The 101,535-nt window shown below is 54.4% G+C and overlaps 1 protein-coding gene across 1 annotated transcript; it reads right to left on the bottom strand.

Annotated features, from left to right (window-relative positions):
• Positions 1-30,335: 30,335 nt before the first annotated feature.
• PRKX (protein kinase cAMP-dependent X-linked catalytic subunit) lies at positions 30,336-89,778 on the bottom strand. The gene is made up of 9 exons (XM_079123238.1): positions 89,284-89,778; positions 68,215-68,383; positions 55,562-55,825; positions 46,564-46,683; positions 41,397-41,492; positions 39,166-39,223; positions 37,869-37,946; positions 34,336-34,485; positions 30,336-30,766 (listed from the first exon to the last, which is right to left on the bottom strand). The coding sequence occupies exons 1-8, from the start codon at positions 89,447-89,449 to the stop codon at positions 34,360-34,362; spliced, it is 1,077 nt and encodes a 358-aa protein (XP_078979364.1). The 5' UTR covers positions 89,450-89,778; the 3' UTR covers positions 30,336-30,766; positions 34,336-34,359.
• Between the last annotated feature and the right edge of the window lie 11,757 nt (positions 89,779-101,535).

Raw genomic sequence — 101,535 nt, 5'->3', positions numbered from 1 at the left:
ACCACCCATCCATCCACATCCAGCCACCATCCACCCATCCACCATCCACCCATCCATCCACCATCCACCCATCCATCCACCCATCCACCCTATACACCACCATCCATCCAATCCACCCACCGTCCATTCCACCCATCCATACCACCACCCTCCATACCATTCTATTAATCTATCTATTCAGTCATTCACCATTCAACATCTACTGAATCTATCTATTCATCCATCCATCCATCTCTTGATCTATTATCTATGTGTCTATCTATTTGAATCATCTAAACTTTCATCTGTTATATTCATTATTTTCTATCCATCCTTTTGCTTTGTTGTGTATATAGGATTAGAGGAAAAATGAAAGAAAGAAAAAGATAATTAGAAGAGAGGAGAGGTTAGTAAACAAACATTCAAAATGAAACTCAATTTTGAGCAGCTTGTATCGTTAGTGTCTACTGATTTTTTCTGACTTACTTTTTTTTAATAGACGGAATTTTTAAAATTTGTTCTAATTAGTTTAATTGACAGTAAAACACCTTCTGACATGTCATACCTGAATGGAGTCTAACTCCTCATTCTTCTGGTCGTACATGATGTGGAATCATGCCTATGTAGTCATATATGGACGCAGGGTAATAATGTCTGTTGGCTCTACTGTCCTTCCTACCCCACTCCCCTTTCCTCCCTTCCCTCCTCTCTCCCTAATATAAAGTAACTCTATTCCTCCTTATCCACCCCCCTTATTATGAATTAGCTTCAGAATATCAAAGAAAACATTGGGCCTTTGGTTTTTAGGGTTTGGCTTATTTCACTCAGCATGATATTCTCCACCTCCATCCATTTACCAGCAAATGCCATCATTTCGTTCTTCTTCATGACTGAGTAATATTCCATTGTGTATATACACCACAGTTTCTTTATCCATTCGTCTGTTGAAGGGCACCTAGGCTGGTCCCATAGCTGAGCTGTGGTGAGTTGAGCTGCTATAAACATGGATGTGGCTGCGTCACTGTAGGGTGCTGATTTTAACCCTTCACACCTAAGGGGTCCCAGGGACATTTCTTTAGAAAGCCTCAGTTGCTCCCTTCTCCTCTGCACTTCCTGCCCTGCACCCTGACCAGCCAAGTTTCCCAAGCCCATCTCCCTGTCTGCCAAACGCCGTGGGAGCCCCACGCATCCTGTCTGCTGGGAGGTGTCCATTTTTCCAATTCCTCACATACATCCGGAGCCCGGGGAGACCCAGATTCTACTTCAATGCCTTTCCCTCAAACTTGGCACGATTCTGGCAGCCAGTAGCACTTAGTAAATGTCTATGTACACAAGTCGACTCCCATTCCATGTTCTCGACAACCACTGGAGAAGGAACGACGGGTTAGACGTGGAGAAAATTCTGGGGAAGGGAAGTTCTCTCTTCCGGCTCCAGAAAATGGAGGAGGGAAAAACAAAAGACGATCTGCAGCAGCCCATTCTAAAAATCCCCTGATCATAATGTGCAATCCCGTAAAGGTCCCTGGACCCGCTTTTACCAGCCGCCATTACAATGCATCTGGTTCTATTTCAGGGTGAAGGAAGCTTCGAGTCCTCTCTGGATGTTTCTCGCACACCTCGGTTTACACGGGGGTGCGGTGCTAGGGGGGAATTTTGCTCATATTTTCTGGGGCCGCCGGGGCAATTTGTGTGTCCGATCCAATTGCTTTCCCCCTTGGCTGTGTAGAAAAATAGGAATGAAGTGACTTTCCATCCCTTTGCCAAGACTCCTGTTAATGGGCTCGGTTCTGCCTTCTGATGAGCAGTAACGTAAGATTTCCTAAAAAATCATCGACAGAACGAAATCATGTATTTTTCTTCAGCCTCTCCCTGTGCCATGGGGAGGGGAGTCGAATGATCATTTCAATAAGTTGCCGATTTTTGAAACTTTTGGGCAAGATTAAATATGATAGGTAAGAAAATCAATGCATCGCATAGCATTAAATCTTATGCGAATTAAAGAAGGGGAAAGAAAAGGATATTCTGTGCAAAGCCAGGAAGTTCCAATCTGATTTTCCCTTAAAAAGAATAAAGGCTTAACAATTTCTTTTTTCTAAGTTTAGAAACCATTCAAAATTCATGAGTTTGCTGTTTTGATCATAATTTAAATCTCTTCCAGATTTCTATCCCTAGCCAAAAAAAAAAAAAAAAAAAAAAAAAAAAAAAAAAAAATCTGGCATTTTGCTTTTAGGGAAGAAAGATCAAAATAGTATATTAAATGGTCTCAGAAGAGTTCTTGTACATATAAAAAAATATTGAGTGAGTTAATAGAAAATAAATCAGAACCAGACTGACTCTCCCTTAGCTTATATAAGCTCCTCAGTTCTAGGAATACAAGGGAGAAAAGCTTAAAGATCAGTGGAAAAAATATCCATCAACCAGAGGTAAATGTTTAAAAAAAATAAAACCTCAGCATCGAGATTTGCTCTTCCTAACAAAAGTCAAAACGTGATATTCAGACAAACAAGGTGATAACTTTTTATTTTATTTTATTTATTGTTATTTTTTTGCACCAGAGTCAACGTTGACTATGTCAATTTTTGGTGCTTGGTTGGGGAATCCAACGAGGGAGATGGAGTCAGCGGATCCACCACCACGAGCTCGTCAGAAAACACATTTACTACATCAAAAGACAAGGGATCAAAAGAGGAAATCCTGTCTCAAACAGATAAATCCCGTTCGTGATTTGTAACCGCCCTGTTCCATGGGAATCCCCGGCTCCACAAGGGACCATTTTAAATGAGGAGATACATCTGCTAAAACTAGGAACCCCTGACCTTTGGACTCACATCACGTTCAGCACCGCAGAATGGATGGGTTGCTTCTCTCTTCCATGTTGGGATGAAGTATAAAAACAGAACTGGAAGTTTTCAGATTTTCATGGAAATGATCTCTGAGCGAAGGACCATTATCCCTTATCTACAGCTGCGTAACAAACATCCCCCAAACGTAGGAATTTTGAACAAGTGTTGGAGCTCAGAGACCAAAAGCCCTCCAATATGGTGCCACTTGTGATACCAATCAATCGGAAAGGTCTGAAAAGCAGACTCAAAATCAAATTTCTTCTAACTTTGTCCACTGAAGCACGGAGCAGCTCTCTCTGGGATTTCCCCCACCTACATTAACACCAGAGCGTACAAGGAAACTCAGTCACCTTCCATCCCAACCCTGAAATCGCATCATCTGTCTCAGAAAAAGATATATGATGGCGGTGGATGGACTTCTAGTCTAAAAGGGTGTCTGCCCCTTGGGATTGTTTGAATTCCATAGTGAACCATTTCTGTCTCCAGAAATTCATTCCCCTGATGATCACGGAGGGCTGCTCAAAAATGTCCGCATTTCCTTCTCTCCCCCTGCCCTCCAGGAAGGCAGCACATGAGCTACTGAATCCCATGGCGCTGCTGAGTAATTGTATTACGCCACGGCCTCTGTGCGTGCAATAAACCTGCGTGTCTTTTGTGCAACTGATCTGCATGCGTTCGTTTGTTTTAAGTAACAGCTACGGGCTGAAAAAATTGGTTTGCTCAACGTGCCCCCAAAATGCTCTGATTTGAGGGTTTCATCCTCTGAACTCGGAGAAAGGAAGTTTCCCGTTGTGTCCACATGAGTGTTATGCTGGATGCTCGTGATGGTGGGGATCAGCAGTTCAGGCTGGGCTCGGCTGGGTGGTCTTGTCTTGGGTTGCTCCTATGGTGGAAATGCCATCATACCTTGGATCATCACTTGGGACCTCCAAGAAGGGACACCACCCATGTGACAGCCCATCAGTGATGGTTGGTGACTAGGTTTCTTCTTCATGGTTGTATGTCTCAAAGAAACCACCTTGGCTTTTGCACATGGTGAGCTCAGGATTCTGGACTGACTGATAAGAACCCCCAGCAGATACCTCCATCAACACACACGAGACCCTCTAGTCTCATCTCACATCCAGACAATGGGGCTGCATCAATGACTCAAGGAAAGACCTTCAGAAGAACTGCCCAACTGGTCCCAGCCCAAGGGCTCTCACAGATACACCCAGAAATAATGTGCATTCCGTTGTCCAGCCAGGTTGACACAGAATCCTAAGCACTAGAGATACCAGAGAGTTCTTCCTCTCTTTCTCTTACTCCCCTTCTCTTCCTCCCTCACTCCATGTGCATGGCCAAAGACAAATCCATGGACCCATGAGTGTAGCACACAAGTCATCATCTTTGAGTGGAAAAGCAGCTCTTGCAAGGAAGCAAATCTGCCACACCTTGATCTTGGAGTTCCAGTCTCCAGAACTGTGAGAAAATAAATGTTTGCAGTTTAAGAAACTTGGTTTTAGGTATTTTTATAGCAGCCAAAGTTGAGCAAAGATACCACATCCACATCCTCTGAAGAAAATTCAGACCTTAAAACTTTTAATCTATTATTTTTGTTTCATGGGTCGCCTTACTATAAACTGTGATCACATGTATATGTGCATGTTTGTGAGAGGGAGAGATGTGTGCATTTGTGGATATATGCACGTGTGTGCACATATGTTATTTTATATGTATTCACAGGTATGGTAATCCCTTGGTATCCATGGCAGATTGGATGCAAGACCTGACTTGAACATCAAAATCCAAGGATGCTCAATTTCAAAGAAGAAATACTTATTTTGGCTCACAGATTCAGAGATACGGTCCATGGTTGGTTGGCCTCTGTCTTATGGATCTGAGCTGAGGGAGAACATCATGGCGGAAGACCACGGTGGAGCAGGCTGATGATGTCATGGAAGCCAGGGACAAGATATAGTCCTGAAGGACATGTCCCTAAGGACACACTACCTCCAACTAAGTCCCCCTTCTACAGTTTCCACCACCTCCTAGGCGTCCATTCAGCTATGAGTTCACCAATGGATTAATCCTTTGATGAGTTTCGCGTGCTCACGTGCCAATCAATTTCTAAAAATCCTACATGTACACATTGCTGCACTGGGAACCGAGCCTTCAACATGGATGCCTTTGAGGAACATTCCAGATCCATATCAATTACCAAAGAGTTGCATGAACAAATATATAATAACGACCTCATAGTACAATATCATTTAATTTTACATAATAACATAAAGTTTTATTTTAATGGCATAACACAAAGAACACAATATGAACTGAAATAAGGAGCACAGCAAACTTGACCAAATTACCCCCAAGGTATCCAAAGTTTTGTAAATTTCTGACGGTAATCATAACAAACCACACAAGCTTCTTGGCTTGCAACTTTGTTCTCCTGCAGTTCTGTCCTTCAAACATCTAGCTCTTTCATTGAGCTAAAAGCAAGGTTTGACAAGGTTAGAGGACCCAGGAGAGAATCCACTCCTTTCCCTTTTCCAGCCTCTAGAAGCTTCCTGTGTTTGGTGGCTCAGGACTTCTTTCCTCCATCCAAGCACCCGCCATGGACTGAGTCCCTCTCATTGGCAACAAGTCTGACTTCTTCTTCTGCTTCTCTCTTCTTCTTTGACAGACTCTTGTGATAACATTGAGTCCATAAGGATAATCCAAGAAAATCTCCCTATTTTAAGATCAGTTGATTGGTAACCCACACACCACCTACAAATTTAATTCCACTTTGCCATGAACGTACCCTGCAGCCAGGACACCCTATCTGCAGGTGGCCTCTCCTTGGATACAACCAGTCACAGGTAAAAAACACTTGAAAAACAACTTGTCTATGTTGTGTATATACATCCACTTATTCCTATGAATTTTACCTAGACAGTATCACATACTAACCATGAACACAACATTTGCATTGCTTTGGGTATTACAAGTCATCTAGAGAAGGTTTAAAGAATTCAGGAAAATGTGCATAGGTTATGTTTTAGTCAATGCTTTCATCACTGGGACCAAAACACCTGGTAAGAACAACATTGAAGAGGAAAAGTGTATCTGGGACTCAGTTTCAGAGGTTCAGTCCATGGTTGGTCGACTCCATGACTCTGGCCCAAGGTGAGGCAGAACAAAATGGCGGAAGGGCCTGGAGGAGGAGAGCAGCTCAGGACGTGGCACCAGGAAGCAGAGAGAGCTCTGCTCACCAGGGACCAGATATGAACCCCATGGAGCCAGGGAAAGGATATAGTCCCCAAGGAGCCAGGGACAGGATATGGTCCCCAAGGAGCCAGGGACAGGATATAGTCCCCAAGGAGCCAGGGACAGGATATAGTGCCCGAGGAGCAGGGGACAGGATATGGTCACCAAGGAGCCGTGGACAGGATATAGTCCCCGAGGAGCCAGGGAGAATATACAGTCCCCAAGGAGCCAGTGATGGGATATAGTCCCCAGGGATCCAGGGACAGGATATAGTCCCTGAGGGATGTTCCCCGTGACCCAGCTCCTCCAACCATGCCCCACCTGCCTACAATCACCACCCAGTGAGTCCATTCAAGTGAATTAATCCACTCTAAGTTTACACCACTCGACTCAATCATTTCACCTGTAAACTTAGAGGAGGAAAAGTTGAATTGGGGCTCATGGTCTCAGAGGCTCAGTCCATGGTGGGCCAACTCCATGGCTCTGGCCCAAGGTGAGGCAGAACAAAATGGCGGAAGGGCCTGGAGGAGGAGAGCAGCTCAGGACGTGGCTCCAGGAAGCAGAGAGAGCTCTGCTCACCAGGGTCCAGATATCAACCCCAAAGGCAGGTGCCCAGTGACCCAGCTACTCCAGCCACACCCCACCTGCCTACAGTCTCCACTACCCAGTTGGCCCATTCCACCTAGGATGGACAGATTGGCTAACAGGTGTCACAATCCAACCATCTCACCTCCAAACACTCCCGCATTGACACAGGACCTTCGAGGGGGACACCTCAGATCCAAACCCAAGAGCACCCAGCTCACTGGTCTGTTTGTCCCAGTACCTTCCCAAGGCCTTGCTGCCTTTACAACACGGGAGTCTCCATGCAGTCGACCCTTCTGCTGCTGGTGTATGAATATCCCCTCTTTAATGCCGGGCATTGGTGGGTCTTCCCCCACAGAGATTTCCCCCAACTCGCTTCCCATTGCAGGGGACATGCATCCTTCACGCCCGGGTACTGCTTGCTAGCTCTCAGTACCAAGGCTCCTCAAAAGAGTTTGAGTTACCTGCCAATCAAACCATCCCAAGTCGCCAATATCACAGCGGGACCCTCCTGTTGGGCATCTTCGCTTGGAGTGGCCTGCCCTCCATATGATCAGGACACTTACCTTTGCCTCTTGCTGGCCAAACTTCCTAATAGGAGGTCCATTTGATCATAAACCGTCCACTCTGACTGCAGTTTATCGGATACTATGCTGGAAGTGGAAACAGAGTCATTGCGTGGGTACCATTTTGTACCATCAGGAAGTCAAAAAAAAATCATGAAGCACTCATCTCTGCCTTTTCCCCAATATGCCCTGAACTCCACGTGAACACATGTTATGGAAGCACCAGAGAAGTTGTTGAAAAAGCACCTGAAGCCACTTAGGACATAACCCGTGTTTAGGAGGGTCACGCTGCACACCCGGTGCCCAGATGTACAGGCAGCATGAGCTTCCATTTTTAAAATCTGCTACCACTGCGGAAATTAATGTTCAAACGTCTGAAGCTCATGGGGAGCCGATTTATAGCCAGCAATGTGGGTTCAGCTATATTAAGGGATGACCTCATTCCTTAACCATACCCCAACCCCACGCACGCCTGAGTGCAGGGAGGAAGTTCTGTGTGCAGCGGCCTCTAAACGGAGCCCTCGTGACCTTCCCTCCACCACATGAGCCTCTTCTTTGACGTCCAATCGCTCATCTACTTTAAAAAGCCGACCATGATATGAACAAAACGAAGGATGTTCCTTTGGGTTCCTCTTTAAAGAGCCCTCTGGTTTGTGCATTGAGTTTATTCTTGGGATTTCTCTGTTTTTTCTGGCATGCTGCTTATCAGGATTGAAAATTTACTGAAACACGTCTTTAAATGTAGACTCTCACATGAGGCCAGCCTTTCCTGAGCTGGGTCCCTGGGGACATGCCTTGGGGACTATATCCTGTCCCTGGCTCCTTGGGGACTATATCCTGTCCCTGGCTCCTCGGGGACTATATCCTATCCCTGGATCCTCGGGGACTATATCCTGTCCCTGGATCCTTGGGGACTATATCCTGTCCCTGGCTCCTCGGGGACTATATCCTGTCCCTGGATCCTCGGGGACTATATCCTGTCCCTGGATCCTCGGGGACTATATCCTGTCCCTGGATCCTCGGGGACTATATCCTGTCCCTGGATCCATGGGGACTATATCCTGTCCCTGGATCCATGGGGACTATATCCTGTCCTGGCTCCATGGGGACTATATTCTGTCCCTGGCTCCTCGGGGACTCTATCCTGTCCCTGGCTCCATGGGGACTCTATCCTGTCCCTGGCTCCATGGGGACTATATCCTGTCCCTGGCTCCTTGGGGACTATTTCCTGTCCCTGGCTCCTTGGGGACTATATCCTGTCCCTGGCTCCATGGAGTTTAGATCTGGTCCCTGGTGAGCAGAGCTCTCTCTGCTCCCTGGTGCCACGCCCTGAGCTGCTCTCCTCCTCCAGACCCTTCCGCCATTTTGTTCTGCCTCACCTTGGGCCACAGCCATGGAGTCGTCCACCATGGACTGAACCTCTGAATCCATGAGCCCCAGATAAACTTTTCCTCCTTTCAGTTATTCTTGTCGGGTGTTTTAGTCACCACAATGACAAAACTAGCTAGGACCACTGTTATGGAGGCTGAGGTACTGGAATCCCAAGTCCTAAGGGGCGCATTTTGAGCCCTTTGCGTGGAAACTAAGAATTGTATCTGGATGTTGTTGAAAACGTGAGGCATTGAAGAGTTTCGACCAACAACTTAATGTGACCTGGTGAGGTTGCATGTTTCAGTGTTTCTCATTCGTCACACATTGTAAAATAGTGGCTGTACACTAGATGCTAAGACTTTTGCGTCCTTTAAATCTGCTCCGTGTTTCGACCTTTATTAGATCATACCTGAGGCACGAGGATCCATCAGAGGAGGTGAAAGCTTACAATATATCCAACCCCCGAATGCTCGTGTCACTTGAGCATCAACACCGGAACAAGAGGAAGTCTCCGACTCAGTTTACCACTCATGCATGCATCGCTGGGCACCATCCGGGAAAACATGGCGTAGACTGGGGTTCTCTCTAGTCCTCTTGTTCTACAGAGCTATGCCAATATATTCAATTCTAAAATTGGAGAGAAAGCCAAATTCCGAGGGAGGTATCCCAAACTGAAACCACGGTGGTCCACGTTCTGTTGGAGTTTCGACAGAACTTGGAGGAGGGCTGCTCGTGTGGGTGACGGACGGCAGTCCAGTTCTGTGGGTCTCTGAGTCTGTGGCTCCGTAGCTAAGATGGCAGGCTGCTGGCCCTGTGCTGGCCACGGGGTGCATTGGATTGGGGAGAGACGGGGTGTCTGTTCTTCACGAGCTCAGTCGCAGGCTGTTGTTCTGAGACGTGGAGAGAGTGACCTTCAGACGGTGAGATCTCAAGGGTTCGAGCTAAAGAATGTCGCACATCCCGCATCCAATTTGTGCCATGGAAGAATCTCACGGGAATCCACACCAGCCTTCTTCCTGCATCCGACTCGGAACCCTGTTCTGGTTAACGGTCCCTTCGAAACACGAATTTGCTTTTATCCGTTCCATCGCTGGGTCGTTCCGTAGTCCCAAAGTCATGCTCTTTTGGTGAGACAAGGCCAATCAGCACCGGCGTTGAGAAGGCATACCCTGCTCTATTCTGGATCTAGAGTCTCCGCCAAAGGGCATTGGGTTATTGCATTGGGTCAGTTTCCAGCATGGCGCTCTCAGAAGGTCGTGGGACCTTTAAAAGGAGGAGCTTCGTGAGGGAGGAAGTGAGGTCATTGGGATGTGTGGCCTGGAAAGGGATATTGTGACCCCAGTCTCTACTTCTCTTTCACTTCCCAGTCAACAGGCGAGTGGTTTTACTGCACCACACACCATGATACGCCCCACACGTCCAACCCATTGGGTCCACCAATCGTGGATTCAAAGCTCAATCCCTGAGAGCCAAAATGTACCTCTTCTCTTCACAAGCTAACCACCTCATACGTCTGTCACAGCGAGGGAAAGCTAACACAGGCCCTAAATGCTACCATCTTGAGAAGGTAAGAAATGCGTTCTGTGGATGTCCGGACATTTTCCAGCTCTCAGACCAATGTGATTCTGCTACAGTGGAAATAGCCTATTAAATATTTTACTTTTCATATTGATGTGAATGAGAATCTACTTTTTCATATTTTTCTAGAATCTGTTCAAGTTTTATTTGTTCTTTCTATGTACACATGACAGTAGAGTGCATTCTGACATATTATACATGCATGGAGTATAACTTACCTAATTAGGATCCTATTCTTGTGGTTGTTCATGATGTGGTCGTGAATTCATATGTGACCATAGGAAATTGATGTCCAGTTCATTCTATGTCTTTCCTATTTCCATCCCCTCTCCCTTCCCATTATTCCCCTTTGTCTAATCCAGTAATCAGATTTTTATCCCCCTTCTCCATTAAGGTCTGAAAATCAGCACACCACAGTGACACAGCCACATCGATGTTTATAGCAGCTCAACTCACAATAGCTAAACTATGGGACCAACCTAGGTGCCCTTCAACAGATGAATGGGTAAAGAAAATGTGGTGCATGTACAGGATGGAATATTACACAGCCCTAAAGAAGAATGAAATTTTGGCATTCACTGGTAAATGGACAGAACTGGAGACTGTCATGCTAAGTGAAATAAGCCAAACCCCAAAGACCAAAGCTTGAAAGTTCTCTCTGATATGCAGGTCTGTTCATGTTATTCACTGACAAATTCATTCAACATTTTTTTCTGTGTGACTGGGAGCTTCCTCCAAGAGAAGACTCAGGCGGCTTCCCCCTTGGGTGTTATGGCTGATTGGTAAACAGACAACGTTCTGCAAGCCATTGGTGTAAAAATTAATTAATGCAGGAAGAAGAGCAATGCAGGAAGAGTGAAATCAAATTAGAAAGTGAAGGGGAAGCATTTGACATGGGCCTGAGATACTGGGTCTCGCCATGTCCAAGGACAGGGTCTTCGCCCTCATCCGAACAAACCACACCTAGGCTTGGGCAGCTCCTGACCACAGCCCCCGAGTTCTGCAAGGACAGCTGCTGGAGCCGGCTGCCTCTGCTCAAATGTACCAGCCGCATGTGCGGGGCGTGCACGTCTCCTGGGGGATCTGTCCTTGGACTGCTTTCCTCAGGGCCTTTATGTCAATCTCCCAGTCTGCAAAGTTCACGGTGTTGGATGCGCCAAATGACACTCTTCTTGGCTCCGTGTGGAGGGTGGGTGGGGAGTCAGCCGTCCAAGGGTTATTTTGGTCTTCTCTTTCCTGAGCAGATCCATTAGCTGAAGTCATTTCCGCCGATCGGCAACTGCGGACCCAGATGGATCTGATCAAAGCCAGGCAGCACTTTCTCTTTAGCTCGAGGGTGAAACGAGAGACGCCCCTGTCCCTCTTGTGGACAGCAAGCTCTTCCAGGAAAGCAGGGCAGGCCAGGGGAAGAGGAGGCAGAGGGTCTAAAAGCAGAGGACCAGGAAGGGTGCATACGTATGCGCAGAATATAGCTCCTATAGATGCAGGAAAATATAGGTCATGTATATGTGCAAAGAAAATATAGGTCACATACATGTGCAGAGAAAATATAGGTCACGCACATGTGCAGAGAAAATATAGGTCACGTACATGTGTAGAGAAAATATAGGTCATATATATGCAGAGAAAATATAGGTCATATATATGCAGAGAAAATATAGGTCACATACATGTGCAGAGAAAATATAGGTCATATATATGCAGAGAAAATATAGGTCATATATATGCAGAGAAAATATAGGTCATATATATGCAGAGAAAATATAGCTCACATACATGTGCAGAGAAAATATAGGTCACATACATGTGCAGAGAAAATATAGGTCATATATACGTGGAGAAAATATAGGTCACATATATGCAGAGAAAATATAGGTGATATATATGCAGAGAAAATATAAGTCATGTATATGCAGAGAAAATATAGGTCACATACATGTGCAGAGAAAATATAGTTCACGCACATGTGCAGAGAAAATATAGGTCACGTACATGTGTAGAGAAAATATAGGTCATATATATGCAGAGAAAATATAGCTCACATACATGTGCAGAGAAAATATAGGTCATATATATGCAGAGAAAATATAGGTCATATATATGCAGAGAAAATATAGCTCACATACATGTGCAGAGAAAATATAGGTCACATACATGTGCAGAGAAAATATAGGTCATATATACGTGGAGAAAATATAGGTCACATATATGCAGAGAAAATATAGGTGATATATATGCAGAGAAAATATAAGTCATGTATATGCAGAGAAAATATAGGTCATATATATGCGGAGAAAATATAGGTCACATATGCAGAGAAAATACAGGTCATATATATGCGGAGAAAATATAGGTCACATATATATGCAGAGAAAATATAGGTCATATATATGCGGAGAAAATATAGGTCATATATATGCGGAGAAAATATAGGACATATATATGTGGAGAAAATATAGGTCATATATATGCGGAGAAAATATAGGCCATATATATGTGGAGAAAATATAGGACATATATATGTGGAGAAAATATAGGACATATATATGTGGAGAAAATATAGGTCATATATGCGGAGAAAATATAGGCCACATGTATATGCAGAGAAAATATAGGTCACATACATGTGCAGAGAAATATAGGTCATATATACGTGGAGAAAATATAGGTCACATATATGCAGAGAAAATATAGGTGATATATATGCAGAGAAAATATAAGTCACGTATATGCAGAGAAAATATAGGTCATATATATGCAGAGAAAATATAGGTCACATATGCAGAGAAAATATAGGTCATATATACAAATATTCATACACACGTGTGCAGAGAAAATTACAGCAACATGTCTCTTCGGTTCGCTGCTATCCTCACCATGAATTTCTCCAGTTCCATTACTTACAAGGTTCACCGAGTTGTCGTTTTGTAAAATCAGTGGCAGGTTGGATGTCTGAGAAAGCCTGATATGTACCCGCCAGTCAACTCAACGATTCAGGAGGCTGCGGCAGGAGGTTCACAAACTGGAGGCTAGCCAGCCTCGGCAACCTAGGGAGGCTGAACGCAACATCGCAAGACCCTGTCTGAATTTAAAAAATTTAGAAAGGGCTGGGAGGAGGCTCAGTGGTTAAGCACCCCCGGTTTCAGTCCCTGGTATGACAAATAAAAAATAAAAAGGCGGAGAATCTTGTTCCAAGAAAGTCTAAGAAACACGGATGGGAGGCCCTGAGTTTGGAGTTGCGGGACAGGTAAGCAGGAACGAACCCTCCACGACTCCTTCGACGCAGAGAAGAGAGGCCAGCGTCTCCCCGAGAACGTTCCCTGCTTCCAGGGCTGGAAGCCACAGGCTCTCGCGCGCAGGGGTCCCGAAACCGGGGCCGGGGAAGCCGGGGTGATGGACAGGCGGTCTCCCGAGCGCTCCCGGCCATCAGTCCTCGCCCGCACGTGTTCAAGACGGGCGTTCAAGGAGCACAAGACGGGCCGCTAGAACCTGCGCCTGCTGGCTGGGCTCTGCTCGGAGAGGAGAGCCCTGGGGGGCCGCTCTGGCCCCGGGACCCCTGAGGAGGACCGGCTCACAGAGGCAGTTCCGCACCCTGAGCCAGCGGGCCGTGTGCACAGGCTGCCCCAAATCCAGGGCTGCGGGGAAGAGGAGAAGAAAAAGAAGAGAATCCACCCAAGGCTGGGTCTGGAAGTGACGTCATTCCACCCAAGTCCGAGTTCTTGTAATTATTTCACACGAGGCTTATTTTCCTGGTGCTGGAGATTCCGCAGAAAACTTGGAATGGACCCACCATGTGACCCAGCTGTCCCACTCCTCGGTTTACACCCAAAGGACTTGAAATCAGCACACTACAGTGCCCCAGCCACATCCATGTTTATAGCAGCTCAATTCACAGCTAAACTGTGGGACCAACCTAGGTGCCCTTCATCAGATGAGTGGATAAAGAAACTGTGATGCATATACACAATGGAGTATTACTCAGTCATGAAGAAGAATGATATTATGGCATTTGCAAATAACTGGATGGAATTGGAGAACATCATGCTAAGTGAAATAAGCCAATCCCAAAAAACGAAAGACATCCATCATTTATAAAAGCCAAGGATGTCCCAAGTGGCTCCCTTCAGTTCTGCATGGAAATTCAGGTCTCTGCTGGTTTGGTTATTTATTTATTTATTTATTTAGCATTTCTTTTTCCCTCCAAAACTTGTTCCCCACTCATTTCTCTGCCCCCAGGGGAACTTGCTTTTCACAAGCCAATTTTTATGCAGATCCTTACTGGGGTCCCAGTGAGAAATGCACAGGGCATATTTTATAGGAGTCCCCTGAAGGACACACACAGAGACTGAAGCAAATTAATAATTGCTACAATGAGTAACTACAAATCAACGGTGTCCAAGCTGGGTCATTGACTATGACTCTGTGATAGAGCAGAGCACCATCCTTTCAGGAAAAATAGATACATAGTTTCTTTCTTCCTCTCTTTTCTTTCTTTCCACACATCAGGTACCAGGAGCAGGCCCACCCAGGTTGTGACAGTCACCTAGCTAGAATTGGTAGATCATAGATAGATAGATAGATAGATAGATAGATAGATAGATAGATAGATAGATAGATAGATGATGGATGTATGGATGGATGGATGGATGGATGGATAGAATAGATGGATGATGGATGGATGGATGGATGGATGGATGGATGGATGGACAGACGGATAGATAGAATAGATGGATGGATGGATGGATGGATAGAATAGATGGATGGATGGATGGATAGATAGAAAAGATGGATGGATGGATGGATAGATAGAAAAGATGGATGGATGGATGGATAGATAGGTAGGTAGACAGACAGACAGACAGATATCTTCACTGAAAATCAAGCTTGATCATTGCACCAAGGAAAAGCCTCCATCCTCAGATGGATCCTGAAGTCCTGCAAATGGCGGCAGGGACGCCAACACACCAAAGAAGCCTAGGCACCCTGGGTCTCCCGCGTCCTCTGCTCTGCTGGGCAGCCTCTTGCCACCTCCTATGGGCTCCTTCCACCCACAGTGGCCCTGCCCGGGCGCCTGTCTCCAGCCAGGAGCACCTCAACAGAGATCCGCCCTGCGCGCCTGGGGAAGTCCCGCTCCCCGGCAGACCCAGGCTTGGGCGCAAAGATTCCAATGACGTCGTGAGGAACCATCTCTCACCAGGCGTGGCCCTTCCGAGCCTAGAAAGGCGTCTGCCTGCTCCTTTCGCACGTTCCTGCCCGAGAAAGGCTGCCGTGCACGTCTCGTTCGCGCCTGGTTCGTGTCCACGCTCCGGTCTGCAGGTGACATCTGAGCAGACGTGAGCGGACACAGGTCACCCTCCCGCGCTGGCCTCCTTGGAAACTAAGTTAGCAGCTGTTGGAAGCACTCTGCGCGTTTCCTCCACCTTTATTTACCTTTGAATCTGTGGCCAGGGTCCTCATAAGACCTCGGCAACCATCTGGCAGCTTCGCAGCATAGAAAGAGCCTATTCCAGATCCTACTGCCACCGTCCTAGCCAGGCAGAGAGAGCCAACGGGTCGGTGGGAGCTGGAAACGGCAGCTGCTTTAGAGTCTCGCCACCGAGCTGGGGAAGTTTTCCTGGATGAAATTCAGCGAGAGCAGAATCTGATGCCGCACCCGCAATCCAAGGGCGGCCAGTGTCACATGGAAAGATGGAAACCTGGGTTGGTGTTTTGGTCATTTTTGTCTTGCTGACCTGAGGACTTCAATTTTAAAGGTGGGAAAGAGTTATTGTGGCTCATGGTGTCGGAGGTTCAGTCCAAGATGGGCCAACTCCATGGCTCTGGCCCAAGGTGAGGCAGAACAAAATGGCGGAAGGGCCTGGAGGAGGAGAGCAGCTCAGGACGTGGCACCAGGGAGCAGAGAGAGCTCTGCTCACCAGGGTCCAGATATCAACCCCATGGAGCCAGGGACAGGATATAGTCCCCAAGGAGCCAGGGACAGGATATAGTCCCCAAGGAGCCAGGGACAGGATATAGTCCCCAAGGAGCCAGGGACAGGATATAGTCCCCATGGAGCCAGGGACTGGATATAGTCCCCAAGGAGCCAGGGACAGGATATAGTCCCCAAGGAGCCAGGGACAGGATAGAGTCCCCATGGAGCCAGGGACAGGATAGAGTCCCCAAGGAGCCAGGGACAGGATATAGTCCCCAAGGAGCCAGGGACTGGATATAGTCCCCAAGGAGCCAGGGACAGGATATAGTCCCCATGGAGCCAGGGACTGGATATAGTCCCCAAGGAGCCATGGACAGGATATAGTCCCCAAGGAACCAGGGACAGGATATAGTCCTCAAGGAACCAGGGACAGGATATAGTCCCCAAGGAGCCAGGGACAGGATATAGTCCCCAAGGAGCCAGGGACAGGATATAGTCCTCAAGGAACCAGGGACAGGATATAGTCCCCAAGGAGCCAGGGACAGGATATAGTCCCCAAGGAGCCAGGGACAGGATATAGTCCCCATGGAGCCAGGGACTGGATATAGTCCCCAAGGAGCCAGGGACAGGATATAGTCCCCATGGAGCCAGGGACAGGATATAGTCCCCAAGGAGCCAGGGACAAGATATAGTCCCCAAGGAGCCAGGGACAGGATATAGTCCCCATGGAGCCAGGGACAGGATATAGTCCCCAAGGAGCCAGGGGCAGGATATAGTCCCCATGGAGCCAGGGACAGGATATAGTCCCCATGGAGCCAGGGACTGGATATAGTCCCCAAGGAGCCAGGGACAGGATATAGTCCCCATGGAGCCAGGGACTGGATATAGTCCCCAAGGATCCAGGGACAGGATATAGTCCCCAGGGAGCCAGGGACAGGATATAGTCCTCAAGGAACCAGGGACAGGATATAGTCCCCAAGGCATGTCCCCAGTGACCCAGCTCCTCCAGCCACACCCCACCTGCCTCCGGTCACCACCCAGGGAGTCCATTGAAGTGGATTAATCCACTGATGAGGTCACACCTCTCATAATCTAATCATATCTCCTCTGAACTTTCCCGTGTTGTGTCACCCACAAGGTCTGGGGGACACTCTCAATCCAAGCCATAACGTTTGAGCTTCAAATCGTACGCGCTCAAGGAAAAGGCTCCAGGAGAGGAAAAACTGGAGTCCGTAGAAACAGGAGCCGCAGCCTCTTTCACAGAATCGCTGAGGTCCGGGGCTGGAGGTCAGCGGTAGAGACCGTGCTCAGAGTCAGTCGCCGGGCACACACACACGCACGCCCGCAAGCGCACAAGAAACCACAGCGCTTCTAAAATTAGTATTATGTAAAGAATTCTCGCCAAATGATCATGCCATGCACAAGAAGAGCAGAAGATTTACAGGAGCAGGGAAATAAAACCGAGGCTACCCTGGGTTTGGCTGCTGAGAGGGTGAAATGTGATGATTCAGGATTCCTTTCTTTAAACAGGGCCCCGCGGAGGCGAGGTCTGTTGGCTATTTCATGAAGGATTCAGGGCATCGTGTCAGAACCCATTTCAGCTTCTCAGGCGGCCTTTATGACCTGTGGCCAGCTCCAGGGCTTCCATTCAACCCTGGACACTGAAGGAACCGTTTACGTATAAAATCCATTTTAAAGCCACAACAGGACTCGGGTTGGAAAGGTGTGCTCTTGGCCGGGCACAGCAGTGCCACGTGTAATCCCTACCACCCGGGAGGCTGAGGCAGGAGGATCACAAGTTGGAGGCCAGCCTCAGCAACTTAGGGAGACCCTGTCTTAAAATAAAAAAAATAAATAAAAAAATTTAAAAACCACTGCTGGGGATACAGTTCGGTGGCAAAGTGCTCTAGGGCTCGATCTCCCGTACGATCTAGGTGTCAATATTTATTAAAATAAATGTGTAGAAGAGACACTTGTATCGTTTTATATTGATTCAAAACCTTAGCCAGGAACCGTGGCACACAACTATTATCTCAGCGGCTCAGGAGGCTGAGGCAGAAGGATCTCCAGTTCAAAGCCAGCCTCAAACTTAGGGAGGTCCTAAGCAGCTCAGTGAGACCCTGTCTCTAAGTAAAATGCAAATAGGGCTGGGGAGGGGGCTTGGGGGTCAATCCCTGGTATCTGCCTACTCCCCCCCCCAAAAAAAAATCTTTAAAAAAATATTAGAAAATGTGTTCTTATTTTCAGAGACTTTAAATATCTGAAGGTCACACTCCAAATGAGAACACGGTAGGCGCGCCCGTCCGTGGAGGGTGTGCACGCTGAACACGGCAGTGCGGTACCCTAGCACCCCTGAGCTGGGGAGAGGCTCACCAAGCAACCCTGCTGCTAGGGAGGCTGAGGTGGGAGGATCGTGAGCTTGAGGCCAATCCGGGCAAGTGGGGAAGACGCCAGCTTCCTGGGATGCAGCTCCGGGGTGGAGGTTTTTCCTGGCATGCAGGGGATCCATCCCCAGTCCTGGAAAAAGAAGAACATAAAGAGAGAAGAGAGGAGAAAAGAGGAGAGAAAAAAGAGAAGAAAACAGGAAAGAACAAAAGAAAAGAAAGGAAGAAACCAAGGCAGAAGACACACAAAGCCCTAATTAGACATAATGTCTGACTTCCAAAATCGTCCTGTGCAGGCCGAGAGTTATTTTTCCAGGACCAAAACCGTACGACCACAGGACCCTAGGAGACTTTCCAGAAAATAAAACAGCCGTCGCCTCAGCTCATAAAAACAGGGTTCACGCTTGCAACACAGAGCAGAGCCTGCATTTGGGTAAACTGTCATTTTCTCAGGATAAGAACACCCATTGCGGCCCGGGTCATACTTCAGCGGGGGGCCTCCTGCACGTCCACCTGCTGATCTGACCACAGTCGGTCCAGGGAACAATGTCCGCCCTGTGCTGGGCAGAAGAGAGACACTTAGGCCGGGCGCGGGGGCACATGCCTGTGATCCCAGCGACTCGGGAGGCTAAGGCAGGAGAATCAGGTGTTCAAGGCCAGCCTCCGCAACTTAGCAAGACCCGGTCTCAAAAAATAAGCTAAAAAGGGCTGGGGACGTGGCTCAGTGATAAAGTGCCCCTGGGTTCACGCCCCAGTTCCCATAAATAGGAAGCCTAACTATCGACAGGGGACAGACGGACGTGGCGGTGGATCCCGAGGTCCAGGGGATGAGCTGACCCCCGGGCTTTCTGTTCCCAGGAGCTGCTGGCCGGCAGCCCTGCCTGGCCTCCGTGGACAGCCCACGTCCCCATCCTCACCAACCGCCTGCTGCCTGCAGGAGAGACGCAGCCTGAAATCATGTCCCAGAGGAACCCAGTGACCCTGAAGGGGACTCTGTGACCCCGACACAGACCAGGTCCCAGGGCCCAGGGAGACCAGGGTCATTCCTCCACCATAGAACCTGCAGGAACAGGGGCCAGTGAGAGCCAGCCAGCCTGCCCAGGGAGACCCAGAGTGGCCATGGCCATGGGGACTGGACAGTCTGAGGTTGCCCTGCTGTCCGTCAAAAGCCAGGAGGTGGACCTGGGCGAGACTCTCTGGAAACTTCCCTGGGACCCCATAAAACTGGATGCAGGAGAGGCCTGCTGTCCCCTCCTCTCTGAGAGGACCCCTCTGTCCCTTGAGAGTGTCCCCTTCCCTTCCCATCCCTCCAGTCAGCTCCTGCCTGTCACTCTGAGTGACAGGTCTGACCTCTCTCTGCAGTGCCTGCAAATGGCAAGACCAGGGTTTGCAGAGGGGTCTTGCAGCTGGACTGGCTCAGCCACTGGGAGGCCTGTGTCCTGTGAGGGTGGCATGGACTTACAGGCTCTCGATCTCTGCAAATGAGGACAGAAACCTTCCATTCCCTAAAGTCCCTGGAAATGCCATGGTATTTTATGTCGACCGGAGGCTGCACGCTCTGAGAACCGGCCCTAGAGGTTCCCTGCCCACCGTGGAACATTCCCCTCCGGATTGAGTTGCACCCGGCATTGGGAAACTGCTGGAAGTTGGAGAGGAAAAATGTAAAACCACATGAAATTCGGGCTTTGGCAGAACCAGATATTCATGGATATTCATCTGCCAGCCTGCAGGACAGGCACCCCGCCGCCTTCTAGCATCTCAATATCATCTGCAGTTCAGAACCGGGAGGTAAGAATGGGTGATCGTCTTCCCAGTGCTGGAGACTGAGCCCAGGACTTGTACCCGCGGGGCCAGTCCTACCCCTGAGCTACACCCCACGCCTAATCCTGTCCTGCTCCTGTTAATTCAGATTCTCACCTCGCACCCTGAAGCCCCGGTGCAGTGAAATATTGATTGTTTTCTGGGAAACACACCCAAGCTTCCCTGATTCCTTACGGAAGCCCGTACCACACTCAGTACGCAGGTCCTCATTGCAGATGGACTCTTGGTGCAGGTGGACTTTATTTCTCGGGGGGGGGCGGGAAGGCCAAGCCCGATGAATAAATAAATTCAGTGACATCTAATTTTCGGTGACCTTTTGTTATCGTCCGACGGTGACCCGGAAAGTCAAACTCTGAGCCGAGTGTGTCTCTGGCCAGTGTGAGAAAGGCAGATCCACTTTAAATAAGATCTTCCTCCCTGGATCTCAGCATCTGGCAGAGAAATTGCAAACTGCGGGCATGCGCTAAGCACTGGATCCCACCTTAGGGAGAAAACGTGGGTGATGCCTGCTTTAGAGATGTCAAAATTAGCAGCAGATAAAAATGTGCAGATTGGGAAGACGTTGGACAAATGAATTTTTATGGAGAGTCATTAAAAAAAAGAGGGAGTATGTCTCTTTTGATTGGCATGTGTCTGTTGCCATAGTTTCAATCTTGAACCTCCTCCCGCCAAAGGGTCGTGTTGGAGGCTTGGTCCTCAGCTTGGTGCTGTTGGAAGGTGGTGGAGCCTTTAAGAGGTGGAGCCTAGTGGGAGGAAGTGAGGTCACTGGGGGTGTGGCCTGGGAGGGGACACTGGGATCCCAGTCTCCTCTTCTTTCTCGCTTTCCCTTCCTAGCCAGGATGTGGATGGGTTTGCTTGATCAATGTCCTCACCATGATGTGCCTCTCTCCACCACAGTCTGATGGGACTTCCGAAACCATCAGTTCAAAGCAAAACTTTTGTCTTCATAAATTAACTCACTCTGATGTTTTGTTACAGCAATGAAAAACTGCCTGGCCCACTCACCTTCCCGCTCTCGAGGAACAAAGAAGGAAAGGAGATGACGATTGGTGAAGGTGTCACCCTCTGAAATGACCATGAGCAGGGTCAAGATGTGGCTGACCCTTAGGTTGCACAGACGTTCACCCACACGCACCACTGAGTTTCCTGTTGTGAATTCAGGACTTCTCCTCCACCAAGGGGTCGGCTGGCCAATGCTTACCAGTCCCCCACTGGTCTTGCTGTACGTGATACCTCGGTCCCGTGGGTCACGACATTAGCAGGTCTCTGGGTTACTCTTTGGACACCTGAAAATAATGACCGTCCACTTCCAATCTCCTGTGGCCGTCTCATGGTGACTGGAAGGGATGGCCTTCTCTGCCTCCATACCAATCCGCCTCCCTTGCTGCCTTAATTAACCTCTGAGTCTGAGTCTGCTGGGCTCTGCGCCTGGACGTGTGGACCTCGGAGAAAGGCTTCGTCCAGAATTGCCAGGGACGGTTCCCTGGACCCGGACTTGCCCTGTCTCTGTTCCTTCGTGGGTGAGGTGTCTACGGCCGCCATGACTGAAAGGCAGGTCTATGGTGTGGTCTCCAAAAAGTGGAGCAAAGCCACCTCTAGTTCCTGTTCTGCCGCTTCTCAGAAGTCCTCCTCAGTCACCAAACACTGCCAGGAAGTCCTGAGAGGCCCCTGTCCTTCCCTTCCTGTTCTGTATTGAACTAGGCAGAGACAGACAGAGAGAAAAGGGTTCCAGACGGACGGGGAGGAGGGGATGGACGGATAGAAGAAATCAAAGAGAGAAAGGAAAAAAGGAAAGAAGGACGGAAGGAAATCATGAGAGAGATGGTCACCAGAGAACCGCAAGTCAGATCAACAGGCCTGAGCCCCTAAATCCAGCCAACCGGTTTCCTCCCAAGCTCGGGACCATGGCAGGAAGGCCCGTCCTGTCGCTCAGCGGATTCGCTTCCAGCTGCTCTCTGGGGGCACCCTGGTCGCACCGCGCAGGTCTGCTCAGCAAGTCCAGCCTGCAGACCTGCAGAAGTCCCCAGGCGTGGAAGGTGACACCCCCGGGATATGCCACATGGCTCTAGGAAATTCAGTTGCACGTGCGTCGGGTCGACCAGACCAGCCCAGCCCGGAAAACGCGGGGGCGAGGGGTGCGAGTCCGGAATGGAGACGCGAGTCCACGATGGAGACGCGAGTCCCGGGCGGAGGCGCGAGTCCGGGACGGAGGAGCGAGTCCGCGATGGAGGCGCGAGTCCTGGGCGGAGGCGCGAGTCCGGAATGGAGACGCGAGTCCGGGGCGGAGGCGCGAGTCCGGGACGGAGGCGCGAGTCCGCGTTGGAGACGCGAGTCCACGATGGAGACGCGAGTCCCGGGCGGAGGCGCGAGTCCGGGGTGGAGATGGGAGTCCGGGATGGAGACGCGGTGGATCCCTGGGACGCGCGGCCAAGCGTCAGGGTCTTGCAGGCATCGTGTTGAGTGACCAGACTCGGAGCCACGGGCTGAGATTTATGGCCTGAGGCCGTTTATTTAAATAAATGAGAAACAGACTCGCCGACCGAGCCATAGGAACCGCAGGCGTCCCTGGAGACAGATGTTCCACAGACCGCCCAGGGGTGTGCAGACGGCCGGGAGCCAGGATGGGGACTCGGTGGAGGGGGAGAAACAGATTCACCAGGGACGAGGCTGAGCACGGGCACAGGGTTGGGAACGAGAGGCAGCTCGGGACCCACGTCCCACAAGACCATCCAAAATGAGTGCGTCCTACTAGGAGAAAATAGAGCCCATCTCCACCGTGTTGGCTCAGAACCCACAGCCTCCATGGGACCCCTGCAGTGCAGAAGTCAGACCACCATCAGTAGACGGCACAGACTCGAGCTGAAAAGCTGCTTCTCAGCAAAGGAAACTGTCACTAAGGTGGAGAGAGGGCCTGCGGAGGGGCGAAAATCTGTACCACCTGCACCTCAATCTGCAGGGTGTATAAGGAACTCAAAAACTTAACACACACAAAAAAAATCAAATAACCTGGTCAATCAATGGGCTAAGGAACTGAGCAGGCTCTTCACAGAAGAAATACGAATGCTCGAGAAATAAATGGAAAAATGTTCAGCATCTCTAGCAGTTAGAGAAATGCAGATCAGAACTACTCTGAGATTCCATCTCACCCCAGTCAGATTGGCCGTGATCAAGAAGACCAGCAATGATAAGTGTTGGCGAGGACGAGGGGAACAGGTCCACTCACACGTGGCTGCTGGGAATGCAAGATGGTGCAGCCACTCTGGAAAGCAGTGTGGAGATTCCTCAGGAAACTTGGAATGGACCCACCATGTGACCAGCTATCCCACTCCTCAGTTTATACCCAAAGGACTTAAAATCAGCATACTACAGTGACGCAGCCACATCCATGTTTATAGCAGCTCAACTCACAATAGATAAGCTATGGAACCAACCTAGGTGCCCTTCAACAGATGAATGGATAAAGAAACTGGTATATATACACAATGGAATATTATTCAGCCTTCAAAAGGAATGAAATGATGGCATTTGCTGGTCAGTGGATGGAGCAGGAGAATATCATGGTAAGCAAATAAGCCCATCCTCAAAAAACCAAAAGTTGGAAGTTCTCTCTGATATGCGAATGCTGTCTTCCGATGGGGGGAGTGGACGTTCACTGGATTCGATGGGGGAATGACGGGAAGGAGGGGGATGGGAATAAGAAAGGCTGTGGATTGAAGTGGAGGTCATCTTCCTATGTCCGTATGTGAACACGTGACCAGTGATTCTCCACATCATGTCCACCCCAGGACTGGGAAGTCACACTCCGGGCGGTACAATAGGCCAGGCGCACTGGCTGCCACCAACATCTAAAAAGAACGAACTTGAAAAGAAGGACACGGAGCAGTCGGAGGAGAGGGAGAAGGAAGGCAGAACCCGGCAGGGCCTGGACTCCGCTTCAGAGCACGCGGCGCTGGGCTTCAGGTCTCGTCCGCCTAGGGGGCCGGGTGGAGGTCATGGAGGACCGGGGCCCCACGGTGCCGAGCGCGTCCCTGGCCTCTGCCTAGGAGGCGCCAACTGTGTGCACCATTCCCGCCGCCCCAGAGGCCCCCAGCGGGGTGGGCGCTGTCCTTGGTGCTGGGAGGGCATCGGCCCTCTGAGACCGGACTGCTCGTGTTGGACCGACGCCCTGGAGCAGGTTCCCGCTGGCCGCAGCCCCTTGGCTGCGCGCATTCGGCGCCGTCCCGGGGCTCCCTCTGCGCCTCCTCCCGCCCGCAGGACGCCTGCTCCCAAACTGCTTCGCTCGGCCCGCGGTCCGCTCCCTCCCGGGCCCTGGACACCGCCTGGGGACCCCGTCCCCAAATCCTCCTCCGGCCTCCCCGCTGACCCCGGGCGTCCACCCTCCGGAGGCAGAGGCGCGTCCAAAGGAGGAGGACACAGTCCAGGACCTAGAGGAGAGGCGTCGTGACCAGGAGGGCGGAAGGGACAGTACCAGGACCTAGAGGAGAGGCGTGGAGACCGGGAAGGCAGAAGGGACAGTCCCAGGGAGGCAGAGCTGGGCAGGGAGGCCAGGGCCTCGACCCGGCGGGTCCTGGGCAAGCCTCTGGTGCACGCGGTCGGGAACCAGGACGAGACCTTGATGCGCGCCGGTGGCTGGGATGGCGGGTCCCCGAGGTCCCCAGCGCAGCCTCCGCAGGCCCGCGACTGGACGCCCGCAGCCTCCGCCTGCACCAGCCTCGAAAGGCCGAGCTAATTCCAGATAGAAACTACATACACGTGGATTTTGCATAAAACCAATACATATAAAATGACGTATTGGTTTATTCATTTATTTATAGATTTTATTTTCATTTTAATATAAATACAAAATATATCCAATTATATATTCTGTGATCAAGTTATATAGTATATAATTTTACTTGTTATGCCATATATATTAGCAAGTTATGTAACAATGTGTATGTAACAATGTTACAAAAGAGGTATGTAATGTGTGTTATATATCACGAATTATATATATGGTATATATTAGATATGTATGTTTATATAGCATGATATATGATTTATGTTATTCATATAGTACAACTTATGTATTATATAGCATAACATGGAATATATTTATTTCAAATTATCTGTTTGTTATATTGAATACATTTATGTATACATATTTTATATATACCTATATTTCATAAAATTCATAAGAATTTATGTATTTTGATTTGGATTTTAAATCTATCCATATATGTTATATGAAATTGATAAATTGATATTTTAAATACAATCACATTGTTATTTCATATAAAATTCATATGGATTCATATACTTTGATTTGGATTTTAGATCTATTCATATATATCTTATGTGAAATTTATAAACTCATATTTTAGATACATTCACACATATTTGCATTCTGCATAAAATCCACGTATAGAATGGTCTTAACGGTCTGTATCACCTACAGCACAGACTGGGTATAGTTTTGCATCTGTGCATCGGCAGCCACTCTGCGCCTACACACACCTATGTACGTGGATACGTACACTCTCCACGTGTGGGTTTGTGTGTGCATAAACCCAGAACACTCCTGACCCCAGCCCCCCAGGGAGTCAGGGACTCTGTGCGCAGCGGATCTGGTGGCACAGGTCACGCACCCGGGCAGACAGTCGGGCCGAGGGGGGCTTGTGGCTCATGTGCACCGATGTCTCCGGGGTCTCTGCCAGTCTCACCCAGAGACCGTCCACCGTGTGACCTGCCTACGGTTTTCTTGCCTGGGTGGTGCTGGGGACTGAGCCCAGGGCCCGGGCTTGCTAGGCTTGCTCTCTTCCGTGGAGCTGCCCCCAAGGTCTGGATGTGGAGTCTTCATGGGGGGCTCGCTGGGGGAACTCAAGACCCCTCCCCTAGCCTCCCGCCAAACACACACACACACACACACACACACACACACACACAGACACACACACACGCACACACACACCTCCCCACTCAGACACCAGCATAGAATCGGCAGAGTACCCCTGCCCAGGCTGGGCAGGACACTGTGGCCCCCAGTGCCAGGCCGTGGGAAGATTTTCTAACCGTGGGAACTGCAGAGAGCAAGCTTGGTCACCACATACCTGGACATTGGGGTCCCTTCCTCCGTTTGCATGCGACTTTCCAGCCCCTGCCACAGCCAGGCGCCCCTGGGGGTTAAAACCCCACTGACCAACAGGTTTGACCAAGGTGAGTGATTTTCAGATGCTGCAAGGCATTCAGGAAGCTTGGTGCCAATCATACTTCAGCTACAAGCGTCGGCCACCGCAGGGTCCACGTACCGGTGACCATGACGGCTTGCTAAGGCACTTTGCAACGCCAGCATCAAGCTTCATCACGGGAGGGAGGCGACCCTGGCCCTCAGATGGCAGCTGCCAATAAAACTTTATTGGAACCCAGCTCTGCCCACCACTTAGACGCAGCCTGCAGCTGCCCTGGGCCTCCTACAGAAGCGCCTCCAGGTCCTGCCACGCCCAGAACGGTCAGCAATCGCCCACCCGGGATGCGACAGAAGCAGAGCCACCACCTGGGTTTCGAGACGGAAGCAGCGGACCAGAGTCAGATTTCTTAGAAGATACAAAGTTTTATTATGAAACCAACCTGGGGTCCATAGTATTACGACATAAATTAGCAGTAGACTTTTTTCCTGGGGCGAACAGATATATACACAGATCACAGTGATTTCCATTGTGCAATGCATCCAAGGATCACAAGCGGGGTCTTTTCATTCCTCAGGAGAATCGGGGTGCCCCGGCCAGTGCCCATCACCCAGGGACGCAGCAACGACAGTTCTCACGCACACAGGCAGCCGGGCCAGGCTGCGGGGCCACAGAAAGAGAGCGCGCGCACAAACACACACACACACACACACACACAAGCTATAAGCTGTACAGCGCTGACAGATCAATTTCCAATGATAAGAGAAGAGCGGGCTCTGGAAGGGGCTTCCCATCCCACCCATTCCAGACACACAGAATGATTTCTTTTCTTTTTCTTTTTAGTTAAATAACCGACCCATCCACCAAAGAACTTAACACAGGGTAATTTATAAAACACCACACACCGGGCACCCCCGTTTTCTTAGGGAGGATGATTCCAGCAGATGCAAGATCCAGTGATTTGCAAAGCCAAGTTGAGAGTAGGGTCAAGCTCGGAACCAACCCCCCCCCCCCAAAAAAAAAGACACACAGGACACCCCCCCCCACCCCCCAAACTTTAACTATTAAGACAACGGCGCGTGTGCTTTTGGGTCTGATTCTGTGAAATGCACGACATCCATTCCTGTCAAGAGACTCACCAGGCTCCCCGTCTCCGTGGGAAACGGGGATTCCGGGCAGAGGAGGCTTGGTCGGATGCGCGGTAGGTGGACTGCGCAAGCCCGGGAAAGCCGGGTCTTTCTGATCGTGATAGACAGAGCGACTCAGGGCTTCCAGGATGGTGAGCCCCGGATGCAGCCTCAACTGCCTGCAAAAACTCCAACCCACCGAGGGCTTCTCCGGCGCTTGGGAAACCCCGCGGGCTCAGCAACCACTTTGATGGACAGGTGTGAGAGCTGCACAGCCTGGTGCCTGGGCAGCGATGGCTTGGGGTCTTCCAGGAACAGTACTGAGCCAGGGTGTCACAGTTCACAGGGTCCAGAAAACGTAGAGGCAACGTAGGTGAAGCACAGAAAGGAAGTCTTCCAAATGTCACTTTCCTGGTGAGGTTTTTAGCAGCGGCCTGGAATCCATCTGCCCTCCTTGAAGCATACATGCTCAGAGTGCAGCAGCTTATTGACGCTCAGGTGACTGTGCCTTCGCTCACAGGGCAGGGCCCAGGCCGGGAGAGCAAGTCAGGATTCTTCTGGGATTTGGATGCTGAAGTGAACGCAGTGTTTTTGCCGCCTGGTCCGGGGGGGGGGGGGGGGGGGGGGGGGGGCGGGGCTTCTTCCAGTTTAATGTGCCCGACGGCAGGAAAACAGCAGGATACTGTCCCAACCCCGGTCACGGATGTGTTCAAGACAGAGGCACAAGAATCAGAGGTGACCGAGTGCAAATGGGTAAAAAATATTCCCTGCAGTCATTTTATCTCCTTCCTGAATTTCTTAAAGGCACCTCCAAGAAGGCGGGTGCCGTTTCTCCTGGGGAAAGCGAGACTCCCCCCACCCGGGGTCTCTCGCGCCTTCTACAAGGTAGTCTTCGAAAGTTTCAGAGAATCCCGCCAACTCAGGAAATTGCAAAAGGCCGGGAGAAATCAGAGTTGCAAGTTGTCCTTTGCCCTTACAAAGTTGCAAGTCTGCTAACCCTTCCCGCCTGCTAGGCCCTGACCGCACCGGATGGACCGCCAGTCTGTCGGGAAACTGTGCACCGGATTCCCAGAGAGTAAACTCCTTCGGGATGACAGACAGGGACCGTCCCAAGTTCCCACTGGGTGTTCACTGCATCGTCCGGAGGCTGACAGCCACCGCCTGGGAGAATCGGGTCCTCCAGTGTTTTGCAGGTTGATTTTCTTGCATTGGGTTCTCCAGTGCGGGCAAGGAAATCCCACCAGCTGCCTGCTGACTTGCACCCCGAGATCGCATCGCTGGGAAAACAAAACCCAAAGAGGAGTCCCGGGTCCACGTGTCCAGGTGCCACCCGGGTGGCATGTGATGGATGCGGGCAGATGGCTCATTCATTTTCATAAGTTAATGATGCAATAAATTAATGAATCTGCTTTGGGAGGCCGAGGCCCGGGGGTCTTCTAGCATGCTCTGATCAAGGAGCCTCGGGCTTGATCCCCGACACGGTGAAGAGCAGGCATCTTGATTGCGAGCCAACTCTGCTCCTCCGTTTGCTTGCTAACCGGACGGGCGGGCCCAGTGCAGACTGCGGACACGGCTCTCCCGCTGGAAGGCGGCCTCGGGACCGCTCGCGGGGGGTCTCTATGCAGGACCTGGCTCTCGGGGCTGAGCTGGCTTTCACCGCAAGGGAAAAGGGCAGAGGGTGCTGCTTGGGGGAAACCACCCCGGGCGAAGGGGAAAGAATCCAACAGGCAGCTCAGGGGCAGAAGGGGCAGAAGAGGGACTCCGGGGTCCCTGGCTGTCCCCTGCTAGCTAGGCTGGGATGCATATGGCCCAGCGCAACACAGCGGGGAACCCGCGCCGCCTTGGAGCCGGGATACTGTGGGCTCGGAGAAGCGGAGCCCACAGACGGTGCAGCCCAGCCCAGAATCCAGGAAGGAAGGAGGGGAAGGGGCTGGGCACAACCTTGACCGGGAAGACGGCCGTCAACGGCGCGCGTGGGGCATGCGCAGATGGGAAGACCCGGCTTGCGTCGCAGGTCCGTCTGCGCCAGGGAGTGGACCCCCGGGGAAGCTCGGAGGGTGCCCGCCAGGGTCCCTTCTGCAGCGCACGATCGGGTCCACCGCCAGGCTTCAGGGGCCAGCAGGACAGAGGAGAAGAAGGCGCACTGGATGGACCCACCCTGACTCCGACTGGAAAGGACGGGGGTCCGTTTTGACTGGGTCACAGCCACCTGCACCCTGTATAAAGCCAGGCCGTCCTCCTCCAAGACAAAAGAGAAACGTTGGACGTGGCAGTTCCTTGGCTGAACCCATTTCTCAGTCAGCGCTGAGAAATGCATTTCTTTCTTTTTTTTTTTTTTTTTTGTCCAGTGGATTGAACTTAGGGTCCCTCAACCCCCGAGCCACCTCCCTAGCCCTCTTTGGTATTTTATTTAGACACAGGGTCCCGCCGAGTTGCTCAGGGCCTTTCTTGCTAAGTTGCTGAGGCTGGCCTCCAACTCACGATCCTCTTCCCTCAGCCTCCCGAGCTGCTGGGATGACTGGCATGCGCCACGGCGCCCGGCTGAGAAATGCATTTCTTTAAGATATTTAAATTTTTTTTTTTTTTTTTAAACAGGGGCCCAGCCTTCCAACAACACCCTCCCCGTCACCGGCTGCTCTCAGGCTACGATCCACGGACTCTGCAGTTTGCATTTTTCTGGTTTCAAAGTCTCAAGCGTCCAGAAAGTTCTACCGATAGAGATGAAAACGTTCCACATGAACATCCATAAACTGCACAGAACTAAATGCACACATGGTAGATTTCAGATTCTTCCCCCGAGACGACCCATTTCATTTGAAGGGGAAACTTTTAACTCAAAAGAACAGGTTTTGCCAAACAGAAACCCGTGCGTGCCGGCACTGGGTCTTCCCAGGGCGCAGGCACACCCATCTACCAATGGGTCTCCTTCCAAGGGATTTAGTTCAAGAAAATCAACAAATGCACAGTAGAAGCACAACTCCTAACAGGTCAGATTAAAAACCTACGACCAATTTCCTACAGTGCAGCGGAATCTCCAGTTGCTTAAATAACGCCCGGTCCGCGAAGCAGCGGGTCTTCCCCAAGCTCTAGATAAAGATGGGCCTTCGCAGACGTGGGAAGGTCCTCCTCCCACCAGGAGAACCTTTCCTGGGGTCCTCGGGTGTGCGTCTCCGCGTCCTGGGCAGGCTGACGTCTTCCCGTCCCTGGCATGAGAAAGACAACGGAGTTAGTGGTCGTTTCCACACAAATGGGTTTATCTTCTATTTGCATTTTTTAAAGAAATAACATAAACGTGCCCTGAATCCTCAGGTCCGCTTTCCGCGGTTTCGGTTACGCGCCGTCCTAAGGGGCGAAGTGGAAAATCCCAGACACAAACCCTTCCAGCCAAGCAATAGGCCACGTGCTGTTGCTGGCAGCGCCCTCTTCTGTTCCCGCCGGGAACTGATTCTCTCCTCTGTGCAGCGTTTCCAGGCGATATACCGGACCCACCCGTTGTTAGTCACTTAGGAAATGGACCCGGTTACCTACACCTGTGTCCCTCAATAATGAACCCACAGTCAGTAGTGACACAGGCAGTTTTACTAGAGTATAAGGTTGTGATTGATTGTTCTATTTTACAGACACAGGGCCCAGGACTTGTTGAAGCTCCAAGCAGTCATGGGACATAATCCTGGACGGATAAGCATAAGACCAAGATAATGCAACATTTTCCCTCGCAATTCTGGCAAAGATCCACCCGTCTCAATTCAAAAGGGGTGTCATCCCTTTAAAAAGGAACCAAAAGGTATTTAAAAGGTCAATTTTCAGATGGGACCAAGCTACCCTCATTCTAAGGCACCGGAAAATGAGATGGATCAAATAATGCCATGTGATTGTGGGACTACGGTGTAATGAATCCCAGTAGGGGGCGCAATTATACTGCACCAATTAAAACATGCTCGTCTATAAATAAAATTATCCTATCCATCCTAAGGTCAGGGATGAAGGGCACAGTAGGGGTCCCTGTTAGCATGTGCTCTGCTCAGAACTTTGCAGCAAGATAGAAAAAAATGGACTCCAAAGCTGAGGGGCTGAGCGAGCTGAGCTTTCCTGGCTGACTCTCAGTTCTTGCTCCCCAAGACGAAGGGCATGCAAGGACTCAGAGAGGAACGGCTAAATACCCGGCTGCCCATCATCTCTCGGGGGCACCCACGAACTAACCCTCACTGGCGCCCCATCGATGGGAGAAGATCGGGCTTCACAAAGGAATCTCTGCCCGCGTGAAACCATCACGCCCGGTCCTTCTGTGTTGCGAATCCCAGAGATGTCGCCGGTTCTGTCGTGTGTGCGGATTAAAATTTAAATGTGTCTGGGGTTCAGAAGACAAGGCCAAAATCCAAATTTGTCACAACAACAGAAAGCAAGTTGACTGCGAACTGTGTCAAGCCTTCCAATCAGTTTAAAGATCTCCCGGAAGAAATCTTTCAGAAGAGGCAATTGGAGGGGGGAGGCCTGGACAAAGTGGAGGTATCTGAATGACTTACGGGTTCAAAGACCCACAGCTGGAATCTGCTAGCTGGTAAAGCTAAACCCAAGTCAGGGTTCTTCTGAGACAGAGGGATGGATGTGTGGGGCATGGGCCTTCCGTTCCTCTGCCATGTTTCTCCTCCCAGATTGACTTCCATCCAGACTTCTTCTTGATGCATTCACGACAGGCCAGGGTGGAGGTTTCTCACAGACCATTTCCTCTGGACAGGTCCCTCCCTCCCAAACCCAAGCCACTGCTCAAAGACTTGGTGTTCCCTCATGGATGGTGAAGATCACCCGCCAACCTCCTGTTGTATGTGACTGGGGAAATCATAGAAATGAGGGTGAAAATGGGAAAAACGAACAGACCCATCTCTGACTCTACTTTGCTCCTCATACACCGGACATCGTGCTTGCTTGGAAGTGCAAGGAAGAAAGAGTTCATGTCAGTGGCAAAAGTAAGCAGTGTAAAATTGGCAACTGAAAAGATCTTTATAACTGATATTTTTTAAAAAGAGAGACCTTGAGACAGTCAATGAAGTAGACTTGAAATCATTTTTTGCCATCTCAGAAAGAGCTTGGCGATTCCATTTGGGGTAGCCTCTGGTGTGCTGATACACACACTCACAAGAGGCTCAAAGGGGTTGTTATGGTTTGGATACAAGGTGTCCCCCAAAAGATCACGTGGGAGACACTGTAAGAAATTTCAGTGGTGAAATGATTGGGTTATGGGAGGTCTAACCTAGTCAGTGGACTAATCTACTTACATGAATAGAATGAATGGTGACTGTAGGCAGCTGGGTGTGGCTGGAGGAGCTGGGTCACTGGGCACCTGCCTTTGGGGACTATATCCTGTCCCTGGCTCCTTGGGGACTATATCCTGTCCCTGGCTCCTTGGGGACTATATCCTGCCCCTGGCTCCATGGGGTTTAAATCTGGTCCCTGGTTCCTTGGGGACTATATCCTGTCCCTGGCTCCTTGGGGACTATATCCTGTCCCTGGCTCCTTGGGGACTGTATCCTGTCCCTGGCTCCTTGGGGACTATATCCTGTCCCTCGCTCCATGGGGTTGATATCTGGTCCCTGGTGAGCAAAGCTCTCTCTGCTTCCTGGTGCCACGTCCTGAGCTGCTCTCCTCCTCCAGGCCCTTCCGCCATTTTGTTCTGCCTCACCTTGGGCCAGAGGCATGGAGTCGGCCCACCATGGACTGAGCCTCTGCAAATGCAAGCTCAAATCAACTTTTCCTCCTCTAATTGTTCTTGTCAGGTCCTTCGGTCACCTCAGCGAAAATACTAACTAAAACACTGCCTTTGGCCAATGCTTAAATATTGCATGGGAACTGGTCTAATTTCTAGAAAAGGCATTTGAAGAAATTGGGCATGGTGGTGCACACCTGTCCTCCTAGGGCTTCAGGAGGCTGAGACAGGAGGACCTCAAGTTCAGAACAGCTTTACAAGACCCTAAGCAACACAACAAGACCCAGTGTGAAAATAAAAAATACAGCTAGAGGGGTGACTAAGTGGTTCAGGATCCCTGGGGTCGAATTCCCAGTACCAAACACAAAAAAAAGAACCTCAGGTGTAGCATTTCTCAAACACAGCACTGCAGAGGTCACCTGGGGGAAGGCCCGTACACCTGACCAGGAATGTATAAATTAGTTACAGTAAGAAACTGACACGAGCTAATAAAATACAACAAACTCACACATTCCAAACAGAACATTCTTGACTATACACTCCAAAGAGAGCTCGAGGAACGTGGCCTCTTTTTCTTCAGACGGCCTACTGGACGGTACTCGCCCGACTTCTTGTGCTGATACGACGCTCCCACTATGAGAAGAAGTTGGGGAAGGAAGGGAAACCGGCACTGGGAGTTGGGAAGTTTGGCTCTGGTAATAACTCCTGTCCACCTGCTAACCAACATGGCGGCTCAGTGACCAACAGGTGGGTACCCTATACAGAGTGGATACTCAGGAAAGGGAGTCCTGGGATTTCATCACGTGATCCAAACAGTGTGCCATGAAAAAACTTAGAAATGCTCAATTTCTGGAATTTTCCATTTACTGTTTGAGACGGCTGCTGACTGGAGGTGACTGAAATCACAGGTGGTGATGTGTCAGATCAGAGGGACTCGGTTTTGCTGTTTCTTTGCTTGCGTCCTGATAGATGATGAAGGAGGCAAGCCCCCCCCATTGGGTAAAGGCCGACTCCCCTGGAAGTGGGGTCGTATCGAACTCCATTTGTTCATTCCCAAACATAAAGACGTACCTTCCAAAAGGCGAGTTCCTATCCTCAGAAATCCTTGAAGATTTCCAAGTCTTTCTCTGGCACTGGGGCGGTGGTCTCCCAGTCATTCTCAGAATACGTCTCGAAGTTGGAGGTATCGCCGTCGCTGGATAACTTGGGGACGATGGGGGGCTGCAGGAGGCCACGGGAACAGAGAGTCATAGTTAGATGGGGCGGGCATGGGGACCCTGTGCCTCTCCCTTCTGCTTCAGGACATAAAAATGGAATGGATGTGAAAAAGATGAGCAGGTTTCCAATGCTCGTGAACAGGGAGGGCAGGTTTCCAATGTTCATGAACAGGGAGAGCAGGTTTCCAATGCTCATGAACAGGGAGGGCAGGTTTCCAATGTTCATGAACAGGGAGGGCAGGTTTCCAATGTTCATGAACAGGGAGAGCCAGGTTTCCAATGTTCATGAACAGGGAGGGCAGGTTTCCAATGTTCATGAACAGGGAGGGCAGGTTTCCAATGCTCATGAACAGGGAGGGCAGGTTTCCAATGTTCATGAACAGGGAGAGCAGGTTTCCAATGCTCATGAACAGGGAGGGCAGGTTTCCAATGTTCATGAACAGGGAGGGCAGGTTTCCAATGCTCGTGAACAGGGAGGGCAGGTTTCCAATGCTCATGAACAGGGAGGGCAGGTTTCCAATGTTCATGAACAGGGAGGGCAGGTTTCCGATGTTCATGAACAGGGAGGGCAGGTTTCCAATGCTCATGAACAGGGAGGGCAGGTTTCCAATGCTCATGAACAGGGAGGGCAGGTTTCCAATGCTCGTGAACAGGGAGGGCAGGTTTCCAATGCTCATGAACAGGGAGGGCAGGTTCCCAATGTTTGTGAACAGGGAGGGCAGGTTTCCAATGCTCGTGAACAGGGAGGGCAGGTTTCCAATGCTCGTGAACAGGGAGGGCAGGTTTCCAATGTTCATGAACAGGGAGGGCAGGTTTCCAATGCTCATGAACAGGGAGGGCAGGTTTCCAATGCTCATGAACAGGGAGAGCAGGTTTCCAATGCTCATGAACAGGGAGGGCAGGTTTCCAATGCTCGTGAACAGGGAGGGCAGGTTTCCAATGTTCATGAACAGGGAGGGCAGGTTTCCAATGTTCATGAACAGGGAGGGCAGGTTTCCAATGTTCATGAACAGGGAGAGCCAGGTTTCCAATGCTCGTGAACAGGGAGAGCAGGTTTTCAATGCTCATGAACAGGGAGGGCAGGTTCCCAATGTTCATGAACAGGGAGGGCAGGTTTCCAAGTTCATGAACAGGGAGAGCAGGTTTCCAATGCTCATGAACAGGGAGGGCAGGTTTCCAATGCTCATGAACAGGGAGAGCCAGGTTTCCAATGCTCATGAACAGGGAGGGCAGGTTTCCAATGCTCGTGAACAGGAAGCAAAGCTCTGTGAGACAGTGAGTCTGTCGCTCATTGCTCTGACCTGGGGGATGTTTAGGGAATCAAGGGAACAAGGATGGTCCCTGGCGCCTGCCAACCGCACTCCACCATGAGAATGACCTGATTCTTTATGAAAGGGCAGATTCCCTGGCCCACCTACGTCCAGGGCCTTCTGAGAGAGCTGGTCTAGACTCTGGAAAATTCCACTGAAATGGAAATGGGCACCCAGACTCAGATTTGAGTATCACTGTTGCAACTACTCATCTGCCACGGTAGCATGAGAGCCGTCCCCGGCAGCGTGTGAGTGAGCGGGTTTGGATGTGTGTCGATAAAACTTTATTTACAAAATCAAGAGAAGGGCCGGGTTGGGCCCCCTCTGTGAGGTGTGCAGACTCCTGGAGACATGATGGCTGAAGCCACGTCTGCCTTGGAGAATCTGTGGTGGGCACAGAAGCCTCCGATGTTCCACCATCCTGTGCAACCTGAGGACTGGCTGAGAGGAGTCAACGCAGGTGAAGCTCCTCATTTCCCTCCTGAGCTACCCTCGCCTCACGAAGCCCAGTGATGCTCGGATTTTTAAGTCCAGAGAAAGCAATTCTTTCACACCATGGGGTGGGAGGCAGCTGAAGAAGGACCAGAAAGTTCTGCAGGTATGGGGAGAGGCTTTCCAGCCTCTGTACTAGAAGTCGGAGTAGAGTAGGACCAGATGAAAGAGTGGTGGAAATTAGAAAATGTCTAAAAATAAGAAAATGTCTACCGGAATGGGTTCTGATGAGCCCTAAGACACTGGAAGGATTAAAAAAAAAAAATCTAAAAATGCCCTGACAGAGAGGAGGCTCGAGAGAGGAGCAAACGGGGAGGGAGGTTTGGTCATCGTACCTTTGAGAAGGAACTTGGTTTCTGCACACTGCACACATCACCTGTTTGCCGTTTCACACAAGAAAACATGGAAAAGACCTCGAACCCAATGGAGTCCTGGTGCAGGACAACCTCCGTCCACTAGCCTGGCACCATGACGGCACCCTGCACGGAGGCGAGACGGAGACCTCACCCCTCAGCCGGCCGATAACCAGCTAGAAAGAGGAAGGACCTGAGGTTCCCGAGGGTCTCACACTGGCAAGGGATGCAGCCCGGTCTCAGAGAGTCACGCTCAGCCAGGCGCGGTGGCGCACGCCTGTCATCCCAGCTGCTCAGGAGGCTGAGGCTGGAGGATCACAGGTTAGAGGCCAGCCTCAGCAATTTAGAGAGGCCCTAAGCAACTCAGCAAGACCCTGTCTCAAACTAAAATGTAAAAAGGGTTGGGGATGACGTGGCTCCGGGGCTTAAGCACCCCTGGGTTCAATCCCCGGTACCAAAAAAAAAAAAAAAAAAAAAATTTGGAGTGCAGAGCTGGGCGCTACAGTCCATGCTGAGAAGGTCTCTGGCGCTAAGATGCTCATTGAACAAATCGAAAAAGAACAATGAGAAACTAGAAATAGTACCCAGCTATCCCACTTGGGGGTACATGTGCTGATGAACTGGAAGGAGCAAGCAGAGAGCCCCCCGCATGCCCACAGGGCTATTCCAAATGCTAAGGAATGGGCTCAGCCTAGGTGTCCATCAGTGGACGCTCGGATAAAAAAACGTGGTATAGGCACACAATGGAATACTATTCAGCCATGAAAAAGAATGCTCTGCCATTGGCAGGAACAGGCAGGGAACTGGGGGCCACTCTCTGAAGTGACAGAAGAAGCCAGGCCCAGAAAGACAAGTAGCCTCCCCGCTCCCACTCACGGGTGGGATCTGAAAACCTCAGCCAGAGAGCAACAGAGCGGTCCTCGGAGGCTGGACTCACGGCAGGCGGTCAGCGAGGTTCCAGACGCCACAGGAAACCTCCTGAAGGCCGGTGGGTCGTGACCAGCACAGGGGACACTGAGGGCAAAGGGGCCTCGGCACGTGTGTCGATCACACGGGACTCCGCGCTGCACGGCGGTGACAGACGCAGACGCCCAAGCCGGGCAGCCCTCCCGCGGGACCTGAGCGAAGGCTCCCCCGGGCTCCAGGTCGGCCGTTTGAATATCGCCTCGCGTTCTGCGGTGAGGCCCCAAAGGGAGGGATTCAGAAGGGGCTCCCCCGACAGGGCAGGTCACCTTGAGTTTCCTCTGGGGGACGGCGTCCCAGTCCACAGCTCGGAACCACCGGTGCTGTTTGATGTCGTTGGCGCCATTCTGCGGGAGACACGCGGCCCGGTCAGTGCGCCCCGCGCCCAGACGCGCCCCTCACTACCCAGGGCAGGAAAGGGCTCCAGACCACGTGCGCATCCGGCCGCCTCTTCTGTCAAATCCAAAAAGTGCCCAGAGCCGGGCGCGGTGGGGCTCCCCTGTCATCCCCACGGCTCGGGAGGCTGAGGCGCGAGGATGGCAAGTTGGAGGCCAGCCTCAGCCACTTAGCCAGACCCTGGGGATGTGGCTGGGTGGTTAAGCACCCCTGGGTTCAATCCCCGGCACCAAAACTAGACAAAAAAAAGAATTGGTAGGGCGTCCCAGGTGGGTAGGGGCTGAAAACAGGAAGCGCCAACTATCAGCAGGGCCGTGGATCATGAAGCAAAAAATAAAACAATATGGAACCAGCACGTGACTTTTAAAATAACGGTTGATTCACACAAAAGCCGGAGCACCCCTGTCTATCAGAGCCCGGCTCACACTGAGCTAAGAGGTGGTCATTCTAGAAACCGGCCTGGACAGGTGAGTGGACAGACACAGTGCAGCCCGGACACATGGTGGGATAGTATTCACCCATAAAAAAGGAAGAATACAGGCTGGGATTGTGGCTCAGTGGTAGAGCACTTGCCTAGCATGTGTCAGGCACTGAGTTCGATTCCCAGCACCACATACAAATAAATAAGGGTCATCAACAACCTAATAAAAATATTAAAAGAAAAAAAAAAAAAAAAGGAACAATACCGGATTAGGTTCGAATGAGATGGAATCAGGAGAAGATCGCATAGAACGGATGCAATCAGACCCAAAAAGCAATGCTTTGTACGATTCCATCCATTCAAAGGGCCAGAACAGGGAGATTCTATAAAAAAAAAAAAAAATCTGATTTGTGATTGGTTCAGGTCACTCAGCAGAGCAGGGCTGCCGCTGTTCAGATGCTGCCAATGATTTACAACTGACCAGGGTGAGGGCTGCTTGTAATTCTGAATATAAGAGCCGCACACGCCTGTCATCCCAGCATCTCTGGAGGCTGAGGCCGGAGGTTCGTCAGTTAGAGGCCAGCCTCAGTAACACAGCAAGACTCTGTCTTGAAATAAAAAAATAAATAAATAAAAACGGCAGGGGGTGCGGCTCAGGGGTGGAGCTCTGGCGATCCATCCCCGGTACTGGAAAATAAATGCCCTGGGACGTGGACGTGGGCGTCAAGCACACGGGGTCGTATACTGACCTTCATGTTTCCCAGCCGCTTGGTCCGGTCGACCACCAGCAATTTCTTAATGAGGTCTCTGTTCGGGGGAGGGACACACAATCAGCTAAGCTCGGCGAGAGCAGGTTCGCCAGGCACGGCATCCTGGGGTCCCCGGGGTCCGCCCCATCCGTCCTCAGAGGATGGACTCGGTTGAGGCTGGGCTGCCCGCTCGCCGGGCAGCCCTGAGGGAAGCGGGCTCAGTCGATCGTTGTCACAGAATCGCACCCTGGAACGGGCTGTGACTCGCGGGAGGATCTGGGCCTTGTGCGTAAATGGACCCATCCACCAGTCCATCCGTCCTGGTCCGTCCTCACGGGCCCAGGAGACGTCGGCTGGTGCCAAAAGGAACCGTCTGCGTATTTACGCGGTTGCTTTTCCAAAGGCCTGCATTCCTCCCGGGGACCCCGGCCCAGGTTCTCTGCAGCCCGCCAGTAGTTCACTAGGATTTGTTCCCGAGGACGGACGGCTCCTGCCCCCATTTCCAGGTATCTCAGAGGTGGAACGAAGTGTCCCCAGGACCTTTGCACGGCGGTGCAGAGAGGCGTGTTCCCTGGCATCAGCTAGGGTGCTGGGTCTCCCTGGGTCTAACACCCAGAGGCCCGAGACCCTTCAGGGCTGCCCGTGGCACCTGCCCCGATGCGGGATGTCCGCAGCGAGCGTTGGAGACGCTGCGATTAGGAATGCTGTGCACCCTGAGGCACCCAGGGCGCCCTCTCTGGGTCCAGTTGCTCTGAGAGAGCACCTGAGACCAGAAGCCAACCCAAGCCAGGGCTTTGGTGGGTCTTTCTGGAAGATGAGGAAGGCTTTCTGGAGAAAACGCAAGATCAGAAGGAAGGAAGTCGGCTTCTGGCGGAGTCGGGGGCTTTGGATCCGTGGATCCAGCCACCGCGGTAGGAAATATTACGGGGGGGGAAACAAAACTTGTGTCTGCTTAAAAGTAAAGGCTTCTCCCTGGACCGTTCCCTACACCCAGGCGGCGAAACCACCGCTGACAGAGCGTTTGTCTGGCGTTTAGCATTAGAAGCCGTCGAGGGACCATCAAAAAGCTGGAAAGTTATTCAGTAGCTAGAAGAATCCGTGAGCCCGGGCCTTCTTGATATATTTTCTTGTTGTTAATTTTAAAATTTTTTGGTACTAGGGACGGAACCCAAGGGTGCTTCACCCCAGAGCTGCATCCGCAGCCCTTGTTATTATTTTATTTGCTATGTAGAGGGCCGGCCTCCAACCTGTGAGCCTCCTAACTCAGCCTCCCTAATTGCTGGGATGATACGTGAACGCCACCACCCCCAGCCGTAACTGGATTTTTTTAAAGCATTTTGCCACCCACGTGAAATGTCACTCAACGGGAAGGGGCTTTGGGGACGGGCAGACTCAGCAATGCACTTGGCTCCTCTTGCTAAAAAATAGCTCTGCAAAGCGGCCACTGGGTCAGGAGAAAACCTGCTTTGTTCGGAGACGGCCTCTGACAGGCCACCGCTTTTTGAGTATCTGGAAAACGGGAAGCGACTTCACATCATAAAACCCGTCTTCCTCCCGTCAATCACCTCCGCCCGGCGAATGCTCAGCAAATGGGGAAGCATCCTGGTGGCGGGGGTCCGCGGGAGGATTTTAAAGTCCCTGAAGGATGAGGCCGGTCTCCGCCCCACAGAGAAGGCCAGTTCTGCTGAACCCAAGAGCAGTTCCGCAGCCCCGAAACTAGCAAGAAGCCCCCCCGATTCCAGATATGGAAACCACCCCCCTGCAAAAAAAAAAAAAAAAATTCTAAGGACCAATCCCTTTATTGGCTGATTTTAACTCTCCTTGATCTCAAAAGGAAGGACAAGGGACCGAAAGTCACTCACATCTCAAGTGAGTTCACAAAGTGAGTCAGTTAGAACCAGTTCCCTCTCTGCAGAGACACATGGCGGCCATGCCAGCGGCTCCAGAGGCTGAGGCAGGAGGATAGAGAGTTCACAGCCAGCCTCAGCCAAAGGGAGGCCCTAAGCAACTCAGTGAGACCCTGTCTCTAAATAAAATGCAAAATAGGGCTGGGGAGGGGGCTCAGGGGTGAAGCATCCCCTGGTTCAGTCCCTGGTACCCCAAAAATAAAATAAAAAATGGGAGGTTGGGCCCAGGAGCCGAAGCCCATTCGATCCGGCAGCGAGGATCCCGGCCAACCGTGAGCTCGGCTTTACAGAAACGCCCTCCACCGAGGGCACGCGGCTACTCACTTTGCGCTGAAATCCAGGTGTCTCGGGAAATCTATTTTGCCGGCGAGAATTTTCTGATAAATGCCAAATGGGTTGTCATCGAAAAATGGAGGAAATCTGTCGGGGAAATAAGCGTCTATTTTCAGCGGGGAGAAAGCGTGGAAAAAGAAAGCTCTTGAGGAAAGAGGGCTGCGTCCCTTTGATGGACATCATTCCTTTCCTGTGCACCTTGGCAAAAATGTCCTCTCGCACCCTGAACCCACTGCTACCTGAATGCACACTGCCGGGTGCAGGTTCTTCCTCAGATGGAACACAGGGTGCCCGGCAGTCTGGGAAGGTTCCCTTGGAGAGGACAAGATCTCCCAGGGAAGGTCAGATAAATTAGCATCGCTCTCTAGAAGGTGCTGGCGGGCAGCAGATCTAGTGCAGAAGTGGACAGGTTGAGGCCCCGATCTGGTTTTATCGATAAAGTTTTATTAGGTAGTGGCCCCTGATCTAGTTTTGTTGATAAAGTTTTATTAGGTAGTGGCCCCTGATCTGGTTTTGTTGATACTTTTATTAGTTAGTGGCCCCTGATCTAGTTTTGTCAATAAAGTTTTATTAGTTAATGGCCCCTGATCTGGTTTGGTTAATAAAGTTTTATTAGTGACCCTCAATCTGGTTTTGTTGCTAAAGCTTTATTAGTTAGTAGCCCCCAATCTGATTTTGTCAATAAAGTTTTATTAGTTAGTGGACCCTGATCTGGTTTTGTCGATAGGTTTATTAGTTAGTGGCCCCCAATCTGGTTTTGTTGATAAAGTTTTATTAGTGGCCCTGATCTGGTTTTGTCGATAAAGTTTTATTGGTACCAAGTTATGAGCATTCAGTGACATACAGTCTGTGTTTGCTTTTGAGCAACAAACAGAATCGGTAGCTACCAGGGACGTGGGTGCTCTGCTGAACTGAACATTTTCTCTCTCTGTTCTCGTTAGGAGACAAGACCCCTAGAAATACAAAAATTTAACTGAGTACTTTTGGGCATTCAAATACTTGGTTTCTTTACTGCCTGCACCTGCACATCCTCCACCTGCACACTCTGCACCTGCACATCCTGCACCTGCACACCCTGCACCTGCAAACCGGGCATCGGCACACCCTGCACCTACACATCCTGCACCTGCACACCCTGCACCTGCAAACCGGGCATCGGCACACCCTGCACCTGTACATCCTGCACCTGCACATCCTGCACCTGCAAACGGCATCTGCAAACCCTGCACCTGCACATCCTGCACCTGCACATCCCACACCTGCAAACCCTGCACCTGCACATCCCACACCTGCAAACCCTGCACCTGCACATCCCACACCTGCAAACCCTGCATCTGCACATCCCGTACCTGCAAACCCTGCACCTGCACATCCTGCACCTGCAAACCAGGTATCTGCAAACCCTGCATCTGCACATCCTGCATCTGCAAACCCTGCACCTGCACATCCTGCACCTGCACATCCTGCACCTGCACATCCTGTACCTGCACATCCCGCACCTGCAAACCCTGCACCTGCACATCTCACACCTGCACATCCTGCACCTGCACATCCTGCACCTGAGCTTCCGCGGGTTTCCCCGCCCCAGCAGGCAGGGCTCACGGGTTCTGGGGGAGAGACGGGACTGTCAGCAATGAGGAAGATCCAACCGCAGGTCAGAGGCTTCCGACTATTTCACACCTGCTGCCCGACCAGTGCTCGGCCGAGCCGAGAGTACCGCGAGGATCCGAGGCAAGCAGCTCAGTCATCGCAGCCTGAAATTCTACTTTAGCGCTGTCCCGCTGGGGGCGAGACGCCGGCAACGTCGCTGTCGGGCAGTGCGTTCCGAGCGCGTGTGCTGACCACGGGATTCGGCCTCGGCCGGACCAGCCTGCAGCGCCAGACTCTGGAATGTCCTATTCTATCCTCACCGCGGAGGCCAGAGGACCTCGCTCTGCTTAAGACGTGGGGACTCGGCCTCTCAGGCAACGCTGCCCCCTTGTGGATTTCTCCGGAAGCGGAACGGCCCCGGAACCCGGAGGAGCAGGAGTGAGCCTTAGCTTTCCTCTGCCTGGGGCTGCTGACCCTGGGCATCGCAAGAGGCTGCTGCGTGACCGGTGAGTTGCTACATGCGCCTGAGAGAGGGGTTGGGAAGACTCAGGTGAACAGGTGGGCAGGCAGGTGAAACCGATCCCACGTGGGACACCTGGATAAAAACACAGCTGGAAAGAGAACAGGTGGGCCAAGGAAGGGAGCCAGACACACTGACAAGTGTGCAAATACAGATCGACCCCATGGAGATGACGGACGGGAACAAGGGACAGACGGCAGACGAGGATACAGACAGGCACACGGAGGTAGGGATGGAGGAGGTGGTGGAGGGAGGTGCACAGATGATGGATGGGTGGATGGGTGGATGGATGGATGGGTGGGAGGATGGGTGGGTGGATGGGTGGATGTGTGGGTGGGTGGATGGGTGGGTGGATGGATGGGTGGGGGATGGGTGGGTGGGTGGATGGGTGGATGGATGGGTGGGTGGGTGGAGGGATGGGTGGGTGGATGGGTGGGTGGATGGGTGGGGGATGGGTGGGTGGATGGGTGGGTGGGTGGAGGGATGGGTGGGTGGATGGGTGGGTGGATGGGTGGGTGGATGGGTGGGTGGGTGGGTGGATGGGTGGATGGATGGATGGATGGATGGGTGGGTGGATGGGTGGGTGGATGGATGGGTGGGAGGATGGGTGGGTGGATGGGTGGATGGATGGGTGGGTGGATGGATGGATGGGTGGGTGGGTGGATGGGTGGGTGGATGGATGGGTGGGGGATGGGTGGGTGGATGGATGGGTGGGTGGGTGGAGGGATGGGTGGGTGGGTGGAGGGATGGGTGGAGGGATGGGTGGGTGGATGGGTGGGTGGATGTGTGGGTGGGTGGGTGGATGTGTGGGTGGATGTGTGGGTGGATGGATGGGTGGATGGATGGGTGGGTGGATGGATGGGTGGGTGGGTGGGTGGATGGATGGGTGGGTGGGTGGGTGGATGGATGGGTGGATGGATGGATGGGTGGATGGATGGATGGGTGGGTGGATGGGTGGATGGTTGGGTGGATGGATGGGTGGGTGGGAGGATGGGTGGGTGGATGGATGGGTGGGTGGATGTGTGGGTGGGTGTGTGGGTGGGTGAGTGGGTGGATGGATGGGTGGATGGGTAGATGGGTGGGTGGATGGTTCGGTGGGTGGATGGTTGGATTGATGGATGGGTGGATGGGTGGGTGGATGGGTGGGTGGATGGATGGGTGGGTGGATGGATGGGTGGGTGGATGGGTGGGTGGATGGATGGGTGGGTGGATGGGTGGGTGGATGGATGGATGGTTGGATGGGTGGGTGGATGGATGGATGGATGGGTGGGTGGATGGGTGGGTGGTTGGGTGGATGGATGGGTGGGTGGGTAGATGGGTGGATGGATGGTGGGTGGAAGGGTGGGTGGGTGGATGGATGGATGGATGGATGGATGGGTGGGTGGGTGGGTGGATGGGTGGGTGTATAGATTAGTGGGGGGATGAATGGATTAAATATGAATGAAATAGATGGATAGGCAGATGAATGAATGGACAGATGGAAGATGGGCTGAGAGATGATTGACAGGTGCAGACACATTAGCCACTGGGACAAATGCAGGATTCAGAGACCCTCTTCCCTCAAGACAGGGTTCACATCTAAGTCTTGAGGTCACATTCTTGGGCAGGACTTCTTCCTGGTGGGTCTGATCCATAAGCTAGTCTGGGAAGTGAAGGACAAACTTTCCTTACAGGGAGAGCAGAGAGCACAGGGCCCTGATCTCTGTCAGCTCCTGAAGGAAGCCAGCACCTCGCTAGGAACCAGAGCAGATGCAGGAATTCCTTGGGCTGCACACGCGGCCCAGGAGCTCCATCAGGCCTCGCCTCCGAGAGGGACGAAGGCCTCTCTTGCTACCTCTGTTCCCAACTGAAAGGGAAGATTCCAGGTAGAAACCGCTGCTCCTGGTCCCCCAGGGACTCAGAGATGCACACAGGCTGAAGCTTGGGCCCCAACTGGGGATCAGCCCAGAGGATACACACTCAGCTGGCGCCAGGGACTCCAAGCTCGGGATGTCTGCTTTAGGTTTCTGGCAGGGACAGCTCGGGCATCCGCCAGATTCCAACACGGTATCCGGGCAAGACTTGGCCAAGGATCCACCCTCCTGCTATCTGACAAGGGGGAGAAGGGAGACCTCCCCTCACTTCACAGGATACCCAGAGTGGGAAACCCGAGGCAGCCTCTGCTGGCCGCTGTTTCGCTGGGTGCTGTGCTGCATTTGATCGGCCTGGCTTTGTGCACGCTGCCCTATTCCGCATGCAAATTCCAGAGCGGGCTGTGCCAAAGAGCAAAGTGGGATTCAAGGAAGCAGAGGCATTTCAGAACATCTCCGCAGGTGTGCCTGTCTCTTTCTGGTCCGGGCACGCCTGCCAATCATCATCACAGGTGTGCATCTCTCTCTCTGATCAGCGCAAGCCTGTCAGTCATCATCGCAGGTCAGGTGTGCATCTCTCTCTCTCTCTGGCCCAGGTACGCCTGTCAATCATCATCACAGGTGTGCAGCTCTCTCTCTCTCTGGTCCAGACACGCCTGTCAATCATCATCACAGGTGTGCAGCTCTCTCTCTCTCTGGCCCAGGCACGCCTGTCAATCATCATCACAGGTGTGCATCTCTCTCTCTCTGGCCCAGGCACGCCTGTCAATCATAGTCGCAGGTGTGCATCTCTCTCTCTCTCTGGCCCAGGCACGCCTGTCAATCATCATCGCAGGTGTGCATCTCTCTCTCCAGGCACACCTGTCAATCATCATCGCAGGTGTGCATCTCTCTCTCCAGGCACACCTGTCAATCATCATCGCAGGTGTGCATCTCTCTCTCCAGGCACACCTGTCAATCATCATCGCAGGTGTACATCTCTCTCTCTCTAGGCACACCTGTCAATCATCATCGCAGGTGTGCATCTCGCTCTCCAGGCAGGCCTGTCTATCACCACTGCATCCGGGCAGCGTGAGACTCGTGTGCAGCCACAGGACGCGTATTAGAGAGTTTCGGGGTCACAGGAGCCGAGTGAAGCAGCGGACCAGCGTGGGCGCTGGCCTGTGAGCCGCATGCTCTGTGAGGAAGCTCCACTTACCCCGCCAGCATTTCGAAGATGAGGACGCCAAGCGCCCACCAGTCCACGGCCCGCCCGTGGCCCTTGCTCTGGATGACTTCGGGGGCGAGGTACTCGGGGGTTCCACAGAGGGTCCACGTCCTGTGTGGGCGACAGAGAGGAGCCGGGCAGGTCAGCCGCTGCATTTGCACCGTGCATCAACATGACCCCCACCCCGCACGTCCTGTGTCTGCGCAGACCGAGAAACACGAAAACCGGAAATGCGCCAAAGCCACCGCGTATTAAGACTTTCACTTGTTACCAGCCGCTGCGGAGGCTGAGGCGGGAGGATCGCACGTTGAAGGCCAGCCTCAGCAGTTTAGAGAAGCCCTAAGCAACTGGGGGAGAAACTGTCTCAAAGTAAATTTTAAAAATTAAAAAAAGGGGGTTGGGGAGGCTGGGGATGTGGCTCAGTGGTTAAGACCCTCAGGATTCCAAAAAGAAAAGAAAAAAATTGGCTTCTAGTGCCACCCAGTGGTCAACTGGCGGAAAGACGGAATTTTATTTTGCAGAACCATATAACACGTTCAGGTCCTAGAAACTAGAGGACATCAGAAAAATGAGATGGCCCTCCCTTTATGGTTGAGTGATGAAAATGGGTCAATGCCTCCTGCCGTCAGGAGCAACCCCTTAGAACAGATAGAGACAAACCCAAGGACTGCCGCACAGAAATTCTAGGCGTTTCGGGAGATGGAAACGCTCACTCCCCCGATTAATAAAAAAGAAAGGATTTCAGCAGTGAAGGATCAAGCAGCGCGTGGCCCCGGGAAGGCAGGTCCCTGCGGCTGGTGTGCTAGGTGACTTTTTTTTCTTCTGGTTGCCCCGCACGGTCCGATCCATGCCCTGCTGGCGTGGAGGCTGATAAAGACACAGACCCGGCCCCCGCAGCCAGATCCACGGGTGGGCTTCACAAGAACGTGGCCTCTGCTGTGCCAAAGGTTGGTACGGTTTCCGCTGACCTCTCTGAGTTCGGTGGTCCAGGGCAAACTCAAGACCCCTATATCTCCGCAGCAAGGGTTCAGCTGGAAATCTACAGACGAGTAGCCAAGGGCGTCTCTAGCCAGGTGGGCCAGGTGGCGCCCCCAGGAGCTGGGGAGGCTGAGGCAGGAGAACGGGCAAGTCGGAGGCCGGCCTCAGCAACTTCGTGAGATCCTAGGGAACTGAGCAAGACCCTGTCCCAACATAAAAAATAAAAAGGGTTGGGGATGTGGCTCAGTGGCTGGGCACCTCGTGTTCAATCCCCAGTACCAACAAAAAAAAAAAAAAAAGAAAGAAAGAAAAGAAAATTAATTTTATGTTGAATAAATTCTTTTTTTTCTTTTCGGTCCATTTTGGAGAAGGACCCCAGGCCTCATAGACACTAAGCAAGTGCCCTACCACTGAGCGAAACCCCCAGCCTCTTATGTTATAGGATTTCTCTCCCTAAATATTTTCTCAGTGCAATGTCCCCAATATCCTGCGTATCAAGATACATGGATGTGTGTGCTTTTTCGTCAAGTGTAATTTGATAGGATGTTCTTGTAATTTTTTTTTCTTGGTACTGGGGATGGAACCCACGGAGCAGCACCCCCGACCTTTTTATGTTTTACTGAGGGACAGGGTCTTGCTGAGTGCCTGAGGCTGGCCTCCAACTTGCCATCCTCCTGCCTCAGCCTCCCGAGTCCCTGGGATCTCCACCGGGCACCTGCCCTTACCACTCTTTTTTTCCGGGTCTTCTGCACCAAATCCCTGGACCCCTGACCCAGGCAGCCTCCTCCCTCGGCTCCACAGCAGACTGACCACTGTCCCCATGACCGGTTCTGCCCAAGGTGCCCAGGGATCACCTGACTGTGGCTCAGAGGCCTTGTAAGCGGAGATCCGTCGGCGACATCGACGCGCCTGGGACTCCGGAGGCCGGCGGGAGGTGGGTTCGCTTATTCTCCCACCGACGACGGTGGCGAGGGACCCGCTGTGTCCACTGTCCTTAGACCCCGACTGCCCGGAGCAGCCAGGGTGGCCTGGGGTCCTGGGCACCGCTGGCTCCTCTGCACCGCGCACACTCGCTGGGACTCCCGACCCGGCCTCCTCCGCACCCCTCGGGACACTCGCTCATCCCGCAGGACGACCCGCTTCCGGACCCGGGCGGAGGGATCTCCGTCCCCGCGGCCCTTGCAGGACACTGACAGGACCAGGCGGCCCCAGGCACCCGGTGGCCTCGGGGCGGGAGTCCCGCTCACCGGCTGAGGCCAGCCTGGCTCTTTCCCGAGGCCGGGACCAAAGGCTCGGCGGCGCCCAGCGCCCCACAGACGCGCCCTGACACGCGGGATCCCGGCAGCCCATGACTGCTGTCCCCGGGGTCCCGGGTCCCTGCGGGTCTCTGTTTGCTCACCAGCTATTTGGGGACAAGGAAAGGGGACACCGGCTATGGGAAGCGTCCCGGGCAGCCAAGGGAGGGACAGCCACTGGGCTGCGGGATGCACAGAGACCTTGGTCGCCGGCTGGAGAGGATGTGGGGGACAGGAGCACCCGGAGACCCTGGCAGGAGGCGGGGCTGTAAGTCAGTCCAGTCACTATGGAGACCAGGGCACAGACTCCTCCACGGAACCACCACAGAACCACCGTGCGGCCTGGCTGGACAACACCTCTGTCGGCCCCGAGTTAAAGCCACCTTCCCACGGTGACCCACGCACACCCAGGTCGACAGCAGCACCGTTCACCAGAGCCAGCCAGGCGTCCGCCGGTGCACAAAGAGATCCAGAAAATGTGGGGCACGTACAGAATGGAGTATTACTCAGCCGTGAAGAAGAACGGAATGTGAGCATTGGCAGGAAAAGCGAGGGAATTGAGACCCTGAGGTTAAGTGGAATAAAGCCAAACTCAGAAGGTCAAGGGTTGGAGGTCTTCTCCCATATGTGGAAGCTGAGGAGGAAAGTGGAAAAGAAAGTGAGGGTGGACCTCCTGAATTTAGAAGGGAGATCAGTAGAACAGAAGAAAGGGACCCTGGGGGTGGGACAAGGGCAAGGAAAGGAGAAATACTGGACAAAGAAATGGACCACATATATCTTGTGTGCACGCACAAATTCGTAACGAAGCCCACCATTATGTAAAACTATACCACACCCGTAAAAAATGAGATGATAAAGAAAATATCCTAAGCCCTTATCCTTGCGAGTGGGACCTCAGAGAGAAACAGGTTCCTTTTCATGACTGAATACTATTCCACTGCATACACATTCATCCTGGCTGAACCAGGTCACAGAGCAGACAGGCCTAGTTGAGAGGTCAGAAAATTCATCTGCAAAGGACCAGATCTTCAGTAGCTCATGATGGGCTCAGCCTAAGAAGCCAGGCAGGTTTGTCATCCTGGTGGTTCAGGAGGCTGAGGCAGGAGGATGGCGAGTTGGAGGCCAGTCTCAGCAACTCAGTGAGGCCCTAAGCAACTCGGCAAGAATCTGTTTCAACATAAAAAATAAAAAGGGCTCAATGGTTAAGTGCCCGTGGGTTCAAACCCCAGTGCCAAAAAGTTAATTAGATAGATTGATAGACAGATAGATAACTATTGGATGGATGGATGATAGACAGAGACTCTGTCCTGCAGGTTTTCTCTGCACTGTAGCATCTGGGGCTGGGGTTCTCTGCTGGGCTGTGCTGTGCACTGCAGGCTGTGGAGCAGCGTCTCTGGGCTGCACACACCAGGTGCCAGGAGCAGCCCCACCCAGGGTGTGAGAGCCTCCTAGACAGACAGAAGTGGTAGATGACAGATAGATAGATAGATAGATAGATAGACAGATAGATAGATAGATAGATAGATAGATAGATGATAGACAGATGATAGATGTTTGATAGATGGATTGGACTGGCTCAGTGGCAAAGCAGCTCTGGGTTCAAAACCCAACATCAAACAAAATAAAATATGAAAATGGTGATAATACAACCTTCACTTTTAAATGCAAAATTAAAAACGCAGCCATCTTAGGAAATGAGCTCCAGTGGCTATAAGGGATTGGCCGGGTGGTCCCAGGATCCATCACGCTTATTAAAAAGGGAACGCAGGGGCCACTGGCTTTGGGGTTCCTCCGAATCAGACTCCCACGGGAAATGAGTCTTGAAACCCTCCGGGTGCATGTGTAGCTCGGGGACGGAGCCGGCCAAGCCTCCAAGGAGCGACCTGCGTTGGAATTCATTGAAAAGCGGTGGGTCCGCCCCATACCACCGGCCGCCGGGAGGGGGCAGCAGGGATCCTACCCAGTAAGGCGGGGGGACACGTGACCTCTTCCTTATTCTCTGCAAAACTGGCTTCATAGTGTCAATCAACGTAATTTAAAATGCAATTGAGAAACCAATGCTCGGGACAGACACTGGAAAACTTTTTAAAGTATTTGACAGCAGCTTCGGCCAAGTATGAATCTGCTCTCTCAAACGTAAATTGCAGAAAAATTTTTTTTTTTTTTTTTTTTTTTTTTTTTTTTTTTTTTTGGTACCAGGGACCCCTGGGCCACCTCCCCAGCCCTATTTTTTATTTATTTAGAGACAGGGTCTCACTGAGCTGCTTAGCACCTCACTGTGGCTGAGGCTGGCCTCCAACTTGCTATCCTCCTGCTTTGGCCTCCCCAGCCGCTGGGATGAAGGGTCTGAGTCCCTGCACGCAGCTACGAAGATTTTTGACACTCAAAGTCACCCTAGGGAACTGTTCTGGATGCTAAATCAAGATCATGGAGCTCTGATGGCACATTAGCAGCCTCGTCTGAACACGCCGGAAGCGTTCGATAGGCTTCGGACGCCAGAACGAGGCGGTGAAGATTCTCGCAGCGAATCTGCACTTTTATGTGGATTCTGTGCTGAACTGGCAATGCTGGCTACCGGCCCTAAACGGAGCCTATTTCTAAAATTCCCTGTGTTTGTTCGCTTTGCTGGTCAGCACGTGATCCCTAGCGGACTTAGCATGCGACTTTTGCACGTATCTGTCATAAGCTGGAGGTAAACAGAAATTTTAGGGACCCCCCCCCCCCACAAAGTTCTGAACAAGGTTCACCTGAAACAAAACATCCAACCCTCCTTTGAAATGGCCTTTAAATAACTTTATAATTGCCTATTATTAGCAGCTGGGAGGTCAATAAAGAAATAATGTGGCTTTTATGTAGAGAGGACTCTGTGTCGCTTACCAACAAATAAATATGAATAGATTTGGAAAATAAATCAGGAAATAAATAAAATTTTTCTTTCTTTCTGTCTTGTAGATCTAATTTTGCCAATCCAGTGGTGAGGAAGAGGGAAGAGTTTGTGTTTTATTGGGAAAGAGAAGGAAGAGGAGGAGGAGAAGAGGTCTCATTAAGTTGCTGAGGCTGGCCTCCAACTTGGGATTCCTCCTACCTTAGCCTCCCAAGCCACTGGGATTACTGGACTGCACCACAGTGACCAGCTAAAATCATTCTTAGTAAGAACTCTCTGGTGCTCAGAATGTTAAATTAAAAATAGAACTACTGCAAAACCCACGGATCCCTCTTCTGGGTATATATATAACCACAGGAAATCAGCCCTTCAAAGAGGGATCTGAGTTCTGTGTTCACTGTGTTCCCAAGAGGCCAGACCTGGGCACGAAGTGTCCAGGCATATCTTTGGATCACTGGATAAAGAAATCGTGGGTCAGGCATGGTGGTGCACACCTGTAATCCCAGTGACTCAGGAGGCTGATTCAGGAGGATTCCAAGTTGGAGGCCAGCCTCAGTAACTTAGCAAGACCCTGTCTCAAACTGGTGCTTAAATATAGGGCTGAGGCTGCAGCTCAGTGGTGGAGCAGCCCTGGATTCAATACCCAGTACCATAAAAGGAAGGAAGGACGGAAGAAAAGACAATGATATGTATACAAAATGGAATACTATTCAGCCTTTAAAAAGGGGGAAATCCTGCTGTCATGATTTGGTAAGTGTGCCCCAGAGGCCCGACGTGGTGCAGGTGGGGTCCCCAAGCCCAGGGTGGTACTGGGAGATGGTGGGACCTTTAGGGGTGGAGCCCAGTAGGAGGAAGGTAGGTCAACGGTGAGGTGTCCTCCAAGGGACCCTGGTTCTTTGCTCTCATTTTGCTTCCAGGTCACCATGAGCTGAGCAGCCTCCCTCTGTCACCTGCATCCTCCATGTTGCTCCTTCTCACCAGAGGCCTCCAGGGAGGAGGCCCAGCAAACATGGGTGGAAGCCTCTAAGCCACTAGACAGCACCAACCTTTCGTCTCTTAGAGCTGATTTTCTCAGGCTCACCATAGAAGCACCTGAAAGGTCCCTGCACACCTACCGCGTGCAACCAGCAACCTGCACGAACCCGGGGTCTTGCTCACGTGTGGCATCTGCTGAAACAACTCCACACGCGGAGACAGCGCCCAGGCTGGCAGCTCCGGGGGGACGGGAAGGAGAAGGCTGCGGTCCAGACCAGGCCGCAGCCAGGAAGCCTCGACATCAGAGGCGCTAGGCGCGAGCGCAGGGAACGGAGGCTCGGAGGCCGTTCTGCACGGTCGCTGCGAGGCGGCCACGTGAGATGACCGCCTGGCACCGGGGGACCGCGGTGGCCTCTGCAGTCGCCCTTGGGCCACGACGCAGTGACCCTTCAGCACATGCGATTCCAGCAGCCACGGTGGAGCTGCAGCTCAGGTGGAGCCCAGCTCGGGAGGCCCTGCAGAGGCCCATGGAAAGGGGAGTCTGCTGGGGACTGCAGGGGAGGGGATGCTGCGCCCGGCGGTGGGGACCCGGGGGACGTGGCTGGGAGGCAAGCTTCGTCCAGAGACTCAGGCGGAGCCCCCCACGCCCCCTCCGGGCACCCAGAGCGCGCTCATGGAGGACCGCGCTGTGCTGCGCAGACCCCGGCTCGCTGGGCGGCCTCTGCGCTCTGCATGCGCCCCCTGCAGCTGTGACTGGCTCTCTCTGCAGCTGGCGCACTGCGGCACGTTACGTGCTGCCAGAGGCTGGCGCGTCACACTGAGGAAGTCAACGCGCGTGCGCTGACATGGGGTGTGCACATGCGCGCCTGTGCACCATGTGCACCTGTGTACGTGTATCAGCAGGACACGCCTGCGTGTGTATGCACATGGCTGACATAAGTGCGCATGACTGTGTGTGTGCTTAATATGACATGCATGTGTGCATGTGCACGGCCGTGTGTATAATATGTGCAAGTGACTGATGTGTGTGTGTATGATTAATGTGACATGTGTGGATGTATGCGTGCACTTCTGGATATAACATTCACATATATGCATAGATACACAGAGATATGTATGAGTATATGTGTGTGTTAATGCAACAGGATGCAGTCATGTGCACGTGTGTATGTGCATTTGTGTATGGATACTTTATATATATGTGTATGTAATATATACATATGTGTGTGGTACACATATATATATAAATACATGTGTGTGTGTGTGTATATATATATATATATATATATATATATGTTTTCCAGATAGTGATTCTGCTGGAGAACACTAATATTATATGTACCATAATATGTAATACGTAATAGAAATATAGTATATATTTATATATCACAGATATTGTACACAAAATATGACTATATATTTATATCTTTATAACTTTATCTATTTATAACTTTATATATTTATATATGAAATAGCTTGTATTATATAATATAAACATAATCAATATATTGATGTAAAAGTAACATATCAATGTAATGATGCATTATATGTACCTATAATTTACATGAGTAGATAGTAATATATTTTATGCATGTGTATACATTAATGATACTACATGTATACATGCATATGTGTGTATTAACAATATATTGTATATGTATGTATATGTGTATGTGCATATGTATGTACATACACATATATATACACAGAGAGAATACTCTGGGTTTTCCAGACAGGTCAAGAAGTCGACTCGTTTTGCTTCTCTGGAGAATACTAATATTGTATATATCATATAATATTACTATTATCTTGTATATTATATCATATATTCTCTGGTGAATACCGACATTATATATCATAGTAAAATACACAATGGAAAATGTGGAATATTTATATATGTAACAAATATTGAACACTATACATAATTTTGTGTTTATAACACACGGTGGCATTGAAGTGTGAATGTGCACTTGATGTATTTGTGTCATCGACCCTGACGTGCTAACAGCACACGTGTGTGCGCCGTCCGCAGGTGCGTACCTGCTAGCGCACGACACGCGCGTGTGTGCGCACGCACAGAGACGGCTCCACACGTGTCCGTCAGGGTTTTCCGGACAGGCCAGGCCTCTCCTGCGGGCGCCGCTTCTCTGGTGCGCGCTCACGTCTCCCGCGACGTCGTGCGTAGCAGGAGACACAGGAGACGAGGAATCCAAGGCAGCGCGCTGTAACACCGTGCGCAATCCGCACCGCCACCGCATCAGGCTGAGCTGCCAGCATCCGAGCCGTGGAAACCACGGAGACCCGGTAAGTGCAACAGACCCAGACGCGGGGACGGCCCATGCACTCTGGGCGCGGCAGCTTTGGAACGGGCTCTGCACGGCGATCCCGGCGGTGCCACATGCCCAGCGCGCCTTACCTCTCTGAGGGTCCCGGCTCAGCCCAGCAGGGCCATGCAGCGGCCGCTTCCAGGTGGACATAATGAGTGTGAGTTGCTCAGTCTCCCGGGCCCCGGGCCCCAGGAACAAGCGCGCACTGCACCACACCCCGCACTGCCACTGGACCACGTCCTTCCCATGAGACAGTGGGCGCTGTGGAAGCTCCTCCGCGCTTTCCCTCCACCTCGATGCCCCGCCTGGCCAATCTAAGAGGCGCGCGGTCTCTCCAATCTAACAGGCGATTGGCCCCTCCAATCTCCAGGCGCACGGCCCCTCCCATCCCCAGGCGCACGGCCCCTCCAATCTCCAGGCGCACGGCCCCTCCCATCCCCAGGCGCACGGCCTGGCCAATCTAACAGGTACACGGCCCCTCCAACCTCCAGGCGCACGCAGTGCCTCCCCGCACCCAGGATTCCTCTTACCTGTCCACCAGCTTCTTGGCGAACCCGAAATCCGTGAGCTTGATGTGGCCGTCCCGATCCAAGAGAATGTTCTCGGGCTTCAGGTCCCTGTACACGATCTCCTTGGAGTGCAGGTACTCGATGGCACAGACGATCTCCGTGGCGTAGAAGAGCCCGGAGGTGGCGGTGAAGCGGCCGCGGTTGCGCAGGTAGCTGAAGAGCTCGCCGCCCGGCACGTACTCCATCAGCATGTAGAGGAAACGATCGTCGTGGCAGGTCCAGAACCTGCGGAGAGCCACACAAAAGCTCGGTGAACCGGAGGCTGCCGCGCAGGTGCGGACAGTGAGGCCCGCAGGGAGACCGAGACGTGCACCCCTCGGCTGTTGTTCCAGCTGGATGCTCAGGGCCTCGCTTTATGGCTGAGGCTAGCTTTGAACTCGTGATCCTCCTGCCTCAGCCTCCGGAGCGCCTGGGATGACAGGCGTGCGCCACCACTCCCTGCGGGGGATGTCAAGATCCAGGAGCTCACAGAGGCTAAAATGGCCCGGCCACAGATGTGAGGACGGAGTAGGACCCGGGAAGATGCTCAGGGAGCAGACATGGATGTAGGCAGGGGCCGCGCACATGGGTTAACACGCGCGGGTAGAAGCTCAGGGTGCGTGTGGACAGATCGCTTCCACAGGCCCCACACATGCAGACAGATGCTCTGTGTGCCTTTAACTAGGACATATTAACGGCGATGTCACCGTATAAATAAATGCAAGTGGGAAGATGCGGCCAAGACAGATTCATGGGCTGCGCAAGGATACATAATAAGATACAGGTGGCGCACGAGGCTCCGGAGGCTGAGGCAGGAGGATGGCGAGTTCAAAGCCAGCCTCAGCCAAAGCAAGGCCCTGAGCAACTCAGTGAGACCTGGTCTCTAAATAAAATACAGAAGTGGGCTGGGGAGGGGGTTCAGGGGTCAAATGCCCCTCAGTTGCATCCCCAGTATCTTCTTAGCATGAGCCAGGCCCTGGGTTCGATCTTCAGCACCAAACAAAAGAAAGAAAAAGAAAAAAACAAACAAACAAACGGGCACAGAGTGAGGAGATGGTTCCGGACAGACGCTGAGATCTCCCTGCACGCGGATGTCGAGATGTGCATACAGCGGACGTGCACGTGAGCACGGATGCAGATCTGGAGACACCTACGTGATCTATTTAAAGCACCTGCACAGGATCTGTGGATGGACACACGGACATCTGGACGAGGTGCGTCCCCCAAGGCTCGGGAACTGGATGGGGGGGGGGGCACTGGCTAGGGAGGGGTCCATGGATTCTCCGTGGGACCCGACCCGCTTCCCAGAGCCATCTGTTTTAAAAGTCCAAGCCGGGCTGCTGAAGTTCTGAGGGTTCCTGGGTTGCCAGGAGATCCTCCACCTCCCACAAACCCTCCCCAGGAGCCACCTGCCCTGCTCTGGGGCAGCCCAGGAGCCACCGGAGCTGGCTCTTCCAGTCTCTCAAACTGTGAGTTTCCAAAAAATCTTTTTTATACATACAGTATCAGTCCTCAGGGTCTTTTGTTATAGCAATGAAAAATGGACTAACAGGCCAGAAAGGCGTCAGAACGAGACGGTAAACCCAGTGTTAAGATATTGATATGCACTGGTATTAAGATGGACCTGTTCGCAGCTAAAAGGATATGGCTGCAGAGGGATCATGGCACAGATTAGACAGACGTCGTCGACGTCCCTTGGGTTATAATAACAACAACAACGACAATACTGTGAACCGGGTGTGAGCTGCGGGGTTCTCACGCTTCTTGGGGGGTGGGACACCCGAGGTCGGGGTGTCTGCCGAGGGCCCGTTCCTGACAGACGGCACCTTCTGTCTGTCCCCGCGTGCAGGAGACGGCAACAAGCAACTCTGCTCCTCTCTGGAAGGCTCCTCGGCCATTCCCGGGGCTCCGATCTCACGGACGGTCTGCTTCCCTAAGGTCCCGCCTCTCGATACCCCCAGCTTGAGCGCTGATAAGATTTCACTCTGAATTGTTGGGAAACAGGAACGGGCGGGTCTGGGAGGTGATCAGACGTGCGTCACGTTAAAGACACACGGGTCTCACTGCCTGGCTGGGAACAGAGGCAAAGAGCGTGTTTTGTGAAGAAACCAGGGGATCAGGGGGTGACTTATGTCACTTCCCAGATTCCTCGGCTGCAGCCCTGACCCCAGGACCTTGGGACATGCCTGTGTGTGGAGAGGGGTCTTTACAGAGGTGACTGAGGGGCAGTGAGGTCTCCAGGGTGGCCCTGACCCCAGGACCTTGGGACATGCCCGTGTGCGGAGAGGGGTCTTTACAGAGGTGACTGAGGCGCAGTGAGGTCCCCAGGGTGGCCCTGATCCCAGGACCTTGGGACATGCCTGTGTGTGGAGAGGGGTCTTTACAGAGGTGACTGAGGAGCAGTGAGGTCCCCAGGGTGGCCCTGACCCCAGGACCTTGGGACATGCCTGTGTGTGGAGAGGGGTCTTTACAGAGGTGACTGAGGGGCAGTGAGGTCCCCAGGGTGGCCCTGACCCCAGGACCTTGGGACATGCCTGTGTGTGGAGAGGGGTCTTTACAGAGGTGACTGAGGGGCAGTGAGGTCTCCAGGGTGGCCCTGACCCCACAGGACTGGGGTCCTGGTAGAAGAGGAGGTGAGGGAAAACCTCATGAGGACCCAGGGAGAAGACGGCGTCTGCAAGCCCAGGAGCCAGGCCTGGGGAGGAGCCAGGCCTGCCCACGCCTGGCCCTGGAGCCTCCGGCCTCCAAGACGGGGGAGATAGACCTTTGTTGCTTGAGCCACCAGGTGGCAGAGCTTTGCTGTCAGTCTGAGCAACACACCTACACACACAAACACACACATGCACACTTGCATGCACACCTGATTCAACAGTTGCAGAAAGGTCGTCAAGACGAGGAAATCATAACAAATTGAAAGGCTGCACCCAGGCCAGCTGGGAAAAGGCCTCGCGTGCCGGGGTTACTCGCAGCGACTTGCGGTCTCCTCCCAGGAGAGTCCGGACAAGGTGGCCGCTGCCCGAGGTGCTACCTGCCTCTCCCGAAGGAGGAGGCACACAGGAGGAAAAGCCCCCGGTCCAGGGAGGAGCCTGCTGGGCCCCTTCTACAGTGACCCTCTAGCAGAGCTGAGGACGTAGCAGATTTCTTAGGGCAGGGTAGACGGCAAACAGAGCAGGAATTCACCAGCAGACGTGGGGTGTCCTCAGAACAGGGGGTTCAGGTCGGGAGGGGTCGGGCGAGGCACACCTGGAATCCCAGGCACAGAAGGCGGAGGCAGGGCACGCAAGTCCAAGATCAGCCGGGCAAGCCAGCAGGAGCTGTCTCGAAAATAAAGTGGGGACGGGGGGTCAGTGTGAGCAACTCACTGGGTTTACAGGAGGAGGGGGAGGAGGAGGAGGACGAGGAGCAGGAGGAGGAGGAGGAGGAGGGGGGAGGAGCAGCAGGAGGAGGAGCAGGAGGAAGAAGAAGAGAAGGAGGGGGAGGAGGAGGGGGGAGGAGCAGGAGGAGGAGGGGGAGGAGCAGGAGGAAGAAGAGGAGGAGCAGGAGGAGGAGGAAGAGGAGGAGCAGGAGGAGGAGCAGGAGGAGGAGGAGGAGCAGGAGGAGGAGCAGGAGGAGCAAGAGCAGGAGGAGGAGCAGGAGGAGGAGGAGCAGGAGGAGCAGGAGGAGGAGCAGGAGGAGCAGGAAGAGGAGGAGGAGGAGCAGGAGCATCAGGAGGAGGAGCAGGAGGAGGAGGAGGAGCAGGAGGAGGAGGAGGAGCAGGAGGAGGAGCAGGAGGAGGAGCAGAAGGAGGAGGAGCAGGAGGAGCAGGAGGAGGAGCAGGAGGAGGAGCAGGAGGAGGAGGAGGAGCAGGAGGAGGAGCAGGAGGAGGAGCAGGAGGAGGAGGAGCAGGAGGAGCAGGAAGAGGAGGAGGAGGAGGAGCAGGAGCAGCAGGAGGAGCGGGAGGAGTGGGGGGCCTCGGGTGGGCGGCAGCTGCTCCGGCGGCACCCACAGCCAGCGGTGGTCTGTGGTGGACCCTGGGCTGCATCGTCCAGCTGCCCCTCGTGGGCAGCTCCAGGAGGTCAGCTGGGCCCCCTGTTCCCGTGGGACTCAGGTTGGAGGCTGAGGCACAGCCGGGTGGATGCGCGGCAGGACAGGGAGGGCAAAGGCGGGAAGCACCTGCAGGAATGAGCCCCGCAGACGGAGCCCAGGAGATCCGGGCCACCCCGCAGGTCAAGGCTGGTAGGCCATGGGGTCCCCTGGCCCCAGGTGAAGCCCTGATTCCACGCATGGGCAGAAGAGAAGCCAGGCCAGAAGAGATGGAAGGCTTTGTGTTCAAGGTGGAAAAAAAAATAACTAAATACAGGTGCAAACTCAGGTCCCTGAGTCGGGGGCTTCCCGGAGGCAGCTGCCTGCACGGAGGCGGTCTTCGCCCCTCAGGTGTCAATCAAATCACGCTAGCAACTGCTACACGCCGAGTGGACACGCCCTGGCCACCTGCAGCCGTCACTCCTCAGAACCTTTGCAAAAACGGTTTGCAGGTCACCCGACCCTATGACCCGGGCCCCGGCCTCGCTAGAGAGGAACAAAACCGCAGGGTGTGCGAATTTCCCTCCTTTTCTCCAGATCCGCAAATGCGCAGCACAGCCTGGGCGCCCTTCACCCCAAACTCCGAAACGCTCCGGAATCCGAGAGCTTGGGAGCAGGGACGTGAACCCGCCGGAGGGAGATCGCACTCCACCAACTCGGTTGCCCGCACAAAATGAGTGACGTTATTATATGAAGTCACCTTCGGGCTGCACGGAGAAGGTGGCACCTGGGTGGGACACCATAAAATCTGGGTCTGTGGATCCTCCTCTTCCAGCCCTCTCCCCAAGACAGCTCCCTGTGCACAGGCTAATATTCCAAAACCCCCAACAACGAAAATTTAAAGAATTCCAGTTTCCGAGCCCTATCCTTTTGCACAAGGGGGACGCAAAGTGTAAAACAAAGAAATTTTAAAAATCGAAAAAAAAAAAGGTCGCCCTGAGATCCAGACTTTCCATCTGCACCAGGAAGGCTTCTGGGGTGCAGAGTCTGTAAAGCGCAGGGCGCTGGGGAAGCTAAGCAGCCACGTGTTCAAACCCCGACCTTCCGACCCCGCCCCTCCATTGAGAAAATCTGCAGCCCGCGGTGCAGAGAATGGGGTCTCCGCGCCCCGCAGGGAGCGCAATGGCAGCCGAGGACACGGAAGGATGGAGTCCAGCAGCCCATTCCGTGACCCCCACATCTGCAGGGCTCGGTCCCTCGCAGAGTCCATCAAAGTTCCCGGGCGCAAGAGGGCGGTTTACTGGCTGAGGCTTCCAGGACCCATGGGTCTCGCCAGGGCGCATCCGTCCATCACGCAGGGACTGATGGCCTTCTTCCACCAGCTCCCAGGCAGCTGGCCAGGACCCCAGGAGGGCGGGCCAGCGCCTGGAACGCGTGTCCTCAGAGCAGGTCTGTCCTGGCCCCGGGCTGCGCAGCGCGCACCAGGCCACACCCGGACGTTCCCATGACCCGCTGTGCGGCGAGTCCACAACTCCACCCTCCGAACTGCGCTCCCCTCTCGAGGTTGTCTTGGGCACCCACATGGCGCAGTCAGCGGAACGAGTGGACCATCCCGCCCCGAGAAGCTGCTTCCTGTCCCCAAATGACTCAGAACGTCTGTGTCCAATGAGCTTCACGGATCCGAGGCGCATGACGGATTCCGTGTGTAGACGGGGGTCTCAGCCCCCGATGTCTTATCCCCCGCAGGGAGCGAGTCTAAAACCGCCAAAATCTGCGATCCTGAAACAACTCTGCCCCCCGAGAAGGGCGGTTGGGATGGATCCCAAAGACGAGGATGAAAGAAGTTGGAAAGATGAGGTGCCGATCAGAGAGGCTGTGTTTGCAGCTCTGTGTGTGAGAGAGACCAGCGGATGGGATCTGAAGGTGAAGGCCGACAAAACCTGGGTTTCCTCCCAGAAAGGAGACCTGGACAGACGGCTGCAGGTAGAGGAGCAAAGTCCCGTAGACGCCACGGAAAGGAAAACAGGTGGTCTGGACGAAATCACCTCCCCAAATCCCCTTGGGAAGAGTCCCAGCCCGGCAGAGGGCAGGGCTATGGAGACTGGAGGCCAAAGGCAAAGGAAGGGGAATTCAAAACCGCGGCCAGGTGGGCCCGGGAGGGTCACGGCAGAGGAGGAGGTGGCCCAGGGGAAATCACTTCGCGTCTCTGAAGCCAGGAAAGGCCTGGGAGACGTGGTCCAGCCCTGGGAAGCTGAGTTACAGAGTCCGCCCGGGCAGGGCCGGGAACCCACCGTGGAGGAAGAAGGCAAGACAGGCAGTTGATCCCCAAGACGGGGCCCAGGGAAACTGCCCCCAGGGAGCTCAGACAGGCCCGGGTTCCCAGAGCCAGGCACACAGCACGCGCCCTCGAGCCCAGCGTCCTGCAGACCCCCCTGGGGTCCTCTGTAAGCAGGGCATGCCTGGGGCAGAAGCAAGGGGACCTGACTGCCCACCCAGGGTGACCGGTCTCCTCCCGGAGACGGCCATTAGGGGTCTGCACAAAGTGAAGGTATGTTAGGGTCTGGATGTGAGGCGTCCCCCAGAAGTAAGGCTGCAGGAATGTCCAGAGGTGTAACCTACTAGTGGATTGATCCACTTCAGTGGACTAACTGGGTGGCGGCTGTAGGCAGGTGGCTAGAGGAGCTGGGTCACTGGGCACCTGCCTTTGGGGTTTATGGTTTATATCTGGTCCCTGGTGAGCAGAGCTCTCTCTGCTTCCTGGCGCCACATCCTGAGCTGCTCTCCTCCTCCAGGTCCTTCCGCCATTTTGTTCTGCCTCACCTTGGGCCAGAGCCATGGAGTCGGCCCACCATGGACTGAACCTCTGAAACCTTGAGCCCCAGATAAACTTTTCCTCCTCTAATCTTTCTTGTCAGTCCTTTGGTCACAGTGATGCAAAAACTAACGAAAACAAAGTGAAAACTGCAAGAGGCAAAACTCTGTGCACGGTATACATCAGAAGGTCAAAACCATGTGTGGTGTTTGTGTACAGATTTTTAAGCACAGAGAAAAGCAAAGATCCTTCTGGACTGTCGCATCCATGTCACCTGGTATTTGCAGAGGATGAAGAAAGATAAGTATACACACAAAGTAAAATAAACAGAAAAATACATAAAATGCCCAAATGCCTTCTATACATGGGGGAAATTTTATATCTGCCATTAAAAGCGAACAAATGAATGCTACAACCACGCCCATATTCACGGTAGTATTATTCATGAAAGCCAAGAGGAGAAAGCAACCCTTTTGTAGACAGATGAACAGACAAACACAGGCTGTTGTATCTATACAGTGGAATATTATGCAGCCTTCAAAAGGAAGACAATTGTGAGTCAGGATACAGGATGGGTGAATCCCAAGGACTCAGTGAAATGAGTCACACACGAAAGGGCAAGAACTGCCTGAGTCCACTCATACAGGGTCCGTATAGTTACCAAGCTCAGACACGGAGAGTAGAAGCGAGTGGTTTCAGGGGCTGGCAACAGGGAAATGGAGAGTTATACGAGTTCCAGTTTCACATTTTAAGAAACTCTGGTAGGGATGTCACATAACAATTAGGAACATTCTTAAGTACAATGATTTGAACACTTAAAAAAGATGAGATGGCTGGGTATGGTGGTGCACTCCTGTAATCCCAGCAACTAGGGAGGCTGAGGTAGGAGGATGGCAAGTTGGAGGTCCGCCTCAGCAACTTAGCCAGGTCCTGAGCAACTTAGGGAGACCCTGTCTTTAAATACAAAAAATTAAAAAGGGCTGCAAATGTGGCTTAGTGGTGAAGCACCTCTGGGCTCAATCCCTGGTTAAAAAAGAGGAAAGGTTTCAATGGTACTTTTAATGACAATTAAATGTTTAATTTAAAAAATGTGCACTCTTACTCTACGGCTCTGTGACCAAGCCTTTTTCTGAAGAGCCAGGCAACAGAACGAGTGAACATGAGCGGTTAGCAATGAATGGGAACCGGAGGAAGTTCCTAATCTCACGCAGGGCCCCATAACCGCACCCTGGTAACAGAGTCCTTCATAATCAGTCCTGAAGCCACACCCACCGAGGCCACGTCCCATCATGTCCACGCCCCACCACAACCTTGCCTTAGCCATAACCACGCCCAAGTCCTTCAGTAACCACGCCCCCATGGTAACCGTGCCCCTCTAATAGGCCCTGGTAATCATGTCCCTCATGGCCACACCCCTCCATGACCACGCCCACACCATAGCCACGCCCTGTAGTAACAACGCCCCCGTAATTGTCACTCATGACCATGACTCCCCCCATAACCACGCCCCCACTGTAACCGCATCCCTATAATAGGTCCCTGTAATCCTGTCCCTCATGACCACACCCCTCTGTGACCACGCCCCGACCATAACCACGCCAAGCAGTAACCACGCCCCTAAAATACTCCTCCCCATGACCACCGTTGTAACCACGCCCCTAAATACGAGTCCCGTGACCACGCCTGCAGTCAGCCCCGCCCCACCATAACCACGCCCCTAAAATATGCACCCCTCTTGACCACGCCCCTGCCATGACCGCGCCCACACTGTAACTGCATCCCTATAATAGGCCCCTGTAATCCTGTCCTGACCACACCCCTCCGTGACCACGCCCCCACCATAACCACGCCCACTCAGCCCCGCCCCACCGTTGCCACGCCCCCGTGCCCGCCGGAGCCCAGCCCTCCACCCTCCTGTCTTGAGCTCCCTGCGGGGTATCCTGAGGCTCATCTGTCCGTCTTTTGTTCGCCTGGTGTGCGGCCAAGGCTCCTATTTCAAACTGCTTTTAATTAAAAACCGAATCAGCCTCATTTGTAGGTGGACACCTATCTTCAAAAAGCTGGCCACAGTTTCCGCTGTGGCCCACACAGTGCCAAGCTGGACCCTGGCCATCAAGGGAGGCAAGCGTAAAATCACCCGTGCGATCCGATCTGCTGCAACGCCAGGGCTCCCTGCAACCCGAGGCCAGACTTTCCGTCCTGCCTGCGGGGCCACCGGCCCTGCCCCCAGGGTCTGCGGGTACTGGGGGCTCCCCGGAAGCAAAGGCTCCGTCCACCGCTGCTCCTGGTTCTCTCCCGACAGCACTGCCTTAGGGTCACGCTGGACTCACAGGATCCCAGGCAGGGATCCACTCTCCAACTCAGCCTCTCAGACAGGTGGAGCCCGCAGGGAAGGTCCTGCACGGTCCTCTGTCCCCATGCCCCCATGTGTGCCCCCAACTGAGCATCCTCTGTCCTGCGACCCAGCCTCTCGTCCACCCCGGCCAGAGGCATTTCTCATCCTCTTCCTCGTCCACCAGAAAGCTGTGGTCGCTGCCCACTGCCCGCTAAGCACACCAAGACTCCCCCGTGTCCCAGCCCACTTCTTAATTCCTGTCCCACTTACCACCTGGAATGACCCTCCACCAGGAACCCACGTGGGAAGTACGTCTCCGTTTCTAGGGGAACACACCTGTAAATCCCAGCAGCTCGGGAGGCTAAGGCAGGAGGACAGCAAGCTCAAGGCCAGCCTCAGCAACTTAGCGAGACCCTGTTTGTAAATAAAATATTTTTTCAAAAGGACTGGGGATGTGGCTCGGTGGTTAAGCACTGCTGGGTTCAATCCCTGGTACTGCAAAATTTTAAAAAAAGAAAAAAAAGGCTGGGGACATAGCTCAGTGGGACAGCACCTGCTTGGCATGTGTGAGGCCCTGGGTTCGAAACTCAGCACCACATATAAAAAAATAAAAGAACCACTGACAACTAAAAATATATCATTCTAAATGGGGACAGGGGCTGCTTTTCTTCTGTCCAAACTGTTCTTTGCATGCAATGATCAAAGGGGAAAGGATGCTCCTTCCGGGTTTTGGTTTCTAAAATTCAAATAGGAAGAATTCGAAAAAGTCAGAGCACAGAGCTTGTTTCTTCCTTCACTCTCGGAAAAACCAGAGGGACGGTTTCACTAACGGAGCGTCCAAGGACCCGTGAGGACGCAGACCAGACTCAAGTGCATGTGCATGGACTCGAAAATGAAGTCTGTCCTGGGAGCTGGGGACCCCCGTCCACAGCCCCTAAGACCAGAGGAAGACCTGGAGGCCCGTCAGTCGACACACGAGCTGTCAATCAATGGAGAGCAGAAGACGCATCCTGGGTCCACACAGGCTGGCTTCCAAGCTCCGTAAAGAAAGCAGACTGTGCAGATGACAGGCTTCTGTGGGCTGCATGACTGGCCCCAAAGGCCAGGTGTTCTCAGCCCAGAGACGCTGCTCCACAGCCTGCAGTGCACAGCACCGCCCAGCATAGAGAACCCCAGCCCCAGATGCCACAGTGCAGAGAAAACCTGCAGGACAGAGTCTCTGTCTATCATCTGTCCATCCAGCTGTCATCAGTCTATCATCTGTCTATCTATCATCTATCTATCTATATCTACCTATCTATCTATCTATCATCTACCACTTCTGTCTGTCTAGGTGGCTGTCACAACCTGGGTGGGGCTGCTCCAGGATCCTGGTGTGTGGAGCCCAGAGATGCTGCTCCACAGCCTGCAGTGCACAGCACCGCCATGCACACGGAACATCCAGTCCCAGATGCCACAGTGCAGAGAAAACTTGCAGGACAGAGTCTCTATCATCTGTCCATCCAGCTGTCATCTGTCTGTCTATCTATCTATCTATCATCTACCACTTCTGTCTGTCTAGGTGGCTGTCACAACCTGGGTGGGGCTGCTCCAGGATCCTGGTGTGTGGAGCCCAGAGACGCTGCTCCACAGCCTGCAGTGCACAGCACAGCCTAGCAGAGAACCCCCAGCCCAGAGGCCCACAGGGCAGAGGCTGGGAAGCCCTGTTCTGCATCTAACGCTTCTGCTCACCCACAATATCTATATTCGCACAGAGCAAGAGACTGTGGTCTCTTAACAGTGTCTAGGACAATGTCCCCCAAACCCTGACTTTGTCACCGTCCTGTCGGGCTCCCGCCACGCTGCCTGAGCTGGCTTCGGGAATGGCGTTGTCGTGAGCACACCTAGTCCTCCATGTGGGCTTCACAAATGCCCTGGAGGCCCCAGCAGCCACTGTGCAAATGCTCACCTCTGATGAGGCCAGTGAGGGGCCCCGTCCTCCCAGTGGAGGCTCAGACTCAAATCGGGGTTCAGCCTCCATTCCCACCACCTTCCAAATCGCACACGGTTTTTACAAATGCCAGGAGACCCAGCTCCGCGGACCCTGGGGACAGGGAAAGCGCCTGCCAGGTAAGGCGGGCAGCTCCCGGTCAGGAGAGACCCCGCTCAGCAGCACCCGGCGGACAAGGCTTCTCCCTCCCTTGTGCGACCGAGCCAGCAAAACCACGCGCCTCTCCTGATGGGCAATCCCGTCAGCCACGCCGCTGGCCCGACGTGGCGTGCTCAGCCCTGCGTCCCCTTAGTCACGTCCAGGAGGGTCGAGGATTTCCAACCAGCCCGGGGGCAGGAGATCAGCAAGGAGCAGGCTCATCCGACGTTCCTACTGCCCGGCTGGTGCAGTCCGGCTGGCCCCCCGAGACCAGGTGAGATGCGGATGCCGTGAAACCGGGGAGCACGCAGAAGCAGAATTTAGGCAGAAGACCCAGCCCAGGAGGTGGCTGGACAGAAGAAACCCACCCACTCTGGTCTCCTCCCCACCACTGAGGAAGGAACCAAGGCAACCTCCCTCTGGAGGCCTGCAACCGCTAAGTGGCCGAACCCAGCAAACCTCTTTTCTCTTTAACACACCCAGCCTCCTGTATTTTGCTACAGGAAGAGGAACAGACTGCGTCCATGGCGGAGGGCACCCATCTCCACGGGCACAGCCTGAGAAGAAAGGACAGACTGGGAGACGGGGCGGGAGTCAGGACCCAGACGACCCAGGAGCTTCTTGGGTGGGCGGGAGAGGAGCTCAGTAATATGGCGGACGGAAGACCCGCCAACCGGACGCAAGGCGCCACGGATGGGGAAGGACAGGCCGGCGGGAAATCTGCGTCTTTGGCAAGTGGACGGAAATCGGTCTCAGCCCGTGGCCAAGGTCTGAACGTCCCTGTTGGACCCCGATCCACAACCTGTCAGCACTGGGCCACCCGGGTCGTGAGCGCTGCATTAATGCCTCAGAAATGACTTCCAGGGAGGCCCTGCCCCTTCCACCCTGTTGGGACCCCACCCGGAGGCGCCCGCCATCTTCGAAGCAGAGGGTGAGCCCCCGCCAAGCACCTCGGCGGCTGCCGCCATGATCTTGGACAGCCTGTCCCAGAACTGAGACCGTGTTTGGACACAAGCCAGTCTCCACCACTGTGTCGTGACAACCCACGTGGATTAAGCCAATCAGGGAAGAACGGATCCGCTGGTTCAATGCTGGATCCACTCAATGGGAAGAAGCGTCCTGAAATATCTATCTCAGTGGGAATCTCCAAGCATCCCCCAGCCCATTTTATTTTTTTATTTGGAGACGGAGCCTCGCTAAGTGGCTGAGGCCAGCCTCCCACTTGCCATCCTCCTGTCTCAGCCTCCCGAGCCGCCGGGACGAGAGGCGTGAACTTCCCTGCCCGTTGTGCTCACCCCGTTATTCCTGGGATGAGCTACCCGGGGTGGGTGAGGGGGACGAGAAGGCGGGGAACTCACAGCTTGACGAGGAAGGGGTGGCTGACTTCCATGAGCACGGACTTCTCGTTGTGCACGTGCTGCTCCTGTTTCAGGCGGATGACCTCGGGGATGCTCATGACCTTGAGGGCGAAGAACATCTCGGCAGCCTTCTCCTTCACCAGGTGCACCCGCCCGAAGGTGCCCGTGCCTGCGGAGCAGAACAGCAGAGGGCCATCAAGCCTGGCCGCGGGCTGGACCCGACCGAGGAACCCGCGCCCTGCTGGGGCCTCCACGCCAGACCCGCGGAGGCCGAGAGGCGGACGTGCCTCGGAAGCTGTCCCCTAAACCTCGCAAGCACACAAGGCAGAGGGACAGAGACGGAAGGACTGTCTCCCGGCCGCCGTGCGGCAGAGGACACCCTGGAGGGATCTCGGGCCACACGGGGAACCCAGCGGAGAAGAGCAACAGACCCTTCCTCCACCGGGGCTGAGCCTCCCTGCCCGGCCTCCTGGATCAAGGCACTCACTCGGAACGGGAAAAGCGCTCTCCTCTGAAAATCCGCCCTGGGCTGAAAGTCACTGGATCTTGGAGGGACACTGTCCCCCCTCGGCGGCTGCTGAGTCCCTTCCTCCTGCCTTCCTGTCTCTCTCTGCTCCTCCCCTGTCCCCTTCCAGCCCCGTCGTATCCTCCGTGCCTCCCTGGGTCCCCATCCCAGCCTTCCCACAGACGACCTTCCGCCCGCCAGGTCTCCAACCACAGCCTCCAGGAGAAATGGCTTCCTCTGTCCCAGCCTCAACGGGACGGCCGGGAAGAATCCAGAAAAGGGGGCTGTGTGTTTGGGTGGCGGGCAGCAGCAGAGCCCAGCATGGTCAGACCCTGGTGGTCGGTGCCCGGCTCTGGGGTGAGGACGTGGGAGCCCAGCGGGTGGCGAGGCTGGGCGGTGGGCGGTGGACCGGCTGCTTTGCATTCGTACAAGCAGCTGAGGCCCAGAATCAGCCGTGCCGGGAGAGGCTGTGTCCCGCCAGGTCCTCCAAACTGGTTGTCCGGGCGCCACCAGCCACAGGGGCTCATGCCGACCCCTGTGAGCCCCCCGCTGACCCTGCCCCAGATCATGGCCAGGGGATCCAGCCCCCCGATCCAGCCCGAGTCCTGCTCGTGCTTCCCGGGCAAGGGGCTCTGGAGCCCGCTCTGCACCCGGGAGCAGACGCCTCTCAAGAGGGTGGCGGGCGCCGGGCAGGGAGTCCCAGCAGGGGAAGGGAAAGCAGGGCCCGGCTTCCAGCCGCCCGGCACCGTCCAGCACCCACGCAGGGCTCTGCTCCTGGGCGGAACACAGGGGAAAGGTCCAGCCAGGCAGAGGAACGGTCCCCACGTCACGGGGACCCGCGGAAGGCCAGGGGCCGCCCTGTCTGTACGCATGGGAACCAAGCGGGAACCAGGTGGCCTTCCTTTCAGATGGGGACCCGCGGGGACAACGTCAGAGCGCGCCACGCACAGTAGGACTGGCTGGGCAGCCCTCCCAAGACACCAGGGACGAGGGGCGGCCGGAGCCGAGGCCCCAGCAGGCAGAGTCCGCATGTCGAGCGGTCAGCCAGACCTCTCAGTGGACGGCCTTTGCCAAGCCCCGCGCAGGAAGCAAGATGGCACCCAATACCCCAATAGCGAGGAGCAGATATGACAGATACAGACGGGTGGATGGACCGACGGACAGGTAATTGGTCGACAGGTGGATGACAGAATGGATAAGTATGACAGAGGAACAGGTGAATGACAGACACATGGATGCACAAATAAACGGAAACATAGATGGTAGATAAAAGTGACAGACCGCGAGGACACAGAGAGGAGACAGATAACCAAGCAAAGAAGACTGTCTGGCATCACTCGTCCTGTGCTTCGGGGACACGGGAAGATAAAATAGGGTTAGTTGAACTCAAACTAGTGACAACGAGATGGTCAGTAACCGAAATGGACACGACGCGGCAGGTCGTGCATCCAGTGCGGATACGCTGCAGGAGGACGTTGATTCTAATCCCGGGCAGGATGGGGCTGGACGGGGCAGGATCGAGTACGGAACTGAAAACACGGGAATCGCTTCTTTCCGGAACATTCCGTCTGACGTTTCGACCTCTCAAAGGCCCCGTCTGCTAACACCGCGACACGGCAGCTTGGGTTTCCATAGATAAACTGGGGGGACGAGGGGACACACACGTTCGAGCCATAGCGAGGGGTCACTGTCCGCGGGTTCGGGTGAGAAATCAAGGCACGGGTGAGAACCTTACGGAATCGTCCCCCTGCCGGGTCTGCGAAGCCCGAGAATCCCAGAACGGTCCCCATGCGGTGGCCTCCCAGGAGGACACCTCGGATTTCCCTTTGACTTCCCGTTCCCTTTCCTGGATTCTCCGCGGCCACCAACACAGTCCCCGGGGCCACCCACCCGGAGCCTTTCAGACTGATTCTGTGAAGGTCCATGAAATGGGTCGATCGCTGTGCAAACCGCCGGGCAGCACTGCCCGCAGGGTTCACGGTACTGCGACGCTTGGGACGGGCACTCGGCAAGACGGACGCAGGGAGGAGCCCGGGGGCGACCGCCAGCACGCGGAAGGCGGCACAGCCGCGCGGGGCTGCAGAGGGCAAGCGGGTGGGGCGTGGGTTCATCAGGTGCCGAGCCACTGCAGCAGCCAAGGGGACCGGGCGCCATCCTGGTCCACCCCCTGGGACGGACTCAGGCTGGCCAGAGGGAGAGGCTCCCTGACGCCGCCCTGCAACCCCTCTCCGCCCTGCCTGCCTCGTGGGCGCCGGTGCCCTGGACCACGGAGTCGCCAGCTCTGGGCCACGCCGCCCACGCGCCCTCTCCCGTCCAGGCCCCCAAGCCGCCTGAGCCTCCTCCATCCTCCCCCTACGCTGCCTCCGGGGTCACGGGCCTCCCCAACCACAGCCAAGAGAGTGGACACAGGAGAGGGGACACAGGAGGAGAGGGGACACAGCGGGAGAGTGGACACAGCGGGACAGTGGACACAGAAGGAGACTGGACACAGCGGGAGAGTGGACACAGCGGGAGACGACACAGAAGGAGAGTGGACACAGCGGGAGAGTGGACACAGGAGAGTGGACACAGCGGGAGAGGGGACACAGCGGGAGAGTGGACACAGCGGGAGAGTGGACACAGCGGGAGAGAGGACACAGAAGGAGAGTGGACACAGAAGGAGAGTGGACACAGCGGGAGAGTGGACACAGAAGGAGAGTGGACACAGAAGGAGAGTGGACACAGCGGGAGAGTGGACACAGGAGAGTGGACACAGCGGGAGAGTGGACACAGCAGGAGAGTGGACACAGCGGGAGAGTGGACACAGAAGGAGAGTGGACACAGAAGGAGAGTGGACACAGCGGGAGAGTGGACACAGAAGGAGAGTGGACACAGAAGGAGAGTGGACACAGCGGGAGAGTGGACACAGGAGAGTGGACACAGCGGGAGAGTGGACACAGCAGGAGAGTGGACACAGCGGGAGAGTGGACACAGAAGGAGAGTGGACACAGAAGGAGAGTGGACACAGCGGGAGAGAGGACACAGAAGGAGAGTGGACACAGAAGGAGAGTGGACACAGCGGGAGAGTGGACACAGAAGGAGAGTGGACACAGAAGGAGAGTGGACACAGCGGGAGAGTGGACACAGGAGAGTGGACACAGCGGGAGAGTGGACACAGCAGGAGAGTGGACACAGCGGGAGAGTGGACACAGAAGGAGAGTGGACACAGAAGGAGAGTGGACACAGCGGGAGAGTGGACACAGAAGGAGAGTGGACACAGAAGGAGAGTGGACACAGCGGGAGAGTGGACACAGGAGAGTGGACACAGCGGGAGAGGGGACACAGTGGGAGAGTGGACACAGAGAGAGAGTGGACACAGCGGGAGAGTGGACACAGAGGGAGAGTGGACACAGCGGGAGAGTGGACACAGAGGGAGAGTGGACACAGCGGGAGAGTGGACACAGCGGGAGAGTGGACACAGCGGGAGAGTGGACACAGCAGGAGAGTGGACACAGCGGGAGAGGGGACACAGCAGGAGAGGGGACACAGAAGGAGAGTGGACACAGCGGGAGAGTGGACACAGCAGGAGAGTGGACACAGCGGGAGAGGGGACACAGCAGGAGAGGGGACACAGAAGGAGAGTGGACACAGCTGGGAGAGTGGACACAGCGGGAGAGTGGACACAGCAGGAAAGTGGACACAGCGGGAGAGGGACACAGAAGGAGAGTGGACACAGCTGGGAGAGTGGACACAGCGGGAGAGGGGACACAGCAGGAGAGGGGACACAGAAGGAGAGTGGGCACAGCTGGGAGAGTGGACACAGCGGGAGAGTGGACACAGCGGGAGAGTGGACACAGCTGGGAGAGTGGACACAGCGGGAGAGTGGACACAGCGGGAGAGTGGACACAGCGGGAGAGGGGACACAGCAGGAGAGGGGACACAGAAGGAGAGTGGACACAGCTGGGAGAGTGGACACAGCGGGAGAGTGGACACAGCTGGGAGAGTGGACACAGCGGGAGAGTGGACACAGCTGGGAGAGTGGACACAGCGGGAGAGTGGACACAGCTGGGAGAGTGGACACAGCGGGAGAGTGGACACAGCTGGGAGAGTGGACACAGCGGGAGAGTGGACACAGCGGGAGAGTGGACACAGCGGGAGAGTGGACACAGCGGGAGAGGGGACACAGCAGGAGAGGGGACACAGAAGGAGAGTGGACACAGCTGGGAGAGTGGACACAGCGGGAGAGTGGACACAGCGGGAGAGTGGACACAGCTGGGAGAGTGGACACAGCGGGAGAGTGGACACAGCGGGAGAGTGGACACAGTGGGAGAGGGGACACAGCAGGAGAGTGGACACAGCGGGAGAGTGGACACAACCAGAGAGTGGACATAACCTGAGCCACCCCTACTCCTGACCAAGGTCCCCTGGCGTGTCCGTCACGGTCGGCTTAGATGGCAATCTCCGCAGGCGGTCTCGATGGCCGTCCTCTGACGCGATGGCCTGGGCCGCTCGGCTGCCCTGAGGAACCTGCCCAGGACGCTCTGGAGCGTCCGCTCCGTCACATGAAGGTCGTCCCCGCAGAAGAAATTCAAGCGGCAAAGCTGGAAGCCCGGAGCCCACCGGGGACAGTCCCCTGGCGTCGGGTGGATGAAGTCACCGCGCTTCAAAGAACCGATGGAGAATTTCCCGGAACACCGGAAACAATGGCTCCCAGGCCTCGGGCTGAGCGCGTCACCCTCTCCTGGTCACAGTGACACGTGACATCAGCACGTTCCTGCAAGGGACACCTGTGCCCGCGTCCTGGGCAGCCACTACGTCCCGTTTCTATGTCGAGAAAGAAAGAGAACCGACCGCAGCCCCTGGGTGACGAGCCACCGCCTGCAGCCCCGGCGGCCGCTGAAGCCACCCACCCAGGCAGGCCTGGCACGGGCACGCGGGTCCCGGACACCGCAATGAGGTCAGGACAGAAATACGGCCGGGCTTCCCGGCACCCAGCAGGTCCGCGTCCACTCTCGGCCCGTTACCGCGTAGGAGAACCGCGCCCGGCAAGAGCCCCGAGCTGAATGGAGAAACGCGTCTCAGCAGGACATGCCGACGGCGACCTCGATGCTGGCTCATGGCGCCCACAACCCGAGGGACACGGGCCACGCCGCCCGAGGTGTCTGACAAACACAGCGAGGCAAAGTGGACGGAGAGCCAAGAAAAGAGAAAAAACTTAGATGTCCCCACACACACGCTGGTAGGAGGGATGCGTCCCTCACGCTCGGGAGGAGATCGACCATCATGGAAAATGACAGAGCTGATTCTGCCAGCTCCGTAGGGGCCACCTCTGGGGCTGGACGGACGGTCACGGGGTCACAGTGCGAAGTCCCCAGATCGAAGACCAGCCAGGCTGCCCGTTCCCGGAGGTGAAGGACGACTCAGAAAGGGTGTGCTGAAGGGGAAAAGGTAGAGGCCAAGGTGACGTTGCCAAGCAGACATGTTCAGAGAGCCGCATCGTGGAACAGGGTCAGGGAGTTGCTGACCACTTGAATGGGCTCACAGGGTGGTGGGTGTAGGCAGATGCTGTGTGGTTGCAAGAGGTCTCTGGGCTGTGCCTTTGGGGACTATATCCTGTCTCTGGCTCCTTGGGGACTTTATCTTGCCCCTGGCTCCTTGGGGACTATATCCTGTGCCTGGCTCCTTGGGGACTATATCCTGTCCCTGGCTCCTTGGGGACTCTATCCTGTCCCTGGCTCCCTGGGGACTATATCCTGTCCCTGGCTCCTTGGGGACTATATCCTGTCCCTGGCTCCTTGGGGACTCTATCCTGTCCCTGGCTCCCTGGGGACTATATCCTGTCCCTGGCTCCTTGGGGACTCAATCCTGTCCCTGGCTCCATGGGGACTATATCCTGTCCCTGGCTCCATGGGGACTATATCCTATCCCTGGCTCCTTGGGGACTATATCCTGTCCCTGGCTCCATGGGGACTATATCCCGTCCCTGGCTCCTTGGGGACTATATCCCGTCCCTGGCTCCATGGGGACTGTATCCCATCCCTGGCTCCTTGGGGACTATATCCTGTCCCTGGCTCCTTGGGAACTATATCCTGTCCCTGGCTCCTTGGGGACTATATCTGGTCCCTGGTGAGCAGAGCTCTCTCTGCTTCCTGGTGCCACGTCCTGAGCTGCTCTCCTCCTCCAGGCCCTTCCGCCATTTTGTTCTGCCTCACCTTGGGCCACAGCCATGGAGTCGCCCACCATGGACTGAACCTCTGACACCATGAGCCCCAATAAACTCCTCCTCTAAAGCTGTTCTCATCGGGTCCTCTGGTCACAGCGGAGAAAGAGCCGACTTCAGCAAGCAGTCTTGGAGGCCCACAGGTCACACGCAGCCTCCTTGAGAGAACAAAGACGCCCCAGGGGTCGATTTACACCGCCTTTGGGAGCAGAGCCCGGTCTCCCTGGAAGGACGGCCTGTCCCGCTCACTCAGCGAGGAAGAACAGGAGGCGGCCAGCTTCGTGTGGACGGTTCCCTCCCCTGTCCGATGCTGCCACTCTCTCTGGGCAGGTGGCCCTGGGGACCGTCCGTCAGGTGGCATTGCCAAAATTCAAAGAACCGCCGTGCTGCCAGCAATCAGCAGGGCTGACCCTGAGTCGGCCCGAAACCCGGCGTGGGTTACGGGACTTGCTAGCCCCGGGCCTCCGGCGTGTCCAGACGCCCCACGTCACGCAGGTGGGCCCAGAAAGCACAGCCCGGCTCCCCAGTGAACCGATGCCCCCAGGAAGAGCAGGTTCCCCCCCGCAGAGGCAAAGCCCCCGCTCGGCCCGCTGCCCCGGCGGAGGGGGACCCGGGGCCTGAACACCCAAGCCTCACACCAGGGTGCCGGAGAAGACGGGGTTCCTGACCGCCTTCCAGGTGGCGTGATCCACCTCTCCCAGGACTCGGCCCCGATCCTCTCAAGTAACCACTGTCCACCTACAAGCTTCCGGAAGCTTCAGGAGGAAGGCAAACGTAAGCCCAAAACAACTGGAGGATGAAAATATATAGAATCTGGTTCAGAAATCCATGCAAGTCGAAAGCAGGAAGTCGAAAGCGAGAATCCGAGACAAGAGTTAATAGTACGAGGCATGAAGAAAATCAGACAGGATATAAAAAAACGACCGGGGAGGCTGACGACGGAGGATGGCAAGTCGGAGGCCAGCCTCCGCCAGTTAGTGAGACCTTGTCTGAAAATGAAATGTAAACGGGGCTGGGGGTGTGGCTCAGTGGTTAAGTGGACCTGGGACCAATCCCCAGGACCGATGGCCTTTCGATGGTTGGAGCATCAATTTGCTATGGTCTGAGAAGTGTCCACCCAAAGGACCATGCACTGAGGTCTTGACACCCGGGGTGGCTCTCCAGGGAGGTGGTGGAATCTTCAGGAAGCAAGGCCCAGAGGGGAGAAGCACAACCCTGGGGCGTACTTCCAGGGAACACTAAGACCCCAGTCTCTTCTTCCCTTTCACTTTTTCTGCAGGTGGATTCATGCACTCATGAGGTTACACCTCTCATGACCCAAGAGGTTGAGCATCGTGGCGGAAGACTGGCAGAGGAAGCCGATCACATGACGATCAGGCAGCAGAGAAAGAGAGACGCCGCTCCCCAGATACAAAATTTATACCCCAAAGCCACGCCCCCAGTGCCCACCTGCCCCAGCCACACCCCACCTGCCTCCAGTTACCACTCAATTATTCCCCACCAGGGAATTAATTCACTATTTGGGTTAAGGCTCTGATAACCCAGTCATTTATCCTCTGAACCTTCTTGCATCGACTCCCACGTGAGTTTTTAGGAGACGTCTCACATCTAAACCATATCACAAGACGAACCTTCCCTCTTTATAAGCTGACTGTCTCAGGCATCTTGTCACAGTAACGGAGAGCTGGCTATACACCTTCCAGCTGATTTATCCAATCTCTGGAATGATCTGCTCTGTCATTCTCCCCAAGCCTCCGCTGTGTCTGTCCCTCCCTCTCTGGTCCCCTGGATGCCAGCTCCCGACGCAACCCAGATGTCAGAGGGGCTGGGTCTCACTCCTGTCTCTCCAACCATGTTAAGCACCCAAGCACACTAAGGATTGCTCTCCCGACCCACCCCCAGCCCCACACTTGCAGGGCCCCCACCTTCCGCCAAGTGACTCCAAAGTAATGATTCAGCCTGGTGAAATCATCACCCAAATTAACTGCCAACAAATGCAAAAGAGCGCTCGCTTTGCCTCACCCGTAAAATATCCAAATGACTACCTCAGAGAAGAAATGTGCTTAATGAATGCCTTGCAGTTCACGCGGGCACCTGGCATTTGGAGAGGGCTGGGGGCGCCCATTTCCTTCCTTGTGACCTGGTGGGTCAAGAGCGTGAATTTCTAAATGGGCAGCCGTATAGCAAAGCTATCAGGAAAGATGCCGAGTCCCTCCCGGGCTTTCTGGTCCAACGCGTAACCACCCTGGATTTCCAGGAGCGGGTCTCTGGTGTCCTCGTGCACAGAGAGGCACGGGAGAGGCGAATCCCAGGCCTCCTCGGCTCTCTCTTCCTGCACGGGAAAAGGACAATCCCTTACCTGACACCAAAGTACCTGGTCTGCTCCGTAAAAGGCTGGTAGAACCAACCACGGGTGGCCCACGGCCAATCCCACCACAGGAACCGAGGACTAAAACACCCGACCAGAACAATTAGAGGTGGAGAAGTTTATCTGCAGCTCATGGTCTCAGAGGTTCAGTCCATGCTGGGCCGACTCCATGGCTCTGGCCCAAGGTGAGGCAGAACAAAATGGCGGAAGGGTCTGGAGGAGGAGAGCAGCTCAGGACGTGGCACCAGGAAGCAGAGAGAGCTCTGATCACCAGGGACCAGATGTAAACCCCATGGAGCCAGGGAGAGGATATAGTCCCCAAGGAGCCAGGGACAGGATAGAGTCCCCAAGGAACCAGGGACAGGATATAGTCCTCAAGGAGCCAGGGACGGGATATAGTCCCCAAGGAGCCAGGGACAGGATATAGTCCCCAAGGAACCAGGGACAGGATATAGTCCTCAAGGAGCCAGGGACAGGATATAGTCCTCAAGGAGCCAGGGACAGGATATAGTCCTCAAGGAGCCAGGGACAGGATATAGTCCCCAAGGAGCCAGGGACAGGATATAGTCCCCAAGGAACCAGGGACAGGATATAGTCCCCAGGGAGCCAGGGACAGGATATAGTCCCCAGGGAGCCAGGGACAGGATATAGTCCTCAAGGAGCCAGGGACAGGATATAGTCCTCAAGGAGCCAGGGACAGGATATAGTCCTCAAGGAGCCAGGGACAGGATATAGTCCCCAAGGAGCCAGGGACAGGATATAGTCCCCAAGGAACCAGGGACAGGATATAATCCCCAAGGAGCCAGGGACGGGATATAGTCCCCAAGGAGCCAGGGAGAGGATATAGTCCCCAAGGAGCCAGGGACAGGATATAGTCCCCAGGGAGCCAGGGACAGGATATAGTCCTCAAGGAACCAGGGACAGGATATAGTCCCCAAGGAGCCAGGGACGGGATATAGTCCCCAAGGAGCCAGGGACAGGATATAGTCCCCAAGGAACCAGGGACAGGATATAGTCCTCAAGGAGCCAGGGACGGGATATAGTCCCCAAGGAGCCAGGGACAGGATATAGTCCCCAAGGAGCCAGGGACAGGATATAGTCCCCAGGGAGCCAGGGACAGGATATAGTCCTCAAGGAGCCAGGGACAGGATATAGTCCTCAAGGAGCCAGGGACAGGATATAGTCCTCAAGGAGCCAGGGACAGGATATAGTCCCCAAGGAGCCAGGGACAGGATATAGTCCCCAAGGAACCAGGGACAGGATATAGTCCCCAAGGAGCCAGGGACGGGATATAGTCCCCAAGGAGCCAGGGACAGGATATAGTCCCCAAGGAGCCAGGGACAGGATATAGTCCCCAGGGAGCCAGGGACAGGATATAGTCCTCAAGGAGCCAGGGACAGGATATAGTCCTCAAGGAGCCAGGGACAGGATATAGTCCTCAAGGAGCCAGGGACAGGATATAGTCCCCAAGGAACCAGGGACAGGATATAGTCCTCAAGGAGCCAGGGACAGGATATAGTCCCCAGGGAGCCAGGGACAGGATATAGTCCTCAAGGAGCCAGGGACAGGATATAGTCCCCAGGGAGCCAGGGACAGGATATAGTCCCCGAGGAGCCAGGGACAGGATATAGTCCCCGAGGAGCCAGGGACAAGATATAGTCCCCGAGGAGCCAGGGACAAGATATAGTCCCCGAGGAGCCAGGGACAGGATATAGTCCCCAAGGAGCCAGGGACAGGATATAGTCCCCAAGGAGCCAGGGACACAATACAGTCCCTAAGGAGCCAGGGACACGATATAGTCCCCAAGGCATGTCCCCAGTGACCACCTCCTCCAGCCACACCCCACCTGCCTACAGTCACTACCCAGTTAGTCCATTCAAGTGGATTAATCCACTAAGATTAGGTTAAGACCCTCACAGCCCCATCATTGCTCCTCTGAACCTTCTTGCAGGGTCTGAACCAGACCTCTTCCTGTGACATAATGGCTTCTCATACAAATGGTCACGCTTTGGAATCTGGGTCCTCACGGTGACATTGTAGATAGGTGGACAGGCCTTGAAGAGGTGGGACCTGGTGAGAGTTGGCTGGTCATTGGACAAAACTGGGTTTGTGTAAATTTGAAATAAATATAGAAAATAAAGAGAAGAAACCTGTTTTCTTGATAAGTTCTCAGCCTCAAGTATTTTGTTATAGCAACGAAAACAGAAATGGACTCACACACCCTATTACAAATCCATCAACAAGCTAAAGAATATCTGTGTGCAGGCCCCTCCCTGCCTCCTTTCTCTGGGTCTAAATGTCCGTCCCCATGCCAGGTGAAAACGTCCTAGGAGGCCTGCAAGATGGAGAGGCGCTCCTCACTCAGCTCCAGGTAAAAACTCAGAAAAGTTAGCAATTAGCTCGCGCATGTACTTCCAGCTGGGCAGCCGGACTGCAAGACGTCAATTAACTCAAACATCCCCTCCCCACCCAGGCACGCAGCGGTGAGTCACAGTCCCCCCGGGTGCTGACGGCAGCCAGCGCGTCGCCTCCTGGGCAGCGACGACAGAGCCCGCTGTCGTTACCAGGGCCTCAGGTGCACGCGCTCCTGGAACCCCTGTCAGTCAAACTGCACGGCAGAAGTCCCCCTGCAGCTGGAGGGCATGTGACTGAAAATGCCAGCCAGCTGACCCTCAGGGGGAGACCGGCTGCTGGCCCTGGGCGTGTCCAGGGGGCAGTGCCAACATCTGGGCGTGTCCAGGGGGCGGCACCAGCAGCTGGGCGTGTCCAGGGGCAGCAGAAGCATCTGAGCGTGTCCAGGGGCAGAGCCAGTATCTGGGCGTGTCCAGGGACAGCACAAGCAACTGAGCGTGTCCAGGAGGCGGCGCCAACATCTGGGCGTGTCCAGGGGGCGGTGCCAACATCTGGGCGTGTTCAGCGGGCGGCGCCAAAATCTGGGCGTGTCCAGGGGCGGCGCCAGCATCTGGGCGTGTCCAGGGGCGGCACCAGCATCCTCCTCTGGTGACAGGTGTCAGGAGAGACAGAACCAGACATGCTCGCCCAAGGATCCGACCCAAGGCTGCTGGCTCGGAAGACTTATTTCTAAAGACCAAAAGAGCAAGAAAAGAGCAACCAGCCCTCCTGAGGCCTCGACTTGGAACCATGAGCACAGACTGGCCAATGACCACCAACTGACGTCTGCACCCTCTCCAGGGAGAAGAGCTCCTGAGGGACTTCCAGGATCCCCCCACCCCGGGCGCCCTGTAGACAGGAAGGATGGACCTGGGCCTTCCTGCAACAGCTAGCCAGCAGACCGCCCGCCAGTCCAGGACACTGCCACCACCATCCGCCCCAGAGAACCAGATGGACAGGGGTCACCAGCGATGATGACCATGATGGTGGACTGCTGGCGAGCACGTCCCGGTCACACGTGCAGAACGGCAGTCCTGGTGCTGACAGCCAGGCCCAGGGTGGTGGGAGGGGACAAAGAAGTCCCTCGCTGTCCATCAAGGGAAGAAAGGGCAGGCGGAGCACAGGCACACGCACACATTCAGAAACGCGCATGCACAGCATGAGAGCAGACTGCAGGATGCGCTATCCTGGACGCCTGAGAAGTCAGGGGACGGAGAGGCTCAGAGGCCCTGGAGAGGGCCCCCCAGCACCAAGAGGAAGGTCCCTGCTATGGACTGATGGGTGCATCCATCAAAATGATCAGACTGATTCTGACCCCCAAAGGGGACAACATCCCCTTCCTGAGACTCACACGGGGATGCACCAGCCCTCTGAGCAGGGCAGGGACCTGGGTGTGTGTCCCCAAGTTCCTGTGTGAGTCCTCACCAGGTGCTGGTGTGGGAGGTGGGGCTCTGGGAGGGGCTGAGCTCACGGGTGCAGCCCAGGAAGGGGAGCAGGGTCCTTCTACAGAGACCAGAGAGCCCCCTGCCCGTCCACCTGTGAGGACCAGGAGCAGCGCCATCTGTGAGCAGGAAGCAGCCTCAGTAGCCCTGCGTCTGCCCCGCCTGGATCTGGGCTGCAGCCTGCGGAGCTGAGAGCTGTCAGGTCTGGGGTCCACCAGCCCCGGGCTGGGGGTCTGGTCACTGCAGCCCAGGAGACTCACACAGGGATGCACCAGCCCCCTGAGCAGAGCAGGGACCTGAGTGTGTGTCCCCAAGTTCCTGTGCTGAGTCCTCACCAGGTGCTGGGGTGGGAGGTGGGGCTCTGGGAGGGGCTGAGCTCAGCAGGTGCAGCCCAGGAAGGGGACCAGGGTCCTTCTACAGAGACCAAAGAGCCCCCTGCCCGTCCACCTGTGAGGACCAGGAGCAGCGCCATCTGTGAGCAGGAAGCAGCCTCAGCAGCCCCGAGTCTGCCCCGCCTGGACCTGGGCTGCAGCCTGCGGAGCTGAGAGCCACCAGCCCCGCAGGCTGCAGCTGGTGCGGTGCGGAAGCATCAATTCTGCTCCTGCCTCTCCCGATCCAGCACCTCAAGCTCGGTTGGTCTGAGATGCATTCACCTGTCTCTCTGCGGAGACAGAGAGACGTGCTCCAGAGGAACCTTTGGAGAAGCAGCTCAGTAGTGCAGGAACAGAAGAAGCAGGGATAGGAAACGGTGCAGCTTCTCTAGAGAACGCAGGGCAGATCCTGCAAGAGGACAGACCTAGAGGGACCTCCGGCTTCAGCAATTCCACGCCTGCACGTTACTTCAACAGGAAACCAAAGTTGGTTTTTACGGGGTCCTGCTAAGTCCACAGCGCTACCATTCACACCAGCCAGGAGCGGTAGACAGGAGGGAGGAAGGGGTTAATTTAACAATCACCACACTTTTGTCCTTTGTCCTGGGAGGATCCTGGCTGCCTGTCCTCGGAGTGGGTGAGCTGCTGAGTCCTCTCACTACTTCACCGGCTTCCGGGAGTCTCCAGAATCATCTCTTGCACTGAGAGTCCTGGGCTTTATGGGTTCAATTGTAAATGTTCCTCCACAGACACCTATGTTGATAGAGTGATCCCCTGGCTTTCAGGAGGTGGCCGTGTGTCTTTACAGAGGTGACTGAGGACCAGTGAGGTCCCCAGGGTGGCCCTGACCCCAGGACCTTGGGACATGCCTGTGTGTGGAGAGGGGTCTTTACAGTGGTGACTGAGGAACAGTGAGGTCCCCAGGGTGGCCCTGACCCCAGGACCTTGGGACGTGCCTGTGTGTGGAGAGGGGTCTTTATAGAGGTGACTGAGGAGCAGTGAGGTCCCCAGGGTGGCCCTGACCCCAGGACCTTGGGACATACCTAGTGTGGAGAGGGATCTTTACAGAGGTGACTGAGGAGCAGTGAGGTCCCCAGGGTGGCCCTGATCCCAGGACCTTGGGACATGCCTGTGTGTGGAGAGGGGTCTTTACAGAGGTGACTGAGGAGCAGTGAGGTCCCCAGGGTGGCCCTGACCCCACAGGACTGGGGTCCTGGTAGAAGAGGAGGTGAGGACACAGACGCACACAGAGGGACGACCCTATGGGGACCCAGGGAGAAGAGGCATCTGCCAGCCCAGGAGCCAGGCCTGGGGAGGAGCCAGCGCTGCCCACCCCTGGACCTCGGCCTTCAGCCTGCGGAAATATTACAGGAAAAACCCTGTTGAGTCCCCTACTCTGATATGGTGACCCTAGTTGACCAAGAGAACGTCAGGCTGCATCCACTCTTGAAAGGACTCAGGGATAGTCCCCCATGTGACCACTGGCCATCTTGAGACCCTGCGACCCTGAGCCCGCTTCCCAGGTGCCTATAGCTGACCACCTGCTGTCCACGGGCAGCGGGCACCTATGAAAGTCCTGAGAACCCCGGGGAGAGGCTCCTCACCCCCCTGGGACCCCATCTCCCAGCCCCGGAGGACCTGGCCACCAGGGTCGTCTGGACGTCCACCTCTGTCCCTCTGCACCAGGCAGACTCGGTGCCTCTGCCCTGACCCCGGGTTCCGGAAGCTCACAGGCGGACACGGAGGAGCCCGTTCTCAGGTCCAGGGGACCCGGAGCATCAGAGACGCACGGCGGGTGGTCCCGTGCGCACAGCACGCCGGGGTCCTCAGGGCACCACGGCTGGGAGCGGCCGCCGCCCTCCTCTGGGGTTGAGCACCCCGCCGGCCTCTGAGCCCGTCCCCTGATGGGCCAGCTTCCCGCTTCCTCTTCCCTTGGTGGCCACCGTCCTGCGCCCGCCTGTGTCCTCGCGCCCAGTCCCCGCGACCCTCCCTGCCTGACCCTTGCCTGTCGTTTCATGAGCTTCTGGAAAACCAGCTGAGTGTGCAGCGGAGTCCGGCTCCCTGCCTGCTGCCCGGGATGCACAAGGTCCACGGAGGCTCAGAGCTGCCTGTCCCTCAGGATGCTCCGAAATGACCGGCACGGACAGACAGACAGACTGACAGCGCCTTCCTGCTGGCTTGGCTGGACGCCGGGGTTTCCCGGAGCGGGAGACTGGATGGCAGCTGGGAAGTCCCGGGCAGATGGGGACACGTGGCTGTCACTCACAGGCAGCTGTCCCATAGGGTGCCACCTGGGCACGACCTCGCGGGACAGAGCTCCGTCCTCAGTCGTGGGTACGAAGGTCACAGGGACGAGATGCCACCTGCCCTGAGACACCCGCTAGCGAAGACCGTGTGGCCTGCGATGCTGGCCCCAGCCCAGGAGCACGGCCGGCTGACCACAGGCACCCGCTGCAGCTCCTGGAAGCAGAGCGAAGAGGGACAGCAAGTCCTCCCCACCCAGAGGCGGCCGGGCGCGGGCGACACCCAGGCGCAGGGTCCAGGCTGCCGGCCACACGCCGCCCCTGGTCACCACGGTTCCCTGCAGGCGGGGCTGCGGCCCAGAGGCAGCGTGGAGAGGGCACCGGCTTGGGGACGCGAAGGCCGACGCGTAGGAGCCAAGATTCCGGCAGGTCCCCCGGAAAACAAAAGCGCTCCACTCAGAAGCAGGAACGAGGCGCCAGGAAACCCAGCTCGCGGTGACAGCTTCCTGCTGGGCGGGAGGTGACACCCACGGAAGCTGGTCCACGCTGGACCCGCTCCCAGGAATCTTCCCCTGGGGTCCCTCCAGTCACCCTCCAGGACGGGCGGATCCAGCCCTCAACAAGTCTGCTGGTGACCCACAGAGAGCCACGTGCCACCCATGGACAGCCCAGGTGACGAGCAAGTGTCTCGCCCTGGGGACTTTAGGAGGGGATGCGCTGGGCCTGGGACGGGGGGACGGGCAGCTGAGGTCATTTCCCAGGCGAGAAGGCAGATGGGAGCAGAGAGAGAGGAGCCAGCCGAGGCTGGAACAGATTCAAGATGGCGCCCCATGGCTGGGCCACCCGAGCAGCCAGCTGCAGCCGGATGTACCATGAGCCAGGACGAGAGGAGACCGGAGCCCTGGGGGGACTCATGCGGCTGCTCGATGGGGGACCATGGAGGCAGAGAAGGAGGACAAATGGAAAGAGCGAAGGGAGGCCCCCACCCAGGTCCCTGGCTCTGGTCCACCAAGAACTGGGAAGATGTCAATCATGCAGTGAGTGGCAGATGCCGGCTCCGAAGCAAAGCCAGCACTTCTCCCGAAGGCACTAACCTGCAACCCCACCCTGCACCGTCCAGGATCTGGGGGAGCCACCCAGGGACGCAACTGGCCAAGCCCTGAGGCGGCCAGAAAGGGGGCAGCTGGAGGTCAGAGACGGGGACAGCTGGCACAGAAGGGTCGGCATGGCGACCGCCTTCAGTGAACGCACAAATGTCCTAGAGCGTCGGGATGGGAGGGGTCACAAAGACAGAAATTTATCCTCTCATGGTCCTCAAGGCCAGAGTGTGGACAGGCAGCCATCCCCGAACGGGGCCCCAGCCCTCCAGCCTCTGCCTCCGTCTCCACGTGGCTCCTCCTCTGTGTCTGTCTCCTCTTCTGTCTCTTGTGAGGACACGGCCATGCCTCAGGGCCACCCTGACCAGGAGGAGCTCCTCTCAGGGCCCTGCACTCACTGCCTCTGCAGAGACCCCGTGTCCACACCAGGTCCCTTGCACAGGTTCTGGGTCCAGATGTGGACAGGACCAGCCTCTTCCCATGGAGTCCAGCTGCCTCCACAGGCTCACGGAGGCTCCTTCCCGCCTCTCCAGCTCCTGGGCTCCAGGTGGCTCTGGGCATGATGGTCGAGCAAGACAGAAAGAGGCGATCCGTGAGCAAGTCACGGGACCTGGAGCCCAAAGTGAAGATATTTCAGGGCAGAGAACCCTGACGGGAAGCACTTCAAATCTGAAAGCCGTTTATAATCAATCATTCCTTCGGATATGCCAGCGTCTAAGAAAACTCAGGGATTTGGGGACGGCACAAAGAGTCCTCATTTCACACAGGTGCACAGGGTCTGCGTCGGGAAATCTGCTCTTCAGGTGGAACTGGGTGGTGGCCTCTGCCCAGACAGGCAGGTTACAACCCTCCGTCTGCAACAGGACTGTCCACCTCTTAGCCACAACAAGGAACAAGATCTGCAGCTGCAGGACAACAAGGTGCCACGTCCCCACGCTGGTCAGCGTAAAGATCTGCCTCCAGAGGAGACATCGCCCACGGTGAGACTGGCTTCAAGCAACCTGAGAAGTCCAGGTACCGTTTCACAATCCCCTGCGAGTCTGGGGCCATTTCAACAAATGTGTGTAAAAGAAACAGGATCTACGAAAGACCTCTGGAGACTTCCTCATCGTCTGCATCTTTCCCTTGAGCACGTGGGGAGAGAGACTGGCCAGGTACACTGGCGTATGCCTGTCATCTCAGCAGTTTGGGAGGCTGAGGCAGAAGGATCACAACTTGGAGGCCAGCCTCAGCAACTCGGCGAGACCCGAAGCAACTTGGTGAGGCCCTATCACTAAATTTACAAAAATGAAATAAAAAGGGCTGGGAATGTGGATCAGCAGTTAAAGTGTCCATGCGTTCGAACCCTGGTACCCGCCCCCCTCAAAAAAAAAAAAAAAAAAAAAAGAGAGAGAGCAAAACAGAGGTTCAAGAAAGCCAAGAACCGATATCTGGATGAACTTGCCTGTGTGCATCTTTACCTGCCCGCCATGTTTCCAGGGACACCTCTGTTCTTGCTCGGGCGAACAAGCAAGGCTTGGTGATGTACCGACGGGAAATCTGCAAACCATTTTTTTCTCTAGTGATGGTGTCAATCCTAGGAAGCCAGGGATTTCAAACCTAGGAAATGAGCCTTCAAATAAGACCCATTTCCAAAATCCGTCCACGCACCAAAATATCCAGCACCATCAAGACTTCTCCTGATGACAAACCGCGCTATTTCAAGCCAATGAACCGGAAGGATGCTGGTCAGTTAGGAGGACTGGTGTTTTCCTGGAAGCCCAGAAACCTTTCTTCTGCGTTCACGGCTGGCCACAGTCTACAGGAGCCTGTGAACACAGTCTCTTCCAGGTTGGGACTTTTGCTCAAAAGTCTTATCTTGGGTTGGGGTTGTGGCTGGGTGGCAGAGCGCTTGCCCAGCATGTCTGATGCCCTGGGTTGGATCCTCAGCACCACACAAAAATAAATGGATGAAATTAAGATATTGTGTCCATCTACAACTAAAAAAAAAAAATTTAAAGTCTTATCTCCCCACCATCTCTGGTCTCTGTGGTCCCGAGGACTTTGCCGAGTCAGGCAGAAGGGACTGTGCCTTTGATTGACAGCCCGGAAAGGTGCAGGGTGTTCTCAAGGTCCAGCCGGCGATTCTGCTGGGGGAGCGGGGGAAGGGCCAGGAGCCCAGGCTGGGATGCTCCTCGGTGACCAGGAACATCCATCGCCCCCAGGAGGGAACAAGGGACAGTCGGGAAGCACAAGTGAGTGGCACAGGACCTGCCAGCTGTCCTTCCCAAGAACCCCAGAGTTCAGAATGAACTCCTGCCAAGGTCAGTGCTGGAAGGTTCCAAGGGACGGAGTCTGGGATAAGGAAAGAATGTGTCAGTGTGTCCTGGGTTATGTCCTCTCTCTGGCCTCTGTGGACGGGCTGAAGTCACCCAAAGCAGCATTTCGAACAACAGAGGCCCCCAGAGGAGATTCAGAGACCCCTTGGTATGGGCTGGGACCCTTTGCAGGAATCTGGAAAGGGGGCCAAGGGCCAGCCGAGCTGCAGAGAATCCCGATGCACGCGTGCTGCGTGCTCAGGCTGCTGGACGGGACACAGTGGCCCGGACACAGTATCCCCAGGGCTCTAAGAGGCTGCAGACCTGTGTATTTTTTAGGTGTATTCTTGTTCTCTGGGGATGATCACTCACACCCACCGGGCGCACAGGCGCGCCTGCGTCCCGCTCTCCTGGCCTGGCAGGAGCGCGCAGGAGGCGCAGTAATCCCAGGGTCCTGCAGCAACGCCCGAGCATGTTTTTGTGTTGACAGAGAAAGATGCCGGACTGGGCGGAAGCAGCACTTGCCCAGCCCTGCCCAACCCCCCGAGTCTCTAGACGTGGTCCCCAGAGGCGGCGAGGCTGTTTGTGAGGATGAGGTTCACCCACCCGGCACCCTGTGCCAACCTGCTGTCAAACACACCGGGCCTTCAGTGCCCGCAGGCGCCAGACCCCTGGCCTCTGCTGACCTGGCCTCCAGACCCCACTGATGCGGTGCTCAGGGCCCCAGAGGAATACGGGCTGGCAGGCTGTGCCGGGGACAGGCTACCAGAGTCCAATTTCCACAGCTGACTTGGGTTTCCACCTCTTGGGGGAGCCGGGCACCTGGGGAGTGGCGGCCCCGCCCTGCTTGCCTGCAAAACAGAGGCAGCTCTGAGATCAGCCCCGCAGGGAGAGAGGGAGGGGACAGGAGAGAGAGGAGGGAGGGGAGAGAGGGCCCAGGAGGAGAGGAGGAAGGAGGAGAAAGAAGGGAAGATTACAAGAAAGGAGAGACAGAGAGAGATGGCAGAGGAGGAGGAAGAGGAGCAGGAGGAGGAGGGACAGGAAGGGGCTCCACCCACCCCGGTCCCTTCCAAACTCAGACTTCCCCAGTGACCCCTTCCCTGGGGACCAAGCACCGCCACACAGAGAGGAAAAGGAGAAGTGCCCAGCCTTGCTCCTCAGGGCTGTGGACCTCCGTGTCCCGGTGCCCAGGGGTCCTCTCAGCCCTGACCTAGGGCCCCGGGCCCCTGATAACCCCCGGCCGCCTTCTTTCTTGCCAGGAACCCGGGGCAAACCCGCGAAGCGCCTGGGAAGCACGCGCACCCCACGGACACACCCAGGCTGCCCCGTGCCCTCCTCCGCTTATTTTCCTGGCCAGCAACAAGTCTCTGTGACACCCTTAGCAACAGGGCGTCGCTAAGAAGCTGCGGGCCTCCGGGTGCCAAGGGTTTAAATGCAGCGCCCACGATCGGCCGGACATTCCGACCCACTCGGAGCGGCGGGATCCACCAAGCCCCTGCCTGCCCAGGATCCCAGCGCCCGCAGAACTTGAAACCGACCTTTCCAGCTGCCCGGTCCGGGGCCAGTTCAAAGGCAGAGAGCAAAGGAAACGCACAAGCGTCCTTTAATAAAGGAATTCCAAGTTTCAGATGCACAAGACAGAAAGGCACAGGGCGTTGAGGCGGTGCCACTGGTCGTTCCCAAAGCGCACCCCACTTCCCGTACGCTGCAGGCACCCGGGGCCCCCAAGCCCGGCGCCTCACGCACTCAGGGGTTGGGGGGTCCTGTCCTCTCCACTCAGGGCCGTTCTCCCACTCGACTTGGCGAGAGGCGACCCTGGGGTCGGTCCGCAGACGCCCTCTGGGCCGGCGCCTGCCCCTGGGGTTCGCAGCCCGAGCAGGGCGCACACGGTCCCCAGTGTGAGGTGGCTCCCAGCAACTTTTGTGACGCTCCGCAGCCCCGTCGCCAGGGCGGCGTATCTATGGGAGAGCGAGCCATCGGAAACTTAGGTAAGGCGACCGGGGCGCGGGGTGCGCCTTCCAACAACTATGGAGGAAACTCAGGTGCCGGGCTGCCCGGCGCCAGCAGCCGAGCCAGAGAGGCCAGGCCCGGGCACCTAGGGCCCTTTGTCTGATCCCAGCGCCCCGGCCGCCCCGGTGTCCACGCCCCCTACTCACCCACGGTGGCCAGGATGTCGAAGTCCTGCAGGGAGTAGACGGGCGGCTCCGGCGAGGGCGCCTCGGGGCTGGGGCAGGGCGCGGGCGCCCCGTCGGGCGTGCGCTCGGCGGCCGCCGGAGGGTCGGTGCGCGCCGCGGCCGCCGCGGCCAGCCCGGGCGCCTCCATCCGGGCGCGATCCTGGCCGGGGGGCGCCGACTGCCGGGCTTCCCCGGACGCAGCCTCGGAGGGCGGCGCGGCGGCGGCGGCGGCATCAGCGGCGGCCACCCATGCGCGTCCGGGTGCGCGGCCCGGCGCGGCGGGCGGCGCGGCGGGGACAATGGCGGGGCGCGGGGCGGCGCTCACTGCAGCAGCAGCAGCAGCAGCTGGTGCGAGTAGCCGGCGGCCTCCGGGGCGCGGCGCGGGCCGGGCGCTGGGGGCGGCGGCGGCGCGGCCGGGGCGGGGGGCGCGGCTGGAGCGGGCGGGCGCGAGGCGGGGTCGGAGCCGCGGGCGCCCGGCTGCCTGTTCATTCCTCGGGTCGCGCACCCGCCACCGGCAGCGCTGGCCCTGCGCTCGCGAGGCTGAGGGGCCGGGCGGAAGCAGCCTGGGCGGGGCGCTGCCCTGCGCCCGCCGCGACGCGCGGGGCCGGACGGGGGGCGTCGCCCGGGCCGCGCTCCGCCCCCCTCCCCGCCCCCTGCAGCGCCCCGCCCCGAGCGGCGGGGCCAGGACGCCGGGAGGTGCCGCTGCTGGTCTGCGCCCCCGGCGCGCCCGCGCGGGGTCCCCCCCGAGCTCCCGGGCAACGCGCGCGCCCGCCCCGCGGGTCACCACGCCCCGGCCCCCAGGGCGGAGAGGCGGGAAGCGGCCGGGCCGAGGGCCGGGCGTGGGGGAGACCAAAGTAAAGTTGCAAAGCAGAAAACTGAAAATGGATTTGGGTGCTGGTGGCAGACAGCCGGACGCAGCCGGTGCTGCCCGAAGCGCACGGTGCCCTCCGGCCGCACCGGGGTGTGTCGGCTTCCTGGTTCTGCTCCCGGACTTTCGGGATGAAAGGAGTTGAATGTGGGGCCAGAGGAGGAAGTGAGGGATCTCCTGGGGCTTTCTAAACGGCAGCTTCCTGAGCGGCTTTCAAAATAAACACCTTATTTTTTAAAAAGGAGAAACAGTCAAACGATAGGGGACCCGAGGCGTGGCAGGCCACTCACCGCCCCTCTTGGAAACGCAGGGATTTTTTTTTTTTTTTAAACCCTCTTCTTGGGAAGAGATAGAGAAGGTCTAGATGCGTTTTGATTGCAGACACACCCGAGTAAGGCTCTGTATACAGTTCAATACCTAAGATGGTTCTGGGGCAGCTTCTTCTTCCCATCATTCCGTTTCCCGCCGGCGCCTAAGCCGGACCAACCAGAAACGCACATGTCACCTGTCCCTTCACCCGGGAGCCCCAAGAGTATATATGTAAGCCTCATCTTGTAATAAAGCGGACTTCTCCGGTGACCTGCTAACCTGCCTCCTTCTGCATTTTCCGCGGTGTCCTTTCATTTGGTGCCGAAACCCAGGACGGAGGTAGCCTTTAAGGGCACTCCGTTCCTCCGTTAGCGGGCCACCCTCATCCTCTTGCTCCGGCGCCGGCTATCTGCACCCAACACCGGCTTCAATAAATCATAAGTTTCCCTTTCGAAGGGCACACCTGGCCCCAGCGATAGGCGGGAGAACGAGCCGTGATCGTCCGGTGGCCTCCCGAGGCTGGGATAAGGGGGGACAACTTCCCACCCTGACCTTCACGGTCACGGTGGACCCCTGTGCCTTTCCACAGAAACAAGACACTTTTATAGGAAATCAGGCCCTTTGTCGACCCCCGGGGAACGCCAGTCACTTTCCTTCTCCTTTCCCTCTCAACAACTACCCAGATCCAGTACTGGTCACCTCGCGGCCATCCGGGGTTTTTCATGGACGGGACGATGAGAAGGAACGCTTAAAGCACAAGGCCAGACAGGCAGATTTGCTAATGGTTGCTCAAATGGTCAGGGGAGCCCCCCATCCTGCTCCCCTTTCTCAAAGATCTCAAATCCCTGCGAGGGTTCCTCCTGGTGCCTGCTTCAAATGTGGGAGGGAGGGTCATTGGTCACGCTCTTGGGCCTCCCAATAAACCCTGTCCCAAATGTAAACAGAATGGACATTGCGGCTCCGACTGTCCCTTCTCCCGAAGGGGTGAAGGGCCAATCACTAAGATGCCCCCCTCTTGTCCTCCAGTAGTGGGACTGGCTGAAGAGGACTGACGGAGCCCTGGGCCTCACCCGACCCTTACCGTCACCACTCGCGAGCCTAGGGTAACCCTTGTAGTGGATGGCCGGCCTGTTACCTTTTTACTAGACACAGGAGCAACCTTCTCACTTTTGACAGAGTTCCATGGCGCCACCCCCTCCAGTTCCACTCCTATTGTCGGGGTAGGAGGGAAACGCATAGATCCACTCAGAACTCCCCCGCTCCTGTGTCGCCTTAAGAATTCCTCTTTACATTTTATCCACGCCTTTTTAGTCATGCCTCAATGCCCAATTACCTTGTCGGGACGCGATATTCTTTCCCAATTCAAGGCGTCCATTTCTTTCCCGCTTTTTGACGCCCACACTCCCTTTCTTATGGCCCTACTGCAGGCTCCAACCTCCTCATATCCACGTATTTCCTATCCTGTTGACCCTTCCGTCTGGAACACGGACGATCCCTCTGTAGCCCAGTGCCCCCCAGTCCTCGTCCGGTTGCGGGACCCTGCTAGATTTATTCATCAACCTCAGTACCCCCTAACCAACTCTACCCTTCTTGGACTTTCCCCTATTATTTCTGATCTCCTTCGCAAGGGATATCTACGCCCCACTCAGTCCCCCCATAATACACCTATTTTAGGTGTAAAGAAACCCAATGGCTCCTATCGTTTGGTGCAGGACCTCCGTTCCGTTAATGCGTAACCACCCTCTTGTTCCCAATCCCTATACCTTACTCTCTCTCATCCCAGCTTCCTCCACTCCTCAGTTTTAGACTTAAAAGATGCTTTCTTCTCCATACCTTTGGACCCTTCCTCACAGGACCTCTTCGCCTTCACATGGACCGACCCCCACGCAAGACATTCCGAACAGCTCACCTGGACGGTTCTTCCTCAGGGTTTTAGGGACAGCCCACATTTATTTGGACAAACTCTCTCCCATGACCTCAAGGACTTCCACCCCACTTGTCCTCACTCCACACTTTTACAGTATGTTGATGATCTCCTTCTCTGCAGCCCCTCTTGGGACACCTCTCAACGGGATACGGCCACCCTACTTAACTTTCTAGCCCGACACGGATATAAGGTGACACCTTCTAAAGCTCGGATCTCAACCGCTCGGGTCACCTACCTAGGGTTCCTACTCACCCCACGACATAAATCCATCACAACCGACAGGAAACAGGCCCTCTCCTCATGGCCTGTACCAAAGACCAAGGCTGAAATTCTCTCTTTTCTGGGACTAGCGGGGTATTTCCGTGCATGGATCCCTAATTTCCCTCTTTTGGCCAAACCCCTTTATGATCTCTCTAAGGGAGACCCAAATGAACCCCTCGCTTCCTCTCCAAAAAAACCTTTTGATACCCTACGCCTCAAACTCGTTTCCGCTCCTGCGTTACACCTACCAGATTTAACAAAACCCTTCCTCCTCTATGTTCATGAGGATCAGGGACAGGCCCTAGGGGTACTGGGACAAATGCAAGGCCCCACCTTTGCCCCAGTGGCCTACTTGTCAAAGCAGCTTGATCCCACGGTGAGGGGATGGGCCCCTTGTCTCAGGGTCCTCGCGGCCGCCCAAAAACTACAGCAGGAAGCTTCTAAACTTACCTTCGGAGCCCCCTTACCTATACACTCCCCCCACCATCTAAAGGATCTCCTAGCTTACAAATCCTTACATACCTTGCCCCCCTCACGAGTTTTAGCCCTCATTACTTCTTTTTTAGAAAACCCCTCCATATCTTTCCAGTCCTGCTCCCCTCTCAACCCGGCCACTCTTCTTCCTGTTCATCCTACCCCAGAGCCTCCACTGCACAACTGTCTAGAAACATTACAATCCCTAGCTCCTTCTCCATCCACCATCGTCCAAGGCCCCTTACCCCATGCAGATCTTAATTGGTTCACGGATGGATCCTCATTTAGAAGCCCAACCGCCCCCAGGGCTGGTTATGCCATAGTTTCCTTAACAGCCACTATAGAGGCCCAACCTCTCCCTGCAAGTACCACCAATCAACAGGCCGAACTTACCGCAGCAACCCGGGCATGCACTCTGGCTGAAGGGCAAACCCGAAACTCCTATACAGACTCTGAGTCCGTATTCCACATATTCCTCTCTCACTCTGCAATATGGAAAGAGAGAGGATTTCTGACAACTCGTGGAAACGCCATTACCAATTCTGACCTCATCCATCCACTATTACAGGCCTCCCAACTACCCACAAAACTCGGGGTCATTCATTGCAAAGCACACCAAAAAGACAACTCTCCTTCTGCGCGAGGGAACCAACTAGCGGATGCTGCTGCCAAGAAAGCAGCGTTGAGCCAGCCCTCTGACACCCCACCCCCCATCCTTCAGTTGTCTTCTTCCAGCTCCAGCCCAGACAGGAAACCCCTCTTCCAGATGTTACACAACCTGTTCCACTCCAGCCCTCAAAGCCTGCCTGGTTTCCTACAAACCTTCTTTCATCTTACATCTCAGGATAAGGAATCGCGAAAACAACTCTCCAAAACTTGTGTGATCTGCCAAAGGACCAACCCTCCTGCCACCACAGTCCCTTCTCCATATCCTTCACACCAGGCCCGAGGCTCCATTCCGGCGGCAGACTGGCAGGTTGACTTCGCCCACATGCCTCCTGTTCGCCGACATCGATACCTTTTGGTTTTCTTAGATACCTTCAGTGGCTGGATTGAGGCCTGTCCTACTACCAACAAAAGGGCCTCCACTGTCGCCAATCACCTCCTCACCTCCATCATCCCACGCTTTGGGATGCCCACCTCCTTACAGTCAGATAAGGGACCAGAATTCACAGCACAGATAATCCAATCTCTCTCTCAATCTCTAGCCTTACCCTGGCACCTACCCTGTCCATGTCGCCCACAGGCCTCAGGGAAGGTTGAAAGAGCAAATCGATCCATAAAGGAAACCCTCAAACTTTCCCTAGAACTCCACTTAGACTGGACTCGCCTTCTCCCCCTGGCGCTCTTCAAACTACGTTTCCTTCCAAAGAAACCCACCGATCTATCCCCTTTTGAGGTGATGTATGGAAGATCTCCTGTACCCCCCGGAATCACTCCTGCCTCTGTGAACATCCCAAATACCCTCAGCCTCCCTCTCCTTTCTCACCTTAGAGCTGAACTATGGAAACATCAAGACTGGCTACTTCCCCGTCCTCTTGCAATCTCTCCTCCTCCCTCCTTAAATCCGGGGGATCTTGCCTACTATACTCCACCAACCACACCTGAGCCTTTATCCCCTAAATGGTTGGGACCATACCCAGTGATCCTCAGTACCCCCACCGCAGCCAAACTTATCCTACCCTCTAACGAAACCACTCCTTGGATCCATATCTCCAGGTTAAAACCTTGTCCTGCTGATCAAGAAGCCTTACCCCCTGGTCCTCCGGATCCCGGCCCCACGAATACTGGCGAGCAAACCATCTATACCAGTTCCGTGGACCCCTTTAATCCTTTGAAACTCCGTCTCTCGCGCCTCTCGCCCATCCAGGAAGAGTGATGACCCCTCACCCTTCTGCCCTGCTCCCTTTCTTTTTCTCCCTAACCCTGACTGGATTCGGTCCACCCGTTAACAAGTGGGAACTCCTCACCGCCCTATATGGACAGCCCTGTGCAACTTGTAAGGGGGGCCCAACCTCAGGACCAATGACCCTCAGTGGGAATAGCTATGTAGTGGATTGCGGAAGCCAATCAGCCTACTTAACCGTCACTGCTGGTTCAGGCGGGCTAGGGGCTCAAGCGTCATGGAAATGCAGACAAGCCTCGTCCCATCCCTATGGGACCAAACGGTACTTGCCCCACAAATTGCCAGTTTATACAGGAAATGCACTCCTCTTGCTATGATCAGGTTACCTCTTGCATTTCGGACGGTAAGCATTACTTCACCGCCAACCCTACCCGTACCTATGGGGGAACCACAGGAGGAGAATACTCCCAGCAAGGTCCCCAACATGGCCTCTCCAGTCTCAAATATGGCCAGGCCTCCTGTATTGCTAAGGTGGGGACACCAGCCTGCTGGCCCACTACGGCCCCAATTCACACATCTGATGGAGGAGGACCAACTGACTTACGCAGGGAAAAAAAGGTTAAAATTCTTGTTGAACACTAGTTCAATCACCTTTATCCAAAATTAAAGTACAATCCGCTCACTAAAATAATACCAAAGGGAATTAACCTCGACCCTCAAACCATGGACATCCTCACTGCCACACATAGACCACTTAATTATACTAACCCTACTTTAGCACAAGACTGTTGGCTCTGCCTCGCATTGGGAGTGTCCTGGCCTTTGGCCTTTCCTGTCCTCAATCTCACGGAATGGCCTCGTCCCTCGCTTCAAAATTGCACCATTTTGCAACCCCTGAAAGTCCAACCCACCGATTTCAATTCCTCCCACTGTTTTTGGAAACCCATGCAGAATAATTCCTTTGACATCGACCTGGGGGTCGTCTCCTTTACCTCCTGCGACACAATAGAAAATGTGACAGAGGCAGGATGCCTCCAGGGGGGAAGAAATCTACGTTTGTGGGGACAACATGGCTTATCCTTTTTTGCCCATAAACTGGACAGGACTCTGTGCCCCTGCTCTACTGGCTCCTGACATAGAAATCCTTCCAGGGGATGCACCTGCACCTCTCCCAAGTTTCGATACCTTAGTGCCCAGACATAAAAGGGCTCTCCACTTCATTCCCCTTTTAATAGGATTGGGCATTACTACAGGAGTAGCCACTGGAGCTGCAGGTATGGGAGTGGCTATGGAGTCCTATAAAAAGCTCTCTCAGCAACTCATCTCAGACGTAAACATGATTTACGAGTCCATCAAGGATGTACAAGATCAGGTAGATTCTCTGGCCGAGGTCATTCTTCAAAATCGACGAGGTTTAGATTTGCTCACTGCCGACAAGGGGGGTATGTGTCTGGCCTTACAAGAACGGTGCTGCTTTTACACCAATAAAAGTGGAATAGTCAGGGATCGAATTAGGAAACACCAGGAAGAATTAGAAAGAAGGAGACAAGAACTGTTTAAAAACCCAATGTGGAGCTCCTTCCCTGCCTCATAAGGTTTGTTAGAGATCAAGCCCAAAGAATTTCTAAGCAAGCCTTTAACCAGCTTTTTCTCAGGAATTATCAACGGTTACCTACTGAAGACAACTGGTGATCTCCTGTGGCGATGGACTTCCCCCGTCTTCCTCCAAGATTAATATCCTTCCTACAAACACTGGACACGGATGCCTGGCTCCTTCACCCAGCAGATGACTACAATGAATTCCTAAACCCAATAGGAGATCTATGGCTCCAAGGAAGCTTCATGGACTTCGCGGGGGACGAGATAACGTATTACTCCGAGCTAACTTGGTTTATCATACAATATGATAGCCAACACTTTATTCCACCCTCGCCACCCTTACCCCTAGCCCGGGCCCCTTGACAACGCCCCTAATCAGCAGGAAGCAGCCAAATTGGAATCCGATGTCCCAGATCCCCAAAAACTAAAGAGGGGGAATGTAAGGCTCTATATACAGTTAAGTATCTAAGATGGTTCTGGGGCAGCTTCTTCTTCCCATCATTCCGTTTTCCGCCGGCGCCTAAGCCGGACCAACCAGAAACGCACATGTCACCTGTCCCTTAACCCGGGAGCTCCAATAGTATATAGGTAAGCTTCATTTTGCAATAAAGCGGACTTCTCCGGTGACCTGCTAACCTGCCTCCTTCATTTTCCGGGCGGTTCTTTCAACCAGGGCCATTTTTCTTTGGCCAGTTCAAACGTGCCCCACCCGCCCAGGAGCCTGTGGTCATACACTTAAAGCGAGTCTTCTGTGCGTGGACTTCAAATGTAACTGGACACTGGGCGTGTGGCCTCCGCGTTCCCCGGGGGATCTGGTTCAATGTGGCCCGGATTGGCCGGGCACAGCCTAGATGCCACCGGCTGATTGAGTCCTCAGGCTGCGGGTCAGCAGAGGCCCCTTGGAGTGACAGCAGGTCCTCTGGGACTGCAGGAACTGTCCTCAGCCTCCTGGGGTCTCTGGCAGAGCCGGGTCTAAGCCACAGAGAAGGGTTTTAAGGAGCTCAGGCCGTGCACCCTCAGCAGCCTGCAGGGAGGGGGCGGCAGGAAGTCTAAACCCTGCTCTGGGTGTGGTTTTCTGGTCGCTAGCTGCCAGCTTCGCCCCACCCCCCGCCTGCATCTCTTGGGTGACCTGATCCTGGGGGTGGGGGGGGGGTGAGACGGCATCTCTGCCAGATCGTGGGCTGCAATGCAAACCACGCGCACCACCGTCTGACCCTCTGCGCCCGGGGCGAGCGAGCACTCGGCCCTGCGCTTTCGGCCTGCCTGGCCCTGTGTGGCCGAAGGGGCTGGGGGCCCACCGGGGTCCGTGCGTGCAAATCTGACTTCAGAAATGCAACGCTGCCGGCGAAGAAAACCTCAGAAACCAAGGCTCCCGTTCGCATGCAAGCAGCAGAGTTTTTGATTTGTTTTTCCCCTTGCGAAACGCACCCAGGAAAACATCCCACTGAGAAATTCGCAGCGTTCAAGTTCGACCCGGCCGGGTGGCTGGACCTCTCCCCACCCGGGGCTGGAATGGTCCGCCTCCCTACCCCGTCCTATAAATACCTCCAGGCAACACCCCGCTTTACAAAGCAGCTTTTTCATCTGGGCGGATCATAAAAGAAAGAGAAAAATCCTGGGTAACCACATCCCAATACTTCACAGAGCAGAAAAATCAGAGTCCCCAGAAGCTAGGGCAGCATGGCCTTGTGGTGGTCAAGGAAATACTGAGCTCAGACACGCCGAAGCCCCCACGCTGGAGAACCAAGTCTGCCAAACACGAACAGGAACAGGTGCCTCCAGGCTTGGCAAAAAACCCTGTCAAATCCGGACAGCCGGCAGACACTTCTTAACCCGACAGGAGCACACTCTGTGTGCACACGCATGCACACACGCATGCACACACGCATGCACACACGCATGCACACACGCATGCACACACGCAGCAGTCAGGAATAAACCGAGCTCAGTGGGTGTGGGTATGTTTGCACATTTGGTGTGTGCAACACGGAGTGTTTTCTATATTTGCAAAACACACGCAGTATTTTATAAGTTTAGAGTTAAAATCTGAAAGAAGTGCAGTTACCATGAGACTTTACCATTGATACAAATATTCTAATGCAGTAGGTTTACTCTGTATCCCATTATCTCTACCTGTATTTTTCTCCATCTATATATGGTTCAATATATATAATAATCTCCATAAGTATATTATGTATATTCTCCATATGTATTATGATCTTTATATATAATATATATCATCCAACCGTTATATGTTCCTCATAATTATTCTCCACATATATTTAAGAAGTGATTAGCTACTTTCCTAGATATTTATATAGAGATATTGTGAATTATAGATACAGTCGGTCTTCCGTAACTGTGGGTTCAGGATTCAGAGATTCAATGACTGATTAAAATATTTGGAAAAGGGACTGAGGAGATAGCTCAGTTGGTAGAGTGCTTGCCTTGCGTGTACAAGGCCCAGGGTTCGATCCCCAGTATAGAAAAAAAAATTGGAAAAGAACAAATTTGGAAATTTGGAAAAAAAAAGCAGAAAACCCAAGGCTAGCGTGTGCATCACTCGTGCGGTACATTGGTTCCAACAATGCAAAAAAACAAACAAACAAAATTCCGGAGTCGGTGCTCACCTGTAATCCCAGCGACTCAGGAGGCTAAGGCAGGAGGATTGCAAGTTGAAGGCCTGCCTCAGGAATTTAGTGAGGCCATGAGTAGTTCAGAGAGACCCTGTCTCAAAATAAAAAAGTAAAAAGGGTAAAAAGGGGCTGGGGGTGTGGCTCAGGGGTTAAGCACCCCTGGGTTCAATTCCTGGACCACACACACACAAAAAAAAAAAAAAAAAAAAAAAAAAACTGCTTATATTCTGCTTGTCTCGGGAACGTACCATGCTGGGTGTTTCATTTTTATTTTTGTTTCGGGTGTTAGGAATTCAGGATACCTAGGAATTGCTGGGTTCTGTTGGTTCCATTACATCCTGGCCTTTTTTGGCCTCTGCCCCCCCCCCCCCACCGGGGCCAGTGAGCCAGTAGGAAGGCCTAGTATGTGTTTGAAAGAAGAGTTCGGGCATCCTCATTGGCTGCCTGCTTCCGTTCAGCACCATGATTGACACAGGCCACATTCCCCGGCTTCACAGGCGCCTGAGACACCTTTTAAAAATAGCAAGGACCTCACTTGCCTGACCACCTCCCTGGGGGGAACCGTTTTAGAAATGCCCTCCTCTCCTGCAACCCAAGGGAGCTTGGCCAGGTGCCTATGCCAGACAGATCCTGAATTGTAAAAGGGCAGGTAGCAACTAATTCACGCCTCGGTGGTCACAAGGCAGGGCCCAGCCTCTCTTAAGTTAAAATCTACCATAAACAACACATTTAAAAGAAAAAACACAAAACTATAAACTACCATTTCTACAAACTCAAGTTTAAAAATCTGCTAACTTAAGTCAGTTACAGTGGCCCAGGTCTGTCATCCCAGGGGCTCAGGAGGCTGAGGCAGGAGGATCAAAGGTTGGAGGCCAGCCTGGGGAATGTGGCTGAGTGGTGAAGCACCCCTGGGTGTTAAGCCCTGTATCAAAGTAAAATAAAATGAAAATCTGCAAGTTAAAATAAAAATGAAAACCAAGGTGGTTTTACTCATATACCAGGGGAGACCTAAAAATACACTTCTTCACGCGTCTGTTGACTCAGAGGCTTTTCATGAGTGATTCCAAAGAAAACCCTCTAGGAAACCGTGGGTCAGTGGCCTGTAATTAGATGTCCCGAATTTACCCCTTACCTAGAAATTCACGGGCGATTTTATTTCAGGGATGCCGGGCTGGGTCCCAGGAGAGTCTGAGCCACGGCTGGCCTGCGGGTGAACGCGGCCTCCTGAAACAGAAACCGGGAAAGCACAATCCTGTGTTGCGAAAGGAATGTTCCCCTGCGCACCGGACTCCTGTCTCACCCTCAAAGGTCACCTTTTAGCCAAGCCTCATAACACAGCCCCCTTTTATTTTCGGGGTGGGGGGGACAGGGAGGGATTGAACTCAGGGGCAGTCCACCCCTAAGCCACCTCCACAGCCCTATTTTAAATTTTATCGAGAGACAGGGTCTCACCGAGTTGCTTAGGGCCTCACTTTGGCTGAGGCTGGCTTTGAACTCAGATCCTCCTGCCTCGGCCTCCAGAGTCGCTGGGATAACAGGCGTGCGCCCGGCCAGTTCGATCTTAAGGAACTGTTAAGAAAATGTCAAAATGGTACTCTGGGTGTGGAGAATCTTTATATTTTTAATTTCATTCCCATTTAAAATTGTATCATTTTATTTTTTTATCTAGCAGTAGGTACACTTTTATTAAAAAGAGACTTCAGGAGGCTGGGGCTGGGGCTCCGTGGTCCACAGGGCTTGCCTTACACGTGTGAGGCACTGGGTTCGAATTCTCAGCACCGCATATACATAAATGAATAAAATAAAGGTCCATCAACATCTAAAAATATATTTTTTACAAAAGAGAGACTTGGGAACAGGCAGTAGCTGATTTTATAGACGCTGTGACTGGCAGGTCTGGACATGAGCTGTTATTTACGGACAGACCCGCCCCGGGACCCTGGCTGTGGTTCTGTATTGCTCCTAGTTTCCAAAGAGAGGCGAGGAAACGCTTAGTGCGGCGGAGCAAGAGCGCTCGACGGCTCTGGAGCGCGGATCCGCGCCGGGGAACCAGGGAGAAATCCGGTTTGCCAGGAGCTCGGGAGAGACGGGTAAAGGCAGACCCCGAGAGCCCCGTGACCTTGCAGAGCAACATCTGCGTCTCTGGATCTTCCTCCAAGGATGACTCAGCGCCACCACTTCTCCAGGAAAGGGTGGGGTGGAGCCTGGCCAAGTTGATTCTGGAGAAGGAGGGACCCGCACCACACTGTGGGGCATGAGGCGGGGCCCTGCCTCTCTCCTGAGAAAGCCGGATTCTGCAAAGAGTTTGGTCTTG

This window comes from Sciurus vulgaris (assembly GCF_902686455.1).
Source record: "Sciurus vulgaris genome assembly, chromosome: X".
Lineage (NCBI taxonomy): Eukaryota > Metazoa > Chordata > Mammalia > Rodentia > Sciuridae > Sciurus > Sciurus vulgaris.
This window is presented reverse-complemented; position numbering and strand designations above follow the sequence as displayed.

Bases quoted from the DNA above. Each gene is read 5' to 3' on its own strand.
- PRKX (XM_079123238.1), bottom strand. From the start codon at position 89,449: ATGGAGGCGCCCGGGCTGGCCGCGGCGGCCGCGGCGCGCACCGACCCT. The intron at 55,826-68,214 runs GTGAGTTCCCCG...GGCTCTCCGCAG, and splicing joins CACCCCTTCCTCGTCAAGCT to GTTCTGGACCTGCCACGACG. The intron at 37,947-39,165 runs GTCAGTATACGA...TGTCTCCCGCAG, and splicing joins AGCGGCTGGGAAACATGAAG to AATGGCGCCAACGACATCAA.